Raw genomic sequence first — 144,179 nt, forward strand, 5'->3', positions numbered from 1 at the left:
GACCAGGGTTCTTTTCTACCCTCAGGCGACTGTGTGGAGTTTGCACATTCTCCCCATGCCTGCATGGATTTCTGCTGGGTGATCTGGTTTTCTCCCACAATCCAACGATGTGCAGGTCAAAGTGTACTGGCCATGCAAATTGCCCATAATGTTCAGAGTTGTGTAGGTTAGGTGCATAAATCAGGGGTAAATGCTGGATATTAGGGTGTGGGAATGGGTCTGGGTGGATTACTCTTCGCAGGGTTGAAGGGCCTGTTTCCACACTGTTAGAATTCTAACAATTAGTTTCATCTGGTGACGTGTATTTGCTGTCATAGGTGCAGTGAGCTAACTTAATACCATTCTATGAGGCACCATCATGGACCGCTGCCCCCTGCTTCTGGAGAATCGATGTTTTGGATTGGATGCTGCCTGACCTGGCGTGCTTTTCCAGCACTGCACTCAGGACTCCGAAGTTAAGTGGTCTAATGCAGTGCTCGCCATTCTCCAAATCCAACATCACTGCACATTTCTTTTGGGAATATCCAATCCCAAGTTTCCAAGAAACATGCAATGCTGTCTCCATCAGGGAACTACATTCAAGTCATTGAAACAGATTACGAATAGCTGGGCCCCAAAGACTGAACCTGAGTCACCCCCTAGTTATGTCCTGCATTGTGGGATAGGGCTTGATGGGCTGAATGAAATACTCCTACTCTCAGTTTCTATGTTTTCCACGAGCCCAAGAAATTCAGTTTTGACAGGGAAGGAAGAACAATTTTGTGAGTTTGGCTGTTTAGGGATTTTGCATTTTCTGATGTGCCTCTGGTACGGTTTCCTCATCCCCCTTCCTGTTCTCACTCTCTCTCCCCGCACCCCTACTCCACCCCCTCACCCCCCCCCCCCCAAATGCTTTGGATCCCTTTCGCCCGGACAGCTGGATCTACTACTCCGTGAAAATGTTTGATCTCAACGGCTTTCTGTGGCAGAGGATTCCACAGGCTCCCCATTCTCTGGGTAAAACATTTCTCCCCATCTCACTCTGAAATGGCCTGGACTTAGACTGGGACTCCTGGTTCTGAATTCCCCAGTCACCAGGAACATCCTCCCTGTGTTGACCCAGTTAGAATGTTAGAGCTTTCTGTCAGATCCTCCTCATTCTAGCGATCACACAGTGAATTTAACTGATCCAGTCTCTCTTCATACATCTCTCCTTTACTCATTCAGTCTCTCTCTCTCTCTCTTTCTCTTTCTCTATCACTTGCTCTCACTCTCGAACTCACATTTTGTTTCTCTTGCCACTTTGACTCACACTCTCACTCGGACTCTCTCCCTTGGTCACAATAACTCTCTGCCGACCTCTCCCTTGCACACTTTCACCTTCACGCTCCCCGTCAACCTCGTTCCCTGTCTCTCTCTCTCACAGTCCCTCAAGTTGATTTCTCAAGCTACAAAAGGTCACATGTCTGATCAGCCAGTGAAATGCTGCCTTGTTCAGAATCTATCGCAGATTTTGAACCTGGAGTCAGGCTTGTTTTATCCTGACAGCAGGAAGTTACGAACTACCACATTGTCCAGCTGTGACTTGAAATTTGGAGAGGTCTAAAAAGAGGTAACAAAATCTCTAATTGAACAAGCGTCCTGGATGGAATGATTCACCTATGTTTGTGAGAGAGTGAAAGAATAAAGGTCAGTGTGTCAGGTTGTCCAATTCAATGAGTTTGCGTGAAAGTATGTGAATGCATGACAGTGTAGAATGCATGACTGAATGTCTTTATATATGTGTGTCTGTTTTTTTGTGAGAGAGAGAGTGTGTGTGTATGTAAGTTAGAAGAGTGTTCGATTTTGTATGAGACACTGAAAATGTGAGTGTCTTTGTCGATATGTGATTGTGTGATTGTGTGAAGGACAAACTCTTAACGGATATCAATATCTTCAGTGAAAGGGAGAATCTGATCAGAAGGGATTCATAGAAGGATTTCCTCACATTCCCAACATAGTCTCCTGGCAATAATTGTCAATGTATCATTGTCCACCAGATTGTTAGCACCACTACCATGTTAAATTTCTGATATTTGTGTACAAGATCACCCTTATCCTCCAGACAATAATGGTTCATTTTACCTCATCACGTACTAAACTAAATGTTCTGTTACTTTTCTACTCTTCTGACAAATTTAAATCACCTCCTTATATTCCATCTGTCAATGTTTTAAAAGTAGTTCGTACAATACAGACAGCCCAGTAAATGCTGTAACGGGATGTAGCAAGCTGTCTTACATTCAGTATCTTCATGTTGCAATGTAATAATATCCCGTCAGAAACCTGCCCTCCCTCAGGGACAAACCCTCCTTGGGTCTGGAAGTGAGGACTGGGCAGAGATATTAATCTGTCCCTGAGTATGTTTGGAAATCTGTGCTGCACACGAACATTTCTCCACATTATATTCCGTCTGCCAATGATTTCCCCACTCAGAGAAGCTGGCCATATCAGGTCTCAGTCTCTTTGGTTGTCCCCACAGCTTTCTCTCTAACCCGACGCGGAAGGCGGACAATGGGCCCATCAAGTCCACATTGATCCGGCAAAGGGTATCCCACCCAGACACACCCGCTCGCTCTGTGAGGCAGCACGACTAACCGCTGAACCACTGTGCCACTCTCTATACCAGCATTGACACCATCTACCGAACTTTAAACTCTCATTTTATTTCAGTGCTGTCCTTCCCTTGACTTGATTGTTTGGAAATTAAACTCTGTTTATTGAATGTCACTCTGAGAAACGTTCTCCTCAACACTGGGATGTGGCTTCCCTGGTTATCGCTGGCTGTTCTGTGAAGGGATGAGCGTTGGTTAATGGTGATGACACTGTGTTAATAAATCCAACATTGCAATAGAATTCCTCACCTTCAGCTGATGCACTTACTGAATCGAACTTAATTTCGCAAATTAAGGCAATAATTGAGACAAGTAAAATAACCCACTGAAAAATACCCTCAACGGTTACATAGCACCAATCAATACAGAACCTCCTACCAGGATAAGAGTGTACTGGAAATGTTTCAGAGCCATCTCTACAGTAAAACGTGGACTAGGTTCATCAGTTCCCTGCAATGTACTGCACGTGTACACAGAAGAAACCGAACGCAAATGACAGATGATGGGATGGAAAAGTTTCAATCGAGATGGAGCAGTGAGGCCATTGAGGGATCTGCACACACAGCACTGCAGAAATGTCAAAATTTGGACATGTTTTGCTGGAGTCATTGTTGTCAATGAGGCCTGTAGTGATGGTGAGATGAGCCTGGATGTGAGGACAGATAAAGGACAGAAAACAAACAGCAGGAATAAATATTTCATTTTATGTCAGGCTGATATTAGTGAGTGCTGCAAGGACTATTACTCGAGACACAGTCATTTATAAACTCTTTCGATAACTGAGACGATGTGATCATGTGTTACTTTTGCTGCTAATACAATGTTAGGAGGGAGAGAAAAACTCAAGAAGGACATAAGAATGTGGCGAAGGGGAAGGATATGTTCAGTGACTGAGTGAGCACGAAATAGTCTGTGCAATACCATGTAGAGAAATGTGAGGTATTCTTCATTCATTTCAGTCTTGGAAAGATTCAGGCCATCTGTAAATTTTTAGATGCTTCTCGTAGTCCGAAATCAAGAGGCAACAAGAAATGTTTGGGTCAGTTAAGTCCCAATAGTTTCCATTATTCTCTTGAAATATTTACTGGACTCAGACACTTCTAAATTTGAGAAATTCAGCTCTGGGTTTGAGTCATTTCACTCCCTCATCATTGAAGCCTTGCTGCCCAGCTAACATTCTGGGCAATCGATATTGCACTCAAATGGACATAGACTCCCAACTCCTCAGTATTTTTATTTTGTTTTATCTTTTTTGTGGAGTCAGTTCAGTGCTGTGTACACATCAAATAGCAGCAGCGCGCAAAGCAAGAGTTATTGGCTGACTCTTTCAGAATCATCAGCCCTGATTTGACTGAGTCCAGATTGGGATGTTGCATCAAAAGCGCTTCGGGTCAAGGACGTCACAGAGCAACAGAAGCAAATCTTGGGGTGTGGGGTTGGCTGGGGTGGAACAGGGATAAGAGCGTCAAAGTGTGGAAAGTGAACAGTCTGGAGGCTTGATGCACATATAGTTCCAAAATGTCTGAAAGTGAAATCATTCTTCAGAGACCGGCATACTGTCTTTCATCACCCTTTATTTGCAAACACTTTGATCGTACACTCTCGGTGAGTCAGACATTTGGCATCTCAATATCCCTGCCATTCATCCTTTTATTTCAAACAGAGCTTCCTGATTGGATCAGATTAACAGCTGCAATCAGGGAACTCATATCCTCTAAGGGCCACCTGACTTGATTATTAGTGAGGTTTCTGGGTCTGGTGTAACCACAATACATTGGAAACATGTGTTATGCGTTACTTGGATGGTGGATTGCTCCTTTTCAGGAAAAACACACGACCGCCATTGTGGAATATGTACTCAAACCAGTCGGAGTATTATAAACCTGGGATCAATCTCAGTTAGAAGGCAAATAAAGCTGGCCGCTTGAAGTCGAAAATCTGTGAGCGAAAGAGGATAACAACAAAAATGGGTTCTGGATCCATGCTTCAGAATCCTAATCTTCCAGACAAATACTTCCATCACTTGCCTCACAGATTCAGCGACAGAATTCTCTCTGGGGCGCCTTTTCTTTTTCATTTTATGGATAACTCAAAAACAAATCTATATCAATTCAGTGGTACAGTTACTGCCAAAATATCACGCTCACATGTATTATTTGTGATGATTGAGGTGTTTGGACAGACACAACAGAGTAAAATGACTGATTTTGACATCTCACAGATATGAATTGATACAAGGGAACAGATGTAAGCATGCAGCAAGTTAATTTACTTTCACCAAATATTGCATCCAAAATGCAATAGCATGAATGTACAATACAATTGCGTTGGGGCAGAGGGATCTTCAAACGCATGAAGTTTGTTAAGTTTGAGAAGGAAGTATTTCAGTATGAAATTCGGGTCCTGAATCTAAATAAAGAATTGATGTATGAATGAGCAATGATAAATTGAGGAACCTTAATAAAAATGTTCTAGGTGAATAGAGTCATAGTGATGTACAGCACGGAAACAGACCCTTCGGTCCATCCTGTCCATGCCGACCAGATATCCCATCCCAAACTAGTTCCACCTGACAGCACCCGGCCCATATCCCTCCAAATCCTTCCTATTCATATACCCATCCAAATACCTCTTAAATGCTGTAATTGTACCAGCCTCCACCACATCCTCTGGCAGCTCATTCCATACAAATACCACCCTCTGCGTAGAAATGTTGTCCCTTAGGTCTCTTTTATACCTTTCCCCTCTCACCCTAAACATATGCCCTCTAGTTCTGGACTCATCGACTCCATGGAAAAGACTTGTCTATTTATCCTTTCTATGCCCCTCATAATTTTGTAAACCTCCATAAGGACACCCCTCAGCCTCCAACGCTCCAGTGAAAACAGGCCCAGCCTGTTAAGCTCTCCCGGTAGCTCAGATCCTCTAACCCTGGCAACATCCTTGTAAATCTTTTCTGAACACTTTCAAGTTTCACAACATCTTTCCGATAGGAAGGAGACCAGAACTGCATGCAATATTCCAACAGAGGCCTTACCAATGTCAGGTACACCCGCAACATGACCTCCCAACTCCTGTACTCAATACTCTAACCAATAAAGGGAAGCATACCAAACGCATTCTTCACTATCCTATTCACCTGCGAATACACTTTCAATGAGCTATGAATCTGCTCTCCAAGGTCTCTTTGTTCAGCAACACTCCCTACGACTTTACCTTTAAGTGTATAAGTCCTGCTAAGATTTGCTTTTCCAAAATGCAGCACCTTGCATTTATCCGAATTAAACTCCATCTGCCACTTCGCAACCCATTGGCCCATCTGGGCCAGATCCTGTTGTAATCTGAGGTAACCATCTTCGCTGTCCAGTGCACCTCCAATTTTGGTGTCATCTGCAAACTGACTAACTGTACCTCTTATGCTCGCATCCAAATCATTTATACAAATGACAAAAGGTAGAGTGCCCAGAAACGAACCTTGTGGCACTCCACTGGTCACAGGCCTCCAGTCTGAAAAACAACCCTCCACCACCACCCTCTGTCTTCTACCTTTGAGACAGTTCTGTATCCAAATGGCTAATTCTCCATGTATTCCATGAGATCTAACCTTGCTAATCGGTCTCCCATGGGGAACCTTGTCGAATGCCTTACTGAAATCCATATCGATCACATCTACCGCACGGCCCTCATCAATCTTCTTTGTTACTTTTTCAAAAAACTCAATCAAGTTTGTGAGACATGATTTCCCACTCACAAAGCCATATTGACTCTCTCGAATCAGTCCTAGCCTTTCCAAATACATGTACATCCTGTCCCTCAGGATTCCCTGCAACAACTTGCCCACCACCGAGGTCAGGCTCACCGGCCTATAGTCCCCTGGCTTGTCTTTATCGCCCTTCTTAAACAGTGGCACCACGTTTGCCAACCTCCAGTCTTTCGGCACCTCACCTGTGACTATCGATGGATACAAATATCTCAGCAAGAGGCCCAGCAATCACTTCTCTAGCTTCCCACAGATTTCTTGGGTACACCTGATCAGGTCCTGGGGGTTTATCCATCTTTAACTGTTTCAAGGCATCCATCACTTCCTCCTCTGTAATCAGGACATTTTGCAAGATGTCATCATCTATTTTCCTACAGTTTATATCTTCCATATTCTTTTCCACAGAAAATACTGATGCAAAACATTCATTAAGTATCACCCCATTTTCTGTGGCTCCACAGAAAGGCTACCTTGCTGATCTTTGAGGGGCCCTATTCTCTCCCTAGTTACCCTTTTGTCCTTAATATATTTGTAAAAACACTTTGGATTCTCCTTAATTGTATTTACCAACGCTATCTCATGTGATAATTACTAAAGAGGAAGAAATGCTTGAATGATTTTCGACATTGCTGTCTTCAGGTCAACATTAAGACAGTACAGTTGAGAATGTGCAGAACTGCCTGTCTGTGGATTTGATCAGGAAGCTTTCTGATTCACAACTATTGACTAAGTCTGTATTGGTAATCCTTGTATAGAGCAGTCGGTTTCATTAACGCAATGTCTTCCCAAAGACCGCTTTGGTAAGCACATTCCACATGTATGTGTGTGAGACCCTGTCAAAGACCTTCTACTCCAGGCTGTTGGTGGAGGTTTCCAACTCCCCTGTCCTGTTCTGCACACAGTTGATTCTATCCCTGGGAAGTGTGATGCTGACAGTACAGTCAGGTTTGCTCGGGGTGAATCACTGATCCAAAAGCAGTTCTAAACCGATTGGTGATGAACTTAGTCAGATTATTTCAACTAACAACCATCAGTGAAGTTGGTCGTTAGTCGTCCCTCTTCCCCTTCTGATTGCAAGTGGAACATGAGATCTAACCTTGCAAACCAGTTTCCCAGGGTTTACGTTGTCGAACGCATTACTGAAGTCCATATAAATCATGTCTACCCCTCTGTCCTCATCAACTCTCTTTGATGTTTCAAAAAAACTCAATCAAGTTTGTGAGACATGATTTCCCACACACAAAGCCATGTTGACTATCCCTAATCAGAAATACGTGTAAATCTGTCCCTTCGGATTCCGTCCAAGAACCTGCCCACCACCAACATCAGGCTCACTCGTCTATCATTCCCTGGCTTGTCCTAACCAACTTTCTTAAATAGTGGCACCACATCATACACTGTCCAGTTTTCCAGCACCTCACTTGTGACTATCGGCGATACACATATCTCAGTAAGAGGCCCAGCAATCACTTCTCTGGCTTCCCACAGATTTCTAGGATCCACCTGATCAGGTCCTGAGGATTTATCCACTTCTATGCATTTCAACACACCCAGCACTTCCTCCTCTGGAAATTGGACATTTTCCAAGCCGTCACCATCTCTTTCCTTACATCCTATATCTTCCATGTTCTTCTCCACAGAAACAATAATGCAAATCCTCATTTAGTATCTCCCCCATCTCCTGCGGCTCCACACAAAGACAGCTTTGCTGATCTTTAACGGGCCCTATTCTCTCCATGGTTACACTATTGTCCCTCATGTAGTTGTAAAAAAAACCCTTCAGATTCTCCTTAACATTATTTGCCAAAGCTATCTCATATCTCCTTTTTGCCCTCCTGATTTTTCTCTGAAGTATACTCCTGCTGCATTTATGCTCTTCTAAGTATTTACTCGATCTCTCCTGTCTTTGTCTGACACATACCTCCTTCTTTTTTTCTGAACCAAACCATCAATTGCTCCAGTCGTTCAGCATTCCCCGCACCTACCAGCCTTTCCTTTCATTCTAACAGGAATATACTGGCTCGGAATTTTCGTTATCACATTGCGGAAGGAATCAAAATGTTCAGCTGTACCTTTACCTGGAAACATCTGTCCCCAATCACTTTTTGAAAGTTCTTACCCCATACATTAGACTTCCTCCAATTTAGAATTGAACTTTTAGTTCTGGTCTGTCCTTTTCCATCACTATTTTAAAACTGATAGAATGATGTTTGCTGACCCCGAAGCGCTGCCCCACTGACACCTGCCTTGCCTTATTTCTCCTGAGTCGGCCCAGTTTTGCACCTTCCCTAGTTGGTACATCCATATTTTGAATCAGAAAAAATTCTTGTACACACTTAACAAATTAGTCTCCATCTAAACCCTTAACATGCCCAGTCGTCGTTTGGCACGTTAAAGTCCACCACCATAACCATCCTATTATACTTCGCATTAACTCGAATCTCCTTAAAAGTTTGTTTCTCAATTTCCCACTGACTATTAGGAGGTCTATAAGACAATTCACAAAAGGTGATCATCACTTTCTTATTTCCCAGTGCAACCCAAATAACTTCCTTCCGTTAGAACATGGTGCTAAGATGTTTTCTTGTGCCAGTCTTGATTGTATCAGAACAGTTGGTGGTTGATATGTTTATGCATTGGTGAAGGGAGAGGGAATTTTTCAGGATTTTTACAGAGGGACAATGAAGAAATCACCCTAGTTCCAGTGGACTGTATTCTCATACAGAGAGAGAGCGAGAGAGAGAAAGCTGATGGTGATTTCAATCTCAGCATCATCTCATGTCTTTGCATCTCACAGCAGCCCTCCTGTCAACTGTGCGGACTGAGCACAAGCAGAATGTTTGCTTTGTGATGTTGAATCACACCAAAGGTGCATTTTCAATTCCAACGCTGCATTAGATCACCATGAAGGTTCCATCTTCTCAACCTCGCCCCTTCACTGTGGCAAGACGACCTTCAGGTTAAATCGCTTATAGTTGTGTCTCGTTAAGGAGAGAGCAGCACAATGCTCAAATGGGGCTATGGTAACTTTACTAAAGGAATATATATCCTGCAAAACGTGACAAATTGCAACTAGGATCATCCACCACCACTCCCCCTGCAGGTAGCCAGCGCCACACTTGGAGAAAATGAGACCAATTGATGAAGGAAACAAAAGTAGCGAATGAACACATTCTGAGGAAAGAGGTTGGCAAACTGTTCAGGTCCTTTTTTTTTGAGTAAGAACCAGAAAACCTACAGACCATCCTGATCGGAGACAAAAGTGCAGAGGGATTGCACAGCTATGGTGAATACCTAGGACCAAAGAGAACAGTGACCAAGTGTGCAACTAACAAAGCCTCAGAAGCATCGTGAATGCACGTGTTGCTTTTGATTGCTTTCCATTTCCAGAATCCAGAATCTTTCCATGCGTCACGAGCCTGCACTTCCTGCCATGACCTTTGTTCTCACTGATGTGAAAACGAAGCTCAGCTCAGTACGTCCCCATTATTAATAATATTTGTTGTATCCTTTAAGACATTCAACAGAATCACAAAACAGCATTGATGCTGCCAGGTTGACTTGGACTATATCGGATTGAACAATACCTTCCTTCAGTATCCCTGCGATATGTTAAGCCAACTGACCAATGGTGACTGCTTCCTGTCTCCCTTTTGTAATGCAGGGATTCCACCTCCCACTCTGGGAGTGAACCATTAATCACCAGGGAGAGTGATGGTGTCAAGAGTTGGATAGTAAAGTTCTTTCATTGGCTGAATAGCGGTTTCCACATTCTCCATCGGAGTGCATGATCGCTTTAGGAGCTGAAAGATTGTGACTGGTGTGTGGCCAAGGCAATGGAAGTGAAACTATATTTATCCAGATATCCAAGATGGCGCTGGAGAACGAAAACATTGCACACTTTTCACTGCCCCTATGTATTCCGATACCTCAGATAATGTGACAATAAAATTTCTTTCTTCTCCTACTTTAAACAACACGTCCCATGTCAGTCAGATTAACAAAACAGTCACATTAATTACAGTCCTTTAGCCAATACACTCATGCATGCCTTGTATTGTGCACATCACATTGAAAGCAATAGTTGACAATGCCATTAAGTAATTACATAAGACAATATATGAAACTGAAAACTCAAGTTTTGAAGTGCTGTCGGCGAGTTTATCTCCACATGACAGGTAATGGGAACACTTCTGAAACAGATCATACTGAGACTGCCCTTCACCCATTCGCCATCTCCTTCACATCAGTATATTTTGAAATCATACTCTTACATTAACAACAACCAAATATTGTCAGTTTGAATGTGAAACTAATCACTCCGGAAAGCGCTGTGCTGACCTGACACTTGTGTTATCCTTGATGTCCGGGGCATTCCGGAATTTGCTGAATTTCTTTGTGCTAGGGTCATGACCCTTCCCATCCAAGAGCACACGCGTGCTAAACATCCGAAAATATCTGTCAAATGTTTGCACACCCAACCATTTTATTTGCACGCTTTTTTTCCTGACAGCCGTAATTTTGGCTGTCAAAATGTTGTGTTCACTTGTGTTGAATCAATGAACTCAGTGGTCTTGGAGTTTGATGGCGGGACCTGAATTTATTGTCATAGACTCTCAGAGTCAAAGAGATGTAGAGCGCAGAAAGAGACCCTTCAGTCCTTCTCGTCCATGCCGAAGTAAATATCACAACCTAATCTCGTCTCACTTGCTAGCACCCAGCCCATATCCTTCTAAATCCTACCGATTCATAGAACCAACCATACGTCTTTTAAATTGTACGAGCTCCACCAATTCATCTCGTATCTCATTCTATACACATACCACTCTCAACGTGAAAACGTTTCCTTAGATCTCTTTTTTATCTTTTACTTCTCACCCTAAACCTATGCCCTCTAGTTCTGGATTCCCCCATCCCAGGGAAAAGATGTTGTGTATTTATCCTTTTCATGCCCGCCATGATTTTATAAACCTCTCTGAGGTCATCCCTCTGCCTCTGACGCTCAAGGGAAAAAAGAGACAGCCCATTGAACCTTTCCCAAGAGATAGAATCCTCCAACCCTGGCAACATTCCTGTAGGTTTTTCTGAACCCTTTCAAGTTTCATGACATCCTTCCGAGAGAAAGGAGAACAGAATTGCATACAATATTCCAAAAGTGGTCCAAATGAATGTCCTGTTCAGCTTTAACATCTCCTCCCAACTCCTTTCACTCTGATCATTAAAGGACAGCATACCAAATGCCTTCTTGACTGTGCTTTCTTCCTGTGACTCCACTTTCAAGGACACATGAACGTGCACTACAAGGTCTCTTTGTCCAGCAACACTCCCTAGGACCTTACCAAGAAGAGTATAAGTCCTGCTAAGATTTGCTTTCCCAAAATGTAGCACTTCGCATTCATCTGAAATAAACTCCATCTGCCCCTCCACAGCCCATTGGCCACCTAATCAAGATCTCGTTGTAATCTGAGGTAACCTTCTTCACTGTCCACTATTCCTCCAATTTTGGTTTCATCTGCAAACTTACTAACTGTACCTCTTATGTTCACATCCAAATCGTTTATGCAAATGACAAAAAGTAGAGGACCCAGAACCGATCCTTGTGACACTCCACTGGTCACAGGACTCCAGTTTGAAAAACAAGCCTCCACCAACACCCTCTGTCTTCTACCTGCGAGCCTTTTCTGTATCCAAATGATTACTTCTCCGAGTATTCCGTCAGATCCAACCTTGCTATTCAGTCTTCCAAGGTTTACCTTGTTGAATGCCTTGCTGAAGTCCATATAGATCACATCTACCACTCTGTCCTCATCAATTATCTTTGTTACTTCAAAAACTCAAACTAGTTTATGAGACATGATTTCCCACGCACAAAGGCATGTTGATTATCTCTAATTAGTCCTTGCCTTTCGAACTCCGTGTAAATCTTCTCCCTGAGAATTCCCTCCAATAACCTGCCCACCACCAACGTCCAGTTCCCGGTTTGTAATTCCATGGCTTGTCCTTACCAGCATTCTTCTACAGTGGCACCACGTTTGCCAACCTCCAGTCTCCCATACCCTCACCTGTGACTATCAATGATACAAATATATCATCAAGGGTCCCAGCAAACACTTCTCTACCTTCCCACAGAGTCCTAGTGTACAACTGATCAGGACCTGAGGATTTATCCATCTTTATGAGTTTCAAGCTATCCAGCACTTTCTCCTTTGTAATATGGATATTTTACAAGATGTCAGCATCTATTTTTCTTCATCCTATATCATCCATGTCCTTCTCCACAGCTAGCGCTAACGCAAATATTCGTTTAGTATCTCGTCCATCTCCTGCAGCTCCACACAAAAGTCGCATTGCTGATCTTTGAGGGGCCCTATTCTATTCCTAGTTACGCTTTTGTCTGCAATACATTTGGAAAATCCCTTTGGATTCTTCTTAATTCTATTTGCCAATTTTATCTCTTGACCCTTTTTTGCCGTCCTGATTTCCTTCTTAAGTATACTCCTGTTGCCTTAATATTCTTCTAAATATTCACCTCGATTTATTCTGTCTATTCCTGACGCATACTTCCTTCCTTTTTTGAACCAAACCCTCAATTTCTTTGGTCATCCAGTATTCCCTATACCTGCCAACCATTTCTTTTACCCCAACAGGAATACACTTTCTCTGGATTCTCGTTATCTCATTTCTGAAGGCATTCCATTGTCCAGCAGTACCTTTACTTCTGAACATCTGCGCTGAAAATGTGTTGCTAGAAAACCGCAGAATGTCAGGCAGCATCCAAAGAGCAGGAGAATCGATGTTTCGGGCATGAGCCCTTCTTCAGGAATGAGCCGTTCTTCAGCCACATTCCTGAAAAAGGGCTCATGCCCGAAACGTCGATTCTCCTGCTCCTTGGATGCTGCCTGACCTGCTGCGCTTTTCCAGCAACATATTTTCAGCTCTGATCTCCAGCATCTGCAGACCTCACTTTCTCCTTTTCTGAACATCTGCCCCAATCAGCTTTTGAAAGTTCTTTCCTAATAGTATCAAAACTAGCTTTCCTCCAATTCAGAACTTCAACTTTTAGATCTCGTCTACCCTTTTCCATCACTATGGTAAAACTAATACAATTATGGTTGCTGATCCAGAACTGCTACCCCACCAACATCTCAGTCACGTGCCCTGCCTTATTTCCCCAAGAGTAGTTCAAGTTTTGTACCTTCTCTAGTACGTATATCCACGAATTGGATCAGAAAATTTTCTTGTGCTCACTCAACGAATTTCTCTACATCTAAACCCTTAACGCTATGACAGTCCCAGTCTTTGTTTGAAATGTTAAAATCCCCTATCATAACCACCCTATTTTTCTCAGAGTTAACTCAAATCCCCTGATAAATTTGTTTCTCAATTTCTCCCAAATAACGTCTTCCTTAAGAATATGGTGATAAGGTGTTTGCTTGTGCCAGTCTTGATGCATAGGAACAGTTGGTCGTTAGTATGTTTGTATATTAGGGAAGAGAGAGGGATTTTTCAGGAATTTGACAGAGGGACACTGAGGAAAGACACACACACACACACGCGCACGCACACACGCACACACACACACACGTGGTGAGTTTAACCTAATGATCATCTCATGTCTTCACATCTCACAGCAGCCCTCCTGTCAACTGTGCTAACTGAGCCCCAGCGGGATATTTGGTTTGTGATGTACAATCACAAGATTAAAGGTTCAATTCCAATACCACATGAGAGCACTTTGAACGTCCCATTTTCTCAAACTCGCCCCCTCCCCTGAGGGAAGACTACACTCAGGTTAAAATCGCTTCTAGTTGTGTCTTGTTAATGAGAGGACAGCCCAAACGCGCAAATGGAAGGATGGTAACTTGACTGAAGAATGCACATCCAAGTTAGGATGGTGACTGGCTTGCAAAAGTACCTGAAGTGATTTTTCTCTGGCATATATTACCTACACTTTAGGGTGGTAGTGCTCGTGGATTCGGACAGTGCTGTGTTGGCAGATTTGGTGGATTCTACAGCACATCTACAGTTCATGATACACAGCACTGCAACCGAACAGCGACAGTGGATGGACTGCATATTTTGTCGATATAGTGAGAATCAAACTGGCGACTTTGTCGTAAAAGAGAAAGTGCTGGAGAAACTCAGAAGCCCTGGTGCAGTTTCGTCAAGAGAAAGAGAATGAACGTCCTCCATGACTCCTCTGCCGCACTGTTCTGAAGAAGTGTTACACTGGGCTCAGGAAGTTAACTCTTGTGTATCTATCCACACATGCTGCCAGGTTTGCTGAATTGCTCCAGAACTTTCCACTTTCCTTTCAGATTTCAAATATCCGCAGTGATGTGCTTTTATATGGCTGTTATATCATGCTGGTATCCCATTTTCCGACGGTTACTGGACATCCACTTATCCAGGCATGTGGGCAGTATTCTATCACACTTCTGAACTGTGCGAGGGTTTCGGAGCCATGAGCTGCAGTTTTCATGTCTTCTGACCTGCTTTTCGGGCCACAGATCTTATAAAATGAATCCAGTTCATTGTTAACTCAATGGTATTTCCCAGGCTGTTGATCGCTGGGGATTCAGCATCAGTGAAGCCATTGAATGGCAAGAGGCGCTTTTTAGATGATTTCTTATTGAAGGCGGCAATTGTATGGCCATTGTGTGGTGAGAATGTGGATTACCCCTTGTCAATCCAGGCCTGGAGTTGCCGGGATCTTGCTGTATTGTGTCATAGAGTGCTTCAGTATCTGAAAAGTTAAGAGTGCTGCTGAGCATTGTGCAATTATTAACAAAGACTCAAACTTACAGTCATAGAAATGTACAGTATGGCAACAGACTCTTCAGTCCAACTCATCCATGCCAACCAGATGTCCAAAATTAATCTACTTTCATTTGCCAGCCTTTAGCCCATGTCACTCTAATCCCTTCATACACCCATGCATATGCCTTTAGAAGTGTTGTAATTGTACCAGCCTCTACCCATTTCGTCTGGCAGTTCATTCCATCCACTCAACACCTTCTGCGTGAAACGTTTGCCCAGTTGGTAGTTTTTAAGTTATTTCTCTCTCATCTTAAATCGATGCTCTCTACCTTTTGACTACTCAACACTATCCATAAGACCACCTAGACCATGCCCCTCATCATTTTTTAAACTTTACTAAACTTCCGCCTCTGACAATCCAGCGAAAATAACCCCTGCCCATTCAGCGTCTCACTGAAACACAAACACTCCAAACCTGGCAATATCTTTGTAAATTCTTACTGAACCCCTTCAAGTTTAACGACATCTTTCCTGTAGCAGGAAGAGCACAACTGAACACTGTATTGCAATAGTGGCGTAACCAATGTCCGATGCAAGACCTCTCAAATACTAGATTCAACGCACTGACCAGTAAAAGCATGTGTGCCAAATTCCTTCTTCACTAAAATGTCCACCTGCAACTCCACCTTAAAGGAACAATGAACCTGTACCCCAAGGACTCTTTGTGCACAAGATTCCGCTTCGAATTTTGTTGGAAACTGGGAAAGTAATTGTTGGGCCCCTTGCTGAGATATTTGTTCATTAATATTCACAACTGACGTGCCTGAAAACAGGAGGGTGGCTAAGGTGATGCCACTATTTCAGAAAGTAGTCACGAAAAACCAGATGGCAATAGTCCGGTGAGCCTGACAGCAGTCGTGGGCAAGTTGTTGGAGGGGGTTCTCAGGGATAGGATTTACATGTATTTGGAAAAGCCAGGACTGATTAGGGATAATCAACATAGCTTTGTGCATGGAAAATCATTTCTTGCTCACTTAAAATGCTTTCATGTTTCAAATTCTCAGGATGTACAATCATGTACAGAAGGGGAGTGCTAAATGTTTGATCATTTGTTGATCTAGACTGTGGAGTAATTCAATGCTTATCGTTCATAACATGAGGATTTACAATTGTGGAGGCAATCTGAGTTGTCGAGGCTCCAACACCCAATACCTATGTGTTGCAATCCGTGCCTTTGTTAGGTATCTCCCATTCTTTTGTGGGTGTTGTTGTCTTATGAGAAAATTCAGCCAGTCTGAGTAACCTGTAAAGCAAGTAAAATGAACTACTGTGGACACCTCCAAAACAAAATTGAGTTACATGACCTTGTTTCTGTGAGCAATCTGTTGCTCATGTTTTCCCTATCTCTCTTAAAAGCTGTGAATGGTTCATTTAGAGAACGCTTGCAATCTTTAGTTGAGATTCTTTAAACTTCACATGACATGGGACAGCAATTATCGTTGTATCATTACTTATAATCTGGGCTCAGGCACAGAGAATGTTTGATCAGTATCTTGAAGTCTTTTTTTATCTTTTTCTCCCTTACACTTTGTCTTATGATTATTGTAATCTTATCTCGGGCCAGGTGTGGTCTTTGTGCATGCACTACTCTCTATCTGGTGGCCATGGCAGTGTGTGATCTACTGTTCATTGTTTTGCATTTTGTCCTCCACAAATTTCCACGTTATTATTATGCACAGTGTTTCCTGGACATCACTCCTGTTTGTAGTGTAGTCTGTGTCCTGAGTAGATTGACCATTGATTGTTCTGTCTGGTTCACCATTGCTTTTTCTTTTGATCGATTTGTCACCATTTGTGTTCATGAGATGAAATCTCAGTATTGCACAGAGAAAACTGCAACGAGGGTTCTAACATCAACATGCATCTTCTTTTCTTTAAAGATCATTCCCAATTAGTTTCGATTTAAGCCTGGGGTGGTTATCAACAACGTTCCATGATATTGTTCAACAAGACGCAGTTATTTTAAAGACATTGGGGGAGTTTTATATTTTTTGAAAATTTGTTAACACCTCTTTTACCATTAAGTTTTATTTTGTTTATCAATGCTCTGACAGCCAAACATATCTTCCAGGCCATTAAGGTGCCTAAGGGACTGAGGGATCAGAGAAAAATGCAGAACGACCCAGAGGTAGAGAGCAGACAGAGTTCTATGATTTTGCTTTTTGCCATATCCACCAGCTTCATTTTTCTCTGGTTGGGGTATATTTTATTTCGCCTTCGATTCGCTGCTCACTTGGATCTTGCTGCTTTTCCTCGCTTCCTCCAAATTATATTAATATGCTGCGGAATCTAAGTTGCTGCTCAAATCCAGTTATTTATGTGGTGATGCAAAAGAAATTCAGAGACCAGTTAAAGTATGCCACGAAATACCCAGTTTTAAAAATAATTCAATTGAAGAATAAAACAAGCAACTGAGAGCCGACATGAGTTGCACCAAATAATTTAACGAGGAATCCACGTGAGGTATGGACCAAAAGGAGAGGGATGAGCAGTAGGATTCAGTCCAGATAATCATAGAGATTTACAGGATGGAAACGCACCCTTCAGTCAAACTCAAGCATGCTGACCAAATATCCGAACATAATCTAGTCCAATTTGCAAGCACTTGGCCCATATCCCTCTAAGCTGAAAATGTGTTGCTGAAAAAGCGCAGCAGGTCAGGCAACATCCAAGGAACAGGAAATTCGACATTTTGGGCATAAGCCCTTCATCAGGAATGGGAGGAAGAGAGCTTCTTCAAGGAAGGTATCCTTGCAAGAAGATTCGCAGGAGGTTAAAATCTTCGAGGAGAAAGTGAGGTCTGTAGATGCTGGAGTATCAGAGCTGAAAATGTGTTGCTAGAAAAGCGCAGCAGGTCAGGCAGCATCCAAGGAACAGGAAATTCGAAATTTTGGGCATAAGCCCTTCATCAGGAATGGGAGGAAGAGAGCTTCTTCAAGGAAGGCATCCTTGCAAGAAGATTCGCAGGAGGTTAAAATCTTCGAGGAGAAAGTGAGGTCTGTAGATGCTGGAGTATCAGAGCTGAAAATGTGTTGCTAGAAAAGCGCAGCAGATCAGGCAGCATCCAAGAACAGGAAATTCGACGTTTCGGGCATAAGCCCTTCATCAGGAAGGGATCATGCCCAAAACATCGATTCTCCTGCTCCCTGGATGCTGCCATTTTCCGCTCTGATACTGCAGCATCTGCAGCCCTCACTTTCTCCATATCCCTCTAAACTATTCTTATTCATTTACTCATCCAGATGCCTCTTAACTGTTGTTATTTTACCAGACTCTATCACTTCCTCTGGCAACTCATTACATACATGCACCACCCTCTGCAGAGAAATGATGTCCCTTAGGTTCCTTTTACATCATTCCCCTCCTAAACCTATGCCCTCTACTTGTCGATATTCCCACCTCAGAGAAGAAAACTTTGTCTATTTACCCTAAACATTCCTCTCATGATTTTATAAACCTTGAGACTGTCACGCATCATTCTCTGATTCCCCAGGGAAAATAGTCACAGTCGATTCGACCTCTCCTTATAGCTCAAATTCTCCAAACCTAGCAACGCATTGCAAAGATTTTCTGAAGCTTTCCAAGTTGCATGGCATCCTTTCTATAGGAGCGAGAGTAGATCTTTATGCAGAATTCCAAAAGTGGCTAAACCATTGCCCTGTACAGTCACAACATGACTCACAACTCCTGTTCTCAGTGCACGGACCAATAAAGGAAAGCATAACAAAAGTCTTCGTCACTATCCTATCTACCTGCGACTCCAATTACAAGGAACGATGAACCTGCACTCCAACGGTCTCTTTTGAGACTGGACCATTTGGACCTGGTGTTGGGGACAGAGTCTGGGTGGCAGAAGTTGCGGTGGGGCATTTCATTGGGAACAGTGACCACAATTCGATACATTTTAGAATACTCGTAGGCAAAGAGGGGAGTGGTCCTAAGGGAAGAGTACTACATTGGGCCAAGTCCCATTGTATCAAAATTAGGCAGGAGATGGGAAATGTGGATTGGGCACAGCTAGTTAAAGGGAAGTCCACATTTGATATGTGGGATGCTTTCAAAGATAAGTTAAGGAGAGTGCAGAATAGGCATGTTGTGTTGAAGGCAAACGATAGGGACGGCAAAATCCGTGAACCGTTGATGACCTGAGAAATTGTACGACTAGCTAAAAGTAAAATGGAAGAGTGCATAAGATGCAGACAGCTAAAACAGAATAGGCCTTGGAGGAAAGTTGGAAGAGTAGGACTACTGTTAAATGAGGAATCAAGCAGGCTAAAAGGGGTCATAAAATAGCTTTAGCAATCAGCATTCAAGAGAATCCCAAAGCCTTTTATTCTTATATAAGAAGTCAGTGGGTAACTGGAGAAAACATTGGTCCACTAATGCAAAGTGAAGGAAGGCTGTGTGTCGAACCTGAGAGAACGCCTGGGATTCTGAATGATTACTTTGCATCAGTGTTCACTGAGGAGAGGGTCATGATGAATGTTGAGATTAGAGATAACAATTTGATTATTCTGGATCACGTTGAAATAAGTAGGGAAGATGTGTTGGTTAGGCTAGAGGTTATTAAGGGGAGCATATCCCCAGGACTGGATGGGACCTATCCCAGATTGCTGAGGGAGGCAAGAGAGGAAAGAGCTGGGGCCCTGACAGATATCTTTGTGGCATCCTTAAACACAGGTGAGGTGCCGGAGGGCTGGAGGGTTGCTCATGTTGTCCCCCTGTACAAGGAGGGTAGTAGGGATTTTCCGGGTAACCGCTGACCAGTGGGCCTGACATGATTAGATTTTTGATTAGATTAGACTTACAGTGTGGAAACAGGCCCTTCGGCCCAACAAGTCCACACCGACCCGCCGAAGCGCAACCCACCCATACCCCTACATTTACCCCATTACCTAACACTACGGGCAATTTAGCATGGCCAATTCACCTGACCCGCACATCTTTGGACTGTGGGAGGAAACCGGAGCACCTGGAGGAAACCCACGCAGACACGGGGAGAACGTGCAAACTCCACACAGTCTGTCGCCTGAGTCGGGAATTGAACCCGGGTCTCAGGCGCTGTGAGGCAGCAGTGCTAACCACTGTGCCACCGTGCCGCCCACCAGTGGTGTTCCACAGCATCAGTACTGTGGCGACTGGTGTTTGTAATATACATAAACGATCTGGGAGTGGGCACTGTTGATAAAATCAGCAAGTTTGCAGATGACACAAAGATTGGTGGAGTAGCAAAAAGCATAAGCGACTGTCAAAGATAAGTTAAGGAGAGTGCAGAAAATATGTATAGACTGGAGAGTTAGGCAGAGAAGTGGCAGGTGGAGTTCAATCCAGGCAAATGTGAGGTGATGCATTTTGCCAAGTCTAATTTGAGACATCAGTGGTGGGAAATTTGCTAGACAAGGTACTGAGGGATAGGAACTATTTATATTAAGAAACGAATGGGCTTATCAGTGATAGGCAACATTGTTTTGTGCGGGGGGAATCATGCCTTACCAACTTAATCGAGTTCTTTGAGGAAGTGACCAAGTTGATAGATGAAGGAAGGGCTGTTGATGTCATACACATGGACTTTAGTAAGGCGTTTGATAAGGTGACCCATGGTAGACTAATGGAGAAAATGAAGCCACATGGTGTGCAGGTGCTCTAGCTAGGTGGATAAAGAGCTGGCTGAGCAACAGGGGACAGAGAGGAGTAGTTGAAGAGGGTTTCTTGAAATGAAGAAAGGTGACCAGTGGTGTTCCACAGCATCAGTACTGTGGCCACTGGTGTTTGTAATATACATAAACGATCTGGGAGTGGGCACTGTTGATAAAATCAACAAGTTTGCAGATGACACAAAGATTGGTGGAGTAGCAAAAAGCATAAGCGACTGTCAAAGATAAGTTAAGGAGAGTGCAGAAAATATGTATAGACTGGAGAGTTAGGCAGAGAAGTGGCAGGTGGAGTTCAGTCCAGGCAAATGTGAGGTGATGCATTTTGCCAAGTCTAATTTGAGAGCGAATTTATACAGAGAACGGAAGAGCCTTGGGAATAGTTGATATGCAGAGAGATCTGGGAGTGCAGATCCATTTTACCCTGAAGGTGACTGCACAGGTGGATAGAATGGTCAAGAAGGCATATGGTAATAGATTAGATTAGATTTCTTACAGTGTGGAAACAGGTCCTTCAACTCAACCGGTCCCCTCCAACCCTCCAAAGAGTAACCCACCCAGACCCATTTCCCTCTGACTAACGCACCTAACCTATGGGCAATTTAGCATGGCAAATTCACCTGACCTGCACATCTTTGGATTGTGGGAGGAAACAGGAGCACCTGGAAGAAACCCACGCAGACACGGGGAGAACGTGCAAACTCCACACACACAGTCGCTCAAGGCTGGAATTGAACCTGGCACCCTGGCGCTGTGAGGCAGCAATGCTAACCACTGAGTCACCGTGCTGCCCCCAAAATGGCTTCTGTATTGCTAAATTAGCAAAATAGCAGTTAATTCTAACATGCAACGAGAGACTAAATGGCTCCCTGCGCCTACGGGCTAACCATATACTTGTCTTCATTGGACGGGGTGATGATCAGTGGACTTCTCGATTCTACAATCGGTCAATAAGCACACCTGTAAATGGCTCTGTGTTTAACATGCAAACAATCATTTATTGTATGTTACAGCGCTTGGTTGGCAGTCTCTGATTCACCCAGCACTATGAAAATTTCTTCACAATCAAAAGAATCCAGCAACCTTACAGAGTTTGCATGAGGTTTATATACATGATTCATCATCAGACATGGAACATAATGGCATAGTAACAACCAATAAATGCATAATATCACTTCATGGCTAGTTGCTTGAACTAATGATATTGATTAAGTCATAATGGTTTATGTCACCTTTACAAAGATTCGCAGCTGGCAAAATGTGGTTTAGTATTTCCTCTATGCAGACTCGCAGCTAGCAAGTGTGGTCAGTATTTCCTCATCATATCCACCTACTGCTTCATGCTGATGGTATTCGTGGTTAGTTATTTATATAGCTTTAGGAACTAACTGTACGTGGTCACGTAGACGCATGGAGCCATTTTGTCTCCAGTTGCAATTTAGAGCTAACTGTTACTTTGCAATCTAATTTTGCAATACAGAAGCCATTTTGTGCCACTCCTTTAACCATTTTGTCCTACCTTCAAGAGGCCCATATCCTCAGGGGCATTGTGTAAAGGATCTGGCAGGTGGTGTTAAATTTGTACACGATGTTGGTTTGGCCACATTTTGGATACAGTTCTGCTCGCCACATCACCAGAAGAAAGTGGACGCTTTGGAGAGTGTGCAGAGAAGGTTCACGAGGATGTTGCCAGGTATGGAAGGTGCTTTCCATGAAGAGAGATTGAATAGGTTTGGCATGTTTTCCTTAGAAAAAAAAGGATATTGAGGGGGGGCCTGATTGAGGTTTACAAAATCATGAAGGGTATGGACAGGGTCGATAGAAAAAAGCTTTTTCCCGGAATTAGGATCCAATAACAAGAGGTCAAGCTTTCAAGGTGTGAGGTGAAAAATTGAAGGGGGATACATGCGGCAAATACTTTACACAGAGGGTGGTGGGTGTCCGGAACGCGTTGCCAGCAGAAGTAGTAGAGGCAGGCACAGTAGATTCATTTCAGGTGGGTCTGGTCAGGTGCATGAGTAGGTGGGGAGCAGTGGGATACAGAGGCTGAAGAATTGTCTAAACAGGTTTAAACAGTAGATTTGGATCAGCTCAGGCTTGGAGGGCCGAAGGGCCTGTTCCTGGATTTCAATTTTTCTTTGTTCTTTGTTCTCAATCCCAGTTTGTTCCATTAAAATCACTCGCCCTGCTGAAGCAACCCCCTGAAGCAGGGACTGTCCCTAATGGGAATCAATGAGAATGAGAGACCATTAGAGACCTGGGACGAATCAAAATGGTGACCATCACATCTGTAATCTCACTAGGTCCTTTCTTAACTTCTGTTCGTGTCTAATTTTTCTTCTTTTCTCTCTGTCTCTCACTCTCTCCATCTCACTCTATCAATGCTTTTCTTTGTTAAACTCTCTTTCTTTCTCTCTATCTCTCTTTCTTTCTCTCACTGACAGCCTCCACGTTTGTCTTTTTTTCATCTCCTACCTCTTTTTTTCTCGCTTTGTGCATGTTCTTTCCCACTTTCTTTCTTTCTTGTGCTCTCACTTTCTCTCCATCTCTTTCATTTCTTCTGTATTTTTGTGTTTCAAACCTGACATTTCCAGCACTGCCCCTTTCAATGTTGTACTACTCCCACTCCAGCAAATTTTGCACTCTCCCACATTTAGCACCTCCCCACGATGGTCCATGTCGACTTGCCACGCACCGTGTAGCTTCATCTCCACTGAACTTCTCCCACTATAGTTTCTCTTTACACAATTATGTAGATTAAAACCGCTCTGTATCTCCATTGTTCACAATATCTTTCCCTCACGCCAATTCCCAGTACCTGGGATGGACAACAAATTCAATACACGCAGAGACTAATCTGCCCTTTCACAACTGTAATGTCATAGAGTCACAATGTCATAGAGTCACAGTGTCACAGCGGACAAATATAGATTCTTCTGTCCTAACAATCCACACCAACCAGGTTACAAAACTAACCTCGTCCCACCTCCTTGTCCTTGGCCTATATTGTCCAAACCTATCCTATTCACTGTGACAATACTGCTCCATCAACACGGTTATCTTGTCCTTGGAATTTTTTTCAAGAGGGATCGTAAAGCCAGGGGTTCTGATCTGTCTGGAAATATCGACTTGAAAAAGCTTTAAGACTTTTATTGAAAAAAACTCTTGCACAATGAAAATGGGGTGCTCAGTTCTCTCAGTTCAGGGTTCTTTGAGGTTTGGTTTAATTTGGTTTGCTTTTCCCAAGCAGTCTGTTGAAAGCTGCTGGTCAAGTTTCAGCTGCAGGCCCAGAGAAACAGCTGCTGGTAAAAAAGAGGCTCCATGCTGGACCTTTATCTCTCTCCTGGAAGAAACTGTCTTTGAATTTAACCGTTTGCCAAGGGGATGTTATGGGATATTGCAGGAAATTGGAACAGCTCTTTGTTAAGTTGCGTTTTTGTGTCGGTTGGGTTTTCAAATTATTAGGTTATTCTAAAGTGAAGTTTCTTTTACTTGTGTGTGAATAAATTCTGCTTTGCTTAAAACCGAGTAGTTTGTCCAGCTGCGTCGTTTCTGAAATATTCACCTTACACCTGCTTAAAACAACGAGAAAAGTTAGGACCTGAGCTACCTTCTTGAATTGATTTACGGGGGTCTGGCCTGGTCCATCATATTCACGAACATATTCAAATGTCTTTAATCATCGTTACTCGACTTGCATCCACAACTTTCAGGCTGTCTGCCTGGCTTTACACTCATTCTTGAAATATTTGGATAACAAGACTATCTCTGTCGGGCTCATAATCATTGATTAAAACTTGATACACAATAATTCCAACCAAACTAATATTCAAACTCCAAGATCCGGGTCTCTGCTCCGCTCTCTGTAACTGGATTCTCGACTTCCTGACACACAGAACAAAATCGGTGAGAACAGGTAACAGCACCTCCTCCATACTAATCCTCAAGGTGGCACCCCGCAAATCTGTTTACTCAGCAGCTTTCTATACTCCATGCACACTCATGACTGGGTGGTCAAATTCCATTCTAACGCCATTGGTAACTTCACTGATGACACCACCGTTGTAAGTTGGATCTTAAACAATGACAAGACAGAATGCCGGAAAGAGATGAGGTGATTGGTGGTGTGGTGTCAAGACAGCAATCTCTACCTCAACGTCAGCAAAATGAAAGAGCTGGTAATTGACTTTAGAACATTGGAAGGAGGGTGTGCCTCTGTCTGCATCAATAGAGCTGAGGTGCAGGTAGTCTAGTGCATCGAGTTCCAAGGAGTACCGATCACAAACAATCTGTCCTCGTCCACCATGTTGACGTGGCAGTTGAGAAAGCACAACAATGCCTCTAATTCCGCAGATGGCTGAGGCAATTTAGCATGTCCATGAAGACTCTTTCCACTTTTTGTAGATGCGCCACAGGTAGACTTGTATCCTGATCCATCACAGTTTGTTATGACAACTGCTCCATTTGCCAGCATTGGACCCATATCCCTCTAAACCCTTCTTATTACTATACCCATCCAGATGTCTGTTAAGTTTTGTTATAGAGCCAATCTCCACCAAATCCTCTGGCAGTCCATTCAAAACATGCACCATTCTCTGGGTGAAAAGTTGATCATAACGCCCATTTCGAATCTTTCCCCTCTCAACTTAAAACTATGACACCTGGTTTTGGATATCCCTTGCCCCAAGAAAAAGACCTTGGCTATTCACCCTCGCCATGCCCCTCGCGATTTTATAAACTTCGATAAGGTCATCCCTCAGTCTCTGATGCTCCACAGGAAATAGCTCTGGCCATTCAGCCTGTTCCCTTAAACTCAAATGCTTGAGTTTCCTCGCTGCCTTGGGAGAAAGCCCATGGAATGGAAGACCCCTCTACTTCAGTCATAATCTCTTCCAGCTTTGCCATCAGGGAGACGATGCATGAAGCAACAGATTCAAGATCAGCTTCTTCCCTGCTGTTGCTAGAATACTGAATGGAAATTTCACATTTAATGTTGATCTAACTGTCTGTGCACTTTCTCAGCAACTGTAACATAATATTCCTTGCTCTGTTGTATTACCCTTATGAACTTTAGATAGTATCATCTGCCTATATTGCATGCAACACAAAGCTTTTCACTGCACTGAGGGTAATGAAACAATAATAGGTCAAATCACTTTCTCTGGCATTTCATTCCAAATGCGAATGACTCTATGTGTAAAAAACGTTGCCCCTTGTCCATTTTTATATCTTTTCCTCTCAACGTAATGATAAACCCCCAGTTTTGAACTCCACCATCCCGGGGGGTGGGGACTCGTCGTTCTCATTATGAATTACCGTCATGGTTTTATAAACCACAATAACATCACCCCTCAACCTCCATTGATTTGGTGAAAGCAGTCAAAATCTTATCGAGTCTGTTTTTGTCTTTGAAGTCCTCCTTTCCTGGCAACATCTTGGGTAATCTTTTCTGAACTCTCTCCATTTTAATAATATCCTTCCTATAACAGGTTGATTGGAATGCACACATTAATTCTGAAGCTGCCTCACCAACATCCTGCAGAACCTGAACAAATGTCCCAACTCCGAAACAGAGACATGATGCTGGCATGAGGAAAGGCATTACCATCTCATCCACAAATGGAAGGGGGTACGACAGCAGACTGACACCACTGTGGATCTGTCACTGTCCCAGGGCACAGCATACTGACCCCACTGTGACTCTGTCACTGCCTATTCAGCCTCTCCCTGTTGCTCAATTCCTCCAACCCTGGCAACATCTTGAAAACCTTTTCTGAGCCCTTTCAAGTTCACAACATTCCTTCTGATAGGAAGGAGACCAGAATTGCACGCAATATTCCAAACATGGCCAAACCAACGCCCTGTACAACTATAATATGACCTCCCAACTCCTATTCTCAGTGCTCCGGCCAATAAAGTTAAAAATTACACAACATCAGAGTTAAAAATCACACAACACCAGGTTAGAGTCCAACAGATTTAACTGGAAGCACACTAGCTTTCGGAGCGACGCTCCTTCATCAGGTGATTGTGGAGGGCTCGATTGTAACACAGAATTTATAGCAAAAATTTGCAGTGTGATGTAACTGAAATTATACATTGAAAAATTGATTGCCTGTTAAACCTTTCATCTGTTAGAATACAGTGATAGTTTCACTTATTTCATGTGTAAATCAGAAAACCCTTCTTTTTGAAGCCGCCTTCTCTGGTTAGCTTCTAACAATAGTGATAGCTAGACAATATGTTGAAGGTGTTAGCCCCCTGTATTCTCTGTCTATGACCTGATGTTTAGATTGATTCTAATCTAATAATTGAAATAACAGTGTTTTACATAAATTCCTGCAGTCATTTGAGCTCAGATTTCTACACGAATTTATGCAGTTTTTGAACAAAGTGATATGTAACGCTGCAATACAAATTCACCACACAAAGTATATGTGTGCATGTGGGTCTTTGTCTGTCTGTGTGTGCCTGTCTGTCTGGGGAGGGGGTTGTGAGTGTGACAATGTGTGTGTGTGTGTCTGTGTGTGTGTGTGTTTGTGCGTGTGTGTGTGGTGGGTGCAGAGTGTCTTAAGTCTGTGAGGGGGTGCATGTGTGAGCGTGGGAGTGTGTGTCGAGAAGGGTGTGTGTGTGTGTGTATCTGTGTGCACATCTGTGTGTACCTGTGTCCATGTGTATGTGAGAGCGTATGTGTATAGGAATATCTGTGTGTGTGTGTGTAGTGCAATGGTGATCACCTGTAATGTGACATGAACCCAAGGTCCCAGTTGAGGTTCTCCCTATCGGTACTGAACCTAGCTATCAGCCTCTGCTCGGCCACGTTCCTCTGCTCGGCCACGTTCCTCTGCTGCCTGTCCCGAAGTCCACCTTGGTGGATGGTCACCCCAAGGTCCGAGGCTGAATGTCCTGGACCACTGAAGTGTTCCCCAACTGGGAGGGAACCCTCTTGTCTGTTGTTTGTTGTGCAGTGCCCATTCATCCATTGTCGTAGACTTTGCTCGGTTTCCCCAATGTACCATGCCTCAGGGCATCCTTGCCTGCAACGTATAAGATAGACAACGTTGGATGAGTCACATGAGTACCTGCCATGTACAAGGTGGGAAGCGTTCTCACGCGTAATAGTGGCATCTATGTCCACAATCTGACACGTCTTGCAGCATCCACCGTGACAGGGTTGTATGGAGTTGTCCTGAGAGCCGTGCATTTTGCTACAAACAATGATCTGTTTGAGGTTTGGCGGTTGTTTAAAGGCAAGTAATGGACATGTGGTGAGGTGCTCATCCTCATTGATAATGTGTTGCAGGTCACGAAGGACATGGCATAATTTTTCAGCACCTGGGAAGTACTGAACAACGAAGGGTACCCTGTCAGTTGCAGCACGTGTCTGTCTCCTGAGGAGATCATTACAGTTCCTTGCTGTGGCACGTCGGAACTGGCGGTCGATGCGTTGAGCATCGTACCCCGTTCTTGTGATGGTATCCTTGAGTACTTTCAGGTGTCTATCACGTTCCTCCTCATCTGAGCAAATCCGGTGTATGCGTAGGGGCTTGTCCATAGGGAATGGCTGTTTTAAAATGTTTTGGTTGGAAGCTGGAGAAGAGTAGCATTGTGAGGTTGTCTGTGGGTTTGGGGTAGAGTGTGGTGCTGAGGTGTCTGTCCTTGATGGAGACGCACGTGTCCAAGAATGAGACATACAGTCGAGAGTAGTCTATAGTGGGTTTGATGGTGGGATGAAAGTTGTTGATGTCACTGTCATAGTTTTATCAGTGACTCCTCGCCATGGGTCCACAGGCAGAAAATGTCATCAATGTACCTGGTGTATAATGTTGGTTAGAGATCCTGCATAGTGAGGAAATCTTGTTCGAATCTGTGCATAAAAATGTTAGCATATTGGGGTGCAAATTTGGTCCCCCATGCTTTTCCCTGTGTCTGGATGAAGAATTGGTTGTCAAAGGTGAAGACGTTGTGATCGAAGATAAAGTGGATGAGTTGTAGGATGATGTTTGGTGATTGGCAGTTTTGGTGTTGAGTACTGAGGCTGTTGCCGCGATGCCATCCCTGTGGGGGAAGCTGGTGTAGAGTGCGGAAACGTCCATTGTGACGAGGAATGTTCCCGGTTCGACTGGTCCGTGGGTGCTGATTTTCTGTAAGAAATCTGTAGTGTCGCGACAGAAGGTGGAGATCACCTCTACAATAGGTTTCTACATGCCTTCCACATACCCGGAGAGATTCTCACATAGGGTCCCATTGCCCGACACGATGGGACGTCCCAGTGTGTTGGCTTTGTGTACCTTTGGAAGGCAATAGAAGCCGCCTCCACGAGAAGTACGTGGGATGAGGGCGAGTAGGGAACTCTGAAGGACTGGATCCAAAGTTCTGATCAATGTGTTTAATTCTCGAGTGTATTCTTTGGTCGGATCAGCTGGTAGTTGCCTGTAGTGTTCCCCTAGTTGTTCAGTTGTCGGTACACTTCCTTGCAGTAATCTGTTCTATTCTGAATCACAATAGCTCCTCCTTTATTTGCTGGTTTGATGACAATGTTGTGCTTGGGTTTGAGAGCCTGGATGGCATTGCGTTGTGCACGGGTGATGTTTTGCTCTACCTTGTGGGTACGGCTGATGAATCTGGCATTTATATATTTCCTGACAGTTTGAGCATACGTGTCAAGCCCAGGGCAGTGACCCTCCGGGTGGGGTCCATGTTGACACCTTCTTTGGTCGAACCTCTACAGATCCCTTTGATGACTGTTCTAGTACATCAGTGGGCTCAGACAGGAGGGTTCCCTCCTAGTTGGGGAACACTTCAGTGGTCCAGGACATTCAGCCTCGGACCTTCAGGTGACCATCCACCAAGGTGGACTTCGGGACAGGCAGCAGAGAAAAGTGGCCAAGCAGAGGCTGATAGCTAAGTTCAGTATCCATAGGGAGGGCCTCAACCGGGACCTTGGATTCATGTCACAGTACAGGTGATCACCATTGCACTACACACACACACACACACACACACACACATACACACACATATTCCTACACACACACACTCTTACATACACACGGACACAGGTACACACAGACGCGCACACAGACACCCACACACACCCTTATAGACACACACACTCCCACGCTCATTCATGCACCCCCTCACAGACTTAAGACACTCTTCACCCACTACACACAAACATACACACACACACACATTCTCACACTCACAACCCCCACCCCAGACAGACAGACACACACACACACACACTGACAGACAAAGACCCACATGCACACATATATTTTGTGGGGTGAATTTGTATTGCAGAGTTACACTGTACTTTGCTCAAAAACTGCAGACATTCATGTAGAACTCTGAGCTCAAAAACTGCAGGAATTTATGTAAAACTCTGTCATCTCACTTTTTAGATTAGAATCAATCTAAAAATCAGGTCATAGACAGAGAGCACAGGGGGCTAACACCTTCCACATATTGTCTAGCTATCTTTGTACTCCCCAGTCCGAAACCAGCACCTCCAAATCCTGACCAATAAAGGAAAGCATACCAAACGCCTTCTTCACTATCCTATCTACCCACGACTCTACTTTCAATAATGTATGAACCTGCACTCCAAGGTCTCTTTGTTCAGCAACACTCCCTAGGACCTTACCATTAATTGTAAAAGCCCTGCTAAGATGTTTATCTCTACATATTAGTGAACTGACAGCAAGTAGCTTCTTAGTTTAGTCCCCAAATTGATTTGTCAGAGCCATTTTAATATTCAAAACTAATGCTGACAATTAGAATTCAGAGACACCAAGTGAAAAGTGCCTTGTCAGTTGGCACCACTCTGCCTGAAAATGGAGTCACCTTTCTGATCAAAAGTTATGACACAAAGATAACCTTGTAATTGTGCCATGAAATAGAAAGCGACCTCTGTTCACATTTGACAGCGGAGCCTCATACCAGATAACTGTTCTCGGCATTCACCTTCTCACCATTTCCTGAATACCTGGTGTTTTTTTTGTCTAAAACATCTTGCTTCACTTGTTTGTCTGGGTTCGAAAGAACATTTATTTTAACCATTCTAAGAATGTAGCTTTTAACCTTTCTCTACTATATATGTATGAACAGAAGGATTATACATAGTTGGCACTGTAAAAGTCCTGTGCTGATTAATCTCCTGTATTTCTTCAATAAACAATAATCACCATTTCTCTCTCGATGGATTATATTTCTCACCCTGTTCACTTCAGACACAGACTATGACTTGAGAGAAAAACGTGACAAAGTAGTGCAAGTTAGAATTTCAATTTTGTCAAATCATTAGATTCCCTACAGTGTGGAAACAGGCCCTTCGGGCCCAACAAGTCCACACCGACCCTCCAAAGAGTAACCCACCCAGATGCATTTCCCTCGGACTAATGCACCTAACGCTGTGGGCAATTTGGAATGGCCAATCCACCCTAACCAGCACATCTTTGGACTGTGGGAGGAAACCCAAGCAGACACGGGGAGAATACGCAAATTCCACACAGACAGTCGCCCCCGAGGCTAGAATCGAACCTGGGACCCTGCTGCCGTGAGGTAGCAGTGCGAACCACTGAGCCATCGTCTCACCCCATGGATTATGTTTCTCATCCTATACAATTCAGACACGGATTATGACTTGAGAGAAAAAAGTGGCCAAATCGTGCAAGTCAAAATTTCAATTCTGACATATCATTAAGCTTCTTGCCTGGAACTCCTGCAAATACACTTTAAACAAAACTCCTGCACCCACTCCCGGTCTCTCACTGACTAATCTCATTGGAGGCAGGAGATGGGGAAAGCTCCATCTGCCCTGGGTCTGTCACTATCTGATCAAAATACACAGAATGTTTATTGTGCAGAAGAAGGCTGTTCAGTCCATGGTGCACATGCCATTACTTAGTTCAGTTCTATTATCTAGTGTCAATCTCTTCCCTTTTACCCAAATCTTGGGATATCAGAAAAAAAATGGGTTCCAATGTAGATCTCACCATAACGTCACTTCAAATCTTCCTCCAGCCAGAAAATCTCTTTGGACCATTACTGCCTTTTTCTACCACTCAGTCAGTTTTGTATCCATGTTGCCACTGCCTCTCGCACCATGACCTATAACCTTCCTCAAGTTTGTTGTGTGGCACCTTCTGGAAATCCATACATCCCACATCAGCAGCATTGCTCTCATCAAGCCGCATGCGCAGTGCCGAGCCCCGAGAGAGCACTCCCCGGGGTTTCCGCGGGTTTGAATGCCAAGCTCGGAGCCACCCCTCCCCGGGACTCCCGGGTGTTGCGGGATTGAATGCCCTGCATTGCACAGTATTGCTGAAGTGTAATTTAGCAACAGGAACCAAAGGGCTGCTACAGGACAGTTATCCACGATGGTGCCCCACAGAATGGTAATAGGTGAACTCATTGCATCAATGAGAGCAAATACAGGTCACCAGATGAGGCTTCTTTTAAGAATCCCTGCAGTGTGGAAACAGGACCTGCAACCCTCCGAATGGTAACCAATCCGACCCATACCTTATTGTCCCCCATTTACCCCCGACTCATTGTGTCACAAGACCTGCCCCATCACCTCCCCCCCACCCCCACCCCATCCACCGCCTACCCATAGCATGGCCACAAAGAACACACAAAATCCAGACCCTACTCGGAACACCCAGAACGCCTCAGCATTGATCAAACAGACTGACAAGGAAAACCAGACATGACCACAGTCACTCGCAGACCAGGGACCCGATAAACACAGCTGTCCCAAAGCCCTAAGGGCAGTCTGGTACCCCAGTCATACCAAAGCCACACAAAGGAAAGGTCAGGCAGACAGGCGCCAGAATACCTCACTCATTGGACAGAAAAGATGGAAACACCTTACTTCAGGAAAAGGGACATTCTCACCTACCCTTGGAGAGAGCTGGAATTTCCTGATCCCATGAAGAACTGAATGATGCTGCCGGACGCTTCACAGTATCTACATTCAGTACATGCTTCTGATAACTGCTTTGCGATTATCACCATTGTAACTTGATCACTTGACTATCAAGACCGTTGTATTTTCACTATTTTTAATTAGCATTATTATGCTGTATTCCTATAAAAACTGGCTTGATTTGCAACTCGGGGAAGAGAATTCCAGTTACATGGACAGACTGCCTGTTCTGTTTTAGCTCAGTCAATTTCTCTTCCACGACACCGTTGTGTTAACACACAGTTCGTTAATTTCACTTTGATCTGTGTTTTGTGATCTCTGCTTTACTGAACTAATTTCTCCAAAACGCATGCAACTAACCTACACAGCCCAGAACACTTGAGACAATATAGCCTGGCCAATTCACCTAATCGGCACGTTCTTAGGAGGAAACCCATGCAGAAATGGCCAGAACGTGCAAACTCCACACAGGCAGTGGTCCCGACGCTGGAATCAAACCTGGGTCCCTGGCACTGTGAGCTAGCAGTGCTGGGGACATACCAAAATTCCCCAGAATGGCCAAGTCCGCTGATGCAAACATAGACACAATTTAATATGGCATCAACTTTCCAGCAGCTACAGGAAAACTCAGTCTGGTCTCTGCACATACTCACTTTGTCCTCCAGCCTAGGGGTTGGGACATACCCCGGGGTGTATGGCGAATGGATGTGTGTAGAGAAAGATTTCTAATGTGAGCTGGCTGTGTAATGGAGAAACTACAAAGGGGCTGGCTCAGGGAGATAAAGCGACCAAGGAAAGAGCAATTAAGCAGGGGCCTTGAAGGCGCTACATTTAACAGGCTCTAAATTTGTGCGGGACAGAGCAATATTGCAGAGGGTGCAGTTACAAGACAAAGAAATAGGGAAGGAATGAAAAAGTGGGCGAGAGTGACAGAAAAAGAGAGAATGGTAAAGAATGTAGACAAAGACAGAAAGAAGAGATAAACAAAGACAAAATAAAATGCTGTCAGTATGAGAGGGGGAGAGAGAGGAAGAGTGTGTGAGGCCCAGACAGAAAGAAAAGAGGGGAAAACAAATCAGAGAGACAAACAGGAGTCAGGGAAAGGTGCAGTGAGTTTAGAGAGGTGATACTCTCCATTCTGGTTGGCCCCAGGTCTCTCGATTGTCTCTCTCACACTCCCTCGGCTAAGATGAGGTCTGCAGATGATGAAACTCAGAGTCTATATGAGAGTGGTGCTGGAAAAGCACAGCAGGTCAGTCAGCATCCGAGGAGCAGGAAAATCAAAGTTTCGGGCAAAAGCCCTTAATCAGGAATGAAGGCAGGGAGCCTCCAGAGTGGGGAGATAAATGGGACAGGGGTGGGGCTGGGAAGGAGGTTGCAAAGAGTACAATAGGTGAATGGTGGCGTAAACCACATCATCCGCCAATATTTGCGCCACCTCCAAATGGTCCCCACCACCAGGAATATATTTCCCTCCCCACCCCTTTCCACTTTCAGCAAAGACCGTTCCCTCCGTGACTACCTGGTCAGGTCCACGCCCCCCAACAACCTGCCCTTCTATCCTGGCACCTTCCCCAAACACTGCAGGAGTTGCAAAACCTGCGACTACACCTTCTCCCTCACCTCCAACCGGGGCCCCAAAGAAGCCTTCCACATCCATCAAAGTTTCACCTGCAAATTCACCAAGTCGCTTATTGTATCCATTGCTCCAAATGCGGTTTCCTCTACATTGGGGAGACCGGGTGCCTCCTCGCAGAGCTCATGAGGGAACATCTCTGGGACACCCGCATCAATCAAACCCACCGCCACGTGGCCTAACATTTCAACTCCACCTCCCAGTCTGCCGAGGTCATGCAGGTCCTGGGCATCCTCCATCACCACTCCCTCACCACAAAACGACTTGAGGAAGAACGCCTCACCTTTTGCGTCAGAACACTTCAACCCCAGGGCATCAATGGAGAATTCACCAGTTTCCTCATTTCCCCTCCCCCCACCTTAGCCCAGTTTCCAACTTCCAGTTCAGAATGAAACTCATGACCTGTCCTACCTGCCTATCTTTCGCCCCACCTATCTGCTCCACCCTCCCGTCTGACCTATCACCTCCATCCCCACCCCATTCACCTATTGTACACTTTGCTACCTTCGCCCCAGCCCCACCCCATTTATCTCTCCCACTCCCTGTTTCCTATTCGGGACAGACACTGCCTCCAGGGGTTTGTTTCAGGGGAAGAAAGTGGGGACTGAAGATGCTGAGATGGGAGTCAAAAAGAGTGGGGCTGGAAAATCACAGCCGTTCAGGCAGCATCCGAGGAGCAGGAAAGTCCACGTTTCATGCATAAGCCCTTTAACCAACCTGTTGAATGGTGTTTGCCCAAACAGTTGACTCTCCTGCTCTTCGGACGCTGCGTGACGGACTGTGCTTTTCCAGCACCATACTGTTTCTGGAGGCCTGATTCAGGGATCTGGTGAGATTGGGGTTTGAACTTGCTCTCACACAGATACAAAGAAACACAGCGATAGGCAACACCTGCTTAATGCACCTGAGCTAAGGGATATTGGCTGCCAGAACCTGCTTAAAACCAGTCTGTCGCTCAATGATATTCTCTCGAATTAAGTCCCAGTTCATCCAGTCAGCTGCCACCTCCCTCTACCTTGGATTGCACTTCTCCAGGAATGAATTGCCAGCCACAATCATCTCTGTGGGATGAATTGGGTGGGAAGGTGTGCTGGGAGAGTGAGGGAGGAGGTGTGAGAGAAAGCTGCAGCTGAATAGTGTCGTCCAGAACTTGTCTGTCTGTAGGGCAAGGCTGAATAGGCTGGGGCTGTTTTCCCTGGAGCATTGGAGGCTGAGGGGTGACCTTGTAGAGGTTTATAAAATCATGAGCAGCATGGTTACGGTAAACAGAAAAGCTCGTTTGCCTGTGGCAGAGGGCATAGGTATAGTGTGAGAAGAGAAAGATATAAAAGAGACCAATGGGGCAACCTTTTCGCACAGAGGGTCAGTCAGCATCCGAGGAGCAGGAAAATCAAAGTTTCGGGCAAAAGTCCTTAATCAGGGATGAAGGCAGGGAGCCTCCAGAGTGGGGAGATAAATGGGACAGTGGTGGGGCTGGGAAGGAGGTAGCAAAGAGTACAACAGGTGAATGGTGGCATAAACCGCATCATCCGCCAACATTTCCACCACTTCCAAAAGGACCCCACCAGCAGGAATATATTTCCCTCCCCACCCCTTTCCACTTTCCGCAAAGACCGTCCCCTCCATGAATACCTGGTCAGGTCCACGTCTCCCAACAACCTGCCCACCCATCCTGGACCCTCCCTTAACAAAGCAGGAGTTGCAAATCCTGCGCCCACACCTTCTCCCTCACCTCCAACCAAGGCCCCAAAGGAGCCTTCCGCATCCATTAAAGTTTCACCTGCAAATTCACCAAGTCACTTATTGCATCCATTGCTCCAAATGCTGTTTCCTCTACACTGGGGAGACCGGGCGCCTCCTCGCAGAGCCCATTAGGGAATATCTCTGGGACACCCGCATCAATAAACCCCACCGCCACGTGGCCCAATACTTCAACTCCACCTCCCACTCTGCCGAGGACATGCAGGTCCTGGGCATCTTCAATCACCACTCCCTCACCACAAGACGACTTGAGGAAGAACAGCTCACCTTTCGCGTCAGAACACTTCAACCCCAGGGCATCAATGGAAAATTCACCAGTTTCCTCATTTCCCCTCCCGCCACCTTAGCCCAGTTTCTAACTTCCAGATCAGAACAAAACACATGACCTGTCCTACCTGCCTATCTTCCTTCCCACCTATCTGCTCCACCCTCCCCTCTGACCTATCACATTCATCAGCACCTCCTTCTATCCTTTGTACACTTTGCCCCACCCCCCCACCCTCCTCTCTGACCTATCACTTTCATCCCCGCCCCCATTTATCTATTGCACTCTTTGCTAGCTTCGCCCCAGCCCCACCCACACACATTTATCTCTCCCACTCCCTGTCTCCTATTAGGGACAGACACTGCCTCCAGGGGTTTGTTTCAGGGGAAGAAAGTGGAGACTGAAGATGCTGAGATCGGAGTCAAAAAGTGTGGTGCTGGAAAAGCACAGCAGTTCAGGCACCATCCGAGGATAAGGAAAGTCCATTTTTCAGGCATAAGCCCTTTAACCAACCTGTTGAATGGTGTTTGCCCAAAACGTTGACTCTCCTGCTCTTCGGACGCTGCCTGACCTACTGTGCTTTTCCAGCACCACACGTTCTGACTTTGTTTCTGGCGGCCTGATTCAGGCAGGAAGATTAAAGGGTCTGGTAGGATTGGGATTTGAACGTGCTCTCTCACAGATACAAAGAAACACAGCGATTCGCAACACCTGCTTAATGCACCTGAGCTAAGGGATATTGGTTGCCAGCGCGTGCTTAAAACCGGTCTGTCGCTCAATGATATTCTCTCGACTTAAGTCCCAGGTCATCCAGTCAGCTGCCACCTCCCTCTACCTTGGAGTGCACTTCTCCAGGAATGAATTGCCAGCCACAGTCATCTCTGTGGGATGAATTGGGTGGGAAGGTGTACTGGGAGAGTGAGGGAGGAGGTGTGAGAGAAAGCTGCAGCTAAATAGTGTCGTCCAGAACTTGTCTGTCTATAGGAAAAGGCTGAATAGGCTGGGGCTGTTTCCCTGGAGCATTGGAGGCTGAGGGGTGACCTTGTAGAGGCTGGTACAATTGCAACATTTAAAAGCATTTGAACTGGTATATCAAGAGGAAGGGCTTAGAGGGATATCGACCGAGTGCTGGCAGGTGGGACTAGATTGGGTTGGGATATCTGTTCAGCATAGATGGGTTGGACTAAGAGGTCTGTTTCCATGCTGTATATCTCTATGATATTAAGTCAATTTAAAGATGCTTCTGAAATAAGATTGGGAACTGGGACATTGGGAGGGTGCAGAGAGGGAGTCCAGAAGTGGTTAGGTTTAGATTCACCTGCCATCACATCTGTTGGGTCGTGAAAAGGAACAAAGAAATGAGCCATTGGTATCAACAAATTGAAAGGAAACAAAGCCATTTATTGTTGAAGATAAAATAGCACTCAGAAGGCACAGACTTTTCCTGGATATTTTTTACTATTTAGAAAATATACTTCTGTTTTTAATTTTGTTCAAATTAATATTTGTTCAAATATAATCATCTAGAAAGAATAATTTGATTAGGGATAGTGAGCCCGGTTTTGTGAAGGGGCGGCCGTGACTCACAAACCTTATTGGTGTCCTTGAGAAGGTGACCAAACAGGTGCGTGAGGGTAAACCCGTGGGTGTGGTGTATATGGATTTCAGCAAGGCGTTCGATAAGATTCCCCACTGTACAAAATGCAGTGGAATGGGATTGTGGGAGATGTAGCAGTTTGGATCAGTAATTGGCTTCCTGAAAGAAGAAAGAGGGTGGTGGTTGATGGGAAATGTTCACCCTGGAGCCGAGTTTGCAGTGGTGTACCACAAGGGTCGATGTTGGGTCCTCTGCTGTTCGTCATTTTTATAAACGACCTGGATGAGAGCGTAGAAGGATGGGTTAGGAAATTTTCAGACAACACTAATGTCGGTGGAGTTGTGGATAGTGAGGAAGGATGTTGTAGGCTACAAAGACACATAGATAAGCTGCAGAGCTGGGCTGAGAGATGATAAATGGAGTTTAATGCGGACAAGTGTGAGGTGATTCACTTTGGTCAGAGTAACCGGAATGCAGAGTACTGGGCGAATGATAAGATTCTTGGTAGTGTAGATGAGCAGAGAGGCTCGGTGTCCATGTACACAGATCCTTGAAAGTTGCCACCCAGGTTGACGGGGTTGTTCAGAAGGCAGACAGTGTTTTAAGCTATTATTAACAGAGGGATTGAGTTCGGGAACCATGAGGTTATGCTACAGCTGTACAAAGCTCAGGTGCAGCCACACTTGGAGTGTTGTGTGCAGTTCTGGTCACTGCATTACAAGAAGGATGTGGAAGCTTTGGAAAGCGTGCAGAGGAGATTTACTCAGATGTTGCCTCGTGTGAAGGGAAGGTCTGACAAGGAAAGGCTGAGGGACTTGAGGCTGTTTTCGTTAGAGACAAGAAGGTTGAGAGGTGACTTCATAGAGACATTTAAGATCATCAGAGGGTTAGATAGGGTGGATAGGGAGAGCCTTTTTCCATGAATGGTGACGGCGAGCACGAGGGCACATAGTTTTAAATTGAGGTGTGATAGATGCAGGACAGATGTCAGAGGTAGTTTCTTTACTCAGACAGTAGTAAGGGTATGCAATGCTTTGCCTGAAACGGTAGTGGATTCGCCAACATTAAGTACATTTAAGACATCATTGGACAAGCATATGGATTGTACATGGAATTGCGTAGTTAGATGGGTTTCAGATAGGTATGACAGGTCGGGGCAACATCGAGGGCTGAAGGGCCTGTACTGCGCTGTCATGTTCTATGTTTTATGTAAATATATGGGTCAGAGAGTTCATTTAGGAAAACAGGATCATGTGATTGTATTTCCCACTCGGCCCTGCCGAGTAAACAATGGTGCTTTCCTCCGGGTAACCGATTTGCTCACTGAGAACTGCTGCCTTGGGATGAAAGCAGCTTTTGTGCCTGTATAATTCCTCTTTTGGTTTTGCTTTCATTGTTCAGCTTCCTACTAACTGTTGCTCATTGCGAACAGCACTTAAAGCAGCTCTGCTCCTGCTGTCTCTTTCATTTTGCTTCTCTGATGGAGTCGGTTCTCACCCATTAGATAAGTGGCGTTATCATGCAGCTAGTCCACCTCCTTTCGGTCCATTCCACAGGTGAAATCCTCATTGCATTATCGGCTGTAGCTAACATTGACTCCTCAGTTACTTGGATTTATTCATCAATTCAATCACTTTTATAACTGGATATTTCACTGCATACTTTAACTGGTCTCTGAACTTTTTCTGGATCACCACATAAATAAAAGCATTTGTGGAGCAACTTAACTTCTGCAGCATATATGCCACTGTTTGAAAGACAGCTTGAGCAGCAGAATCCAAGGAATAGCCAGCAGTAAAGAAATACAAAATATACACCAACCAGAGAAGTATGAAACTGGCAGACATGGCAAAGAGTAAAATCACAGATTTCTTTCTGCTCTCTACCTCTGGGTCATTTTCTATTCTTGTCTGTCCTCTCAGCCCCTCCCTTATCTTCGTGGCCTCAAAGATATATCTGACAGTCAGAACATTGATAAAGAGAATAAAAGTGAATGGGAGAAGTGGTGTTAAAAATTTTTCAAAATATCTAAAACTTGCCCACCGAGGATCGTTATAATACCTGGATGTGGTAGAACAATACCATGGAACATTGTTACTGATCATTCTAGGTTTAAATCGAAAGTAGTTGGGAATGTTCTTTAAACAGAAGAAAATGCAAATTGTTATGAGAACACTTGTTGTAGTTTTCTCTGTGCAATACTGAGATTTCATCTGATGAAAACAAATGGCGACAAATCGGTCAAAAGATAAAGCATCAGTGAACCAGACCGAACAATCAATGGTCAAGCAGCTCAGGGCATAGGTAACACTACAAACAGGAGTGATGTCCAGGAAACACTGTGGATAATAATAAGATGTAAATCGACGAAGTACGATATTAAAAACGATGAACAGTAGATCAGATGCTGCTATGGCAACCAGATGGCGAGTGGTGCATGTAGAAAGACCACACTTGCCCCGAACTAGGATTGCAATCGCCACGACACTAACTGTAACAGAGAGAGAGAAAGGAAATAAAATACGCAGACTTGAAATTACTGACCAAATACTCTTCGTGTCTGGGCTCAGACTGTGAGTCATGGCAAAAAGATAACTGTTGTTATATGTCATATATAGTTTAAAGAATTTTTACGACAGCAGCAAAATCTCTCAAAATGTATCATTTGCAGTTTTTATAAGGCATAGTGAAGACCATGAACAGAAACACAGTCATCTACTAATATATTTTTTGAGACTGGCAGCAATCTGTATACTTTATACAGACTGGCTGGAGTTTCCCATAAGACAACTCTACTCACACCAAGACACCTGGGATCGTTATGACAAACAATGGGAGACACCTAACACAGGCATTGATTGGAAATTTTCTGTATTTGGTTTCAGAGGCTCCACAATTAATTTTGTCTCCAGAATTGTACATCCACACGATATAAAGAACAGTACATAACGCTGAATCACTCCACCATGTCCAGGAATGGATTCTCTTCACAATTGAATGATTAAATGGTCGAGCGTTGAGTTACTCCCTCATGTAAGGATTGACCATCCTGATAATTTGAACCATGAAAGCATTCAGCGGTGAATCTAACCCACCATCTCGCAGGTTGGATACCACCACAATCGAAGATCTTCAACATTTGGCTCAGAATCTTTCCACATGTCCAACCCTGTACCACACAGCTATCACCTAAAAGAAATCTCGTTTAGAAGTCCAACACTTTATCTGAGGAGAAATAAAGCTTCCTTCCTGATGTCCAAGCCCACGCTCCCAAATTCCTCTCCTTGTGAACAGAGTTTCCCAAAGCAGACTCAGAGGTATTTGGGGCTACAAGGTTCCATAGATTGGCTGACATTCTCCATAGAGATCACCAGATTTATTCCACAGCTTGGGATCAGAGACTATTAGCCACACATGTAATTTGATCGCTAAAGACAAAATAACACTCCCAACAGAATGCCAATGTGGAGGAACTGCACATGGGCCATTATCATTTGGGGAACATGAAAAAACAGCAGCAACGAAGGACAAGGTGAGAAACAGCCTGTTGGACACATTTGCTTGACCCTCTGTGGGGGAGCTGCTTCTACAACACTCCAGATCTCAGTGTTGGTTCGAATATATTCTGCACCACAGTAGTGTGCTCCTTCTTACAAATGGCACAACTCAAATCTCTCTTTTAAAATCAAATAATTCAACAATGCACAAGAATGTGATGCTGTGGTCAACACCCCTACTGAAAATCTGTCATCACAAAGCTGACCCCACCTCCCACCACCCCCACCCACCCCCCCCCCACACACACACACACATTGAATAACTGACGAAAACATGGAAGATGGCGAAACTATTCTGTGCTGCTGCTCACTTATCACCACATGACGAGCTGCTAATCTCACCCACGACCCACGTTGTATCTGGGCTCCCATTTGGAGCAAGCTGCCTGAACAAAATTCACCAACAAAATCCCTTTACGTCAAGGAGTGGGAAACCCCAAATGTCTCTGAGAGATGGGCTTGAAAAAAATCCATCTGATGGTTGGTTTGAACAAGCACCTGATGGAGGGGCAGCGCTCTGAAAGCTAGTGCTTCCAAATACGTCTGTTGGACCATGACCTGGTATTGATTTTTCACTTTTTGCAGCTGTTGGATAGCAACTTTGAGCTAACAAACACACACAGAGTGAGAAAGAGAGTACCCTTCCTCAAACAAGTCAGCGCCCATGCTCAGTTAAACTTCATCATAGGAGCTTCAGTATAAACCCATTCTGCACAGGATAGAGAAACAGACAATGTTGCACACAACTGATGAGTCTCGTATTTGGTAAACTATTTGCTTTAAACTCAGTGAGTGAGGACACTATTCTCTGACACGGGGACATATCTTGTTCAGTGGAAATAAAATGATTAATAATCTCAGATAGAAGTAAGTATGATTAAACATGAAGATCAGTCATAGACAGAGATAAATATGATTAAACGCAGAGATTTATACAAGGGACGTTATTACAAGACTTACCAGGAACACCAACAACAGCAAGCATGGTCTCAAACACCATTTCGACTTTTTCCCTGAGAAGATGCATTTCGTTGTTTGTCAGACAACCTCTCCCTTCCCGCTGCTAGCAATCTGTCCGAATTGGAGAATTCTCTTCGAATTGGTGATGAGGCAGTCTCAGAAATGTTATTTTATGTTGTGTGGCATCTCCACTGGGAAACTATGATTAAACCTTCAGATTTTTAACAGACCCATTTTGAATAAACATTAGGTTTACAAAAGCAGGTTAATTTTAATGATGTGATGTCATTGAGATTTGAGACCGTGTTTGAATACCCCAAGGGCTGGTTTAATCTGATCCTACGATGTCTCAAATGTGAATTGCAATTTTGCATTAATTAACAATACTTGTGTTATTTCACTCACTATCAGTCCTACCAATATCAAAATACATTTTGATATATCTTTCATTGATGCCCCTCATTGTGCTGAGTCTATTCAGTCATTCAGTACCTTGTGAACTTCTTGAGAGCTGTTCTATTGCATACATACCACTGTTTTCCTTGTTAACTCAGTTTTGCAACCCATTTGGGAAATTCTGTGTGTGAATGCGCACTCCAATACAGAACATGACGCTCATAATGATCAGAAAAACAACTAGAACTTACACTTGATTATATTTTCTCAAAAGCAAGACAAAAATAATCAGAATTTTATCTTCAGAATTGTAGAATTACAGAATGAGAGAACAGAAGAGACTCTCAGAACCATCATGTTTCTCTCACCAAAATTACACGACATCTCCATTCGTCCCACACAGACAGACACTGAACAGGCATGGTCTCTCAAACACATACACACACACACACACACACGCGCACACACACACACACACACACACACACACACACACACACACACACACACACACACACACATATCTATATCTATATCAATGATGAATAACACAAACAATAGGGACCATGCCCCCACCCAACCAAGTGAAGGAAAGCATTCTTAATGAAACATTCAATGCAGAAGAATGTCCTCTGTATGTTACAAACACACACACACACACTTAAATTATTCTACTTCCTTTCTACTTAATACCTTCCTTTGCATGAGAAAACAATGCCCACTGCTCATCCTTAGTTTCTTCAAATTTCCCACTCAAGTACACTCACCCAACTTGATTATTTAAAAAAGTGCCTTGCTGACTCAAGTTAATTCAAATTAATGGGGTTGACTGCTCTCACTTACTCTTTCTGCATTCCTATTTTCTGTGGATCAAATAGAAACAAAGTCATATTTCACTGAATTATAGTTTAAAAAAACTTAAATCTTCATTGGGTAATTGGATCAGAAATATCACATTGGATTCTAAATCTGCCAGGAATCCAAGTACCGAATTGGCTAGTATTCTGATACTTCCGAAGTATAAGTGTGGACCCTTGCCAAATTCTCTCATGACTGAACTTTAATTCCTTAAATATGTGGGATTATGACTCAAATGTTGACCATGAAGCCATTGTGAACTATAATAACAACTCATGTTGTTTACTAATGCTCTTGAGGAAAAGAAAATTACTGTCCTTGCCTGGTCTGGACGTCAAGTCAGTCCACAACGTCAGAAATTGGAGGGGTTTCTGGAGATCAGCCAGCTCAGCTCCAGGACCTCACTGCCAGAGTTCCTCAAAATTGTGTCCTAGATCTAACTTACTTTTGTGATTGTATTATTGACCTCCCCTCAATCATTAATGCCATGAGTTAAAATGTTCGCTAATACGTGCACAATGTACAAGGGCAGTGGGGAGAGGTCACGTAATTATAAGTCAGTTCAGCTGAAGTCATTGGTTGGAAAAATATTGAATAAAGTTCTAAAGAACAGGATTAATTGGAAAGGAAAGCATTGATCAGGGAGAGGCAACATGCATTTGTTGGAGGATGATCCTGCCTGACTGATTTTAGGTTTTTAAAAGGAGACTAAATACAGTCTGTTCTGTAAGAATGTGACAGTTTGTTCATCTGCAATGTTTTCAGAAAATCGTGTAATGGAAACACCATTTAGATGAGGTTTACACTGTGGAAACAAGCCCATCGGCCCAAACAGTCCACACCGACCCTCCAACAGTAACCAAACCAGACCCATTTCCCTCTGACTAATGCACCTGACTATGGGCAGTTCAGCATAGCCAATTCACCTGGCCTGCACATCTTTGTGACTGTGGGAGGAATCCAGGGATCCTGGAGGAAACCGACGCAGACACAGCCAGAACGTGCAAACCCCACACATACAGTCACCCGAGGCTGGAACCAAACCTGGAACCCTGGCACTATAAAGCAGCAGTGCTAACCACTGAGCCACCCTGCTGCCCCATTAAACAAATGAAACTGGCATCGTGTTATAGCCAATGCGGGTAAGGAAAGTTCACGTTCTACAAATAATGGTCCAAGATCTTCAATTGTGTTATAGCCAATTCACATTGAAGAAACACACATTATAGCAGAACCAACTCTATATCGATGCGGGAAGTGCAGTCGATCTGTATTACATGGACTTCAGTAAGGCCTTTCGCAATGTCCCACATGGATGGCTGGTCCAAAAGGTGGTTACTCCTGGCGTTCAAAACAAGTTGGCAAACTGAATCCAAACATTGCTTACAAATAGGACGCAAAGTGTGATGGTGGGGAAGTAGATGCTTTTTACTGTAATTGGAAGCCTGTGACCAACGGTGTCCCCCAGGGACTGATGATTGGAGCCTTGATACAATTGAAAATGTGTTGCTGGTTAAAGCACAGCAGGTCAGGCAGCAGCCAAGGAATAGGAAATTCGACGTTTCGGGCATAAGCCCTTCATCAGGAATCCTGATGAAGGGCTTATGCCCGAAACGTCGAATTTCCTTTTCCTTGGATGCTGCCTGACCTGCTGTGCTTTAACCAGAAGCACATTTTCAACTGTGATCTCCAACATCTGCAGACCTCATTTTTTATGCCTTGATACAATTGTCTGTCAATGGTGAAGGTGTTATCAGTAAGTTTAAAGACGACACGAAAATACTAATGTTGTTTATACTGAATATAATGGTCTCAGGTTATAGTCCATATTAATCAGTGATTAAACAGTGCAGAGCAATGGCAGGTACAATATAATCCCGATAAGTGAAATGTGATGCATTTTGGGAAGTCAGATAAGGGAACAACATGCCCATAAATGGTAGATTCTTCGGGAAAACTGGGAGATACAAAGTGAAGGGAATCAGATGGTGACATCTTGAAAATGTCCATATTACACAGGAAGTTGGAAATCTTAAAAATCATGAGGTTGGATAAATCCCCATGACCTGATGAGGTGTCAACAAATCTCTTTGGGAAGCTAGGGAAGTGAATTTTGGAGGATTTGCTGAGATACTTATATCACTGGCAATCACAGGTGAAGTGCCAGAAAACTTGATGTTGTCGTACTTAGTGCCACTATTTAAGTAAAGTGAGAAGGAAAAGCAAGGGCAGTGTGGAATAATGAGCCTGACATTGGTGGAGGGCAAGTTGTGAGAGTGAACCTGCAGGGAGAGGATTTACATGTATTTGGATTGGCAAAGACTGATTAGTAGCAGTTGAAAAACCTTTGTACGTGCAATATCATGTCTCACCAACTCGACTGAGGTTTTTGAAGAAGTATCAAAGAGGATTGATGAGGCAGAACAGTGGATATGATCGATATGAACTTCAGGAAGGTGTTCAAACTGGTTTGCCATGGTAGACAAATTGGTAAGATTAGATGGCATTGAACTCAGGGAGACCCAGCAATTTGGATACAGAACTGCCTTGTAGGTGGAATACAAGTTATTTCAGATTCTGTTTCATGTTTTCAGCAATCAAAGCAATCATTTATTTCATTAAAATGCGTCACTTCCCAACCTGCCTCGCAGAAGTAATTCTTAGAATCAAAGAACCAGACTATACAGGAGAGGGCCTTCATTCCATCCAGTTTGTGCCATCAAAGTTACACGAAATCTACACTCGTCCCAGCTTCCAGCACTACACTCATAGTCTAGAATATTGTGGTGCGTCGCGCGTTCACCCAGGCAGTTTTTAAAGTTTGCGACATTTCCTGCTTCCACCACTCTCCCAGGCACTGAATTAGCAGACACTCACCACTCTCTGGGTGAAAGCCTCTTCCTCAGATTCCCTGAACCTCTTCCCTTTCACCTTAAAGATATGCCCCCTGCCATCTGACAATTTCCTGCCCACATTTAATTAAACGCATGAGCAAACAGTTTCAAAATGGGTCAGGCCATTGGAGTTTTCATGGTCAAACTCGACATCTGAACCCTCCCAACTGCCCCAGTTATGTGCGAAGATCTTATATTGCTATCTGTGTCGACGTGGAGAAGTTTGATCATTAATTTCCAATTTACATGTTACTTCCTGTCTCTTTCAGTTAATTTCTTGGTGATTTTGGTTCTCACACGAGGAAAGTGTGGTGTCTCTGACTGCACAACGCGCTGCCTGTTGGCTATGGCAACGTCGGATCTCCTGTTCATTCTCACTGACATCATGTTGTGGAAACTCAAATACTTTGACATTCCAATGTGTTTCCTGGATCTCACCTCTGTGTGCCGTCCTGTCTCTGCTATGGCTCGTGCAGCCACAGACTGTTCTGTCTGATTCACTGTCCTTTTCACCTTTGATCGTTTTGTGGCCATTTGCTGCCCGAAAATGAGGGAAAATATTGGACAGAGAAAGCCTTGGCTGTGGCTATGGCTGCAACTGGCATTCTGCTCTGTTCAAAAAACATTCCCTTCTATTTTCATTTGGAACTTTCGGGTGGGATTAACAATGTTCTGTGGTCCTGCCGAATAAAATCAAGTTTTTTTACTGATCCCAGGTGGCTGGGATTTAGGTGGTTTGATATAATTTTAACCCCTTTCATCCCATTCGTGTTAATTCTGTTGATGAACACTCTCACTGTCAGGCACATTTCAGTGACCATTCGAGTCCACAAGAGCCTGAGGGGTCTGAGGAAGGGAGAGAGTCACAAAGACACAAAGCGAAGTTCAGGAATGCGTTGCAACAACTTTTTACATCAATTCTTCACTTAATAACTCAGCAGAAGAACTGGGAGAGGTCCCCAGGTAGCTGCAGTGTTCCCAGCGCGGTAATTGTAATGTACGGCCAAACTTCCATCGACACAAGCACATGAATTGAGTTTAACGTCTCTACGGTGGATGAGGAGTGGGGAAGCTGGGTGGGTCACCAGATGGATATACACATTTGGAGACACACAGACAATGAGGAGCAGTATGCCATTCAGCCCTTCAAATCTGGTCCACCTGCCATTCCAGCACATCACGGCTTATCCAATTCTAAAGTATCCAATTCTATATTCCTGTCTGTCCCTGATAATGATACCAATCTCCCAGGCTTAACAAGAATCTATCCACCTCACCATTAAGAAATAGAAAAAAGACGTGACAAAGGGACAGCAGTTAAGGGAGCAAGGGGCAACTGTCAGGGGCTGGGTAGGATGGAAAGAGGCTGGGGGAGTGATTCCAAATGAGGGACTGGCTGTGAGTGATGGACTCAGCTGGAACATTGAGTCTTCATGGACAGCCCTGTGGGTGAGTGATTAAGACTGGCAGGAACGATCTCTGCATTTCACATGGAGGGGACAAGGGGGAGGGACAGAAGCAGTTCCATGCTGCACTATGGTGATTATCAGTCTCTCTCTATTAGCTCGCTATAAACGCTTTATGACAGTAAGAGAAAGTCTCCGTGTGCTGGTGATCGCCTCATCTGTATTGGTTATTGTTCCATGCACATATGTTCAGTTTTGACCGTGTTTGTTGAGTCCACCTCCCGTCTGCATCCATCACAAGGTTATTGCCTTCTGTCTCTCTCCGCCTCTTTCTGCATGTCATTGCCTCTGTCCCTCTCTTCGTCTCTTTCTCACTCTCCTACACTCTGGTTTCATCTCTCCCATTTCTTAATTTCTTGCTGTCAGTTTCCCTCTGTCTCAGTCTCCCCCTACCTTTGTATCTCTATTTGTCTCATGCTTTCTCTCAGTCTCTACCTCATGGTTTGTTTGCTAACATTGACCTCATCAGACACGTGTTGTCGCAGATTAACACTTGCTCAAATGAATTGGCTCAAACCACTTCTCCATCTCTTCATTCACTGATTTTAGCCATGGAGGTGATTTTGGAAAATAGGAAATGCACATACGCAGCCAACAATACTTGACATAGTATTAATTACAGTTTTGTAAATGCGCTGTCCCTTTACTCCCTGCACTTTGACTGTCTGCCTCTTTCTCCCGGTCGCTGTGGGGGAGTTTGTATTTGTGTGTTTCACTTTCGGTCTGTGAGGGTCTCTGTGTGTATGTATCACTGCCTGTTTGGGGATGTCACTCTATGTGTCTGTTCTCCAGTTTTGTTTTTGGACATATCCGTTTGACACATTGTGAGTGTGTTTCTGCCGCCGTCTGTTAGGTTCCCTCTGGGAATCTGAATTGGGTACTATTTCAGTGACTACATATTGCAGTGTTTATGTGTTTGGGTATGTTATTGAGTCTGTGAGGGAGTGTTTCTGTGACGGTTAGGTATATTAGTGTCACTATTTGTGACTGTGCCAGTGTGAAACTGTACATGTGTGTTATATTCAAATGTGCATCTTTTCTTTTGCGTCTGTGTGTGTAGTTACATTCCTATTACCATGTTTTTTGTGCTTCTGGTTTCTGAGTGTCTGTGTGTGTTTGTGTGCATGTATGTGTGTGTGTGTGTTTGTGTGTGTGTGTGTGTGTGTGTGTGTGTGTGTGTGTGTGTGTGTGTGTGTGTGTGCGCCTCACTGTCAACATGTAACAATAGCTCAGTGGCTCGAAATGCACGTGTCCCTGACGTTCGGTGCATTATTGCAAGAGTGCGGGTGTGTCTCTAACCGGCTGTGCTCCAAATTAAGCAGATGGGTGTGTTGTTCAGACTGTGTTTAGCTGTCTGTCAATGTGTCAAGATCTTGCTGAGCCCCCAACAGGATTTCGCTGCACTTCTCTGTGGGTGGGTGTCTACCTTTTTCTGAGTGTCACTCGATCTTCATATTTAATTGTATGTTTGGTTTTGTAACTGTGTTTAAGTGTGCGCATTTGTGTGTTGATGAATGTTTCTGTAAGTACTTGCATGTTGATGTGCAATAGCTCTCAGTATGACTTCATTTCTCTATCTGTGTGGGGATGTGGGTGTGATTATGTGTCTGTGTGTAATTGTATTTCTTTATTTAGAAATAATTTTTAACGGGTGTATGCAAGTGTTCTGTATCTCTGTGTTAGTCTGTTCCTATATCTCAGTATGACTGCCGTTTTGTGCGTGGATGTGTGTGTGAAGTCTGGGTGTGTTAATGTATCAGTGTGTCGGTGTGGTCAAATACAGTAGTCTGATTGTATTCATCTGTGTTTGTGTGTGTGTGTGTGTGTGTGTGTGTGTGTGTGTGTTTCTATGCCCCTCGGGAGCTGGTCATAGTTCTGTGTGTAGTTGGTTTCCGACATCTCCATTTGACTCTGTTTCTGTATGTGTTTGTGTGTTTGTGGTGGAGCATGGAATGTGTTACTGATTCTGCTTATCGGTATGTTGCTAAGTCTCATCTTGACTGTATTTGTGCATGTCGGTGCATTTTAGTATCTGTCTGACTAACTAAACAAGACAAGGTAATATTGAGGGACAACTAAGGCTTTAGGAAGCTCAGAGGAAGAGTGGGATCTTGTGATACTTGTCTCCAGATCCGGGAAGGTGGGAGGACTGATTAATAGAATAGTTAAGATGGCACATGTGACAGCCAACACTTTGATCAATCATGGTGTAGAATATCGGGGCACAGAGATCTTGGAGTTTTGTGGGACTTGGGTGAGGACCCAGGTGAAGTACTGTGCGCAGTTCTGGACAATACATGAAAGTAAATTATGTACTCAGATAAACACAGCAATCTTGAAAACGCTGGTGAGAGGTGGGAAGCGTGACAGAGTTTAATATGGGAACAGGTCAAACCAGGTGAAAGTGGAGATAATCCTTGGATGATCAAAGGATGGAACCAAAAATGGTTCCCTCCAAAAATGACTTCACCATTCAGCCCACTCAGGAACAGGCTGCTATTCCTGATTGACTGACCGGTTGACATGGATAATGAGCAGTAGCAGGTCATTCAGCCCTTCGAGTCTGGACCTCCTGCCACTCCAGAAGACATCGGCTTATCCAATTGTAGCATCAAATCCGCAATCCCATACGTACCTAAGCACCACGCACACTCCACCCCCCAAAAAAATCTTTAACAAGAATCTATCAACCTGCTCCTTCAACAATATTGAAGGACACGACAAGCGGAAATCAGGGAAGGGAGCAAGAGGTGACTGTTAGGGGCAGGGTGGGAGGGAAAGAGGTTGCAGGGGTGATTACAATGACAGACAGGCTGTGAGTGATGGGTTCAGCTGGAACATTCAGTCAGCACCGGCTGCCCTGTGGATGAGTGTTAAAGACTGGCCGGAAGGGTCTCTGCATTTCCCCAACAGGGGAGGAGGAGGGGGCACCAAAACAGGCCCACATGCACCATGATGGTTGTCAGACTCTCTTTGTTCAGCGCACAATAACACTTTATTACGAAAAGAGAAAGGCTCCGTTTGTTGGTGATCCTCTCGGCTGAGTTGGTTAATATTTCGTGAATTTTTACTTATTTTTGAGAGAGTTTCTTGAGCCCACCTCCTGGCTAATCCCATCCAAGGATATTGCCATCTCTCTATTTATCTGCGTCCTTCTGTGTGTCTTTGTCTCTATCCATCACTCCCTCTCTTTCTCCTTCTCTGTATCTTCCTCTCTGCTTCTCTCTGAATGTCTTGCTGTCAGTCTTTCTCTCTCTCTCTCTCTCTCTCTCTCTCCCTCTCTCTCTGTTCCTCTCTCACTCATTTGGTCTGTGTATGCCTTTCTCTCGTTCTCCTCTATCTCTGTCTCTTTACCTCGCTCTCTGTCGATCTCATTCCTTTTCTCTGTCTCTCTCTCTCTGTCCGTCTCTTTTTTCTCGCATTGACTATGTCAGACATTTGTTTTCTCAGTTTCGTATACTTCACGTTCATTGGCTCAAGTCCATTCCCGATCCCTTCATTCACTGCTTTGAACCCAGGACGTAATTTTGCAAAACACAAAAGATACAGACACTGCCAGCAATACCTTGATACAAAATTCATAACAGTTCTGTAAATGAGGTGTCTGTCCCTCCCTCTCCTGCTCTTTGATTGTTTTCGTGTGTGTGTGCTCGCATTTCTCTTTCAGTATATGAGTGTCTGTGTGTGTCTGTGTGTGGGTATGCTTCATTGCCTTTGTAGGGATGTCACTCTGTGTATGTTCCTCAGTTTTTTTTTTAAATTTAGATGTGTTCCTGTGTATCTCTGTGAGTTTTGCATGTGGTGCTTGTTGCATTTCTATTTGTCTACCATATATGCTGTTTTTGCTTGCGTGTGTCAGCGTGTCAAACTCGCCCTGTGATTCTATGTGTGTCTGTCTTTGAGTGCAGGTGTATTATTGTGCGAATGCAGGGTGTGTCTCTCTGCCTGGCCGTGCTCCTGTGTAAGTAGGTGAGTGTGTTGCCCAGACGGTATTCGTCTGTTGGTTTGTACGTCAAGATTTTCTGTGCGTCCAGCAGGATCTCCCTGTGTCTCTGTGTGGGTGTGTTTCTGTATTTGGGAAAGAGTGTTGCTCTATGCCTGTATCTAATGTGTGCGTAGTTCTATAACTGTGCACGAGTGTGCTCATGTGTGTGTACAGGCATGTTTATACAAGTTCTTCAGGTTCGTGTCTACAGTCTCAATATGATTTCATTTCTTTTTGGGAGTGAAGATCTTGGTGTGATTCAGTGTCTGTTTGGAAATGTATTCCTATATTGCAGGAAGACGATTTGTAAAATTTGTATATGTCTATGTGACCCCTGTCTGTGTATCCATCCGTTGCTGTATCTCAGTGAAACTGTGTTTCTGTGTGTGAGACAGTATGAAGGTGTGGGTGTGTTCATGTGTCTATGTGTAGGTGTGTTCATATTCTGTAGGACTATTGTATTCCTCGGTGTGTGTGCGAGTGGGTGGGTGTGGGTGAGTTTCTGTGTTGGTATATTGCCACATCTGTGTGTTTGTGTATGTGAATTTGGAAGGAGGGGAGGCAGTTTGGGGACGTGTTGTGTCGGAGGTAGCTTGGGTGTGTGGATGGATTTGATGCGTTCCTGTTTCTTGGTATATTCCTATGTCTCAGTCTGACCATAATTTTGCGTGGGGGGTGTGTTTCTGGGCCTGTGCTCCCATATCCTTAGCCAGTTTGTGTGTGCATGTGTGCTTGCATGCAATTGTGGGTATGGGGAGTGGTGGGTTTGTTTGTGTGTGTGTGCGTGTGTCTGTGTGTGTCTGTGTGTGTTGTTATGAACTACGCCAGACCACTAAAAACATTCTTAAACAGGCAACCCAGAGAATAACTTGGGAATTTCGCTAAGTGCATCGTGAAAATTATCTGTAATCTAGCGAGTTTGACTACCAGGTTTCAAAACAGATAAAGATGTATTCAGAAAATTAGGGTGGCTCAGTGGTTAACACCAGGGTTCCAGGTTCGATTCCAGCCTCGGGTCACTGACTGTGTGGAGTTTGTACATTCTCCCCATGTCTGTGTGGGTTTCGTCCGGGTTCTCCGGTTTCCTCCCACAGTCAAAAAGATGTGCATGCCAGGTGAATTAGCCATGCTGAATTGCCCATAGTCAGGTGCATTAGTCAGAGGGAAATGGGTCTGAGTGGGTTACTCGTCGGAGGGTCAGTGTGGACTGGTTGGGCCGAAGGGCCTGTTTCCACACGGTAAATCTAGTCTAATCTAAATGGTGTTTCCATGACGCGATTTTCTGAAAACATTGCAGAGGAACAGAACTGTCACAATCTTACAGAACAGACTGTATTTAGTCTCCTTTTCAAAAACCTCAAGTCACTCAGGCAGGATTTCCCTCCAACAAATGCATGTGTCGCTCCCTGATCAATCCTTTCCTTTACAAGTAATCCTGCCCTTCAGAATTTTTCCAATAACTTTCCTACCACAGGCGTCAGCCTAACTGGCCTGTAATTACCTGACCTCTTCCCACTGCCCTTGAACATCGTGCAAGTATTAGCGAACATTATGGCATTAATGATTATGGGGAGGTCAATTATGCAATTACAAAAGATAGTTATGTCGAGGACACAATTTTGAGGAACTCTGGCAGTGACGTCCTGGAGTTTAGCTGGCTGATATTCAAAAACCACACCAGTTTCTGTCATTGTGGACAGACTTGACGTCCAGACTAGGCAAGGACAGCAATTTTATTTCCCTAAAGAGCATTAGTAAACAACATGAGTTGTTATTACAGTTGACAATGGTTTCATGGTCAACATTTGAGTCGTAATTCCATATATTTACGGAATTGAATTTCTGTCATGATAGGATGTGACAAGGGTCCACACTAATACTTCGGAATCATCAGAATACGAGCCAATTCGGTACCTGGATAACTGGCACATTTAGAATCGAGTGTGATATTTCTGATCCAATTACCCAATAAAGATTTAAGTTTGTTAATATAATTTCAAGAAATATTATTTTGTTTCTATTTGATCCCTAGAAAATGGAAATGCAGACAGACTAAGTGAGAGAGGTGAACCCTATTAATTGAAATTAACTTGAATCAACATTGAGTCAACAAGACAATTTTCTTCTAATCACGATGGATGAGTGTATTTGGGTGCGAAGTTTGAAGAAACTAAGGATGAGCAAAGGGCATTGTTTTTCCCATGCAAAGGAAGCTATTAAGTAGGAAGTAAGTAGGGGAAATGTAAGTGTGCATGTGTTTGTAACATACAGAGGACATTCTTCTGCATTGCGTATTTCATTAAGAATGCTTTCCTTCACTTGGTGGGGGGTGTGTGGGGGAACATGGTCACTATTGTTTGTGACATTCATCAATGACATAGATGTGTGTGAGTGTGTGTGTGTGTGTGTGTTTGTGTGTGTGTGTGTGTTTGTGTGTGTGTGTGTGTGTGTGTGTTTGTGTGTGTCTGTGTCTGTGTCTGTGTGTGTGTGTGTGTGTGTGTGTGTGTTGGAGAGACCATGCCTGTTCTTTGTCTCTGTCTGTGTGGGACGAATGGAGATGTCGTGTAATTTTGGTGAGAGAAACGTGACGGTTCTGAGAGTCTCTTCTGTTCTCTCATTCTGGAATTCTACAATTCTGAAGATAAAATTTTGATTTAGTTTTTTTTTGTGTTCTTTTTGAGCAAGTATAATCAAGTGTGTAAGTTCTTGCTGCTGTTCTGGTCATTACGAGCGTCAGGTTCAGTATTAGAGTGCACATTCACACACAGAGTTTCCCAAGTGAGTTGTAAAACCGTGCTACCAAGGAAAGGAGTGGTATGCATGCAATAGAACAGCTCTCAAGAAGTTCACAAGGTACTGAATGACTGAATAGACTCAGAAAAATGAGTGGCATCAATGAAAGAAATATCAAAATGCATTTTGATAGTGAATGAAATAACACAAGTATTGTTAATTAATGCAAAATTGCAATTGAACCATTTGAGACATCGTAGGATCAGATTAAACCAGCCTTTGGGGTATTCAAATCTCAATGACATCACATCATTAAAATTAACCTGCTGTTGTAATATATTTATTCAAAATGCTGGAAAAAATGAAGGTGTAATCGTAGTTTCCCTGTGGAGATGCCACACAACATAAAATAAAATCTCTGGGACTGCCACAACATCATTTCGAAGAGAATTCTCCAATTCTGACAGATTGCTAGCAGCGGGAAGGGAGAGGTTGTCTGACAAACAACGAAATGCATCTTCTCAGGGAAAGGGTCATAAAGGTGTTCGAGACTATCCTTGCTGTTGTTGGTGTTCCTAGTAAGTCTTGTAATAACTTATCTTGCATAAATCTCTGCATTTAATCATATTTACCTCTGTCTATGACTGATCTCCGTGTTTAATCATATTTACTTCTATCTGAGACTGCTAATCGTTTTATTTCAACTGAACAAGATAAATCGCCATATCAGAGAATAGTGTCCGTACTCAGTGAATTTAAAACAAGTAGTTTGTCAATTACGAGGATCCTCAGTTGTGTGTAGCATTGTCTGTTTCTCGATACTGTGCAGAAAGGGTTTATACTGAGGCCACTTTGACGAAGTTTATATGAGCACAGGCACTGGCTTGTTTGAGGAAAGGTTCAGCAAGACTACTCTCTCTCTCTTTTTGTTAGCTCAAAGTTTGCTATCCATCAGATGCACAAAGTTAAAAATCACACAACACCAGGTTATGCTACAACAGGTTTATTCGGAAGCACTAGCTTTCATAGCGCTGCTCCTCCATCAGGTGGCTGCCAAATCATCCATCAGGTAGCTTTTCTTCCAGGCCCATCTCTCAGTGATATCTGGGGCTTCCCACTCCTTCTTATAGCGGTATTTTGTTGGTGATTTTGCTCAGTCAGCTTGCTCCAAATGGGAGCCCAGATACAACGGGGGCAGTGGGTGAGATTAGCAGCTCGTCATGTGGTGATCAGTGAGCAGCAGCACAGAATGGTTTCACGACCTCGTGGGTTTTCATCAGTCACTGGATGTGTGGGCTGGGGTGACATTTGTGACGACAGCTCGTGGAGAAGGGTGTTCAGCACAGCATCACGTTTATATGCAGTGCTGAATTATTTGATTGTCAAAGAGAGATGTGAGTTGTGCCATTTGTAAAAGGGTGCACACTACTGTGGTACAGAATGTAGTCGAACCAACACTGAGATCTGGAATGATGTAGCAGGAGCTCCCCAACAGAGGGTCAAGCAACCGTGTCCTACAGGCTGCTTCTCACCTTGTCCTTCGCTGCTGCTGTTTTGCCATGTTCCCCAAATGATAATGGCCCATGTGCAGTTCCTCCCCATTGGCATTCTGTTTGGATTGTTATTTTGTCTTAGGCGATCAATTGACATATATAGCTATTAGTCTCTTGTCCCAAGCTGTAGAACAATTCTGGTGATATCTAGTTAGAATTTCAGTCAACCTCTGGAGATTTCTAGCCCCAAATAGCTCTGCGTCTGCGTTGGGAATCTCCGTTCACAAGGAGAGGAGCTTGGGAGCATGACCTGTGCTTCAGGAAGGAAGCTTTGTTTGTCCTCAGATAAAGTGTTGAACTTCTAAACCAGAAAGTTTTGATGGCCAATGCTGTGTCGATTCATATTTTGTTGAGGTGGTGTCTGTGGTGTACAGTGTTGGACATGTGGGAGGAGTCTGTGCCAAAAGTTGAAGATCTTCCGAGTGTGGTGAGTATCCAACCTGGGACATGGTGGTTAGATTCACTGCTGAATGCTTTCATGGCTCTAATTATCAGGATAGTCAATCCTGGACATGAGGAAGGGACTCAATGCTCGATTGTTTATTCATCCATATTGTGGAGAGTATCCAATCCTGAACACTGTGGAGTCATTCAGTGTTCTGTCCTGTTCTTTATATCATGTAGATATACAATTCCAGAAGCAAACTGAATTGTGGAGGCTCTGAAATCAAATCCAGAAATTTTCCCACCAAAGCTGTGTTAGTACCTCCCGTTGTTTGTCGTACTGATCCCAGGTGTCTTGGAGTTAGTGCAGTGGTGTTATGGGAAACTTCAGCCAGTCTGGGTAACCGACACAGCGGGTGAAATTCACTGCTATCAATACGCAATAAAAAGGTAGATGACTGTGTTTTTGTCAGCAAGTCGCTGCTCATGTTCTTCCCTCTGTCTTTTTTTTAAAAAAAACTGCAAATGATATACTCTAAGAGAGTTTGCTGCTGTGATTCAAATTCTTTAAACTTTATATGACATGGAACAACGATCATCTTTTTTTTAACCATTGCTTATAGCCTGAGCCCAGACACGGACAGTGTTTGATCAGTAACTTCAAGCCTGTTTTTTTTTCCTTTTCTTTCTCTCTTACAGTTAGTCTAGTGGTGTTTGTAATCCTAGCTCGGGGCAAATGTGGCCTTTCTTCATGCATCACTCGCTATCTGGTCGCCATGGCAGCTTCTGATCTACTGTTCATTGTTTTCAATATCATACTCCATCGATTTGCATATTATTATTATGCACAGTGTTTCCTGGACATCACTCCTGTTTGTAGTGTTACCCATGTCCTGAGCTGCTTGACCATTGATTGTTCTGTCTGGTTCACTGTTGCCTTATCTTTTGACCGATTTGTCGCCATTTGTTTTCATCCGATGAAATCTCAGTATTGCACACAGAAAACTGCAACAAGGGTTCTCACAACAATTTGCATTTTCTTCTGTTTAAAGAACATTCCCAACTACTTTCGATTTAAACCTGCAATGATCAGTAACGATGTTCCATGGTATTGTTCTACCAAATTCAGTTATTATAAAGATCTTCGGTGGTCAAATTTTAAATATTTTGAAATATTTTTAACACCGTTTCTCCCATTCATTTTTATTCTCTTTATTAATGTTCTGACTGTCAGATATATCTTTGAGGCTGCGAAAATGCGCGAGGGGCTGAGGGGACAGAGAAAAATGGAAAACGACCCAGAGGTAGAGAGCAGAAAGAAATCTGTGATTTTACTCTTTGCCATATCTGCCAGTTTCATATTTCTCTGGTTGGTGTATATTTTGTATTTCTTTACTACTGGTTATTTCTCAAATTCTGCTGCACGTGACCTCTTTCGAAAATTGGCATTTATGCTTCAGAAGTTAAGTTGTTGCACAAACACTTTTATTTATATGGTGACCCAGAAAAGGTTCAGAGACCAGTTAACGTGTGCAGTGAAATATCCAGTTATAAAAGTGATGGACTGGATCAAACAATCCAAGTAACTGAGGAATCAACATTAGATCCAACGGATAATGGAATGAAGAGTTCACGTGAGGAATGGACCGAAAGGAGAAGGATTAGCAGCATGGTAACACTCCGTAGCTAATGGGCAAGGAATGACTCCATCTGAGTAGCCAAATGAAAGAGACAGCAGGAGTAGAGTGATTTAAAGTGCTGTTCGCAAGGAGCAACAGTTAGTAGGAAGCTGATCAACAAAAGCATAACCAAAAGAGGAATTATATTGGCACAAAAGCTACCTTCTTCCCAGGCCATCTGTTCACAGTGAGCAAAGCGGGTACAAGGAGAAATGACCCGGAGGAAATCATCACTGTTCACTGCAGGTCAGAGTGGGAAATACAATCAAACAATCCTGTTCACTCTTCCTCAAGCAACGCCCTGATCCACACAACTGGACAAATTAAAAACAAACGTTTCAATCCGAAAGAGTAAATAATATCCAGGAATAATTCTGTGCCTTCTGAGAGCAAATTTATTTTCAACAATAAATGACTTTGATTCCATTCCATTTGCTGATATCAATGGTTGGTTTCTTTGTTCCTTTCCAATACCTAGCTGATGTACGGGCATCCAAACCTAATCAGAGACACCTCTGGACTCCTTCTCTGCACCCTCCCAATGATCCAGTACCCTCTTTTATTTAAGATATTCCTTAAAATTGACTTAGAATCATAGAGTCGTAGAGATGTACAGTATGGAAATAGGCTCTTCAGTCCAACTCATCTACGCTGACCAGCTATCTCACCCAATCTAGTCCCACCTGCCAGCACCTGGCCTATATCCCTCCAAACCCTTCCGATTCGTATACCCATCGAAATGCCTCTTCAATGTTGCAATTGTACCAGCTTCCACCACTTCCTCTGATAGCTCATTCCATTCATGTACCACACTCTGTGTGGAAAACATGCCCTGCTCACCCTAAACCTATGCCCCTTATTGTTCTGGATTCCCCCACCCCAGGGAAAAGACATTGTCCATTGACTCCATCAATGCCCCTCGTGAATTTATAAACCTCTGTAAGGTCACCCCTCAGCCTCCGATGCTCCAGCGGAAACAGCCCCAGCCCATTCAACCTCTCCCTGAAGCTCAAATGCTCCAACCCTGTCAATCTCCTTGTAAATATTTTCTGAACCATTTCAAGTTTCACAAAATCCTCCCAACAGGACGGAGACCAGAATTGCACGCAATATTCCAAATTGGCATAGCCAATGTCCTGTACAGCCACAACATGACCCCACAACTCCTCCACTCAATTACATAAGTTATTGTCATTTGACCTAATATGACCTTTAGTGTATCAGCACCAAGTTTGCTGAATTGGTCGTGATATATGTCTGTTTAAATGCATTTGCGGATTGGGTTGTGCTAAGGAGCTCGTGATTGCAGTATTGGAATGAATACAGCTGCCGTCCAATCAGCTGATTCCTTGCAATCACATGTCGAGATTTTTGGATTGATCAATAGGAGAATCCAAAGACAAAAGGAATTGATCTGTTTGAAAACAATTACAGCTATTATTCCAAGACAGTAAAATGGGAGCAGACAGACAGAGTCTGGACTATACTGTTCAGCTGCTGCTTTCTCTCACACCTCCTCCTTTTCCCGGGACACTAACACACCTAATTCATCCTACAGAGATGACTACGGCTGTGTTTTTTAGATTAGATTAGACTTACAGTGTGGAAACAGGCCCTTCGGCCCAACAAGTCCACACCGACCCGCCGAAGCGCAACCCACCCATACCCCTACATTTACCCCTTACCTAACACTACGGGCAATTTAGCTTGGCCAATTCACCTGACCCGCACATCTTTGTGACTGTGGGAGGAAACCGGAGCACCCGGAGGAAACCCACGCAGACACGGGGAGAACGTGCAAACTCCACACAGTCAGTCGCCTGAGTCGGGAATTGAACCCGGGTCTACAGGCGCTGTGAGGCAGCAGTGCTAACCACTGTGCCACCGTGCCGCCCAGTTCTTCCCTGGAGAAAGTCTGCTCCAAGGTAGAGGGAGCTGACTGGATGCACTGTGGACTTAGGCCGAGAGAGTATCATTCAGCCACAGAGTTCTGGGTATTTAAGCAGACTCTGGCACCCTTTATCCCTTTGCTCATGTGCACTAAGCAGGCGTTGTGTCCCGGGGTGTTTGTTTGTCTCGATGTGGAAGAAAGTTCGAATCTCAATCCTATCCTTTTATCTCACCCCCGGCCTGAATCTGGCCTCCCAAAGCAAAGTCAAAAAGTGTTGCAAAGGAACAACAGAACAGGTCAGGCAATGCCCGAGGAGCAGGAGAGTCGACATATCTGGCGAAAGCCCCTCACAGGAAGGTTAAACTACTTATGCCTGAAAAGTGGACTCTTCAGCTTCTCGGATGCTGCCTGACCTGCTGTAACCTTTCCAGAACCACACTTTTTGACTCCAATCTCAAGCATCTGCAGTCCCCACTTCCTCTGCTGAAACAAACCTCTTGAGGCAGCTTCTGTCCCTAGTAGGGTACAGAGATTGGGAGAGACAATAGAGAGATCGGGTGTCTCCCAGAGCATCGCCTCTCTAAACTCACCACGCTTTTCCCTGACTCCCATTTGTAACTCTGATCCTTTATTTTCTCTTTTTTTTTCTCTGTCTCTGTCTCTCACTCTCCACTTCTCTCTCCCTCTATCACACTGACAGCATTTTCTTCTGTCTTTTTAAAAAAATTCTTCTTTCTCTCTTGGTCTACGTTCTTTACCACTCACTCTTTTTTCTGTCACTCCCTCCCACCTTTCCGTTCCTTCCCTAGTTTTTTCAGTTATGAAACTGCAATTTTGCACCACCCCCAACACATCTCGCTACTCCTCAATGTATCGCCTCCACAGCCCCTGACTATTTGCTTTCCCCTTTGTAGCTTTATCTCCCCTGAACCAGCCCCTTCGTTGTTTCTCCAGTGCCCAACCAGCTCACTTTGAAACCTTCCTCTATCCCCATCCATTCACCATACACCCCGGGGTATTTTCCAGCCCCTGGGCTGGAGGACCAAGTGAGCATGTGCAGAGACCAGATTGAGTTTGCCTGTAGCTCCTGGGAAGTTGATGCCCTATTGAATTGGGCTGCTTTATACTTCAGCTGGCTTTGCTTTCCTGGAGTTTTTCGCGAGGTCCTCCTGGAGCAGAGTGTCACACAAACATGCGGGTGATTGGAAAGTTTTTCTTTCATTGCTCCGGGTTTATTCATGAGCCCTGGATCGTGTATTTCTGCACAACATCGTTAATACCCAACAGGCTATTCGATCAAAACCTTTATCCCAGTTGATTTTGACTTTCAACTTCATTACAGGATTCACAAAGATCACGAGCAGCCATCCAATTCGAATACTTTCGACACAACAGAAGTAATTCAAAATGAAATGATTGCGGGTGGCCAGGTTGGCTCAGAGGTGAGTACTGCTGCCACAGTGTGCCAGCAACCCGGGTTCTTTTCTACCCTCGGGCGACTGTGTGAAGTTTGCACATTCTCCCTGTGCCTGCATGGATTTCTGCTGGGTGATCTGGTTTTCTCCCACAATCCAACGATGTGCAGGTTAAAGTGGACCGGCCATGCTAAATTGCCCATCATGTTCAGAGTTATGTAGGTTAGGTGCATAAGTCAGGGGTAAATGCTGGATATTAGGGTGTGGGAATGGGTCTGGGTGGATTACTCTTCGCAGGGTTGAAGGGCCTGTTTCCACACTGTTAGAATTCTAACAATTAGTTTCATCTGGTGAAATGTATTTGCTATCATAGGTGCAGTGAGCTAACTTAATACCATTCTATGGGGCACCATCGGGGACCGCTGCCCTTTGTTTCAGGAGAATCGATGTTTTGGATTGGATGCTGCCTGACCTGCCGTGCTTTTCCAGTACTGCACTCTCGGCTCTAAAGTTAAGTGCTCGAATGCAGTGCTCGCTAGTCTCCAATTCCAACATCACTGCACATTTCTTTTGGGAATATCCAATCCCAAGTTTCCAAGAAACATGCAATGATGTCTCCATCAGGCAACAATCGTGCAGCAGAGTTTCCATCCTAGCATTCAAGTCATTGAAACAGATTACTAATAGCTGGGCCCCAAAGACTGAACTTGCGTCACCCCCTAGTTATGTACTGCATTGTGGGATAGGGATTGATGGGCTGAATGGTATACTCCTACTCTCAGTTTAGGGATTTTGAATTTTCTGATATGCCTCTGATATGGTTTCCTCATCCCCCCTTCCTGTTCTCACTCTCTCTCCCCCCAACCCCCTGCCCCTCCCCCCCCCCATCCTTTGTATTCCTTTCGCTCTGACAGCTGGATCTACTACTCCGTGAAAATGTTTGATCTCAACGGCTTTCTGTGGCAGAGAATTCCACAGGCTCCCCACTGTCTGCGTAAAACATTTCTCCCCATCTCACTCTGAAATGGCCTGGTCTTAGACTAGGACTCCTGGTTCTGAATTCCCCAATCACCAGAAACATCCTCCCTGTGTTGACCCAGTTAGAATGTTAGAGTTTTCTGTAAGATTCTCCTCATTCTAGTGATCCCACAGTGAATTTAACCGATCCAGTCTCTCTTCATACATCTCTCTTTTACTCATTCAGTCTCTCTCTCTCTCTCTTTCTCTTTCTCTATCACTTGCTCTCACTCTCGAACTCACATTTTGTTTCTCTTGCCACTTTGACTCACACTCTCACTCGGACTCTCTCCCTTGGTCACACTCACTCTCTGCCGACCTCTCCCTTGCACACTCTCACCTTCACGCTCCCTCTCAACCTCGTTCCCTGTCTCTCTCTCACAGTCTCTCAACTTGATTTCTCAAGCTACAAAAGGTCACATGTCAGGTCAGCCAGTGAAATGCGGCCTTGTTCAGAATCTGTCGCATATTTTGAACCTGGAGTCGGGCTTGTTTTATCCTGACAGCAGGAATTTATGAACTACCACATTGTCCAGCTGTGACTTGAAATTTGGTGCGGTCTAAAAAGAGGGAACAAAAGTCTCTAATTGAACAAGCGTCCTGGATGGAATGATTCACCTATGCTTGTGAGAGAGTGAAAGAATAAAGGTCAGTGTGTCAGGTTGCCCAATTCAATGTGTTTGCGTGAAAGTACGTGAATGCATGACAGCGTAGAAGTGCATGACTGAATGTCTTTATATATGTGTGTCTGCGACAGTTTTTTTTGTGAGAAAGAGTGTGTGTAGGTGTGTGTAAGTTAGAAGAGTGTTCAATTTTGTGTGAGACACTGAGAATGTGTGAGTGTCTTTGTCTCCGTGTGGTTGTGTGATTGTGTGAAGAACAAACTCTTCAAGGATATCAATATCTTCAGTGAAAGGGAAAATCTGATCAGAAGGGATTCATAGAAGGATTTCCTCACATTCCCAACATAGTCTCCCGGCAATAATTGTCAATGTATCATTGTCCTCCTGACTGTTAGCTCCACTACCATGTTACATTTCTGATATTTGTGTACAAGATTACCCTTATCCTCCAGACAATAATGGTTCATTGTTCCTCATCACGTTCTAACCTAAATGTTCTGTTTCTTTTCTACTCTTCAGACAAATGTAAATCACCTCCTTATATTACATCTATCAATGTTTTAAATGTCGCTTGTACAATACAGACAGCCCAGTAAATGCTGTGACGGGATGTAGCAAGCTCTGTTACATTCAGTATCTTCATGTTGCAATGTAAGAATATCCCGTCAGAAACCTGCCCTCCTTCAGGGACAAAACCTCCCTGGGTCTGGAAGTGAGGACTGGGCAGAGATATTAATCTGTCACTGAGTATGTTTGGAAATCTGTGCTGCACACGAACATTTCTCCACATTACATTCCATCTGCCAATGATTTCCCCACTCAGAGAAACTGGCCATATCGGGTCTCAGTCTCTTTGGTCGTCCCCACAGCTTTCTCTCTAACACAACGCGGAAGCCGGACAATGGGCCCATCAAGTCCACATTGACCAGGCAAATGGCATCCCACCCAAACCCACCCGCTTGCTCTGTGAGGCAGCACAACTAACCACTGAGTCACTGTGCCACTCTCAATATCAGCATTGACACCATCTACCGAAATTTCAATTCTCATTTTATTTCAGTGCTTGACATGATTGTTTGGAAATTAAACTCTGCTTATTGAATGTCACTCTGAGAAACACTCTCCTCAACACTGGGATATTGCTTCCCTGGCTATCACTGGCTGTTCTGTGAAAGGATGATCGTTGGTTAATGGTGATGACACTGTGTTAATAAATCCAACATTGCAATAGAATTTCTCACCTTCAGCTGATGAAGTTACTGAATCGAACATAATTTCGCAAATTAAGGCAATAAAATAGACAAGTAAAATAACTCACTGAAAAATACCCTCAATAGTAACGCAAGCAGCTACAATACAGAACCTCGTACCAAGATAAGAGTGTCCTGGAAATGTTTCAGAGCTGTCTCTAGAGTAAAGCAACACACGGGGACTAGGTTCATCAGTTCCCTGCAATGTACTGCACGTGTACACAGAAGAAACCGAACGCAAATGACAGATGATGGGATGGAAAAGTTTCAATCGAGATGGAGCAGTGAGGCCATTGAGGGATCTGCACACACAACGATGCAGAAATGTCAACATTTGGAAATGTTTTGCTGGAGTCATTGTTGTCAATGAGGCCTGTAGTGATGGTGAGATGAGACTTGATGTGAGGACTGATAAAGGACAGAAAACAAAGAGCAGGAATAAATATTTCATTTTATGTCAGGCTGGTGTTAGTGAGTGCTGCAAGGACTATTACTCGAGACACAGTCATTTATAAACTCTATCAATAACTGAAACGACGTGATCATGTGTTACTTTTGCTGATAATACAATGTTAGGAGGGAGAGTGACTGAGTGAGCACGAAATAGTCTGTGCAATGCAATGTAGAGAAATGTGAGGTATTCTTCATTCATTTCAGTCTTGGAAAGATTCAGGCCATCTGTAAATTTTTAGATGCTTCTCGTAGTCCGAAATCAAGAGGCAATAAGAAACGTTTGGGTCAGTTTAGTCCCAATAGTTTCCATTATTCTCTTGAAATATTTACTGGTCTCAGACACTTCTAAATTTGAGGAATTCAGCTCTGGGTTTGAGTCATATCACTCCCTCATCATTGAAGCCACGCTGTCCAGCTAACATTCTGGGCAATCGATATTGCACTCAAATAGACATGGACTCCCAACTCCTCAGTTTTTTTATATTGTTTGTCGATTTTTGTGGAGTTAGTTCAGTGCTGTGTACACATCAAATAGCAGCAGCGCACAAAGCAAGAGTTATTGGCTGACTCTTTCAGAATCATCAGTCCTGATTTGACTGAGTCCAGATTGGGATGTTACATCAAAAGTGCTTCGGGTCAAGGATGTGACAGAGCAACTGAAGCACATCTTGGGGTGTGGGGTTGGCTGGGGTGGAACAGGGACAGGAGCGTCAAAGCGTGGAAAGTGAAGAGTCCGGAGTCTTGATGCACATATTGTTCCAAAATGTCTGAAAGTGAAATCATTCTTCAGAGACCGGCACACTGCCTTTCATCACCCTTTATTTGCAAACACTTTGATCGTACACTCTCGGTGAGTCAGACATTTGGCATCTCAATATCCCTGTCATTCATCCTTTTATTTCAAACAGAGCTTCCTGATTGGATCAGATTAACAGCTCCAATCAGGGAACTCATATCCTCTGAGGACCACCTGACTGACGTCACGGCAATAACAGATTATAACAGCAATGACTTCCGAAATGTACAATTTGGCAAATCAGGGAGGGAATTGAAAAGCTGATCCCCTCGTTACTCTGAGTACTCATTACGCCAGTGACTGTGTGGTTGGAAGCACTGGTTCAAAGAGGAAGGGCTTTTGACGTCTCTATTACTAGTGAGGTTTCTGGGTCTGGTGTAACCACAATACATTGGAAACATGTGTTATGTTTTAGTTGGATGTGGATTGCTACTCTTCAGGAGATACATACTACCACCATTGGGGAATATGTACGCAAACCAGTCGGAGTATTATAAACCTGGGATAAATCTCAGTTAGAAGGCAAATTCAGCTGGCCACTTGAAGTCGAAAATCTGTGAGCGAAAGAGGAAAACAACAAAAATGGGTTCTGGATCCATGCTTCTGAATCCTAATCTTCCAGACAAACACTTCCGTCACTTGCCTCACAGATTCAGCGGCAGAATTCTTTCTGGGGCGCATGTCTTTTTTAATTTTAGGGATAACTCAAAAACAAATCTATATCAATTCAGTGATACAGTTACTGCCGAAATATCATGCTCACATGTATTATTTGTGATGATGCTTGAGGTGTTTGGACAGAAACAACATAGTAAAATGACTGATTTTGACATCTCACAGATATGAATTGATACAAGGGAACAGATGTAAGCATGCAGCAAGTTAATGTACTTTCACCAAATATTACATACAAAATGCAATAGCGTGAATTTACAATACTATTGAATTGGGGGAGAGTGATCTTCAAATGCATGAAGTTTATTAAGCTTGAGAAGGACGTATTTGAGTATGAAATTCGGGTCCTGAAACTAAATAAAGAACTGATGCATGAATGAGCAATGATAGATTGGGGAACCTTAATGTTCTAGGTGAATAGAGACACAGTACAGCATGAAAAAAGACCTTTCGGTCCACACTGTCCATGCCAACCAGATATCCCAACTCAATCAATTTCCACCTGACAGCACCCGACCCATATCCCTCCAAACCCTTCCTATTCATATACCCATCCAAATACCTCTTAAATGTTGTCATTGTACCAGCCTCCACCACATCCTCTGGCAGCTCATTCCATACACATACCACCCTCTGCGTAAAAAAGTTGCCCCTTAGGTCTCTTTCATATCTTTCCCCTCTCACCCTAAACATCTGCCCTCTAGTTCTGGACTCCTCGACTCCATGTAAAAGACTTTGTCTATTTATCCTTTCTATGCCCCTCTTAATTTTGTAAACATCCATAAGGACACCACTCAGCCTCTGACGCTCCAGTGAAAACAGTCCCAGCCTGTTAAACTCTCCCTGTAGCTCAAATCCTCTAATTCTGGCAATATCCTTGTAAATCTTTTCTGAACACTTTCAAGTTTCACAACATCTTTCCGATAGGCAGGGGACCAGAACTGCATGCAATATTCCAACAGAGGCTTACCAATGTCAGTTACACCCGCAACATGACCTCCCAACTCCTGTACTCAATACTCTAACCAATAAAGGAAAGCATACCAAACGCTGCCTTCACTATCCTATCCACCTGCGAATACACTTTGAGGGAGCTATGAACCTGCACTCCAAGGTCTCTTTGTTCAGCAACACTCCCTACGACTTTACTGTTAAGTGTATAAGCCCTGTTAAGATTTGCTTTCCCAAAATGCAGTACCTTGCATTTATCTGAATTAAACTCCATTTGCCACTTCTCAGCCCATTGGCCCATCTCGGCCAGATCCTGTTGTAATCTGAGGTAACCCTCTTCGCTGTCCACTGCACCTCCAATTTTGGTGTCATCTGCAAACTTACTAACGGTACCTCTTATGCTCGCATCCAAATCATTTATGTAAATGACAAAAAGTAGAGGGCCCAGAACCAAAACTTGTGGCACTCCACTGGTCACAGGCCTCCAGTCTGAAAAACAACCCTCCACCAGCACCCTCTGTCTTCTACCTTTGAGACAGTTCTGTATCCAAATGGCTAGTTCTCCCTGTATTCCATGAAATCTAACCTTGCTAATCGGTCTCCCATAGGGAACCTTGTCGAACGCCTTACTGAAGTCCATGTAGATCACATCTACTACTCTGCCCTCATCAATCTTCTTTGTTACTTTTTCAAAAAACTCAATCAAGTTTGTGAGACATGATTTCCCACTCACAAAGCCATATTGACTATCTCGAATCAGTCCTAGCCTTTCCAAATACATGTACATCCTCTCCCTCAGGATTCCCTGCAACAACTTGCCCACCACCGAGGTCAGGCTCACCGGCCTATAGTTCCCTGGCTTGTTTTTACCGCCCTTCTTAAACAGTGGCACCACGTTTGCCAATCTCCAGTTTTTCAGCATCTCACCTGTGACTACCGATGGATACAAATATCTCAGCAAGCGGCCCAGCAATCACTTCTCTAGCTTCCCATATATTTCTTGGGTATACCTGATCAGGTCCTGGGGATTTATCCACCTTTAACTGTTTCAAGGCATGCATCACTTCCTCCTCTGTAATATGGACATTTTGCAAGATGTCACCATCTATTTCCCTACAGTTTATATCTTCCATATCCATTTCCACAGTAAATACTGATGTAAAATATTCATTAAGTATCTACCCCATTTTCTGTGGCTCCACACAATGGTCGCCTTGCTGATCTTTGAGGAGCCCTATTCTCTCCCTGGTTATCCTTTTGTCCTTAATATATTTGCAAAACCATTTAGATTCTCCTTAATTGTATTTACTAACGCTATCTCATGTGATAATTACTAAAGAGGAAGAAATTCTTAAATGATTTTCAACATTGCTGTCTTCAGGTCAACAATAAGACAGGACAGTTGAGAATGTGCAGAACTGCCTGACTGTGGATTTGATCAGGAAGCTTTCTGATTCACAATATTGACTAAGTCTGTATTGGTAATGCTTGTATAGAGCAGTCAGTTTCATTTAACTCAGCACTGACCCTCCGACAGTGCGGTGCTCCCTCAGCAATGACCCTCCGACAGTGCAGCACTCCCTCAGCAGCCTCTCTCTTGTGCTGTCATCGAAGACCTACGTGACAGCAAGGAATGACCAGAAGGCCGTGCTGTCTGTGGGCTTCGTGACAATCCGTCTGGCACAAAAGGAGTTGCTCATCCTTAGGACGTCAGTCTGAGAAAATGTTGCAGAGCCATCTTCTTTCTTCAGGCTCTGAGCACACAGCACTCACGGTTCAACTTCTGGAAGACCAAAGGTGAGCATATCTCATGCTTCTCCATGGTGTGGACCTTGGACGGGGTGAGTATCTTGGAGGCTTCTGACCTACAGAGTGAGGCTCGCTGACGTTTCACGTCTGGGAGATCCACCATGACATCAACCCCCATCGCCTGCAGCAGGTGAGGATTCTGCACGCTTTTCTGGAGTTTGGGATTCCCCTTCACGGTTCTCCCTTTTAAGCACCTCTATGTTTTCTGGGATCACCTGTTACATGGTCAGATTGCACTTTCCCTTGCTGACCAGCAGGAGGCAGTGGTCAGAGAACAAAGCCAACTGGACATCGGTAGACTTGACCAAAACACATCCTAATCTCTCTAGTCTCATTTCACAGGAAAACCACTGGAGGCAGGTGAACGTCCCTCATCCGGTGAGCACGGCTGCATCACAGCACCAAGGTCCCAGGTTAGATTCCAGCCTCCGGCGACTGTGAGTGTGGAGTTTGCACATTCTCCCTGTGTCTGTGTAGATTTGCTCCAGTTTCCTCCCACAGTCCAAAGATGTGCAGGTCAGGTGAATTGGCCACGCTAAATTGTTTATAGTGCTAGGTGCAACAGTCAGAGGGAAATAGGACTGGGTAAGGTACTTTTCGGAGGGCTGATGTGGACTTGTTGGGCCTAAAGGCCTGTTTCCACACTGTAGGGAATCTAATCTAATCCACTTCCTCATGAATTTCTGTTTAAAGCTTGCACGTGTGTGATATTGTCGGCAGCATTCAGTATTCTGAGCCCATTTGATTCTGATCACCAGGCCAGACGCATCCTTCTTTCTTCTTTGCTCTCACGTCTTCATCTTTATCTTCTCTTCTTTGAGGCAGCGATGGTAGAGGAAGATGGCATCAGTGGTCTCTACAACAGCAGTGTTGTGAACCTTGAGCAGGAATCCTTGTGTTAGTCGTGGCGTTGGTGTGGTCGGCCCAGTTCGGCAAACCCATTATCTAGTTTGATTACATTGAAACGGTGTTAATTAGACTATGGAACTAAGATATTAAACCAAGAAACTTGCAGCATTCACTGTCAAATTCAATCAATCCAGAGAGATATGCAAGGTTTCAACGTGACCGAACGTTGAATTTATTGTTGCTTAGGTATTGTAACAAGTTTTCAGGTGGAACAATAGCCCTGAGTTTCAGTACACTTGTTTTGAGACGGGTCAATTAAAACTGTGAAAATTAAATATCCAATAAAGGTTTTATAAAACACCCATCCTGAGATAGAAACTGAGTTTAAAACATGACAATTACGTTGTTAAATTATAATACTGTTAAGCCACTGCAGTCGGAAACGACCAAGATAACGAGATAAAAGCAGGCCTGAAATCCCACGAAAGCTTGTGATTTCAAATTAACCGATTGGACGATAACTCGGTGTCGTGTGATGGCTGACATTGTCCACCCCAGTCCAACACCAGCACCTCCACATTAAAGCTGAAAGTCACTCCAATCAGAGAGATGCCACAGAGACCAACGAAGCAGGGAACTTGTGAGAAGGAAGTACAGCCCCAAATCCAGCCAGACGAGCTTTATCGCACATTTTAAGCTCGTTTGCGGGCATAGATATTTCAGAATTGTTAGGTTACTCGGGATATTAGAGGGAAAAAAAACTGGTTTTGTAAAGTTGTATATTTATCTATCTTCAATTTCAAAACTAATTAATCAAATGTGATTATTGGTGTAAAACGAGGCCTGCTCATTTTGCAATAGGTCAGAATATATGAAAAAGAAGCCTACATGGGATATGGTCAACGTCTATAGGGAAATGGTCACCTCCTTGTTTAATCATTTTGTCTTAGTATTTTTCAGCAGAAAAGAAATCAATAAGTAAAGTTTCACTCATGTTCTTTAGGGAAGGAAACGGCCTTCCTTACCTGGTCTGGATTTATGTGACTCAGGACCCACAACAACGTGTTTGGCTCTTAACTGCCCTCTGGGAAGGCCATAATTGCTATCCTTAATGGTGAGGCTCCCATCCCATGTAAGGCCACAGATGTTATGCTGCAGGTAAGAAAAACCCTGGTTAGATCTCATTGGGAGTACTGGAAGCACCACACATTTGGAAGAATATATTGGCCTTAGAAGGAATACAGAGCAGATTTGCAAGAATGGTGCCTCTACCTTTGGAGTTTACGTATGAGGACATACTGCACAAATTAGGCCTGATCTCCCTCGATATTAGAATGCAGGGTAGATAAAGATGAACTGTATTCCCTGGTTGGCGATTCTCGAACAAAAGGAAATAGTCTATGAATTAGGGCCAGTGTGTCCAGGAGAAATGTTAAGAAGAACTTCTGCTTGGGGAAAGCTTGTGGAAAGTTGGAAGTCTCTTCTACAAATGGCATTTAATGCTGGTTCAGATGTTAATTTTAAATCTGAGATAGATTTTGTCTTTGTTATGCATACATATGCAGGAATAAGCCACAAATGCGGGGGTGTATGAAGTTACCTTTCAGATCCGCCATTGAATGGCAGAATACGCCTGAGAGGGATGAATGGCCTGTTGCTATGTCCCTTTGACTATTAATCTCTTCCCAGAACCGATCCAAGGTATTGACATTTTTCCAAAAGTGAGTAATGGGCAGCAATCAACTTTGACTCATTACAAGACTTTCACTTTTCAATGGTTCAAAGCGAGTCTGCTTCCCTCAACCGTGGCTGAAACTGTGAATTATACTGTTTTAGAATTATTTTCCTCACGTTGGTGATCTAACTGGATATTATGTGGATTTTTACAAGTCTGCCCAACCTGCCTAGTCACTTTCCAAAAAAATGCCGACCTCCCAGACTTGACGTTCTGACATCCCCTCCAGAATTAGGTCAGTTAATTTATAATCTTGCTCTTTAACAAATAGATTAAAAAATTCTCACTTAATATATGATCTACCGTTTGCCTGTTCCTTTCCCTGGTAAATGGTTTAAATATACATAGAAATATCACATTAACTGACTGTGAAGAGCTGAAGTACTTAGAGTAACGCACGGAGCCTTTATATAAAATATTCCTGAACAGGCGAACAGATGGCCAGAGTCTTGCAAATTTCACTGAAAGGTTTTGTTTTTTATTCAATGGACAAAGCATTGCTTCTTTTTCAATGACTGGATGAGTATCTGGTTGCCATAGACACACCCTGCGACCCTAGAATAGGAGAAGGCCATTCAGCCCCTTCTCCGGCCTGTTACACTGGAACGGGATGCCATTCAGCTCCGATTTCTCTTGACAGATGCAGGAAGACCTACTGAGCTTTTCCAGCAATTTCTGATTTTGTTTTTAACTTACAGCACCCGCAGTTCTAATAGTTTTCATTCAGCACCTTCGCCAGCCTGCTCCAAAAATGATGCCGTTTAGTAGTTGGAGGAGATGGCCTCGTGGGATTATTTCTGGACTGTTAATCAAGAGAGACAGGTACTGTTCTGGGTACCCAAGTTCAATCGCAATACAGCCGATAGTGCTATTTGTATTCAGTAAATGTCTGGAATTGAAGAGGCTAATAAAAGAGACCATGAATACAATATTAATTATCGATCCACTCATGTCCTTTCAAGAGGGAAAACTCCATCCTTAAATGGTCGGCAGTATCTGTGATTTCAGACCCACAACAATGTGGTTGACACTTAACTGCCCTCTCGGCAATTAGAGATGGGCAAAAATGTTGGCGCTCGTCAGCAATACCCTCACTCCATGACTGAATGGGAAAGCCCATTTCTGAGACTGATACAGAGGAAGAGGAGGAGGCAGTTTAGTTCAGTTTGAGGTGGTGAAAAGGAGAGGTTGAAGGCCCCTCTCATGTGACATTCCTGAAAATCCTCTTTACATTCTCTTCTCCAAGAGAATCACTTTCTCCATCCTACCCTGTCCTTTGCTCTACTCCTTTGGGAGTCAAGGGATTGATGTTCCTATTCATTAACAGGTGAATGTGGTTCTCAGTTACACTCACAGTGATTTTCTTCATTACTGATCTGAATGATTAATATGAATGGATATTTCATCGCACTCATGAACTGCTATCTGAACTTCGACAAAAGCAAACAATAAATAAATACGTTTGTGCAGCAAATTAAACAAAGCGGCAGCCATCCGACTTGATGAATTACATACTTCGGCTCTATGTCATCTGCTCTTCTTCTATTGTAATATATGAATTTTATGGCATGCATCAGCCACAGAAGTAAGAAGTTTCCAGATATGGCGAAGAGTAAATTCAGAGACCGCCTCCTGTTCTCCATCTCGGGTCAGTGGGACTCTCTCCCTTGCTCTGACCCTTCAGTCCGTTATGGACTCCATTGGCCACTAAAATATGTCTGCATCTCAGAGTGTGGAGCTGCAGGATTAAAGCAAATGGAACCAAAATCTGAAAATCTTGCCAACACATACAGAATCAGTGTCATAGTTTGGTTTTATATATCATTTCAATGGAATATTATTAATGTTCAAGTTTGGTTCAAATACAGATCGTTAAAACAAATCCGAGTGCAGGATGCTGCTGGTACTGAAGTTGCAGTTCTATCAGTGTAATTTTTTCAGTGATGCTGAACTGGAATGAACAGTCTCATACTCCATACAGCAGTGGTTACACTGTGCGCAGGCAGGATATTCAAGAGACATTCCAGAAGATAATAATATCCCATAGAGTTTGACATCAATGATAGTTGCCATTAGGTCAGATATTGTTATGACCACTAGTTCACCAATAGATTGCGAGTTGTGCAAGGAGTGAGGGAACCTTTTCTCTTGGTCCGAATGACAAACGTCTCTAAATTAACAGCAAGACAGAGAAAGGATAAGACCCTGTAAATTTATTGATCAAATTATCATCCGTCTCAAGAAGGAGGAGGTGGACTCAGTAGGTCAGTTGGAGTTGATAAGAGATTGGAAAATTTCAAACTGATCCAACAGTGTTCCAAGCGAACCAATTTTTAATGGAATCAGAGCAACAATTCGGATAACGACTCGAGGAGGAGCTGCGAATTTGAATAGCTTAATAATTTGCATGTCTATTTAGTGAACCATTTCACAGGATTAATTCTCCAGAATATTTTCCCCACAGGAAACTCAAAATTTGATGTACTGTCAGCGAGTTTATCCCCACAGGACTGGTGATGGGAATTCTCCTCAGGCAGACTGTACCGAGACTGCTCTTAATCCAGGTCTCATTCCCCATCTCATTCAGATCAGTAGTTTTGATATGACACCCGTACACTTACAGCAATCAATTGCCGGTTAGAATGCGAAACTGCTCACGTTAGAAATGACTGTGTTCAACTGACAATCGTGTTACACAACAGTCACACCAGAAGGAACGATACTCTTCTAATACAATTACAGCTTCAAAGCTAGTGACAGAATACATTCTCGTTGCAATGATGGGAACCAATTTGCTACACTTTTGGCCTGACAACGAAGTTTTATTCCTCATAACCACAAACGCTGGCCAATGTTGGATCACCAGGACTAAATGCAAGTCTGCATCACAAGAACTGACCAAATATCAAATGATGATTCAGGATTTTCAGGCAGGATTCAAGCTTTTAGCAGAAGGGCTTTCATAACCTGCTACATGCGCCAACCACTTACTGATAGTGCTGTCTGAAAATGCTTCAGAGTTGAGAAAAATCTCGAAGACAGTTCAGCCAGTGCATCTGTCTGGTCAATGTATTTCAACATTGTTAAAATCTGATTTAATTGGCATTCAGCAATTCCTGTGCTCAAACGTCATCCCCCTTCCCATCCAAGAACGCACACGTGCTAAACATCCGGAAATATCTATCAAATGTTTATACACCCAACAATTTCATTTGTACATTTTTTTTCTGAATCTTAGCTGTCCAAATGTTTTGTTCACTCCTGCTTTATCAATTAATTCAGCGGTGTTCGAGTTCGATGGCTGGATGAGACTCTATACTCTCTAAGTCTGGACTCCCCCATCCCAGGGAAATGATATTGGCTATTTATCCTTTCCATGGATTTCATGACTTTGTAGACCCCTATATTGTCACCCTTCAGCCTCTGACGCTACAGAGAAAACAGGTAGAGCTGAAATCCTCCAACCCTGGCAACTCTGGTAATTTTTTTTCTGAATCCTTTCAAGTTTCACAACATGCTTCCAAGTGTAATGAGACCAGACTTGCACGCAATATTCCAAAAGTGGCCCAATCATTGCTGCAACATGACCTCCCAACTCCTGTACTCAATACTCTGACAAATAAAGGAAAGCATAAAACGCCTATCCTAGCTCCCTGCGACTCCACTTTCAAGAAGGTCTCTTGGTTCTGCAACACTCCCTCAGATCTTACCAAGAACAGTATGAGTCCTTCTGATATTTGCTTTCCCAAATTGCAGTACCTCTCATTTATCTAAATTAAATTTCATCTGCCCCTTTTCAGCCAACTGGCCCATGTGACCAAGGTCCCGTTGTAATCTGAGGTAACCTTCTTCGCCGTCTACATCTCCAAGTTTTGTTTCATTTGCAAACTTACTAACAATAACTCCTATGTTCACATCCAAGTAATTTATATAAATGATGAAACGTAATGGACACAGCATCATCCTTGTGGCAGTCCACTGGTTACAGGCCTCCAGTCTCAAAAACAACCCTCCGCCACCATCTTCTACCTTTGAGCCAGCTCTGTAACCAAATGGCTAGTTCTCCCTGCATTCCATGAGATCTAACCTTGCTAACCAGTTCCCAGGGTTGACGTTGTCGAACGCTTTACTGAAGTCCATATAAATCATGTCTACCCTCGGTCCTCATCAACCCTCTTTGATGCTTCAAAAAAACTCAATCAAGTTTGTTGGACGTCATTTCCCAATAACATAGCCATGTTGACTATCCCTAATCAGAAATATGTGTAAAACTGGCCCTTAGGACTCCGTCCAACAACCTGCCCACCACCGACATCAGGCTCACTGGTCTATCATTCCCTGACTTGTCCTTACCAACTTTCTTAAATAGTGGCAGCACATCATACACTGTCCAGTTTTCCAGCACCTCACCTGTGACTATCCGTGATACACATATCTCAGCAAGAAGCCCAGCAATCACTTCTCTGGCTTCCCACAGATTTCTAGGGTCCAACTGATCAGGTCCTGGGGGTTTGTCCACTTCTATGCGTTTCAACACATCCCGCAGTTCCTCCTCTGGAAAATTGACATTTTTCAAGCTGTCACCATCTCGTTCCTTACATCCTATATCTTCCATGTGCTTCTCCACTGAAACACTGATGCAAATCCTCATTTAGTATCTCTCCCATCTCCTGCGGCTCCACATAAAGGCAGATTTGCTCATCTTTAACGGGGCCTATTCTGTCCATGGTTACACTATTGTCCCTCATGTAGTTGTAAAACAAACCCTTCAGATTCTCCTTAACATTATTTGCCAAAGCTACATCATATCCCCTTTTTTCCCTCCTGATTTTTCTCTGCTGCCTTTATGCTCTTCTAAGTATTTACTCGATCTCTCCTGTCTTTGTCTGACACATACTTCCTTCTTTTTCTGAACCAAACCATCAATTTCTCAAGTCGTTCAGCATTCCCCGCACCTAGCAGCCTTTCCTTTCTCCCTGACAGGAATATACTGGCTGGATACTCTCGTTATCACATTGCCGAAGGAATCAAAATGTCCAGCTGTGCCTTTACCTGTCAACATCTGCCCCCAATCACTTTTTGAAAGTTCTTATCCCATACAGTTAAAAACTAGACTTCCTCCAATTTAGAATTGAACTTTTAGTTCTGGTCTGTCCTTTTCCATCACTATTTTAAAACTGATAGAATGATGGTTGCTGACACCGAAGCATTCCGGCACTGACACCTGCCCTGCCTTATTTCTTAAGAGTAGGCCCAGTTTTGCACCTTCCCTCGTAAGTACATCCATATTTTGAATCAGAAAAATTTCTTGTACACACTTAACAAATTACTCTCCATCTAAACCCTTAACATGCCCAGTCTATGTTTTGCATGTTAAAGTTCACCACCACAACCTTCCTATTATACTTCGAGATAACCCGAATCTCATTACAAGTTTGTTTCTCAATTTCCCGCTGACTATTAAGAGGTCTATAAGACAATCCACAAAAGGTAATCATCACTTTCTTATTTCTCAGTTCCTCCCAAATAAATTCCTTCCGTTAGAACATAGTGATAAGCTCTTTTCTTGTGCCAGTCTTGATTGTGCCAGAACAGTTGGTGGTTGATATGTTAATGCATTGGTGAAGGGAGAGGGGATTTTTCAGGATTTTTACAGAGGGACAATGAAGAAATCACCCTAGTTCCAGCGGGCTGTACTCTCATACAGAGAGAGAGCGAGAGAGAGAGAGAGCTGATGGTGATTTCAATCTCAGCATCATCTCATGTCTTTGCATCTCACTCTTAGTGGGCGGCATGGTGGCACAGTGGTTAGCACTGCTGCCTCACAGCGCCTGAAGACCCGGGTTCAATTCCCGACTCAGGCGACTGACTGTGTGGAGTTTGCACGTTCTCCCCGTGTCTGCGTGGGTTTCCTCCGGGTGCTCCGGTTTCCTCCCACAGTCCAAAGATGTGCGGGTCAGGTGAATTGGCCATGCTAAATTGCCCGTAGTGTTAGGTAAGGGGTAATGTAGGGGTATGGGTGGGTTTCGCTTCGGCGGGTCGGTGTGGACTTGTTGGGCCGAAGGGCCTGTTTCCACACTGTAAGTCTAATCTAATCTAATTAATCTAATCAGCCCTCCTGTCAACTTTGCGGACTGAGCACATGCAGAATGTTTGGTTTGTGATGTTGAATGACGCCAAAAGTGCAGGTTCAATTCCAACGCTGCATAAGATCACCATGAAGGCCCTATCTTCTCAACCTCGCCCGCCCCCTGAGGCAAGATGACCTTCAGGTTAAATCGCTTCTAGTTGTGTCTCATTAATGAGAGAGCAGCCCAATGCTCAAATGGGCCTATGGTAACTTTACTAAAGGAATATACATCCTGCAAAAGGTGACAAATTGCAACTAGGACCATCCACTACCACTCCCCCTGCAGATAGCCAGAGCCACACTTTTGACTTGGAGATAATGAGACAAATTGATGAAAGAAACAAAAGTAACGAATGAACACATTCTGAAGAAAGAGGTTGGCAAACTGTTCAGGTGTTTGTTTTTTTCAGTAAGAAGCAGGAAACCTTCAGACCATCCTGATGGGAGACGAAAGTGCAGAGGGATTGGACAGCTATGGTGAAGAACTAGGGCCAAACAGAACAGTGACCAAGTGTGCAACCATCAAAGCCTCAGAAGCATCGTGAATGCACGTGTTGCTTTTGATTGCTTTCAATTTCCAGAATCCATAATGTTTCCATGCAATCAGTTCCCCCTACGTCTCGGGCCTTCACTTCCTGCCGTGACATTTGTTCTCACTGATTTGAAAACGAAGCTCAGCTCAGTACGTCCCCTTTATCAATAACATTTGTTGTATCCTTAAGGACATTCAACAGAATCACAAAACAGCATTTATGCTGCCAGATTAACTTGAACTATATCGGATTATACAATGCCTTCCTTCAGTATCCCTGCGACATGTTAAGCCAACTGACCAATGGTTACTGATTCCTGTCTCCCTTTTGTAATGCAGGGATTTCACCTCCCACTCTGGGAGTGAACCATTAATCACCAGGGAGAGTGATGGTGTCAAGAGTTGGATAGTAAAGTTTTTTCACTGGCTGAATAGCGGTTTCCACATTCTCCATCCGAGTGCATGACCTCTTTAGAAGCTGAAAGATTGTGACTGGTGGGTGGCCAAGGCAATGGAAGTGAAACTATATCTATCCAGACATCCAAGATGGCGCTGGAGAACGAAAACATTGCACACTTTTCACTGCCCCTATGTATTCCGATACCTCAGAGCATGTGACAATAAAATTTCTTTTTACTTTAAACAACAAGTCCCATGTCAGTCAGATTAACAAAACAGTCACATTAATTACAGTCCTTTAGCCAATACACTCATGCATGGCTTGTATTGTGCACATCGCATTGAAAGCAATAGTTGATAATGTCATTCAGTAATTATATAAGACAATATATAAAACTGGAAACTCAAGTTTTGAAGTGCTGTCGGCGAGTTTATCTCCACATGACAGGTGATGGGAACCCTTCTCAAACAGATCATACTGAGACTGCTCTTCACCCATTCGCCATCTCTTTCACATCAGTATATTTTGAAATCATACTCTTACATTAACAGCAATCAAATATTGTCAGCTTGAATGTGAAACTACTCACTCCAGAAATCGCTGTGCTCACCTGACACTTGTGTTATCCTTGATGTCCGGGGCATTCGGGAATTTGCTCAATTTCTTTGTGCTAGGGTCATGACCTTCCCATCCAAGAACACACGCGTGCTAAACATCCGAAAATATCTGTCAAATGTTTACACACCCAACCATTTTATTAGCACACTAGAATATTCTGGCAGCCGTAATTTTGGCTGTCAAAATGTTGTGTTCACTCGTGTTGAATCAATTAATTCAGTGGTCTTGGAGTTTGTGGCTGGACCTGAATTTATTGTCATAGAGTCTCAGAGTCAAAGAGATGTACGGCGCAGAAACAGACCCTTCAGTCCTTCTCGTCCATGCCGAAGTAAATATCACAACCTAATCTAGTCTCACTTGCTAGCACCCGGCCCATATCCTTCTAAATCCTTCCTATTCATATAACCAACCATGTGCCTTTTAAATTGTACCAGCTCCACCAATTCCTCTCGTATCTCATTCCATACACATACCACTCTCTCTGTGAAAGTGTTTCCTTAGACCTCTTTTTTATCTTTTGCTTGTCTCCCTAAACCTATGTCCTCTAGTTCTGGATTCCACCATCCTAGGGAAAAGACGTTGTGTATTTATCCTTTTCATGCCCGTCATGATTTTATTAACCTCTCTAAAGTCATCCCTCAGCCTCTGGGGCACAAGGGAAAACAGAGGCAGCCCATTGAACCTTTCCCAAGAGATAGAATCCTCCAACCCTGGCAACATTCCTGTAAGTTTTTCTGAACCCTTTCAAGTTTCATCACATCCTTCCGTGAGAAAAGAGAACAGAATTGCATTCAATATTCCACAAGTGCTCCAAATGAATGTCCTGTACAGCTTTAACATCACCTCCCAACTCCGATCATTAAAGGACAGCATGCCAAATGCCTTCTTCACTGTGCTTTCTATCTGTAACTCCACTTTCAAGGAGACATGAACGTGCACTACAAGGTCTCTTTGTCCAGCAACACTCCCAAGGACCTTACCATTTCGTGTACAAGTCCTGCTAAGATTTGTTTTCCTAAAATGTAGCTACTCGCATTTATCTGAATTAAACTTCATCTGCCCCTCCACAGCCCATTGGCCACCTAATCAACATCTCATTGTAATCTGAGGTAACCTTCTTCGCTGTCCACTACACCTCCAATTTTGGTGTCTTCTGCAAACTTTCTAACTGAACCTCTTATGCTCACATCCAAATCATTTATGTAAATGACAAAACGTAGAGGACCCAGCACCGATCCTTGTGACACTCCACTGGTCACAGGACTCCAGTTTGAAAAACAAGCCTTCACCACCACCCTCTAACTTCTACCTGGGAGCCTGTTCTGTATCCAAATAGTTACTTCTCCCTGTATTCCTTGAAATCTAACCTTGCTAATCAGTCTCCCAGGGTTTGCCTTGTTGAATGCCTTGCTGAAGTCCATCCAGATCACATCCACCACTCTGTCCTCATCAATTATTTTGTTACTTCAAAAACTCAATCTAGTTTGTGAGACATAATTTCCCACGCACAAAGGCATGTTGATTATCTCTAATTAGTCCTTGCCTTTCGAAATACGTGTAAATCTTGTCCCTGAGAATTCCCTCCAATAACCTGCCCACCACCGACGTCAGCTTCCCGGTCTGTAATTCCATGGCTTGTCCTTACCAGCATTCTTCAACAGTGGCACCACGTTTGCCAACCTCCAGTCTTCCATCCCCTCACTTCCGACTATCGATGATACAAATATATCATCAAGGGTCCCAGCAAACACTTCTCTACCTTCCCACAGAGTCCTAGTGTACAACTGATCAGGTCCTGGGGCTTTATCCATCTTTATGAGTTTCAAGCTATCCAGCACATTCTCCTCTGTAATATGGACATTTTACACGATGTCAGCATCTATTTTTCTTCATCCTACATCATCCATGTCCTTCTCCACAGCGAGCACTGACGCAAATATCCGTTTAGTATCTCTTCCATCTCCCGCAGCTCCACATAAAAGACGCATTGCTGATCTTTGAGGGGCCCTATTCAATTCCTCGTTACGCTTTTGTCTGTAATACATTTGTAAAATCCCTTTGGATTTTTCTGAACTCTATTTGCCAATTCTATCTCTTGACCCTATTTTGCCCTCCTGATTTCCCTCTTAAGTATACTCCTGTTGCCTTAATATTCTTCTAAATATTCACCTCGATTTATTCTGTCTATTCCTGACACACACTTCCTTCTTTTTTTGAACCAAACCCTCAATTTCTTTAGTCATCCAGTATTCCTTATACCTGCCAAACATTTCTTTCACCCCAACAGGAATACACTTTCTCTGGATTCTCGTTATCTCATTTCTGAAGGCATTCCATTGTCCGGCAGTACCTTTACTTATGAACATCTGCGCTGAAAATGTGTTGCTGGAAAACCGCAGCAGCTCAGGCAGCATCCAAAGAGCGGGAGAATCGACGTTTCGGGCATGAGCCCTTCTTCAGCCTCATTCCTGAACGTCTCATGCCCGAAACGTCGATTCTCCTGCTCTTTGGATGCTGCCTGACCTGCTGCGCTTTTCCAGCAACACATTTTCAGCTCTGATCTCCAGCATCTGCAGTCCTCACTTTCTCCTCTTCTGAACATCTGCCCCAATCAGCTTTTGTAAATTCTTTCCTAATAGTATCAAAACTAGCTTTCCTCCAATTCAGAACTTCAACTTTTAGATCTCGTCTACCCTTTTCCATCACTATGGTAAAACTAATAGAATTATGGTTGCTGATCCCGAAGTGCTACCCCACTGACATCTCAGTCACGTGTCCTGCCTTATTTCCCCAAGAGTAGTTCAAGTTTTGTACCTTCCCTGGAAGGTATATCCAAGAATTGGATCAGAAAATTTTCTTGTGCATACTCAACGAATTTCTCTCCATCTAAACCGTTAATGCTATGGCAGTCCCAGTCTTTGTTTGGAAAGTTAAAATCCCCTATCATAACCACGCTATTTTTCTAAGAGGTAACTCAAATCCCCTGATAAATTTGTTTCTCAATTTCACACAAATAACGTCTTCCTTAAAAATATGTTGATTAGGTGTTTGCTTGTGCCAATCTTGATGCGTAGGAACAGTTGGTCGTTTGTATGGTTGTATGTTCGGGAAGAGAGAGGGATTTTTCAGGAATTTGACAGAGGGACACTGAAGACATAGCCCTGGTTCCAGAAGGCTATTCTTTCATACGAGTACACACACACACAGAGAGTTGGTGGTGAGTTTAACCTAAGGATCATCTCATGTCTTCAGATCTCACAACAGCCCTCCCGTCAACTGCGCTAACTGAGCCCCAGCAGGATATTTGGTTTGTGATGTAGAATCACAAGATTCAAGGTTCAATTCCAATACCACATGAGAGCACTTTGAACGTCCCATTTTCTCAACCTCGCCTCCTCCCTTGAGGGAAGACTAGACTCAGGTTAAAATCGCTTCTAGTACTTCTAGTAGTGTCTTGTTAATGAGAGAAAAGCCCAACGCACAAAATGGAAGGATGGTAACTTGACTGAAGGAATGCACATCCAAGTTAGGATGGTGAGTGACTTGCAAAAGTACCCGAGGTGATTTTTCTCTGGCATATACTACCTACACTTTCGGATGGTAGTGCTCGTGGATTCGGACAGTGCTATGTTGGCAGAATTGGTGGATTCTACAGCACATCCAGTTGATGATACACAGCACTGCAACCGAACAGTGATAGACTGCATATTTTGTCGTTATAGTGACAATCAAACTGGCGACTTTGGCGTAAAAGAGAAAGTGCTGGAGAAACTCAGAAGGCCTGGTGCAGTTTCGTCAGGAGAAAGAGAATGATTGTCCTCCATAACTCCTCTGCAGCACTGTTCTGAAGAAGTGTTACACTGGACTCAAGAAATTAACACTTGTGTATCTGTCCACACGTGCTACCAGGTTTGCTGAATTGCTCCAGAACTTCCCACTTTCCTTTCAGATTTCAAATATCCGCAGCGTTGTGCTTTTATATGTCTGTTACAACATGCTGGTATCCCATTTTCCGACGGTTACTGGACATCCACTTATCCAGGCATGTGGGCAGTATTCAATCACACTTCTGACCTGTGCCTTGGAGAGGATGGCGAGGGTTTCAGAGCCATGAGCTGCAGTATTCATGTCTTCTGACCTGCTTTTCGGGCCACAGATCTTATATAATGAATCCAGTTCATTGTTAACTCAATGGTATTTTCCAGGCTGTTGGTCGCAGGGGACTCAGCATCAGTAAAGCCATTGAATGGCAAGAGGCGCTTTTTAGATGATTTCTTATGAAGGTGGCAATAGTATGGCCATTGTGTGGTGAGAATGTGGATTACCCCTTGTCAATCCAGGCCTGGATTTGCCGGGATCTTGCTGTATTGTGTCATAGAGTGCTTCAGTATCTGAGAAGTTAAGAGTGCTGCTGCACATTGTGCAATTATTAACAAAGACTCAAACTTGCAGTCATAGAAGTGTACAGTATGGAAACAGACTCTTAGTTCCAACTCATCCATGCTAACCAGATGTCCAAAATTAATCAAATCATAATGGTTTATGTCACCTTTACAAAGATTCGCAGCTGGCAAAATGTGGTTTAGTATTTCCTCTATGAGGACTCGCACCTAGCAAGTGTCGTCAGTATTTCCTCATCATATCCACCGACTGCGTCATGCTGATGGTATGAGTGGTTAGTTATTTATATAGCTTTAGGAACTGGCTGTACGTGGTCACGTAGATGAATGGAACCATTTTGTCTCTAGTTCCAGTTTAGAGCTGTTACTTTGCAATCTAATTTCGCAATACAGAAGCAGTTTTGTGCCACTCCTTTAACCATCTTGTCCTCCTTCCCAAAGGCCCATATCCTCAGGGGCATTGAGTAAAGGAACTGGCAGGTCATGTTAAATTTGTGCAAGATGTTGGTTTGGCCACATTTAGAATACAGTTCTGCTCGCCACATTACCAAAAGAAAGTGGACGCTTTAGAGAGGGTGCAGAGAAGGTTCACAAAGATGTTGCCCGGTATGGAAGATGCTTTCCATGAAGAGAGATTGAATAGGTTTGGCTTGTTTTCATTAGTCAAAAAGGAGATTGAGGGGGGACCTGATTGAGGTTTACAAAATCATGAAGGGTATAGACAGGGTAGATAGAAAAAGCTTTTTCCCGGAATTAAGATACAATAACAAGAGGTCATGCTTTCAAGGTATGCGGTGAAAAGTTGAAGGGGGATACATGCGGCAAATACTTTACACAGAGGGTAGTGGTTGTCTGGAACGCATTGCCAGCAGAAGTAGTACAGGCAGGCACAGTAGACTCATTTAAGGTGGGTCTGGACAGGTGCATGAGTAGGTGGGGAGCAGAGGGATACAGATGCTGTAGAATTGGGCTACAGGTTTAGACAGTAGATTTGGATCAGCTCAGGCTTGGAGGGCCGAAAGGCCTGTTCCTGAGCTGCAAATTTTCTTTGTTCTTTGTTTTCAATCCCAGGTTGTTCCATTAAAATCACTAGCCCTGCTGAAGCAACCCCTTGGAGCAGGCACTGCTCCTAATGAGGCAGTCAATGTGTATGACAGGCCATTAGAGAGCTAGGACGAATCAAAATGATGACCATCACATCAGCAATCTCACTCGGTCCTTTCTTAACTTCTGTTTGTATCTAACTTTTCTTCTTTTCTCTCTGTCTCTCACTCTATCAATACTTTTCTCTGTTAAACTCTCTTTCTTTCTCTCTATCTCTCTTTCTTACTCTCACTGACAGCTACCCCTTTTGTCTTTTTTTTATCTCCTACCTCTTTTTTCTCGCTTTGTGCATGTTCTTTCCGACTCTCTTTCTTGTGCTCTCACTTTCTCTCCATCTCTTTCATTTCTTTTGTATTTTTGTCTTTCAATCTTGAAATTGCCAGCACTGTCCCTTTCAATGTTGTGCAACTCCCACTCCAGCAAATTTTGCACTCTCCCACATTTAGCAGCTCCCCACGATGGCCCATGTCGACTTGCTACGCACTGTGTAGCCGCACCTCCACTGAACTTCTCCCACTATAGTTTCTCTTTACACAAATATGTAGATAAAAACCGCTCTGTATCTCCATTGTTCACAATATCTTTCCCTCATGCCAATTCCCAGTACCTGGGGTGGAGAACAAATTAAGCACACGTAGAGACTAATCTGTCCTTTCACTACCTACTGTAATGTCATAGTCACACTGTCATAGAGTCACATTGTCACAGCGGACAAATATGGATTCTTCTGTCCAACCAATCCACACCAACCAGGTTACAAAACTAAATTCGTCCCACCTCCTTGTCCTTGGACCATATATGTCCAAACTTTTCCTATTCACTGTGACGATGCTGATCCATCAACACAGTTATCTTGTCCTTGGAATTTTTTTCAAGAGGGATCGTCAAGGCAGAGGTTCTGATCTGTCTGGAAATATCGACTTGAAAATCCTTTAAGACTTTTATTGAAAAAAAATCTTGCACAATGAAAATGGGGTGCTCAGTTCTCTCAGTTCAGGGTTTTTTGAGGTTTGATTTGACTTGATTTGGTTTTCCCAAGCAGTCTGTGGAAAGCCACTCGTCAAGTTTCAGCTGCAGGCCCGGAGAAACAGCTGCTGGGAAAAAGAGGCTCCATGCTGGACCTTTATCTCTCTCCTGTAAGAAACTGTCTTTAAATTTAACCGTTTGCCAAGGGGATGTTATGGGATATTGCAGGAAATCGGAACAGCTCTTTGTCAAGTTGCGTTTTTGTATCGGTTGGGTTTTCAAATTATTAGGTCATTCTAAAGTGAAGTTTCTTTTCTTTATGTGTGAATAAATTCTGCTTTGCTTAAAACCGAGTGGTTTGTCCAGCTGCGTCGTTTCTGAAATATTCATCTTACACCTGCTTAAAACATCGAGAAAAGTTAGGACCTGGGCTTCCTTCTTGACTTGATGTACGGGGGTCTGGCCTGGTGTATCATATTCACGAACATATTCAAATGTCTTTAATCATCGTAACTCGATTTGCATCCACAACTTTCAGGCTGTCTGCCTGGCCTTACACTCATTCTTGAAACGTTTGGTAACAAGACCATCTCTGTCAGGCTCATAATCATTGACTAAAACTTGATACGCTATAATTCCAACCTAATATTCCAACTCCAAGAACCGGGTCTCTGCCCTGCTCTCTGTTACTGGATTCTCGCCTTCCTAACCCACAGAACAAAATCGGTGAGAACACGTAACAGCACCTCCTCCATAATAATCCTCAAGATGGCACCCTGCAAATCTGTTTATTCAGCAGCTTTCTATCCTCCCTGCACACTCATGAATGTGAGGTCAAATTCCAATCTAACTCCACTAACAACTTCACGGATGACACCGCCGTTGTAGGCTGGATCTTAAACAACGACGAGACAGAATGCCAGAAAGAGATGAGGTGATTAGTGGTGTGGTGTCAAGACAGCAACCTCGACATCAACGTCAGCGAAATGAAAGAGTTGACCATTGACTTCAGAACATTGAGACGAGGTGTGCTTCTGTCTGCATCAATAGAGCTGAAGAGCAGGTAGTCTCATGCATCGATTTCCAAAGAGTAACGATCACGAACAATCTGTCCTCGTCCACCATGTTGACGTGGCAGTTGAGAAAGCACACTAATGCCTCTAATTCCGCAGGAGGCTGAGGCAATTTAGCATGCCCATGAACACTCTTTACAATTTTTAGAGATGCCTTGTATCCTGATCCATCACAGCTTGTTATGGCAGCTGCTCTGCCCAGGGTTGTAAGAAATTAGAGGGTTGCAGACAGTTCATCATGCAAGCCAACCTTCCAACCATTGACGTATAAAGTCATAGACATTTACAGCATGGAAACAGATCCTTCAGTTCAACTCGTCCATGCTGACCAGATGTTCTAATTTAATGTAGCCCCGTTTTCCAGCATTGGACTCATATCCCTCTGAACCCTTCTTATTATTATACCCATCCAGATGTTTTTTAAGTTTTGTTATTGAGCCAATCTTCAGCAAATCCTCTGGTAGTCCATTCATTACGCACGCAACTCTCTGAGTGAAAAGTTGATCCTTACGTCCATTTTGAATCTTTCCCCTCTCAACTTAAAACTATGACACCCAGTTTTGGGTATCCCCTGCCCCAGGGGAAAGACCTTGGCTATTCACCCTCGCCATGCCCCTCATGATTTTATAAAGTTCGATAAGGTCACCCCTCAGTCTCTGATGCTCCACAGGAAATAGCCTCAGGCCATTCAGCCTGCTCCCTTAAGCTCAAATGATTGAGTTTCTTCGCTGCCTTGGGAGAAAGTCCACGGAATGGAAGACCCCTCTACTTCAGTCATAATGTCTTCCAGCTTTGACGTCAGGGAGACGATGCATGAAGCAACAGATTCAAGAACAGCTTCTTCCCTGCTGTTGCTAGAATACTGAATGGAAATTTCAAATTTAATGTTGTTCTAACAGTCTGTGCACTTTCTCAGCAACTGTAACATTATGTTGCTTTCTCTGTTGTATTACCCTTATGAACTTTAGATAGTATCATCTGCCTGTATTGCATGCAACACAAAGCTTTTCACTGTACTGAGGGTAATGAAACAATAATAGGGCAAATCACTTTCTCTGGCAGTTCATTCCAAATATGAACGACTCTCTGTGTAAAAAACGTTCACGAAGAACATGGCATAATTTTCCAGCCCTCTGGGAAGTACTGAACAGTTGCAGCACGTGTCTGTCTCCTGAGGAGGTTATAGTTCCTTGCTGTGGCACACCGGAAATAGTGGTCGACGAGTTGAATATCGTACCCCGTTTTGTGAGGGCATCCTTGAGTACTTCCAGGTGTCTGTCACGTTTCTCCTCATATGAGCAAATCCGGTGTATGCATAGGGGTTGTCCATAGGGAATGACTGTTATAAAATGTTTTGGTTGGAAGCTGGAGAAGTGCACCAATGTGAGGTTGTCTGTGGGTTTGCGGTAGAGTGTGGTGCTGAGGTGTCCGTCCTTGATGGAGACGCACGTGTCCAAGAATGAGACAGACAGTCCAGAGTCGTCCATGGTGAGGTTGAGGGTGGGATGAAAATTGTTGATGTCACTGTGTAGTTTTACCAGTGATTTTTCGCCATGGGTCCAGAGGCAGAAAATGTCATCAATGTACCTGGTGTATAATGTTGGTTAGAGGTCCTGCAGAGTGAGGAAATCTTGTTCGAACCTATGAGTAAAAATGTTCACATATTGGGGTGCAAATTTGGTCCCCGTGGCTGTTCCGTGTGTCTAGATAAAGAATTGGTTGTCAAAAGTGAAGACGTTATGATCAAGAATAAAGCAGATAGGTTGTAGGATGGTGTTTGGAGACTGGCAGTTGTTGGTGTTGAGTCCTGAGGCTGTTGCCGCGAAGCCATCCTTGTGGGGGATGCTGGTGTAGAGTGCAGAAACGTCCATTGTGACGAGGAATGTTCCCGGTTCGACTGGTCCGTGGGTGACGATTTTCTGTAAGAAATCCGTAGTATCGTGACAGAAGCTGGAGATCACCTCTACAATAGGTTTCAACATGCCTTCCACATAGCCGGAAAGAATCTCACATAGAGCCCCATTGCCCGACACAATGGGACGTCCCGGTGTGTTGGCTTTGTGTACCTTTGGAAGGCAGTAGAAGTCGCCTCCACGAGAAGTACGTGAGATGAGGGCGAGTAGGGAACTCTGAAGGACTGGATCCAAAGTTCTGATCAGTGTGTTTAATTCTCGGGTGTTTTCTTTGGTTGGATCAGCTGGTAGTTGCCTGTAGTGTTCCCCTGGTTGTTCAGTTGTCGGGACACTTCCTTGCAGTAATCTGTTCTATTCTGAACGATAATGGCTCCTCCTTTATCTGCTGGTTTGATGACAATGTTGTGATTGGGTTTGAGAGTCTGGATGGCATTGCGTTGTGAACGGGTGATGTTTTGCTCTACCTTGTGGGTACAGCTCTTGAATCTGGCATTTATATATTTCCTGATGGTTCGAGCACACATGTCAAGCCCAGGGCAGCGGCCCTCCGGTGGGGTCCATGTTGACACCTTCTTTGGTCGCTCCTCTACAGATCCCTTTGATGACTGTTCTAGTTCATCAGTGAGCTCAGACAGGAGGGTCCCCTCCCAGTTGGGGAACACTTCATTGGTCCAGGACATTCAGCCTCGGACCGTCGGGTGACCATCCTCCAAGGTGGACTTCGGGACAGGCAGCAGAGAAAAGTGGCCGAGCAGAGGCTGTTGCTAAGTTTGGTACCCATAGGGAGGACCTCAACCGGGACCTTGGGTTCATGTCACATTACAAGTGATCACCATTGCACTTTGCACACACACAGATACTCCGACACACACACACACTCACATACACACGGACACAGGTACACACAGGCACCCATACACACCCTGATAGACACACACACTCCCACACTCACACATGCACCCCAGACAGACACACGCACACAGACAGACAAAGACCCACATGCACACATATATTTTGTGGAGTGAAATTGTACTTGCAGAGTTACATTGTACTTTGCTCAAAAACTGTATACATTCATGTAGAACTCTGAGCTCAAAAACTGCAGGAATTTATGTAAAACACTGTCATCTCACCTTTTTGATTAGAATCAATCTAAACATCAGGTCATAGACAGAGAACACAGGGGGCTAACACCTTCAACATATTGTCTAGCTATCACCATTGTTAACAGCTATCCCGAGAAGGCAACTTTAAAAAGAAGGTTTTGTGATTTACACATGAAAGAAGTGAAACTATCACTGTATTCTAACAGATGAAAGACTTAACAGACAATCAATTTTTCAATGTATAATTTCAGTTACATCACACTGCAAATTTTTGCGATCAATTCTGTGTTACTATAACCTGACGAAGGAGCGTCGCTCCGAAAGCTAGTGTGCTTCCAATTAAACCTGTTGGACTATAACCTGGTGTTGTGTGATTTTTAACTGTGCACACCCCAGTCCAACACCGGCATCTCCAAATCAACACAACATCAGGTTATATTCCAACAGGTTTATTTGGAAGCTTTAGCTTTCAGAGCGCTTCTCCTTCATCAGGTGGTTGCCTTCTTCCTCAGGCATGGAAAGATTTGGCATGACGGTGAATACTCTTGCCAATTTTTATAGGTGCGCCATTGAGAGCATTCTGTCTGGATGTATCACTACCTGGTAGGTTAACCTTACCATTCAAGATCGGAGACAGTTACAGAGAGTGGTGAGCTCCGCCCGGACAATCACAAAGGCCAACCTCCCATCTATAGAATCCATCTACCAGGTCTGTTGTCAGGGAAAGGCCGCCAGCATTCTCAAAGATCCATCTCACCCTGGCAATGTTTTTCTACAACCTCCACCATCAGGGAGAAGGTACACAATCCTGAAGACACGCACCATCCGGTTTCAAAACAGTTTCTACCCTGCTGTTGTTAGAATACTGAACGGACTCAGATTCTTAGCATTCGCCTGCACCTGTTTTTTTTTTTGCTGCTGTTTACCTTCTATTTACTTAAGTATGCTATTTAACTCTGTAATCTGCCTGTACTGCTTGCAAGACAAAACTTTTCACTGTGCCTCAGCACACGTTGACAATAAATTCAATTCAATTCAATTCAAATAAACCTATTGTGACTATAACCTGGTGTTGTGTGATTTTTAAATTTGTACTCCCCAGTCCAATACCAGCACCTCCAAATCCTGACCAATAAAGGAAAGCATACCAAACGCCTTCTTAACTATCCTATCTACCCGCGACTCTACTTTCAATGATGTATGAACCTGCACACCAAGGTCTCTTTGTTCAGCAACACTCACTTGGACCTTATCACTAAGTGTACAAGTCCTGCTAAGATGTTTATCTCTACATATTAGTGAACTGGCAGCAAGTAGCTTCTTAGTTTAGTCCCCAAATTGATTTGCCAGAGCCATTTTAATATTCAAAACTAATGGTGACAGTTAGAACTCAGAGACACCAAGTAACGATTGCCTTGTCAGTTGGCACCACTCTGCCTGAAAATGGAGTCACCTTTCTGATCAAAAGTTATGACACAAAGAAAACCTTGTAATTGTGCCATGAAATAGAAGGCGACCTCTGTTCACATTTGACAGCGGAGCCTCATACCAGATAACTGTTCTCGGCATTCACCTTCTCACCATTTCCTTCATACCTGGTAAATGTTTTGTCTGAAACCTCTTGCTTCACTTGTTTGTCTGGGTTCGAAAGAACGTTTATTTTAACCACACTAAGAATGTAGCTTTTAATCTTTCTCTATTATATATGTATGAACAGAAGGATTATATATAGTTGGCACTGTAAAAGTCCTGTGCTGATTAATCTGCTGTTTTTCTTCAATAAAAAACAATAATCACCATTTCTCTCTCGATGGATTATATTTCTCACCCTGTTCACTTCAGACACCGATTATGACTTGAGAGAAAAATGTGACAAAGTAGTGCAAGTTAGAATTTCAATTTTGTCAAATCATCAGATTCCCTACAGTGTGGAAACAGGCCCTTGAGGTCCAACAAGTCCACACCGACCCTCCAAAGAGTAACCCACCCAGATGCATTTCCCTCTGACTAATGCACCTAACGCTATGGGCAATTTGGAATGGCCAATCCACCCTAACCAGCACATCTTTGGACTGTGGGAGGAAACCAGAGGAAACCTACGCAGACATGCAGGGAATGTGCAAACTCCACACAGACAGTCACCTAAGGCTAGAATCAAACCTGGGACCCTGGTGCGATGAGGTAGCAGTGCGAACTACTGAGCCATCGTGTCACCCCATCGATTATGCTTCTCGTCCTACTCAATTCAGTCACGGATTATGACTTGAGAGAAAAAAATGACCAAATCGTGCAAGTTAAAATTTCAATTCTGACATATCATTAACCTTCTTGCCTGGAACTCCTGCAAATACACTTTAAACAAAACTACTGCACCCACTTCCGGTCTCTCACTGTCTAATCTCACTGGAGGCAGGAGATGGGGAAAGCTCCATCTGCCCTGGGTCTGTCACTATCTGATCAAAATACACAGAATGTTTATGGTGCAGAAGAAGGCTGTTCAGTCCATGGTGCACATGCCATTACTTAGTTCAGTTCTATTATCTAGTGTCAATCTCTTCCCTTTTACCCAAACCTTGGGATATCAGGAAAAAAATGGGTTCCAATGTTGATCCCACCAGTACCTTCACTTCCAATCTTCCTCCTGCCAGAAAATCTCTTTTGACCATTGCTGTCTTTTTCTACCAGTCAGTCAGTTTTGTATCCATGTTGCCACTGCCTCTCACACCATGACCTATAACCTTCCTCAAGTTTGTTGTGTAGCACCTTCTGGAAATCCATGCAGACCACATCTGCAGCATCACTCTCATCAAACCGCATTCGCATTGCCAAGCCCCGAGAGAGCACTCACCGTGGTATCCGCGGGTTCGAATGCCCCGCATGCGCAGTGCCAAGCCCCCGAGAGAGCACTCCCCGGGGTATCCACAGGTTTGAATGCCCCGCATGCGCAGTGCCAAGCCCCCGAGCCACCACTCCCCGGGGCTCCCACGTGTTGCGGGATTGAATGCCCCGCATGCGCAGTATTGCTGAAGTGTAATTTAGCAACAGGAAGCAAAGGGCAACGACAGGACAGTTATCCACGATGGTGCCCCACAGAATCGTATTAGGTGAACTCATTGCATCAATGAGAGCAAATACAGGTCACCAGATGAGGCTTCTTTTAAGAATCCCTGCAGTGTGGAAACAGGACCTTCAACCCTCCGAATGGTAACCAATCCGATCCATACCTTATTGTCCCCCATTTACCCCCGACTCATTGTGTCACAAGACCTGCCCCACCTCCCGCCCCCCAACCCCCACCCCATCCGCCGCCTACCCATAGCGTGGCCACAAAGAACACAGAAAATACAGATCCTACTCGGAACACCCAGAACGCCTCAGCATTGATCAAACAGACTGACAAGGAAAACCAGACATGCTCACAGTCACTCGCACACCAGGGACCCGATAAACACAGCTGTCCCAAAGCCCTAAGGGCAGTCTAGTACCCCAGTCATACCAAAGCCACTCAAAGGAAAGGTCAAGCAGAGAGGCACCAGAATATCTCACTCACTGGACAGAAACGATGGAAACACCTGACTCCCAGGAAAAGGGACATTCTCACCTACCTTTGGAGAGAGCTGGAATCTCCTGATCCCATTAAGAACTGAATGATGCTGCCGGACGCTTCACGGTATCGACATTCAGGACATGCTTCTGATACCTGCTTTGCGATTATCACCATTGTAACTTGATTACTTGACTATCAAGACCGTTGTATTTTCACTATTTTTAATTAGCATTATTATACTGTATTCCTATAAAAACTGGCTTGATTTGCAACTCGGGGAAGAGAATTCCAGTTACATGGACAGACTGCCTGTGCTCTTTGAGCTCTTCCAAGATATTGCTGTGTTAATAAGCACTTTGTTAATTTCACTTTGATCTGTGTTTTGTGATCTCTGCTTTATTGAGCTAATTTCTCCAAAACCCATGCACCTAACCTACACAGCCCAGAACACTTGAGACAATATAGCCTGGCCAATTCACCTAAACTGCACGTCCTGAGGAGGAAACCCATGCAGAAATGGCGAGAACGTGCAAAGTCCACGCAGACATTGGTCCAGAGGCTGGAATCGAACTGGGTCCCTGGCACTGTGAGGTAGCAGTGCAGGGGGCATACCAAAATTCCCCAGAATGGCCAAGTCAGCTGACGCAAACATAGGCCCAATTTAATATGGCATCAACTTTCCAGCAGCTACAGGAAAACTCAGTCTGGCCTCTGCACATACTCACTTTGTCCTCCAGCCCAGGGGCTGGGACAAACCCCGGGGTGTATGGCGAATGGATGTGTGCAGAGAAAGATTTCTAATGTGAGCTGGCTGTGTAGTGGAGAAACTACAAAGGGGCTGGTTCAGGGAGATAAAGCGACCAAGGAAAGAGCAATTAAGCAGGGGCCGTGGAGGTTCTGCATTGAAGGGACTCTAAATTTGTTGGGGACAGAGCAATATTGCAGGGGGTGGGCGAGAGTGACAGAAAAAGAGAGAATGGTAAAGAATGTAGAAAAAGACAGAAAGAGGAGAGAAAAAAAGACAAAAGAAAATGCTGTCAGCATGAGAGAAGGAGAGAGAGGGAGAGTGTGGGAGGCCCAGACAGAAAGAAAAGAGGGAAAATTAATCAGAGAGACAAACAGGAATCAGGGAAAGGTGCAGTGAGTTTAGAGAGGTGATACTCTCCATTCTGGTTGGCCCCAAGTCTCTCGATTGTCTCTCACACTCCCTAGGCTAAGGTGAGGTCTGCAAATGATGGAACCCAGAGTCTACATTAGAGTGGTGCTGGAAAAGCACAGCAGGTCAGTCAGCATCCGAGGAGCAGGAAAATCAAAGTTTCGGGCAAAAGTCCTTAATCAGGAATGAAGGCAGGGAGCCTCCAGAGTGGAGAGATAAATGGGGCAGGGGTGGGGCTGGGAAGGAGGTAGCAAAGAGTACAACAGGTGAATGGTGGCATAAACCGCATCATCCGCCAACATTTCCACCACTTCCAAAAGGACCCCACCAGCAGGGATATATTTCCCTCCCCACCCCTTTCCACTTTCCGCAAGACCGTTCCCTCCATGACTACCTGGTCAGGTCCACGTCTCCCAACAATCTGCCCAGCCATCCTGGACCCTCCCTTAACAAAGCAGGAGTTGCAAAACCTGCGCCCACACCTTCTCCCTCACCTCCAACCAAGGCCCCAAGGGAGCCTTCCACATCCATTAAAGTTTCACCTGCAAATCCACCAAGTCACTTATTGCATCCATTGCTCCAAATGCGGTTTCCTCTACACTGGGGAGACCAGGTGCCTCCTCGCAGAGCCCATTAGGGAATATCTCTGGGACACCCGCATCAATAAACCCCACCGCCACGTGGCCTAATATTTAAACTCCACCTCCCACTCTGCCGAGGACATGCAGGACCTGGGCATCCTCCATCACCACTCTCTCACCACAAGACGACTTGAGGAAGAACGGCCCATCTTTTGTGTCAGAACACTTCAACCCCAGGGCATCAATGTAGACTTCACCAGTTTCCTCATTTCCCCTCCCGCCACCTTATCCCAGTTTCTAACTTCCAGATCAGAACAAAACACATGACCTGTCCTACCTGCCTATCTTCCTTCCCACCTATCTGCTTCACCCTTCCCTCTGACCTATCACATTCATGCCCACCTCCTTCTATCCTTTGTACACTTTGCTACTTTCCCCCACCCTCCTCTCTGACCTATCACTTCCATCCCCGCCCCCATTTACCTGTTGTACTCTTTGCTAGCTTCGCCCCAGCCCCACCCACACCCATTTATCTCTCCCACTCCCTGTCTCCTATTCGGGACAGACACTGCCTCCAGGGGTTTGTTTCAGGGGAAGAAAGTGGGGACTGAAGATGCTGAGATCGGAGTCAAAAAGTGTGGTGCTGGAAACGCACAGCAGTTCAGGCACCATCCGAGGATAAGGAAAGTCCATTTTTCAGGCATAAGCCCTTTAACCAACCTGTTGAATGGTGTTTGCCCAAAACGTTGACTCTGCTGCTCTTCGGACCTACTGTGCTTTTCCAGCACCACACTTTCTGACTTTGTTTCTGGAGGCCTGATTCAAGCAGGAAGATTAAAGGGTCTGGTAGGATTGGGATTCGAACTCACCCTCACACGGATACAACAAAACACAGCGATTCGCAACACCTGCTTAATGCACGTGAGCTAAGGGACATTGGCTGCCAGAACCTGTTTAAAACCGGTCTGCCGCTCAATGATATTCTCTCAACTTAAGTCCCAGTTCATCCAGTCAGCTGCCACCTCCCTCTACCTTGGAGTGCACTTCTCCAGGAATGAATTGCCAGCCACAGTCATCTCTATGGGATGAATTGGGTGGGAAGGTGTGCTGGGCGAGTGAGGGAGGAGGTGTGAGAGAAAGCTGCAGCTAAATAGTGTCGTCCAGAACTTGTCTGTCTATAGTAAAGCTCTTTTGCCTGTGGCAGGGGGCATAGGTTTAGTGTGAGAAGAGAAAGATATAAAAGAGACCAATGGGGCAACTTTTTCGCACAGAGGGTGGTAGGTGTATGGAATGAGGTGCCAGTGGAAGTGGTAGAGGCTGGTACAATTGCAACATTTAAAAGCATTTGAACTGGTATATCAAGAGGAAGGGCTTAGAGGGATATGGACCGAGTGCTGGCAGGTGGGACTAGATTGGGTTGGGATATCTGTTCAGCAAAGATGGGTTGGACTAAGACGTCTATTTCCATGCTGTATATCTCTATGATATGAAGTCAATTTAAAGGAGCTTCTGAAATAAGATTGAGAACTGGGTCATTGGGAGGGTGCAGAGAGGGAGTCCAGAAGTGGTTAGGTTTAGATTCACCTACCATCACATCTGTTGGGTCGTGAAAAGGAACAAAGAAATAAGCCATTGGTATCAACGAATTGAAAGGAAACAAAGCCATTTATTGTTGAAGATAAAATAGCACTCAGAAGGCACAGATTCTTTCCTGGATATTTTTTACTATTTAGAAAATAATCTTCTGTTTTTAATTTTGTTCAAATTAAAATTTGTTCAAATATAATCATCTAGAAAGAATAATTTGATAAGGGATAGTGAGCCCGGTTTTGTGAAGAGACGGCCGTGCCTCACAAACCTCATTGAGTTCCTTGAGAAGGTCACCAAACAGGTGAGTGAGGGTAAACCCGTTGATGTGGTGTCTCTGGATTTCAGCAAGGCATTCGATAAGATTCCCCACAGGAGGCTATTGTACAAAATGCAGAGGAATGGGATTGTGGGAGATGTAGCAGTTTGGATCAGTAATTGGTTTGCTGAAAGAAGACAGAAGGTGGTGGTTGATGGGAAATGTTCACCCTGGAGCCCAGTTACCAGTGATGTACCGCAGTGATCAGTGTTGGGCCGTCTGATGTGCGTCGTTTTTATAAACGACTTGAATGAGGGCGTAGAAGCGTGGGTTAGGAAATTTTCAGACAGCACTAATGTCGATGGAATTGTGGACAGTGACGAAGGATGTTGTAGGTTACAGAGAGGCATAGATAAGCTTTGCAGAGCTGGGCTGAGAAGTGATAAATGGAGTTTAAAGCGGACAAGTGTGAGGTGGTTCACTTTGGGCGGAGTAACCAGAATGCAGAGTACTGGGCGAATGGTAAGATGTTTGGTAGTGTAAATGAGCAGAGAGATCTCTATGTCCAGGTACACAGATCCTTGAAAGTTGCTACCCAGGTTGACAGGGTTGTTCAGAAGGCATACAGTGTTTTAGCCTGCATCTACTGCAGGGCCGAGTGCAGTAAATAGAGGGATTGAGTTCCAGAACCATGAGGTTATGCTACCGCTGTATAAAGCTCTGATGCAGCCGCACTTGGAGTATTGTGTACAGTTCTGGTCACTGCATTGTAAGAAGGATATGGAAGCTTTGGAAAGCTTGCAGAGGAGATTTACTCAGATGTTGCCGAGTGTGGAGGGAAGGTCTTACGAGGAAACGCTGAGGGAGTTGAGGCTGTTTTCGTTAGAGACAAGAAGGTTGAGAGGTGACTTAATAGAGACATAGAAGATAATCAGATCGTTAGGTATGGGGGATAGGGAGAGCCTTTTCAAAGAATGGTGACCGCGAGCACGAGGGGGCATAGCTTTAAATTGAGGGGTGACAGATGCAGGACAATTGTCAGAGGTCGTTTCTTTACTCAGAGAGTAGTAAGGGTATGGAATGCTTTGCCTGAAAAGTACATTTAAGTCGTCATTGGATAAGCATATGGACGTACATGCAATAGTGTAGGTTAGATGGGCTTCAGATTGGTATGACAGGTCGGTGCAACATCGAGGACCGAAGGGCCTGTACTGCGTTCTATGTTCTATCTAAATGTATGGATCAGAGAGTTCATTTAGGAAAACAGGATCATGTGATTGTATTTCCCACTCGGCCCTGCAGTCAACAATGGTGCTTTCCTCCGGGTACCCGATTTGCTCACTGAGAACTGTTGCCTTGGGATGAATGTAGCTTTTGTGCCTGTATAATTCCTCTTTTGGTTTTGCTTTTATTGTTCAGCTTCCTACTAACTGTTGCTCATTGCTCGGCTCCTGCTGTCTCTTCCATTTTGCTACTCTGATGGAGGTGTTTCTCACCCATTAGACAATTGGCGTTATCATGCAGCTCATCCACCTCCTTTCGGTCCATTCCACAGGTGAAATCCTCATTGCATTATCGGCTGCAGTTAATGTTGACTCATCAGTTACTTGGATTTATTCATCAATTCAATCACTTTTATTACTGGATATTTCACTGCACACTTCAACTGGTCTCTGAACTTTTTCTGGGTCACCACATAAATAAAAGCATTCGTGCAGCAACTTAACTTCTGAAGCATATATGCCACTTTTCGAAAGAGATCATATGCAGCAGAATCCAAGGAATAGCCAGCATTAAAGAAATACAAAACATACACCAACCAGAGAAGTATAAAACTGGCAGATATGGCAAAGAGTAAAATCACAGATTTCTTTCTGCTCTCTACCTCTGGGTCATTTTCTATTCTTGTCTGTCCTCTCAGCCCCTCCCGTATCTTCGTGGCCTCAAAGATATATCTGACAGTCAGAACATTGATAAAGAGAATAAAAGTGAATGGGAGAAGTGGTGTTAAAAATTTTTCAAAATATCTAAAACTTTCCCACCGAGGATCTTCATGATAACTGGATGTGGTAGAACAATACCATGGAACATTGTTACTGATCATTCTAGGTTTAAATCGAAAGTAGTTGGGAATGTTCTTTAAACAAAAGAAAATGCAGATGGTTGTGAGAACCCTTGTTGCAGTTTTCTGTGTGCAATACTGAGATTTCATCTGATGAAATGAAATGGCGACAAATCGGTCAAAAGACAAGGCAACGGTGAACCAGACCGAACAATCAATGGTCAAGCAGCTCAGGGCATAGGTAACACTACAAACAGGAGTGATGTCCAGGAAACACTGTGCATAATAATAATATGCAAATCGACGGAGTATGATATTAAAAATGATGAACAGTAGATCAGATGCTGCCATGGCCACCAGATGGCGAGTGGTGCATTTAGAAAGACCACACTTGCCCCGAACTAGGATTGCAATCGCCACGACACTAACTGTAACAGAGAGAGAAAGGAAATAAAATATGCAGACTTGAAATTACTGACCAAATACTCTTCGTATCTGGGCTCAGACTGTGAGTCATGGCAAAAAGATAACTGTTGTTATATGTCATATAAAGTTTAAAGAATTTTTACGACAGCAGCAAAATCTCTCAAAATGTATCATTTGCAGTTTTTGTAAGGCATAGTGAAGACCATGAACAGAAACACAGTCATCTACTAATATATTTTTTGAGACTGTATACTTTATACAGACTGGCTGGAGTTTCCCATAAGACGACTCTACTCACACCAAGACACCTGGGATCGTTATGACAAACAATGGGAGACACCTAACACAGGCATTGATTGGAAATTTTCTGTATTTGGTTTCAGAGGCTCCACAATTAATTTTGTCTCCAGAATTGTACATCCACACGATATAAAGAACAGTACATAACGCTGAATCACTCCACCATGTCCAGGAATGGATTCCCTACACAATTGAATGATTAAATGGTCGAGCGTTGAGTTACTCCCTCATGTAAGGATTGACCATCCTGATAATTTGAACCATGAAAGCATTCAGCAGTGAATCTAACCCACCACATCCCAGGTTGGATACCACCACAATCGAAGATCTTCAACATTTGGCTTAGACTCCTTCCACATGTCCAACCCTGTACCACACAGCTATCACCTAAAAGAAATCTCGTTTAGAAGTCCAACACTTTATCTGAGGAGAAATAAAGCTTCCTTCCTGATGTCCAAGCCCATGCTCCCAAATTCCTCTCCTTGTGAACAGAGTTTCCCAAAGCAGACTCAGAGCTGTTTGGGGCTACAAGTCTCCATAGATTGGCTGACATTCTCCATGGAGATCACCAGATTTATTCCACAGCTTGAGATCAGTGACTATTCGCCACACATGTAGTTTGATCGCCAAAGACAAAATAACAATTCCAACAGAATGCCAATGGGGAGGAACTGCACATGGGCCATTATCATTTGGGGAACATGAAAAAAACAGCAGCAAAGAAGGACAAGGTGAGAAACAGCCTGTTGGACGCAGTTGCTTGATCCTCTGTGGGGGAGCTGCTTCTACAACACTCCAGATCTCAGTGTTGGTTCGAATATATTCTGCACCACAGTAGTGTGCGCCTTCTTACAAATGGCACAACTCAAATCTCTCTTTTAAAATCAAATAATTCAACAATGCACAGAAATGTGATGCTGTGGTCAACACCCCTACTGAAAATCTGTCATAACAAATATTACCCCACCCCCCACCCCCACAACCCCCCCCCCACCCCGCGCGCGCACACACACACACACACACACACACACACTGAATAACTGATGAAAACATGGAAGATGGCGAAACTATTCTGTGCTGCTGCTCACTTATCAGCACATGACGAGCTGCTAATCTCACCCACTGCCCAGGTTGTATCTGGGCTCCCATTTAGAGCAAGCTGCCTGAACAAAATTCACCAACAAAATCCCTTTACATCAAGGAGTGGGAAACCCCAGATGTCTCTGAGAGATGGGCTTGAAAAAAAATCCAACTGATGGATGGTTTGAAGAAGCACCTGATGGAGGGGCAGCGCTCTGAAAGCTAATGCTTCCAAATACGTCTGTTGGACCATGACCTGGTTTTGATTTTTCACTTTTTGCAGCTGTTGGATAGCAACTTTGAGCTAACAAATACACACACAGAGAGAAAGAGAGGGCAGTCTTACAGTACCCTTCCTCAAACAAGTCAGCGCCCATGCTCAGTTAAACTTCATCATAGTAGCTTCAGTATAAACCCATTCTGCACAGGATAGAGAAACAGACAATGCTGCACACAACTGATGAGTCTCGTATTTAGTAAACTATTTGCTTTAAACTCAGTGAGTGAGGACACTATTCTCTGACACGGGGACATATCTTGTTCAGTGGAAATAAAATGATTAATAATCTCAGATAGAAGTAAGTATGATTAAACATGAAGATCAGTCATAGACAGAGATAAATATGATTAAACGCAGAGATTTATACAAGGGACTTTATTACAAGACTTACCAGGAACACCAACAACAGCAAGCATGGTCTCAAACACCATTTCGACTTTTTCCCTGAGAAGATGCATTTCGTTGTTTGTCAGACAACCTCTCCCTTCCCGCTGCTAGCAATCTGTCCGAATTGGAGAATTCTCTTCGAATTGGTGATGAGGCAGTCTCAGAAATGTTATTTTATGTACTGTGGCATCTCCACTGGGAAACTATGATTAAACCTTCAGATTTTTAACAGCCCCATTTTGAATAAACATTAGGTTTACAAAAGCAGGTTAATTTTAATGATGTGATGTCATTGAGATTTGAGACCGTGTTTGAATACCCCAAAGGCTGGTTTAATCTGATCCTACGATGTCTCAAATGTGAATTGCAATTTTGCATTAATTAACAATACTTGTGTTATTTCACTCACTATCAGTCCTACCAATATCAAAATACATTTTGATATATCTTTCATTGATGCTCCTCATTGTGCTGAGTCTAATCAGTCATTCAGTACCTTGTGAACTTCTTGAGAGCTGTTCTATTGCATACATACCACTGTTTTCCTTGTTAACTCAGTTTTGCAACCCATTTGGGAAATTCTGTGTGTGAATGCGCACTCCAATACAGAACATGACGCTCATAATGATCAGAAAAACAACTAGAACTTACACTTGATTATATTTTCTCAAAAGCAAGACAAAAATAATCAGAATTTTATCTTCAGAATTGTAGAATTACAGAATGAGAGAACAGAAGAGACTCTCAGAACCATCATGTTTCTCTCACCAAAATTACACGACATCTCCATTCGTCCCACACAGACAGACACTGAACAGGCATGGTCTCTCAAACACATACACACACACACACACACACACACACACACACACACACACACACACACACACACACACACACACACACACACACACACACACACACACACATCTATATCTATATCAATGATGAATAACACAAACAATAGGGACCATGCCCCCACCCAACCAAGTGAAGGAAAGCATTCTTAATGAAACATTCAATGCAGAAGAATGTCCTCTGTATGTTACAAACACACACACACACACTTAAATTATTCTACTTCCTTTCTACTTAATACCTTCCTTTGCATGAGAAAACAATGCCCACTGCTCATCCTTAGTTTCTTCAAATTTCCCACTCAAGTACACTCACCCAACTTGATTAGTTAAAAAAGTGCCTTGCTGACTCAAGTTAATTCAAATTAATGGGGTTGACTGCTCTCACTTACTCTTTCTGCATTCCTATTTTCTGTGGATCAAATAGAAACAAAGTCATATTTCACTGAATTATAGTTTAAAAAAACTTAAATCTTCATTGGGTAATTGGATCAGAAATATCACATTGGATTCTAAATCTGCCAGGAATCCAAGTACCGAATTGGCTAATATTCTGATACTTCCGAAGTATAAGTGTGGACCCTTGCCAAATTCTCTCATGACTGAACTTTAATTCCTTAAATATGTGGGATTATGACTCAAATGTTGACCATGAAGCCATTGTGAACTATAATAACAACTCATGTTGTTTACTAATGCTCTTGAGGAAAAGAAAATTACTGTCCTTGCCTGGTCTGGACGTCAAGTCAGTCCACAACGTCAGAAATTGGAATGGTTTCTGGAGATCAGCCAGCTCAGCTCCAGGACCTCACTGCCAGAGTTCCTCAAAATTGTGTCCTAGATCTAACTTACTTTTGTGATTGTATAATTGACCTCCCCTCAATCATTAATGCCATGAGTTAAAATGTTCGCTAATACGTGCACAATGTACAAGGGCAGTGGGGAGAGGTCACGTAATTATAAGTCAGTTCAGCTGAAGTCATTGGTTGGAAAAATATTGAATAAAGTTCTAAAGAACAGGATTAATTGGAAAGGAAAGCATTGATCAGGGAGAGGCAACATGCATTTGTTGGAGGATGATCCTGCCTGACTGATTTTAGGTTTTTAAAAGGAGACTAAATACAGTCTGTTCTGTAAGAATGTGACAGTTTGTTCATCTGCAATGTTTTCAGAAAATCGTGTAATGGAAACACCATTTAGATGAGGTTTACACTGTGGAAACAAGCCCATCGGCCCAAACAGTCCACACCGACCCTCCAACAGTAACCAAACCAGACCCATTTCCCTCTGACTAATGCACCTGACTATGGGCAGTTCAGCATAGCCAATTCACCTGGCCTGCACATCTTTGTGACTGTGGGAGGAATCCAGGGATCCTGGAGGAAACCGACGCAGACACAGCCAGAACGTGCAAACCCCACACATACAGTCACCCGAGGCTGGAACCAAACCTGGAACCCTGGCACTATAAAGCAGCAGTGCTAACCACTGAGCCACCCTGCTGCCCCATTAAACAAATGAAACTGGCATCGTGTTATAGCCAATGCAGGTAAGGAAAGTTCACGTTCTACAAATAATGGTCCAAGATCTTCAATTGTGTTATAGCCAATTCACATTGAAGAAACACACATTATAGCAGAACCAACTCTATATCGATGCGGGTAGTGCAGTCGATCTGTATTACATGGACTTCAGTAAGGCCTTTCGCAATGTCCCACATGGATGGCTGGTCCAAAAGGTGGTTACTCCTGGCGTTCAAAACAAGTTGGCAAACTGAATCCAAACATTGCTTACAAATAGGACGCAAAGTGTGATGGTGGGGAAGTAGATGCTTTTTACTGTAATTGGAAGCCTGTGACCAACGGTGTCCCCCAGGGACTGATGATTGGAGCCTTGATACAATTGAAAATGTGTTGCTGGTTAAAGCACAGCAGGTCAGGCAGCATCCAAGGAATAGGAAATTCGACGTTTCGGGCATAAGCCCTTCATCAGGAATCCTGATGAAGGGCTTATGCCCGAAACGTCGAATTTCCTTTTCCTTGGATGCTGCCTGACCTGCTGTGCTTTAACCAGAAGCACATTTTCAACTGTGATCTCCAACATCTGCAGACCTCATTTTTTATGCCTTGATACACTTGTCTGTCAATGGTGAAGGTGTTATCAGTAAGTTTAAAGACGACACGAAAATACTAATGTTGTTTATACTGAATATAATGGTCTCAGGTTATAGTCCATATTAATCAGTGATTAAACAGTGCAGAGCAATGGCAGGTACAATATAATCCCGATAAGTGAAATGTGATGCATTTTGGGAAGTCAGATAAGGGAACAACATGCCCATAAATGGTAGATTCTTCGGGAAAACTGGGAGATACAAAGTGAAGGGAATCAGATGGTGACATCTTGAAAATGTCCATATTACACAGGAAGTTGGAAATCTTAAAAATCATGAGGTTGGATAAATCCCCATGACCTGATGAGGTGTCACCAAATCTCTTTGGGAAGCTAGGGAAGTGAATTCTGGAGGATTTGCTGAGATACTTATATCACTGGCAATCACAGGTGAAGTGCAAGAAAACTTGATGTTGTCGTACTTAGTGCCACTATTTAAGTAAAGTGAGAAGGAAAAGCAAGGGCAGTGTGGAATAATGAGCCTGACATTGGTGGAGGGCAAGTTGTGAGAGTGAACCTGCAGGGAGAGGATTTACATGTATTTGGATTGGCAAAGACTGATTAGTAGCAGTTGAAAAACCTTTGTACGTGCAATATCATGTCTCACCAACTCGACTGAGGTTTTTGAAGAAGTATCAAAGAGGATTGATGAGGCAGAACAGTGGATATGATCGATATGAACTTCAGGAAGGTGTTCAAACTGGTTTTCCATGGTAGACAAATTGGTAAGATTAGATGGCATTGAACTCAGGGAGACCCAGCAATTTGGATACAGAACTGCCTTGTAGGTGGAATACAAGTTATTTCAGATTCTGTTTCATGTTTTCAGCAATCAAAGCAATCATTTATTTCATTAAAATGCGTCACTTCCCAACCTGCCTCGCAGAAGTAATTCTTAGAATCAAAGAACCAGACTATACAGGAGAGGGCCTTCATTCCATCCAGTTTGTGCCATCAAAGTTACACGAAATCTACACTCGTCCCAGCTTCCAGCACTACACTCATAGTCTAGAATATTGTGGTGCGTCGCGCGTTCACCCAGGCAGTTTTTAAAGTTTGTGACATTTCCTGCTTCCACCACTCTCCCAGGCACTGAATTAGCAGACACTCACCACTCTCTGGGTGAAAGCCTCTTCCTCAGATTCCCTGAACCTCTTCCCTTTCACCTTAAAGATATGCCCCCTGCCATCTGACAATTTCCTGCCCACATTTAATTAAACGCATGAGCAAACAGTTTCAAAATGGGTCAGGCCATTGGAGTTTTCATGGTCAAACTCGACATCTGAACCCTCCCAACTGCCCCAGTTATGTGCGAAGATCTTATATTGCTATCTGTGTCGACGTGGAGAAGTTTGATCATTAATTTCCAATTTGCATGTTACTTCCTGTCTCTTTCAGTTAATTTCTTGGTGATTTTGGTTCTCACACGAGGAAAGTGTGGTGTCTCTGACTGCACAACGCGCTGCCTGTTGGCTATGGCAACGTCGGATCTCCTGTTCATTCTCACTGACATCATGTTGTGGAAACTCAAATACTTTGACATTCCAATGTGTTTCCTGGATCTCACCTCTGTGTGCCGTCCTGTCTCTGCTATGGCTCGTGCAGCCACAGACTGTTCTGTCTGATTCACTGTCCTTTTCACCTTTGATCGTTTTGTGGCCATTTGCTGCCCGAAAATGAGGGAAAATATTGGACAGAGAAAGCCTTGGCTGTGGCTATGGCTGCAACTGGCATTCTGCTCTGTTCAAAAAACATTCCCTTCTATTTTCATTTGGAACTTTCGGGTGGGATTAACAATGTTCTGTGGTCCTGCCGAATAAAATCAAGTTTTTTTACTGATCCCAGGTGGCTGGGATTTAGGTGGTTTGATATAATTTTAACCCCTTTCATCCCATTCGTGTTAATTCTGTTGATGAACACTCTCACTGTCAGGCACATTTCAGTGACCATTCGAGTCCACAAGAGCCTGAGGGGTCTGAGGAAGGGAGAGAGTCACAAAGACACAGAGATGGAGAATCGGAGGAAGTTGGTGATTTCCCTCTTCACTCTATCCATCAGCTTCATCCTTCTGTGGGCAGTCACGGTCCAAACATCTGATACTTTCGCATTGAAGTAACATACCATTGGAACTACAGCTCTCTGAAGGATTTTATGTTCGCTGCAGAAATGCTGAGGGTTTTAAGCTGCAGCACGAACACACTATTTTATGCAGTGACTCTGTCCAAGTTCACAGCGAAGTTCAGGAATGCGTTGCAACAACTTTTTACATCAATTCTTCACTTAATAACTCAGCAGAAGAACTGGGAGAGGTCCCCAGGTAGCTGCAGTGTTCCCAGCGCGATAATTGTAATGTACGGCCAAACTTCCATCGACACAAGCACATGAATTGAGTTTAACGTCTCTACGGTGGATGAGGAGTGGGGAAGCTGGGTGGGTCACCAGATGGATATACACATTTGGAGACACACAGACAATGAGGAACAGTATGCCATTCAGCCCTTCAAATCTGGTCCACCTGCCATTCCAGCACATCACGGCTTATCCAATTCTAAAGTATCCAATTCTATATTCCTGTCTGTCCCTGATAATGATACCAATCTCCCAGGCTTAACAAGAATCTATCCACCTCACCATTAAGAAATAGAAAAAAGACGTGACAAAGGGACAGCAGTTAAGGGAGCAAGGGGCAACTGTCAGGGGCCGGGGAGGATGGAAAGAGGCTGGGGGAGTGATTCCAAATGACGGACTGGCTGTGAGTGATGGACTCAGCTGGAACATTGAGTCTTCATGGACAGCCCTGTGGGTGAGTGATTAAGACTGGCAGGAACGATCTCTGCATTTCACATGGAGGGGACAAGGGGGAGGGACAGAAGCAGTTCCATGCTGCACTATGGTGATTATCAGTCTCTCTCTATTAGCTCGCTATAAACGCTTTATGACAGTAAGAGAAAGTCTCCGTGTGCTGGTGATCGCCTCATCTGTATTGGTTATTGTTCCATGCACATATGTTCAGTTTTGACCGTGTTTGTTGAGTCCACCTCCCGTCTGCATCCATCACAAGGTTATTGCCTTCTGTCTCTCTCCGCCTCTTTCTGCATGTCATTGCCTCTGTCCCTCTCTTCGTCTCTTTCTCACTCTCCTACACTCTGGTTTCATCTCTCCCATTTCTTAATTTCTTGCTGTCAGTTTCCCTCTGTCTCAGTCTCCCCCTACCTTTGTATCTCTATTTGTCTCATGCTTTCTCTCAGTCTCTACCTCATGGTTTGTTTGCTAACATTGACCTCATCAGACACGTGTTGTCGCAGATTAACACTTGCTCAAATGAATTGGCTCAAACCACTTCTCCATCTCTTCATTCACTGATTTTAGCCATGGAGGTGATTTTGGAAAATAGGAAATGCACATACGCAGCCAACAATACTTGACATAGTATTAATTACAGTTTTGTAAATGCGCTGTCCCTTTACTCCCTGCACTTTGACTGTCTGCCTCTTTCTCCCGGTCGCTGTGGGGGAGTTTGTATTTGTGTGTTTCACTTTCGGTCTGTGAGGGTCTCTGTGTGTATGTATCACTGCCTGTTTGGGGATGTCACTCTATGTGTCTGTTCTCCAGTTTTGTTTTTGGACATATCCGTTTGACACATTGTGAGTGTGTTTCTGCCGCCGTCTGTTAGGTTCCCTCTGGGAATCTGAATTGGGTACTATTTCAGTGACTACATATTGCAGTGTTTATGTGTTTGGGTACGTTATTGAGTCTGTGAGGGAGTGTTTCTGTGACGGTTAGGTATATTAGTGTCACTATTTGTGACTGTGCCAGTGTGAAACTGTACATGTGTGTTATATTCAAATGTGCATCTTTTCTTTTGCGTCTGTGTGTGTAGTTACATTCCTATTACCATGTTTTTTGTGCTTCTGGTTTCTGAGTGTCTGTGTGTGTTTGTGTGCATGTATGTGTGTGTGTGTGTGTGTGTGTGTGTGTGTGTGTGTGTGTGTGTGTGTGCGCCTCACTGTCAACATGTAACAATAGCTCAGTGGCTCGAAATGCACGTGTCCCTGACGTTCGGTGCATTATTGCAAGAGTGCGGGTGTGTCTCTAACCGGCTGTGCTCCAAATTAAGCAGATGGGTGTGTTGTTCAGACTGTGTTTAGCTGTCTGTCAATGTGTCAAGATCTTGCTGAGCCCCCAACAGGATTTCGCTGCACTTCTCTGTGGGTGGGTGTCTACCTTTTTCTGAGTGTCACTCGATCTTCATATTTAATTGTATGTTTGGTTTTGTAACTGTGTTTAAGTGTGCGCATTTGTGTGTTGATGAATGTTTCTGTAAGTACTTGCATGTTGATGTGCAATAGCTCTCAGTATGACTTCATTTCTCTATCTGTGTGGGGATGTGGGTGTGATTATGTGTCTGTGTGTAATTGTATTTCTTTATTTAGAAATAATTTTTAACGGGTGTATGCAAGTGTTCTGTATCTCTGTGTTAGTCTGTTCCTATATCTCAGTATGACTGCCGTTTTGTGCGTGGATGTGTGTGTGAAGTCTGGGTGTGTTAATGTATCAGTGTGTCGGTGTGGTCAAATACAGTAGTCTGATTGTATTCATCTGTGTTTGTGGGTGTGTGTGTGTGTGTGTGTGTGTGTGTGTGTGTGTGTGTGTGTGTGTGTGTGTGTGTGTGTGTGTGTGTGTGTGTGTTTCTATGCCCCTCGGGAGCTGGTCATAGTTCTGTGTGTAGTTGGTTTCCGACATCTCCATTTGACTCTGTTTCTGTATGTGTTTGTGTGTTTGTGGTGGAGCATGGAATGTGTTACTGATTCTGCTTATCGGTATGTTGCTAAGTCTCATCTTGACTGTATTTGTGCATGTCGGTGCATTTTAGTATCTGTCTGACTAACTAAACAAGACAAGGTAATATTGAGGGACAACTAAGGCTTTAGGAAGCTCAGAGGAAGAGTGGGATCTTGTGATACTTGTCTCCAGATCCGGGAAGGTGGGAGGACTGATTAATAGAATAGTTAAGATGGCACATGTGACAGCCAACACTTTGATCAATCATGGTGTAGAATATCGGGGCACAGAGATCTTGGAGTTTTGTGGGACTTGGGTGAGGACCCAGGTGAAGTACTGTGCGCAGTTCTGGACAATACATGAAAGTAAATTATGTACTCAGATAAACACAGCAATCTTGAAAACGCTGGTGAGAGGTGGGAAGCGTGACAGAGTTTAATATGGGAACAGGTCAAACCAGGTGGAAGTGGAGATAATCCTTGGATGATCAAAGGATGGAACCAAAAATGGTTCCCTCCAAAAATGACTTCACCATTCAGCCCACTCAGGAACAGGCTGCTATTCCTGATTGACTGACCGGTTGACATGGATAATGAGCAGTAGCAGGTCATTCAGCCTTTCGAGTCTGGACCTCCTGCCACTCCAGAAGACATCGGCTTATCCAATTGTAGCATCAAATCCGCAATCCCATACGTACCTAAGCACCACGCACACTCCACCCCCCAAAAAAATCTTTAACAAGAATCTATCAACCTGCTCCTTCAACAATATTGAAGGACACGACAAGCGGAAATCAGGTAAGGGAGCAAGAGGTGACTGTTAGGGGCAGGGTGGGAGGGAAAGAGGTTGCAGGGGTGATTACAATGACAGACAGGCTGTGAGTGATGGGTTCAGCTGGAACATTCAGTCAGCACCGGCTGCCCTGTGGATGAGTGTTAAAGACTGGCCGGAAGGGTCTCTGCATTTCCCCAACAGGGGAGGAGGAGGGGGCACCAAAACAGGCCCACATGCACCATGATGGTTGTCAGACTCTCTTTGTTCAGCGCACAATAACACTTTATTACGACAAGAGAAAGGCTCCGTTTGTTGGTGATCCTCTCGGCTGAGTTGGTTAATATTTCGTGAATTTTTACTTATTTTTGAGAGAGTTTCTTGAGCCCACCTCCTGGCTAATCCCATCCAAGGATATTGCCATCTCTCTATTTATCTGCGTCCTTCTGTGTGTCTTTGTCTCTATCCATCACTCCCTCTCTTTCTCCTTCTCTGTATCTTCCTCTCTGCTTCTCTCTGAATGTCTTGCTGTCAGTCTTTCTCTCTCTCTCTCTCTCTCTCTCTCTCTCTCTCTCTCTCTCTGTTCCTCTCTCACTCACTTGGTCTGTGTATGCCTTTCTCTCGTTCTCCTCTATCTCTGTCTCTTTACCTCGCTCTCTGTCGATCTCATTCCTTTTCTCTGTCTCTCTCTCTCTGTCCGTCTCTTTTTTCTCGCATTGACTATGTCAGACATTTGTTTTCTCAGTTTCGTATACTTCACGTTCATTGGCTCAAGTCCATTCCCGATCCCTTCATTCACTGCTTTGAACCCAGGACGTAATTTTGCAAAACACAAAAGATACGGACACTGCCAGCAATACCTTGATACAAAATTCATAACAGTTCTGTAAATGAGGTGTCTGTCCCTCCCTCTCCTGCTCTTTGATTGTTTTCGTGTGTGTGTGCTCGCATTTCTCTTTCAGTATATGAGTGTCTGTGTGTGTCTGTGTGTGGGTATGCTTCATTGCCTTTGTAGGGATGTCACTCTGTGTATGTTCCTCAGTTTTTTTTTTAAATTTAGATGTGTTCCTGTGTATCTCTGTGAGTTTTGCATGTGGTGCTTGTTGCATTTCTATTTGTCTACCATATATGCTGTTTTTGCTTGCGTGTGTCAGCGTGTCAAACTCGCCCTGTGATTCTATGTGTGTCTGTCTTTGAGTGCAGGTGTATTATTGTGCGAATGCAGGGTGTGTCTCTCTGCCTGGCCGTGCTCCTGTGTAAGTAGGTGAGTGTGTTGCCCAGACGGTATTCGTCTGTTGGTTTGTACGTCAAGATTTTCTGTGCGTCCAGCAGGATCTCCCTGTGTCTCTGTGTGGGTGTGTTTCTGTATTTGGGAAAGAGTGTTGCTCTATGCCTGTATCTAATGTGTGCGTAGTTCTATAACTGTGCACGAGTGTGCTCATGTGTGTGTACAGGCATGTTTATACAAGTTCTTCAGGTTCGTGTCTACAGTCTCAATATGATTTCATTTCTTTTTGGGAGTGAAGATCTTGGTGTGATTCAGTGTCTGTTTGGAAATGTATTCCTATATTGCAGGAAGACGATTTGTAAAATTTGTATATGTCTATGTGACCCCTGTCTGTGTATCCATCCGTTGCTGTATCTCAGTGAAACTGTGTTTCTGTGTGTGAGAGAGTATGAAGGTGTGGGTGTGTTCATGTGTCTATGTGTAGGTGTGTTCATATTCTGTAGGACTATTGTATTCCTCGGTGTGTGTGCGAGTGGGTGGGTGTGGGTGAGTTTCTGTGTTGGTATATTGCCACATCTGTGTGTTTGTGTATGTGAATTTGGAAGGAGGGGAGGCAGTTTGGGGACGTGTTGTGTCGGAGGTAGCTTGGGTGTGTGGATGGATTTGATGCGTTCCTGTTTCTTGGTATATTCCTATGTCTCAGTCTGACCATAATTTTGCGTGGGGGGTGTGTTTCTGGGTCTGTGCTCCCATATCCTTAGCCAGTTTGTGTGTGCATGTGTGCTTGCATGCAATTGTGGGTATGGGGAGTGGTGGGTTTGTTTGTGTGTGTGTGCGTGTGTCTGTGTGTGTCTGTGTGTGTGTTGTTATGAACTACGCCAGACCACTAAAAACATTCTTAAACAGGCAACCCAGAGAATAACTTGGGAATTTCGCTAAGTGCATCGTGAAAATTATCTGCAATCTAGCGAGTTTGACTACCAGGTTTCAAAACAGATAAAGATGTATTCAGAAAATTAGGGTGGCTCAGTGGTTAACACCAGGGTTCCAGGTTCGATTCCAGCCTCGGGTCACTGACTGTGTGGAGTTTGTACATTCTCCCCATGTCTGTGTGGGTTTCGTCCGGGTTCTCCGGTTTCCTCCCACAGTCAAAAAGATGTGCATGCCAGGTGAATTAGCCATGCTGAATTGCCCATAGTCAGGTGCATTAGTCAGAGGGAAATGGGTCTGAGTGGGTTACTCGTCGGAGGGTCAGTGTGGACTGGTTGGGCCGAAGGGCCTGTTTCCACACGGTAAATCTAGTCTAATCTAAATGGTGTTTCCATGACGCGATTTTCTGAAAACATTGCAGAGGAACAGAACTGTCACAATCTTACAGAACAGACTGTATTTAGTCTCCTTTTCAAAAACCTCAAGTCACTCAGGCAGGATTTCCCTCCAACAAATGCATGTGTCGCTCCCTGATCAATCCTTTCCTTTACAAGTAATCCTGCCCTTCAGAATTTTTCCAATAACTTTCCTACCACAGGCGTCAGCCTAACTGGCCTGTAATTACCTGGCCTCTTCCCACTGCCCTTGAACATCGTTCAGGTATTAGCGAACATTATGGCATTAATGATTGAGGGGAGGTCAATTATGCAATTACAAAAGATAGTTATGTCGAGGACACAATTTTGAGGAACTCTGGCAGTGACGTCCTGGAGTTTAGCTGGCTGATATTCAAAAACCACACCAGTTTCTGTCATTGTGGACAGACTTGACGTCCAGACTAGGCAAGGACAGCAATTTTATTTCCCTAAAGAGCATTAGTAAACAACATGAGTTGTTATTACAGTTGACAATGGTTTCATGGTCAACATTTGAGTCGTAATTCCATATATTTACGGAATTGAATTTCTGTCATGATAGGATGTGACAAGGGTCCACACTAATACTTCAGAATCATCAGAATACGAGCCAATTCGGTACCTGGATACCTGGCTGATTTAGAATCGAGTGTGATATTTCTGATCCAATTACCCAATAAAGATTTAAGTTTGTTAATATAATTTCATGAAATATTATTTTGTTTCTATTTGATCCCGAGAATATGGAAATGCAGACATACTAAGTGAGAGTGGTGAACCCTATTAATTGAAATTAACTTGAATCAACATTGAGTCAACAAGACAATTTGCTTCTAATCACGATGGATGAGTGTATTTGAGTGTGAAGTTTGAAGAAACTAAGGATGAGCAAAGGGCATTGTTTTCCCATGCAAAGGAAGCTATTAAGTAGGAAGTAAGTAGGGGAAATTTAAGTGTGCGTGTTTGTAACGTATAAAGGACATTCTTCTGCATTGCATATTTCATGAAGAATGCTTTCTTTCAATTGGTGCGGGGTGTGGGGATGGGGGGGTCAAGGTCACTATTGTTTGTGACATTCATCAATGACATAGATGTGTGTGTGTGTGTGTGTGTGTGTGCCTGTTCTTTGTCTCTGTCTGTGTGGGACGTATGGAGATGTCGTGTAATTTTGGTGAGAGAAACATGACGGTTCTGATAGTCTCTTCTGTTCTCTCATTCTGTAATTCTACAATTCTGAAGATAAAATTCTGATTTAGTTTTTTCTGTATTGTTTTTGAGAAAGTATAATCAAGTGTAAGTTCTCGCTGTTGTTCTGGTCACTATGAGCGTCAGGTTCAGTATTAGAGTGCACATTCACACACACAGTTTCCCAAGTGAGTTGTAAAACCGTGCTAACAAGGAAAGCAGTGGTATGTATGCAATAGAACAGCTCTCAAGATGTTCACAAGATACTGAATGACTGAATAGACTCAGAAAAATGAGTGGCATCAATGAAAGAAATATCAAAATGTATTTTAATAGTGAATGAAATAACACAAGTATTTTGAATTAATGCAAAATTGCAATTGACCACTTGAGACATCGTAGGATCAGATTAAACCAGCCTTTGGGGTATTCAAACACGGTCTCAAATCTCAATGATATCACATCATTAAAATTAACCTGCTGTTGTAATATATTTATTCAAAATGCTGGGAAAAAAATGAAGGTGTAATCATCGTTTCCCAGTGGAGATGCCACACAACATAAAATAAAATCTCTGGGACTGCCTCAACATCAATTCGAAGAGAATTCTCCAATTCGGACAGATTGCTAGCAGCGGGAAGGGAGAGGTTGTCTGACAAACAACAAAATGCATCTTCTCAGGGAAAGGGCCGAAAAGGTGTTCGAGACTATCCTTGCTGTTGTTGGTGTTCCTGGTAAGACTTGTAATAACTTATCTTGCATAAATCTCTGCATTTAATCATATTTACCTCTGTCTATGATTGGTCTCCGTGTTTAATCATATTTACTTCTATCTGAGACTGCGAATCGTTTTATTTCCACTGAACAAGATAAATCCCCGCGTCAGAGAATAGTGTCCGTACTCAGTGAATTTAAAACAAGTATTTTGTCAGTTACGAGACTCCTCAGTTGTGGGTAGCATTGTCTGTTTCTCTATACTGTGCAGAAAGGGTTTATACTGAGGCCACTTTGACGAAGTTTATATGAGCACAGGCACTGACTTGTTTGAGGAAATGTTCAGCAAGACTACTCTCTCTCTCTCTCTCTCTGTGTTTGTTAGCTCAAAGTTTGCTATCCATCAGATGTACAAAGTTAAAAATCACACAACACTATGTTGTGGCCCAACAGGTTTATTCGGAAGCACTAGCTTTCAGAGCGCTGCTCCTCCATCAGGTGGCTGTCCAAATCATCCATCAGATGCATTTTCTTCCAGGCCCATCTCGCAGTGACATCTGGGGCTTCCCACTCCTTGATATAGCGGTATTTTGTTGGTGAATTTTGCTCAGGCAGCTTGCTTCAAATGGGAGCCCAGATACAACGTGGGCAGTGGGTGTGATTAGCAGCTCGTCATGTGGTGATCAGTGAGCAGCAGCACAGAATGGTTTCACCATCTTGTGTGTTTACATCAGTCACTGGATGTGTGGGCTGGGGTGATATTTGTGACGACAGATCGTGGAGAGGGGAGTTCAGCACATCATCACATTTATACGCAGTGTTGAATTATTTGATTGTCAAAGAGAGATGTGAGTTGTGCCATTTGTGAGAAGGCGCACACTACTGAGGTACAGAATGTGGTAGAACCAACACTGAGATTTGGAATGATGTAGCAGCAGCTCCCCCACAGAGGATCAAGCAACTGTGTCCAACAGGCTGTTTCTCTCCTTGTATTTCATTGCTGCTGTTTTGTCATGTTCCCCAAATAATAATGGCCCATGTGCAGTTCCTCCCCATTGGCATTCTGTTGGGATTGTTATTTTGTCTTTGGCGATCAATTGACATATATAGCTATTAGTCTCTTGTCCCAAGCTGTGGAACAATTCTGGTGATATCCAAGTAGAATTTCAGTCAATCCATGGAAATGTCTCGCCCCAAATAGCTCTGAGTCTGCGTTCACAAGGAGAGGAGATTGGGAGCGTCAGCCTGGGCATCAGGAAGGAAGCTCTGTTTGTCCTCAGATAAAGTGTTGAACTTCTAAACCAGAAAGTTGTGATGGTCAATGCTGTGTCCATTCATAGTTTGTTGAGGCGATGGCTGTGGTGTACAGTGTTGGACATGTGGGAGGAGTCTGTGCCAAAAGTTGAAGATCTTCCGAGTGTGGTGAGTATCGAACCTGGGACATGGTGGTTGGATTCAGTGCTTTCATAGTTCAAAGTTTCATGATAGTCAATCCTGTACATGAGGAAGGGACTCAATGCTCGATTGTTTATTCATCCATATTGTGGAGAGTATCCAATCCTGAACGCTGTGGAGTCATTCAGTGTTCTGTCCTGTTCTTTATATCATGTAGATATACAATTCCAGAAGCAAGCTGAATTGTGGAGGCTCTGAAATAAAACACAGAAATTTTCCCATCAATGCTGTGTTAGTGCCTCCCGTTGTTTGTCGTATTGATCCCAGGTGTCTTGGAGTGAGTGCAGTGGTGTTATGGGAAACTTCAGCCAGTCTGGGTAACCTATACAGCGGGTGAAATTCACTGCTATCAATACGCAATAAAAAGGTAGATGACTGTGTTTTTGTCAGCAAGCCGCTGCTCATGTTCTTCCCTATGTCTTTCTTTTAATAACTGCAAATGATGCACTCTGAGAGAGTTTGCTGCAGTGATTCAAATTCTTTAAACTTTATATGACATGGAACAACGATTATCTTTCTTTAACCATTGCTTATAGCTTGAGCCCAGACATGGAGAGTGTTTGATCAGTAAGTTCAAGCCTGTTTGTTTTTGCCTTTTCTTTCTCTCTTACAGTTAGTCTAGTGGTGTTTGTAATCCTAGCTCGGGGCAAATGTAGCCTTTCTTCATGTATCACTCGCTATCTGGTCGCCATGGCAGCTTCTGATCTACTGTTCATTGTTTTTAATATCATACTCCGTCGATTTGCATATTATTATTATGCACAGTGTTTCCTGGACATCACTCCTGTTTGTAGTGTTACCCATGTCCTGAGCTGCTTGACCATTGATTGTTCGGTCTGGTTCACGGTTGCTTTATCTTTTGACCGATTTGTCGCCATTTGTTTTCATCAGATGAAATCTCAGTATTGCACACAGAAAACTGCAACAAGGGTTCTCACAACAATTTGCATTTTCTGCTGTTTAAAGAACATTCCCAACTACTTTCGATTTAAACCTGCAATGATCAGCAACAATGTTCCATGGTATTGTTCTACCACATCCAGTTATTATAAAGATCTTCGGTGGGCAAGTTTCAAATATTTTGAAAAATTTTTAACACCGTTTCTCCCGTTCAGTTTTATTCTCTTTATTAATGTTCTGACTGTCAGATATATCTTTGAGGCTGCGAAAATGCGCGAGGGGCTGAGGGGACAGAGAAAAATGGAAAACGACCCAGAGGTAGAGAGCAGAAAGAAATCTGTGATTTTACTATTTGCCATATCTGCCAGTTTCATATTTCTCTGGTTGGTGTATATTTTGCATTTCTTTACTGCTGGTTATTCCTTAGATTCTGCTGCACGTGATCTCTTTCGAAAATTGGCATTTATGCTTCAGAAGTTAAGTTGTTGCACAAATGCTTTTATTTATGTGGTGACCCAGAAAAGGTTCAGAGACCAGTTAACGTATGCAGTGACATATCCAGTTATAAAAGTGATGGACTGGATCAAACAATCCAAGTAACTGAGGAATCAACATTAGATCCAGCGGATAATGGAATGAAGAGTTCACGTGAGGAATGGACCGAAAGGAGGAGGATGAGCAGCATGGTAACACTCCGTAGCTAATGGGCAAGGAATGACTCCATCTGAGTAGCCAAATGAAAGAGACAGCAAGAGTAGAGTGATTTAAAGTGCTGTTCGCAAGGAGCAACAGTTAGTAGGAAGCTGATCAACAAAAGCATAACCAAAAGAGTAATTATATTGGCACAAAAGCTATCTTCATCCCAAGCCATCTGTTCGCAGTGAGCAAAGTGGGTACAAGGAGAAATGACCCGGAGGAAATCATCACAGTTCACTGCAGGCCAGAGTAGGAATTACAATGAAACAATCCTGTTCACTCTTCCTCAAGCAACGCTCTGATCCATACAACTGGACAAATTAAAAACAAACGTTTCCATCCTAAAGATTAAATAATATCCAGGAATAATTCTGTGCCTTCTGGGTGCAAATTTATTTTCAACAATAAATGACTTTGATTCCATTCAATTCGCTGATATCAATGGTTTGTTTCCTTGTTCCTTTCCAAGACCCAGCTGATGCGATGGCACGGGAATCCAAACCTAATCAGAGACACCTCTGGACTCCCTCTGTGCACCCTCTCAATGATCCAACTCCCTCTTTTATTTAAGATATTCCTTAAAATTGACTTAGAGTCATAGAGTCGTAGAGATTTACAGTATCGAAATAGACCCTTCAGTCCAACTCATCTACGCTGACCAGTTACCTAACCCAATCTAGGCCCACCTGTCAGCACCTGGCCCATATCCCTCCAAACCCTTCCTATTCATATACACATCCAAATGCCTCTAAAATGTTGCAATTGTACCAGCTTCCACCACTTCCTCTGATAGCTCATTCCATTCACGTACCACCCTCTGTGTGGAAAACATGCCCTGCTCACCCTTAACCTATGCCCCTTATTGTTCTGGATTCCCCCACCCCAGGGAAAAGACATTGTCCATTGACTCCATCAATGCCCCTCATGATTTTATAAACCTCTGTAAGGTCACCCCTCAACCTCCGATGCTCCAGGGGAAACAGCCCCAGCCCATTCAACCTCTCCCTGTAGCTCAAATGCTCTAAACCTGTCAATCTCATTGTAAATATTTTCTGAAACCTTTCAGGCTTCACAAAATGATCCCAATAGGAAGGAGACCAGGATTGCACGCAATATTCCAAAGTGGCCTAGCCAATGCCCTGTACAGCCACAACATGACTGCACAACTCCTCCACTCAATTACATAAGTTATTGTCACTTGACCTAATATGACCTTTCGTGTATCAGCACCAGGTCTGCTGAATTGGTCGTGATATAGGTCTGGTTAAATGCATCTGCGGATTGGGTTGTGTTAAGGAGCCAGTGATTGCAGTATCGGAATGAATACAGCTGCCTTCCAATCAGCTGATTCCTGGCAATCACATGTCGAGATTTTTGGATTGATCAGTAGGAGAATCCAAAGACAAAAGGAATTTGTCCGTTTGAAAACAATTACAGCTATTATTCCAAGACAGTCTAATGGGAGCAGACAGACAGAGTCTGGACTATACTGTTCAGCTGCTGCTTTCTCTCACACCTCCTCCTTTTCTCTGGACACTTACACACCTAATTTATCCTACACAGATGACTGTGGCTGTGTTTCTTCTCTGGAGAAAGTCTGCTCCAAGGTAGAGGGAGCTGGGAGCTGACTGGATGCACTGTGGACTTAGGCCGAGAGAGTATCATTCAGCGACAGAGTTCTGGGTGTTTAAGCAGACTCTGGCACCCTTTATCCCATTGCTCATGTGCACTAAGCAGGCGTTGTGTATCGGTGTGTTTCTTTGTCTCTATGTGAGAGAAAGTTCGAATTTCAATCCTACTTGGATCCTTTAATCTCACCCCCGGCCTGAATCTGGCCTCCCGAATCAAAGTCAAAAAGTGCTGCAAAGGAACAACAGAACAGGTCAGGCAACGTCCGAGGAGCAGGAGAGTCGACATTTCGGGCGAAAGCCCTTTATAGGAAGGTTAAAGGGCTTATGCCTGAAACGTGGACTCTCCTGCTTCTCGGATGCTGCCTGACCTGCTGTTCCTTTCCAGCACCACACTTTTTTGACTCCAATCTCAAGCATCTGCAGTCCCCACTTCCTCTGCTGAAACAAACCCATGGAGGCAGCTCCTGTCCCTAATAGGGGACAGAGATTGGGAGAGACAATCGAGAGGCCGGGTACCTCCCAGAGCATCGCCTCTCCAAAATCACCACGTGTTTCCCTGACTCCCGTTTGGATCTCTGATCCTTTCTTTTCTCTTTTCTTTCTCTGTCTCTGTCTCTCACTCTCCACCTCTTTCCCTCTATCACACTGACAGCATTTTCTTCTGTCTTTTTTTTAAAAATTCTTCTTTCTCTCTTGGTCTACGTTCTGTACCACTCTCACTCTTTTCCTGTCACTCCCTCCCACCTTTCCGTTCCTTCCTTGGTTCTTTCAGTTGTGTAACTGCAATTTTGCACCAGCCCCAACACATCTCGCTTCTCCTCAATGTAGCGCCTCCACAGCCCCTGACTATTTGCTTTTCCCTTTGTAGCTTTATCTCCCCTGAACCAGCCCCTTCGTTGTTTCTCCAGTGCCCAACCAGCTCACTTTGAAACCTTCCTCTATCCCCATCCATTCACCATACACCCCGGGGTATGTTCCAGCCCCTGGCCTGGAGGACCAAGTGAGCATGTGCAGAGACCAGATTGAGTTTTTCTGTAGCTACTGGGAAGTTGATGCACTATTGAATTGGGCTGCTTTATACTTCAGCTGGATTTGGTATCCTGGGGATTTTCGCGAAGTCCTCCTAGAGCAGAGAGTCACACAAACATGCTGGTGATTGGAAAGTCCTTCGTTCATTGCTCTGGGTTTATTCAAGAGCCCTGGCTCATGTATTTCTGCACAACATCGTGAATATCCAACAGGCTATTCGATCAAAACCTTTAATCCAGGTGATTTTGACTTCAAACTTCATTACAGTATTCACCAAGATCACGAGCAGCCATCCAATTCCAATACTTTTCGACACAACAGCAGTAATTCAAAATGGAATGATTGCGGGTGGCCAACTTGGTTCAGGGGTGAGTACTGCTGCCACAGTGTGCCAGGGACCCGGGTTCTTTTCTACCCTCGGACGATTGTGTGGAGTTTGCACATTCTCCCCATGCCTGCATGGATTTCTGCTGGGTGTTCTGGTTTTCTCCCACAATCCAACGATGTGCAGGTCAAAGTGGACTGGCCATGCAAATTGCCCATAATGTTCAGAGTTGTGTAGGTTAAGTGCATAAGTCAGGGGTAAATGCTGGATATTAGGGTGTGGGAATGGTTCTGGGTGGACTACTCTTCGCAGGGTTGAAGGGCCTGTTTTCACACTATTAGAATTCTAACAATTAGTTTCATCTGGTGACGTGTATTTGCTGTCATAGGTGCAGTGAGCTAACTTAATACCATTCTATGGGGCACCATCGGGGACCGCTGCCCTTTGTTTCAGGAGAATCGATGTTTTGGTTTGGATGCTGCCTGACCTGCCGTGCTTTTCCAGCACTGCACTCAAGACTCCAAAGTTAAGCGGTCTAATGCAGTGCTCGCCATTCTCCAAATCCAACATCACTTTACATTACTTTTGAGAATATCCAATCCCAAGTTTCCAAGAAACATGCAATGCTGTCTCCATCAGGCAACAATCGTGCAGCAGAGTTTCCATCCTAGCTTTCAAGTCATTGAAACAGATTACTAATAGCTGGGCCCCAAAGACTGAACCTGCATCACCCCCTAGTTATGCACTGCATTCTGGGATAGGGATTAATGGGCTTAATGGCATACTCCTACTCTCAGTTTCTACGTTTTCCGCGAGCCCGAGATATTCAATTTTGACAAGGAAGGAAGAACAATTTTGTAAGTTTGGCTGTTTAGGGATTTTGCATTTTCTGATATGCCTCTGATACGGTTTCCTCATTCCCCTTCCTGTTCTCACTCTCTCCCCCTCCACCCCCACCCCCCCCACCACCACCACCCCCTCCCCCCGCCATCCCCATCATTTGGATTCCTTTCGCCCGGACAGCTGGATCTACCTGCTCGGTAAAAATGTTTGATCTCAACGGCTTTCTGTGGCAGAGTATTCCACAGGCTCCCCATTCTCTGGGTAAAACATTTCTTCCCATCTCACTCTGAAATGGCCTGGACTTAGACTGGGACTCCTGGTTCTGAATTCCCCAGTCACCAGGAACATCCTCCCTGTGTTGACCCAGTTAGAATGTTAGAGCTTTCTGTCAGATCCTCCTTATTCTAGCGATCCCACAGTGAATTTAACTGATTCAGTCTCTCTTCATACATCTCTCTTTTACTCATTCAGTCTCTCTCTCTTTCTCTTTCTCTATCACTTGCTCTCACTCTCGAACTCACATTTTGTTTCTCTTGCCACTTTGACTCACACTCTCACATGGACTCTCTCCCTTGGTCACACTCACTCTCTGCCTACCTCTCCCTTGCACACTCTCACCTTCACGCTCCCTCTCAACCTCGTTCCCTGTCTCTCTCTCTCACAGTCCCTCAACTTGATTTCTCAAACTACAAAGGGTCACATGTCAGATCAGCCAGTGAAATGAGGCTGTGTTCAGAATCTGTCGCAGATTTTGAACCTGGAGTCAGGCTTGTTTAATCCTGGCAGCAGGAATTTATGAACTACCACATTGTCCAGCTGTGACTTGAAATTTGGTGAGATCTAAAAACAGGGGGAAAAATCTCTAATTGAACAAACGTCCTGGATGGAATGATTCACCAATGTTTGTGAGAGAGTGAAAGAGTAAAGGTCAGTGTGCCAGGTTGCCCAATTCAATGTGTTTGCGTGAAAGTATGTGAATGCATAACAGCGTAGAAGTGCATGACTGAATGTCTTTATATATGTGTGTCAGCAACAGGTTTTTTTGTGTGAGAGAGAGTGTGTGTATGTAAGTTAGAAGAGTGAGACACTGAGAATGTGTGAGTGTCTTTGTCTACATGTGGTTGTGTGATTGTGTGAAGGACAAACTCTTCAAGGATATCAATATCTTCAGTGAAAGGGAAAATCTGATCAGAAGGGATTCATAGAAGGATTTCCTCACATTCCCAACATAGTCTCCCGGCAATAATTGTCAATGTACCATTGTCCTGCAGATTGTTAGCTCCACTACTATGTTAAATTTCTGATATTTGTGTACAAGATTACCCTTATCCTCCAGACAATAATGGTTCATTATTCCTCATCACGGTCTAAACTCAATGTTCTGTTTCTTTTCTATTCTTCTGACAAATATAAATCGCCTCCTTATATTCCATCTGTCAATGTTTTAAATGTAGTTCGTACAATACAGACAGCCCAGTAAATGCTGTAACGGGATGTAGCAAGCTCTGTTACATTCAGTATCATCATGTTGAAATGTAATAATATCCCATCAGAAACCTGTCCTCCCTCAGGGACAAAGCCTCCCTGGGTCTGGAAGTGTGGACTAGGCAGAGATATTAATCTGTCACTGAGTATGTTTGGAAATCTGTGCTGCACATGAACATTTCTCCACATTATATTCCATCTGCCAATGACTTTTCCACTCAGTGAAGCTGGCCATATCGGCTCTCAGTCTCTTTGGTCGTCCCGACAGCTTTCTCTCTAACACAACGCGGAAGCCGGACAATGGGCCCATCAAGTCCACATTGACCAGGCAAATGGTATCCCACCCAGACCCACCCGCTTACTCTGTGAGGCAGCACAACTAACCACTGAGTCACTGTGCCACTCTCAATACCAGCATTGACACCATCTACCGAACTTTAAACTCTCATTTTATTTCAGTGCTTGACATGATTGTTTGGAAATTAAACTCTGCTTATTGAATGTCACTCTGAGAAACATTCTCCTCAACACTGGGATGTTGCTTCCCTGGCTATCACTGGCTGTTCTGTGAAGGGATGAGCGTTGGTTAATGGTGATGACACTGTGTTAATAAATCCAACATTGCAATAGAATTTCTCACCTTCAGCTGATGAAGTTACTGAATCGAACTTAATTTCGCAAATTAAGGCAATAATAGACAAGTAAAATAACCCACTGAAAAATAGCCTCAACGGTTACATAAGCACCAATCAATACAGAACCTCGTACCAAGATAAGAGTGTCCTGGAAATGTTTCAGAGCCGTCTCTAGAGTAAAGCAACACACGGGGACTAGGTTTATCAGTTCCCTGCAATGTACTGCACGTGTACACAGAAGAAACCGAGCGCAAATGACAGATGATGGGATGGAAAAGTTTCAATCGAGATGGAGCAGTGAGGCCATTGAGGGATCTGCACACACAGCACTGCAGAAATGTCAACATTTGGAAATGTTTTGCTGCAGCCATTGTTGTCAATGAGGCCTGTAGTGATGGTGAGATGAGACTTGATGTGAGGACTGATAAAGGACAGAAAACAAAGAGCAGGAATAAATATTTCATTTTATGTCAGGCTGGTGTTAGTGAGTGCTGCAAGGACTATTACTCGAGACACAGTCATTTATAAACTCTATCAATAACTGAAACGATGTGATCATGTGTTACTTTTGCTGATAATACAATGTTAGGAGGGAGAGTGACTGAGTGAGCACGAAATAGTCTGTGCAATGCAATGTAGAGAAATGTGAGGTATTCTTCATTGATTTCAGTCTTGGAAAGATTCAGGCCATCTGTAAATTTTTAGATGCTTCTCGTAGTCCGAAATCAAGAGGCAATAAGAAACGTTTGGGTCAGTTTAGTCCCAATAGTTTCCATTATTCTCTTGAAATATTTACTGGTCTCAGACACTTCTAAATTTGAGGAATTCAGCTCTGGGTTTGAGTCATATCACTCCCTCATCATTGAAGCCACGCTGTCCAGCTAACATTCTGGGCAATCGATATTGCACACAAATGGACATGGACTCCCAACTCCTCAGTTTTTTTATTTTGTTTGTCGATTTTTGTGGAGTCAGTTCAGTGCTGTGTACACATCAAATAGCAGCAGCGCACAAAGCAAGAGTTATTGGCTGACTCTTTCAGAATCATCAGTCCTGATTTGACTGAGTCCAGATTGGGATGTTGCATCAAAAGTGCTTCGGGTCAAGGATGTGACAGAGCAACTGAAGCACATCTTGGGGTGTGGGGTTGGCTGGGGTGGAACAGGGACAGGAGCGTCAAAGTGTGGAAAGTGAAGAGTCCGGAGTCTTGATGCACATATTGTTCCAAAATGTCTGAAAGTGAAATAATTCTTCAGAGACCGGCATACTGTCTTTCATCACCCTTTATTTGCAAACACTTTGATCGTACACTCTCGGTGAGTCAGACATTTGGCATCTCAATATCCCTGTCATTCATCCTTTTATTTCAAACAGAGCTTCCTGATTGGATCAGATTAACAGCTGCAATCAGGGAACTCATATCCTCTGAGGGCCACCTGACTGACGTCACGGCAATAACAGATTATAACAGCAATGATTTCCGAAATGTACAATTTGGCAAATCAGGGAGGGATTTGAAAAGCTGATCCCCTCGTTACTCTGAGTACTCATTACGCCAGTGACTGTGTGGTTGGAAGCACTGGTTCCAAGAGGAAGGGCTTTTGATGTCTTGATTATTTGTGAGGTTTCTGGGTCTTGTGTAACCACAATACATTGGAAACATGTGTTATGCGTTACTTGGATGGTGGATTGCTCCTTTTCAGGAAAAACACACGACCGCCATTGTGGAATATGTACTCAAACCAGTCGGAGTATTATAAACCTGGGATCAATCTCAGTTAGAAGGCAAATTCAGCTGGCCACTTGAAGTCGAAAATCTGTGAGCGAAAGAGGAAAACAACAAAAATGGGTTCTGGATCCATGCTTCAGAATCCTAATCTTCCAGACAAACACTTCCGTCACTTGCCTCACAGATTCAGCGACAGTATTCTTTCTGGGGCGCCTTTTCTTTTTAATTTTAGGGATAACTCAAAAACAAATCTATACCAATTCAGTGATACAGTTACTGCCGAAATATCACGCTCACATGTATTATTTGTGATGATGCTTGAGGTGATTGGACAGAAACAACACAGTAAAAGAACTGACTTCTGACATCTCAGATATGAATTGATACAAGGGAACAGATGTAAGCATGCAGCAAGTTAATATACTTTCACCAAATATTACATACACAATGCAATAGCATGAATTTACAATACTATTGCATTGGGGGAGGGTGGTCTTCAAACGCATGAAGTTTATTAAGTTTGAGAAGGAAGTATTTGAGTCTGAAACTCGGGTCCTGAATCTAAATAAAGAATTGACGCATGAATGAGCAATGATAGATTGAGGAACCTTAATAAAGATGTTCTAGGTGAATAGAGTCATAGTGATGTACAGCATGGAAATAGACCCTTCGGTCCACCCTGTCCATGCCGACCCAACCCAATCTAGTCCCACCTGACAGCACCCAGCCATATCCTTCCAAACCCTTCCTATTCATATACCCATCTAAATGCCTCTTAAATGCTGTAATTGTACCAGCCTCCACCACATTCTCTGGCAGCTCATTCCATACACGTACCACCCTCTGGGGGAAAAAGCTGCCCCTTAGGTCGCTTTTATATCTTTCCCCTCTCACCCTAAACCTATGCCCCTCTAGTTCTGGACTCCTCGACCCCATGGAAAAGACATTGTCTACTCATCCTATCTATGCCCCTCATCATTTTGTAAACCTCTATGAGGACACCCCTCAGCCTCTGACGCTCCAGTGAAAACAGGCCCAGCCTGATCAGCCTCTCCCTGTAGCTCAGATCCTCCAACCCTGGCAACGTGCTTGTAAATCTTTTCTGAACCCTTTCAAGTTTCACAACATCTTTCTGATAGGAAGGAGACCAGAACTGCACGCAATATTCCAACAGAGGCCTAACTAATGTCATGTACAGCCATAACATGACCTCCCCACTCCTGTACTCAATACTCTGATGAATAAAAGGAAAGCATGCCAAACGCTGCCTTCACTATCCTATCTACCTGCGACTCCACTTTCAATGAGCTGTGAACCTGCACTCCAAGGTCTCTTTGTTCAGCAACACTCCCTAGGACCTTCCCATGAAGTGTATAAGTCCTGCTAAGATTTACTTTCCCAAAATGCAACACCTTGCATTTATCTGAATTAAACTCCATCTGCCACTTCTCATCCTATTGGTCCATCTGGTCAAGATCCTGTTGCAATCTGAGGTAACCTTCTTCGCTGTTCACTACATCTCCAATTTTGGTGTCATCTGCAAACTTACTAACTGTCCCTCTTATGCTCGCATCCAAATCATTTATGTAAATGACAAAAAGTAGAGGGCCCAGCACCGATCCTTGTGACACTCCACTGGTCACAGGTCTCCAGTCTGAAAAACAACCCTCCACCATCACCCTCTGTCTTCTACCTTTGAGCCAATTCTGTATCCAAATGGCTAGTTCTCCCTGTATTCCGTGAGATCTAACCTTGCTAACCAGTCTCCCATGGGGAACCTTGTCGAACGCCTTACTGAAGTCCATATAGATCACATCTGCTGCTCTGCCCTCATCAATCCTCTTTTTTACTTCCTCAAAAAGCTCAATCAAGTTTGTGAGACATGATTTCCCACGCACAAAGCCATGTTGACTTTCCCTAATCAGTCCTTGGCTTTCCAAACACATGTATATCCTGTCCCTCAGGATTCCCTCCAACAACTTGCCCACCACCGAGGTCAGGCTCACCGGTCTATAGTTCCCTGAGTCGCGTGTTTGAATGCCCCGCATGTGCAGTGCCAAGCCCCTGAGCCACCACTCCCCGGTATTCCCGTGGGTCACGTGTTTGAATGCACGCACATTCACAGTGCCAAGCCCCCGATCCACCTCTCCCTGGGTTTCCTGCGGGTCTCGTGTTTGAATGCCCCGCATGTGCAGTGCGAAGCCTCTGAGCCTCCCCTCCCCGGGGGTCCCGCACTTTGCGGGATTGAATGCCCCGCATGGGCAGTGCCGAGCCCCCAACCCACCCCTCCCTGGGTTTCAAGTGGGTCGCATGTTTGAATGCCCCGCATGCGCTGTGCCAAGACCCCGAGCCACCACTCCCTGGGTTTCCCATGGGTCACGTGTTTCAATGCCCCTCATAAGCAGTGCCAAGCAGCCATGCCCCCCTCCCGGGGTTTTCCGCGGGTCACGTGTTTGAATGCCCCGCATGCGCTGTGCCAAGCCCATGAGCCACCCTTCCCTGGGTCTCGCAGGTCGCGTGTTTGAATGCCCTGGATGTGCTGTGCCAAGTCCCTGAGCCATCCCTCCCCGGGGCTCCTGCGTGTTGCGTGTTTGAATGCCCCGCATGCCAGTGATAAGCCCCGAGCCACTCCTCTCTGGATTTCCCGCGGGTCGCGTGTTTGAATGCCCAGCATGCGTCGTGCCAATTCCCCGAGCAACCACTCCCCGGTATTCCCGTGGGTCACGTGTTTGAACGCCCCGCACATGCACACTGCCAAGCCCCCGAGCCACCCCACCCGGGGGCTCCCGCGGGTCGCGTGTTTGAATGCCCCCGCATGCGCAGTGCCAACCCTCCGAGCCACCATTCCCTGGGTTTTCCACGGGTCATGTGTTTGAATGCCCCGCATGCGCAGTGCCAAGCCCCCGAGCCACCCCTCCCTGGGTTACCCGGGGGTCGCGTGTTTGAACTCACCTTATGCGCAGTGCCAAGCCCCCGAGGCACCCCTCCCTGGGTTCCTCGCAGGTCACGTGTTTGATCGCCCCGCATGCGCAGTGCCAAGCCCCGGAGCCACCCCTCCCCGGGTTTCCCGTGGGTCACGTGTTTGAATGCTCCGCATGTGCAGTGACAAGCTGCGAGCCACATTTCCCCGAATTTCCGTGTGTTGCGCGATTGAATGCCCCGCATGCGCAGTACCAATCCCCCGGGCCACCCCTCCCTGGGTTTCCCGCGCGTCGCGTGTTTGAATGCCCCGCATGCGCAGCGCCAAGCCTCCATGCCACCCCTCCCTGGGGCTCCTGCGGGTCGCGTGCTTGAATGTCACGCATGTGCATTGCCGAGCCACCCCTCCCTGGGTTTCCCGCGGGTCACGTGCTTGAACGCCCCGCATGCGCAGTGCCAAGCCCTCAAGGCACCCCCTCCCCGGAGCTCCCGCATGTTGCGGGATTGAATGCCCCGCATGCGCAGTGCCAAGCCCCCGATCCACCCCACCCTGGGGCTCCCGCGTGTTGCGGGATTGAATGCCCCGCATGCGCAGTGCCAAGCCCTCAAGGCACCCCTTCCCGGGGCTCCCGCGTGTTGCGGGATTGAATGCCCCGCATGCGCAGTGCCAAGCCCTCAAGGCACCCCTTCCCGGGGCTCCCGCATGTTGCGGGATTGAATGCCCCGCATGCGCAGTGCCAAGCCCTCAAGGCACCCCTTCCCGGGGCTCCCGCATGCGCAGTGCCAAGCCCCCGATCCACCCCACCCTGGGGCTCCCGCGTGTTGCGGGATTGAGTGCCCCGCATGCGCAGTGCCAAGCCCCCGATCCACCCCACCCTGAGGCTCCTGCATGTTGCGGGATTGGATGCCCCGCATGCGCAGTGCCAAGCCCCCATCCACCCCTCCCTGGGTTTCTCGCTGGTCAGGTGTTTAAACGCCCCGCGTGCGTAGTGCTACGCCCCCGAGCCGCCCCTCCCTGGGTTCCCCGCGGGTCGCGTGTTTGAAAGTCCCGCATGCGCAGTGCCACGCCCCCGAGCCGCCCTCCCTGGGTTTCCCGCGTGTCACGTGCTTGAATGGTCCGCATGCGCAGTGACAAGCTGTGAGCCAAATCTCCCCGGGACTCCCGTGGGTCGCGTCTTTGAATGCCCCGCATGCGCAGTCCCTAGGCCCCGAGCCACCCCTCCCCGACCATTTGCGAGCCACATCTCCCCGAATTTCCGCGCTTGCGGATGTGACCGTCCCGCATGCGCAGTGCCAAGCCCCCGATCCACCCCTCCGAGGGTTACCCGCGGGTCACGTGTTTGAACGCCCCGCATGCGCAGTGCCAAGCACCCGAGCCGCCCCTCCCTGTGTTTCCCGCGTGTTGCGGGTTTAAATGCCCCGCATGCGCAGTGCCATGCAGACTCGAAGCAAATCATAGGATTGAAGTTGCACATGTACAGAGTCCCTTCTAAATGGAAGTCAGTTACAAATTGGAATTTTATCCAGGGAATTCGGGACGATTCTATGTAGAATAACAGATACCCAGGAGTGAGCTGCGGACTCAATCAAATTGTGGGGCTTTAGTGATTTTTATACAGAGCAACTGGATAGGAGAGGGAAGAACCCAGAGGAGAAAATACCCATCATGGACCAACTCAAAAATGAGCTGAGCCAGACAGGATTCACCTGCTGTATGTGGAGGTTTCCATGTGTTCTGAAAGATGGGAGAGATACTAACATTGGAAGTTAACCATTACCCAACAACATTTAGGAGGACTCATAATATGTTCCCAGATTTTACCAGGGATTGAAAAGGTTATTCTCAGATTATTATAAGATTATTGCAAGTCTGCACTGAACAATTAAAATTGACCTGCTGAAATTCCTTTTGCTGAAATATTTCCAAATCTTTTCTCATCCTCTTATGTGTTGAAGTCATAAACTATACCACTTTCCTACTTTTAAGACTATCCTCTGTTTTCCCCTTTCACTGAAGAGATTAATATCCTTTTGTAACGCACTGCCATACTGGTTACAATGATGTCTATCTCACACTGTCTCATTTATCTTCAATCCCGTTTAAAGACACTGAAACCAACAGACACACAAAGTTCCAGAAAGAGCTTTGTTTAATTGCAGGTGCATTAGTTTTCTTTTATTTGGAGACAACACACAATTTGAACTCACAGCAGGTCAGTGTGGGATTTGAGAAACCCTTAAATTTGGGATGAGGCCTAGCCAGACAGGATTCTGATCCAAGGCTGCAAATCTACAATTCAGTGGCTGAGCTATTTCAGGTTTTGTATATTTGATTCTATCATATGCGGTATTTGCATATTGGAAAGTAAGGCAGACCTTGCTGGAATGTGACATTTGTCTCTCCACATTCACTGTAAACAGGTTCTGGAAGTTGCATTTTAATCTCCTTCAAAAAGCTGTCTCCTTTTTCTATCTCTGCTCGGATCAATGAATGGAAATGGCTTTTGACACATTGCCCCCTCTCCCTTGCTGAAAGTATTCCCAATCCAAATGAGTCAGGCAGACACCTTAGATTTGTCTGCAGCCACTATTATGTATTGGCACAGGACTGACATTGACTTTATAAATAGAGAAATGCAAGAGAGACTGGCAAAACTTTGAAAATATTAAACATTGAATACACCCACACAGAATCACACACCCCAGGCAAACAGACGTACAGAGACACACACAGAGACACAGACACCTTCAAAGAGCTGTCTCCATTTCCTGCCAATTCATGTTTTGATGATGCATTAATGTGGGACAGTAAACAGCTTTTGAGGCATTTCCCCATTGTGATTCAGTCCCAATCTGAAACTTGGAGATATGTAGCAGAACAGAAATGAACCAGCAGCTTTCTGCGTTCCTGCTCCCAATGTAACGTCTGACCGTTTAGCTTATCGTGTCTTCAGTCTAACATCCAACAAGGATCCCTTCACATCTCACTTTATTTCAGTTGTCCTGCCATTTCACCAGCCTCCCATACCTAAGCCCATGCTGTCCCTGTCCTGGGAGTGTTAGAGTAGAGAGTGGGGTTAGATACAGAGTAAAGCTGTCTCGACAATGCAGGGTTTCAAATTTCCTGGCCATGTCCAGCGTGGGGTTAGGTATTGATTAAATCACCCACTTCCCCTATCGTGTCCCCATCAAACACACTCAGGGCAGCACCATCACTGGGTTAGATAGAGAGCATGTGTCCTTCTACACTTCCTCCATCTGAATCTCCCAGGGACTGGAGAGAATGGATTCAGATACAGAGTAAAGATACCTCTACACTGTCCCATCAAACACTTCCAGGTCAGTGACAGTGTGGTATTAGATACAAAGTAACTCTCCCACTACACTGTCCTATCGGCTACTCCCAGGAGAGGACATATAGTTGGATACAGAGTAACGATTTCTCTCCACTGTCCCCCAACAAACACTCCCAGGTCAGGGACAGCACAGGGTTAGATAGAGAGTAAAGCTCCCTCTACACTGTCCCCCAACAAACACTCCCAGGTCAGGGACAGCACAGGGTTAGATACAGAGTAAAGCTCCCTCTACACTGTCCCCCATCAAACACTCCCAGGACAGGGACAGCATGGGGTTAGATACAGAGTAAAGCTCCCTCTACACTGTCCCCATCAAACACTTCCAGGACAGGGACAGCACAGGGTTAGATACAGATTAAAGCTCTCTCTCCACTGTCCCCCATCAAACATTCCCAGGACAGGGACAGCGCGGGGTTAGATACAGATTAAAGCTCTCTCTCCACTGTCCCCCATCAAACACTCCCAGGACAGGGACAGCACAGGGTTAGATACAGATTAAAGCTCTCTCTCCACTGTCCCCCATCAAACACTCCCAGGACAGGGACAGCACAGGGTTAGATACAGAGTAAAGCTCCCTCTACACTGTCCCCCATCAAACACTCCCAGGACAGGGACAGCACAGGGTTAGATACAGAGTAAAGCTCCCTCTGCATTATATTTAAACTGCCCATATTCGAGTCACACACACACAGTCAGACCATCACACTCTCACACGGACACACATACGCATAGAGACACACGGACTCTCACACAGACTCATGCACACGTACACTCAGACACACACTCTCTCACACAGACACACTATACAGACTCACACACACACACACACACACACACACACACAAACATGGAAGGACTCTACAAATTCAACACCAAGTTCTCTGTTTGATTCTCTCTGTTCTGTTCTGATTCCCCGTCAGATTGCTAATTTTGAACATCCACGTGGACAGTCGTCCTAATCCCACGTCCTGTTCCCAAACACAGCGTCTGATTCCAACCCGGAATGTGAGACAGGAGCCTCTCAGTGTCGGAGGGAGGTGACTCTAGTGCCTGACCCAGGTGTGTGAATGTGCTGTAGTCATCTGACATCCAGGGATTCTTTAATGGAGCCGTCATATTTGATAATCCAGATATATTTGGTCATTCCATATCCGTGTGTGTGTGTGTGTGTGTGTGCCACCAGGACCCTGCGTTATTGGGTCAAATATGACTTCAGGTAAAAAATTAGGTCTGTAGATGCTGGAGATCACAGTTGAAAATGTGTTGCTGGTTAAAGCACAGCAGGTTAGGCAGCATCCAAGGAATAGGAAATTCGACGTTTCGGGCATAAGCCCTTCATCAGGACTTATTACATATTCAAAAATGTACTGTATTCCAGATCCTTGTTCACAAATCACAGAAAACCAATGTGTCACCAAATTCGAAAAGTGCTTTTGAGACATTTTCCCCTCTCCTGTGCTGACAGAATACCTGATCTATAACTGAATCTTTCTCTGTTCCCGCCCCACCCCCCAGATTAACATTGGGCCATTGAATCTGCATTGTCCCTCCTCAGTCTAACATCCAAACAGCATCACTTCCCATCTCACTGTATTCCATCTGCAGGAGGCTGAGAGATGACCGTACACAAACTGTGAGGGGCTGTTTTAGTCTGCAAAGCCGGGCCAAAGGATTCTGAAGGTGGTCAGCCATCTTAGGTATGTTCACGGCAGCCATTTTATGTTAGCCCAGCACTGCCATTGACTTTTTAAATAGCGAGGGACAAGAAAGAGTGGGGACTTGGGGAGTGCGTGTGTATCTGAGTGCAGTATATAACCACCAGAATGATAGCTGGACAGCAAGGGGTCACTGGGGAGGGAGAGAAATGACCCAAACCCAGGGTGTGTGTCCCTGAGATTTAGAAGGATCGGAGGGAATGAACGCTTTTGAAAACGTTCAACACCAAGTTCCTTGTTTGACGCTCTGTGTTCTGTTGTCGTTCTCTGCTAGATTCCTGATTCTGATCAGCCACATGAACAGGCATCCTAATCCCATGGGCCATGCCGTGTTCCCAAACACAGTGTCTGATTTCATTCTGGTGTGTGATACAGGAGCCCCTCACTGTCAAGGAGAAGGTGAATCTCTCTCACGTACAAACTCTCTCTCTCTCTCTCTCTCCGTCTCATGCACAATCTCACTGTTTCGTTCTCTTCTGTAAAATCTCACAATTTCTTTCTACTCCCCATGTACAATCTCCCTATCTCCCTCTGTCTCAGCACCTGTCTCCGACATGATGTCAGTATCTCTTCCTCTCTCACACACAGTCTCACCAACTCTGCGACAATCACTTTCCCCTGTACTCTATGTCACTATCTCTCTCTCAAACAGTACCTATCTCTCACCTTCTCTTTCTCCCATACACAATCTATCTCTCTCTCTCATACATAATCTCTCTCTTTCCTTCTCTCTCTCTCTCCCCCTCTCTCATTCTCTCTTTCTCCCCTCTCCTTCTCTCTCTCCTCCCTCTCTCTCTTCTCTCTCTGTCCTTCTCTCTCCTTTTCTCCCTCTCTCTCTTGCTTCTCTCCTATCTCTTTCTCTTCTCCCTCTCTCTCTCTCCCCCCCCCCTCTCTCCTTCTCTCCTCTCTCTCCCTTCTCTCTTCTTTCTCCTTCTCTCCTCTCTTTCCTCTCTCTCTCTCATTCTCTCTCTCTCCTCTCCCCTCCAGCTCCTTCTCTCCTCCCTCTCTCTTTCTCTGCCCTCCCTCTCTCCTTCTCTCTCTGTCTTTCCTTCTCTCTCTCCTCTCTCTCTGTCTCTGTCTCTGTCTCTCTCTCTCTCTCTCTCTCTCTCACTCTCACACTCTCTCTGGTTCTTGTGCCTAAATGAACCAGGGCGACATGAGGGGGAGGGTGGGATTAGGGAATTGAGCTCAGTCATCAGAGTTGATCATCTTCAGTGACAGAGCATGCTCGAGGGGCCGAATGGCCTACGCCTCCTACCTTCTATGTTTCTGTGTGATGTTCCCAGGGTCACTGACCAGACCCTCATTGGGTGGGAGGGAAAGCTATGGGGACGACCAAAAAGGCTGGGACCCGGTATGGACAGCCTCACTGAGTGGGCAAGTCATTGGCAGATGGAATATAATGTGGAGAAATGTCCATGTGCAGCACAGATTTCCAAACTAACTCAATGACAGATTAAAATCCCCGTTCTCTGCCCAGTCCACACTTCCAGACCCAGGCAGGTTTTGTCCCTGAGTTTCTGACTGGATATTATTACATTGCAACATGAAGGTACTGAGTGCAACAGAGTTTGCTACATCCCGTCATATCATCCACTTTGCTGTCAGTGTTTTGTGAATTATATTTAAGATATTGGCAAGTGGAACAGCACATACTGGAACGTGGTTTGCAGGGGGGAATAGAAAAGGCACAATGTTAGTGTTTAAAATGGTGAGAAATTCTGAAACATCCCTGTGGTGGGGGAGTCCAGAACTAGAGGGGCATAGGTTTAGGGTGAGAGGGGAAAGATATAAAAGGGACCTAAGGGGCAACTTTTTCCCCCAGAGGGTGGTACGTGTATGGAATGAGCTGCCAGAGGATGTGGTGGAGGCTGGTACAATGACAACATTTAAGAGGCATTTGGATGGGTATATGAACAGGAAGGGTTTGGAGGGATATGGGCCGGGTGCTGGCAGGTGGGACTAGATTGGGTTGGGATATCTAGTTGGCATGGAGGGGTTGGGCCGAAGGGTCTGTTTCTATGATTCTATGACTCTACGACATATAATAGGGAGGGATGATAGGACAAATGGTTTCAAAACTTGTCTCACCTGAAAGGTATTGCAATCACAAGCTGCACGACTTTACTGACTCCCCACAGCCCTAGTTTGAAGACTATCCTCCCCTGTTTTCCCCTTTCACTGAAGAGATTAATATCCTTTTATAACGCACTGCCATACTGGTTACAATGATGTCTATCTCACACTATCTCATTTATCTTCAATCCCGTTTAAAGACACTGAAACGAACAGACACACAAAGTTCCAGAAAGAGCTTTGTTCAATTGCAGGTGCATTATTTTCTTTTATTTGGAGACAACACCCAATTTGAACTCACAGCAGGTCAGTGTGGGATTTGAGAAACCCTTAAATTTGGGATGAGGCCTAGCCAGACAGGATTCTGATCCAAGGCTGCAAATCTACAATTCAGTGGCTGAGCTATTTCAGGTTTTGTATATTGTGTCCCACAGATATTGGAAAGTAAGGCAGACCTTGCTGGAATGTACAAAGTTAAAAATCACACAACACCAGGTTATAGTCCAACAGTAATCTAATCTAATCTAGGTTTAATTGGAAGCACACTAGCTTTCGGAGCGACGCTCCTTCATCAGGTGATAGTGGAGGGCTCGATCGTAACATGGAATTTATAGCAAAAATTTACAGTGTGATGTAACTGAAATTATACATTGAAAAATTGATTGTCTGTTAAGCCTTTCATCTGTTAGATTACAGTGATAGTTTCACTTCTTTCATGTGTAAATCACAAAACCTTTTTCTTAAAGTTGCATTCTCAGGTTAGCTGTTAACAATGGCGATAGCTAGACAATATGTTGCAGGTGTGAGCCCCCTGTGTTCTCTGTCTATGACCTGCTTTTTAGATTGATTCTAATCTAAAAAGTGAGATAACAGAGTTTTACATAAATTCCTGCAGTTTTTGAGCTCAGAGTTCTACATGAATGTATGCAGTGTTTGAGCAAAGTGCAATGTAACTCTGCAAGTACAAATTCACCCCACAAAATATATGTGTGCATGTAGGTCTTTGTCTGTGTGTGTGTGTGTCTGTCTGTCTGTCTGTCTGTCTGGGGTGGGGGTTGTGAATGTGAGAATGTGTATGTGTGTCGTGAGTGCAGTGTCTTAAGTCTGTGAGGGGGGGCATGTGTGAGTGTGGGAGTGTGTGTGTCTATAAGGGTGTGTGTGTGCATCTGTGTGTATGTTTGTCCGTGTGTATGTGTGCATAGGAGTGCCTGTGGGTGTGTGTGTGTGTGTGTGTGTGTGTGTGCAGGAATGTAGGAATATCTGTGTGTGCGTGTAGTACAATGGTGATCACCTGTAATGTGACATGAACCCAAGGTCCCCGTTGAGGCCCTCCCTTTGGATACTGAACTTAGCAACAGCCTCTGCTTGGCCATTTTTCTCTGCTGCCTGTCCCGAAGTCCACCTTGGAGGATGGTCACCCCAAGGTCCGAGGCTGAATGTCCTGGACCAATGAAGTGTTCCCCAACTGGGAGGGGACGCTCCTGTCTGAGCCCACTGATGAACTAGAACAGTCATCACAGGGATCTGTAGAGGAGCGACCAAAGAAGGAGTCAACATGGACCCCACCCGGAGGGTCACTGCCCTGGGCTTGACATTTATGCTCAAACTGTCAGGAAATATATAAATGCCAGATTCATCAGCCGTACCCACAAGGTAGAGCAAAACATCAGCCGTTCACAACACAATGCCATCCAGACTCTCGAACCCAATCACAACATTGTCAACAAACCAGCAGAGAAAGGAGGAGCCATTGTCATTCAGAATAGAACAGATTACTGCAAGGAAGTGTACCGACAACTGAACAACTAGGGGAACATTACAGGCAATTAATAGCTGATCCGACCAAAGAGCACACTGGAGAATTAAACACACTGATCAGAACTTTGGATCCAGTCCTTCAGAGTTCCCTACTCGTCCTCATCTCACGAACTTCTCGTGGAGGCGACCTCTACTGCCTTCCAAAGGTACACAAAGCCAACACACCGGGACGTCCCATCGTGTCGGGCAATGGGACTCTATGTGAGAATCTCTCCGGCTATGTGGAAGGCATCTTGAAACCTATTGTACAGGGGATCTCCAGCTTCTGTCGCGACACTACGGATTTCTTACAGAAACCCAGCACCCACGGACCAGTCGAACTGGGAACATTCCTCGTCACAATGGACGTTTCCGCACTCTACACCAGCTTCCCCCACAAGGATGGCATCGCGGCAACAGCCTCAGTACCCAACACCAACAACTGCCAATCTCCAAACACCATCCTACAACCTATCTGCTTTGTCCTCCATCACAACGTCTTCACCTTTGACAACTAATTCTTCATCCAGACACACAGAACAACCATAGGGACCAAATTTGCACCCCAATATGCCAACATTTTTATGCACAGGTTCGAACAAGATTTCCTCACTATGCAAGATCTCTAACCAACATTATACACCAGGTACATTGATGACATTTTCTGCCTGTGGACCCATGGCGAGGAATCACTGATAAAACTACACAGTGACATCAACAAGTTCCACCCCACCATCAACCTCACCATAGACTACTCTCGACTGTCTGTCCCATTCTTGGATACATGCGTCTCCATCAAGGACGGACACCTCAGCACCACACTCTACCCCAGACTCACAGACAACCTCACAATGCTACACTTCTCCAGCTTCCACCCAAAACATATTAAAACAGCCATTCCCTATGGACAAGCCCCTACGCATACACCGGATCTGCTTAGATGAGGAGGAACGTGACGGACACCTGGAAGTACTCAAAGATGCCCTCACAAAAACGGGATACGATGCTCAACTCATCGGCTGCCAGTTCCGATGTGCCACAGCAAGGAACCGTAATGACCTCCTCAGGAGACAGACACGTGCTGCAACTGAAAAATTACGCCATGTTCTTCGTGACCTGCAACACATTATCAATGAGGATGAGCACCTCACCACATGTCCATTACTTGCCTTTAAACAATCGCCAAACCTCGAACAGATCATTGTTCGTAGCAAACTGCCCGGCTCTCAGGACAACTCCATACAACCCTGTCATGGTGGACGCTGCAAGACGTGTCAGATTGTGGACATAGATACCACTATTACATGTGGGAATACCTCCCACCTTGTACATGGCAGGTACTCATGTGACTCAGCCAACATTGTCTAAGGATGCCCGGAGGCATGGTACATTGGGGAAACCGAGCAAAGGCTACGACAATGGATGAATGGGCACCGCACAACAATCAACAGACAAGAGGGTCCCCTCCCAGTTGGGGAACACTTCAGTGGTCCAGGACATTCAGCCTCGGACCTTCGGGTGACCATCCTCCAAGTTGGACTTCGGGACAGGCAGCAGAGAAAAGTGGCCGAGCAGAGGCTGATAGCTAAGTTCAGTATCCATAGGGAGGGCCTCAGCCGGGACCTTGGGTTCATGTCACATTACAGGTGATCACCATTGTACTACACGCACACACAGATATTCCTACACACACATGCTCTCACATACACATGGACACAGGTACACACAGACGCGCACACAGACACCCACACACACCCTTATTGACACACACACTCCCACACTCACACATGCACCCTCTCACAGACCGAAGACACTCTGCACCCACTACACACACAAACACACATTCTCACACTCACAACCCCCACCCCAGACAGACACACACACACACACACACAGACAAAGACCCGCATGCACACATATATTTTGTGGGGTGAATTTGTACTTGCAGAGTTACTTTGCTCAAACACTGCATTCATTCATGTAGAACTCTGAGCTCAAAAACTGCATGAATTTATGTAAAACTGTGTTATCTCACTTTTTAGATTAGAATCAATCTAAACATCAGGTCATAGACAGAGAACACAGGGGCCCAAAACCTTCAACATATTGTCTAGCTATCACCATTGTTAACAGCTAACCCGAGAATGCAACTTTTGAAAAAAGAGTTTTGTGATTTACACATGAAAGAAGTGAAACTATCACCTTATTCTAACAGATGAAAGGCTTAACAGACAATCAATTTTTCAATGTATAATTTCAGTTACATCACACTGTAAATTTTTTGCTATAAATTCTGTGTTACGATCGAGCCCTCCACTATCACCTGATGAAGGAGCGTCGCTCCGAAAGCTAGTGTGCTTCCAATTAAACCTGTTGGACTATAACCTGGTGTTGTGGGATTTTTAACTTTGTTCACCCCAGTCCAACACCGGCATCTCCAAATCAATGCTGGAATATCACATTGTCTCTCTGCATTCACTGTAAACAGATTCCGGGATTTGCATTTTAATCACCTTCAAAGAGGTGTCCCCATTTCCTATCTCTGCTCACATCAATGAATGGAAATGGCTTTTGACACATTGCCCCCTCTGCCTTGCTGAACGTATTCCTGACCAAAATCAGTGAGGCGGACATCTTAAGATTTGTCCACAGCCACCATTTTATATCAGCACAGCACTGACGTTAACTTTATACATAGGGAAATGCAAGAGAGACTAGCAACATCTGTGCAGTTTGAAAATATGAAACATTTAGCTCCTGTCTGCTTTTCATTGTATTGTTTCTGAATTGTACGCAATCAACCCAAAACCTTGGAAATAGAGGTGTACACGTACATCATGTGTAAATATGTGGAATAAATTTGTGTTAATTTGGGCAAAAAAATTGTATCAATGTGTACAAAACTCTTGTCTTATTCTGTGAAATGTGCCTGTGCTCCCTGAGGGCAAAAATGTTGCATCAATTTGGACAAATTATGTGCTGTTGTGTTGTGTTAGCGTCTGGAATAAGTTGGTGCTATTTTGTGTGGGAGGCTCTGAGGTGCTGGATTAGTGGTGCTGGAAGAGCACAGCAGGTCAGGCAGCATCCAAGGAGCAGCGAAATCGACGTTTCGGGCAGAAGCCCTTCATCAGGAATAAAGGCAGTGAGCTGGAAGTGTGGAGAGATAAGCTAGAGGGAGGTGGGGTGGGGAGAGAGTAGCATAGAGTACAATGGGTGAGTGGGGGAGGGGATGAAGGTGATAGGTCAGGGAGTAAAGGGTGGAGTGGATAGGTGGAAAAGGAGCTAGGCAGGTCGGACAAGTCCGGACAAGTCATGGGGACAGTGCTGAGCTGGAAGTTTGGAACGAGGGTGAGGTGGGGGAAGGGGAAATGAGCTAACATTGACCTCATCAGACACGTGTTGTCGCAGATTAACACTTGCTCAAATGAATTGGCTCAAACCACTTCTCCATCTCTTCATTCACTGATTTTAGCCATGGAGGTGATTTTGGAAAATAGGAAATGCACATACGCAGCCAACAATACTTGACATAGTATTAATTACAGTTTTGTAAATGCGCTGTCCCTTTACTCCCTGCACTTTGACTGTCTGCCTCTTTCTCCCGGTCGCTGTGGGGGAGTTTGTATTTGTGTGTTTCACTTTCGGTCTGTGAGGGTCTCTGTGTGTATGTATCACTGCCTGTTTGGGGATGTCACTCTATGTGTCTGTTCTCCAGTTTTGTTTTTGGACATATCCGTTTGACACATTGTGAGTGTGTTTCTGCCGCCGTCTGTTAGGTTCCCTCTGGGAATCTGAATTGGGTACTATTTCAGTGACTACATATTGCAGTGTTTATGTGTTTGGGTACGTTATTGAGTCTGTGAGGGAGTGTTTCTGTGACGGTTAGGTATATTAGTGTCACTATTTGTGACTGTGCCAGTGTGAAACTGTACATGTGTGTTATATTCAAATGTGCATCTTTTCTTTTGCGTCTGTGTGTGTAGTTACATTCCTATTACCATGTTTTTTGTGCTTCTGGTTTCTGAGTGTCTGTGTGTGTTTGTGTGCATGTATGTGTGTGTGTGTGTTTGTGTGTGTGTGTGTGTGTGTGTGTGTGTGTGTGTGTGTGTGCCTCACTGTCAACATGTAACAATAGCTCAGTGGCTCGAAATGCACGTGTCCCTGACGTTCGGTGCATTATTGCAAGAGTGCGGGTGTGTCTCTAACCGGCTGTGCTCCAAATTAAGCAGATGGGTGTGTTGTTCAGACTGTGTTTAGCTGTCTGTCAATGTGTCAAGATCTTGCTGAGCCCCCAACAGGATTTCGCTGCACTTCTCTGTGGGTGGGTGTCTACCTTTTTCTGAGTGTCACTCGATCTTCATATTTAATTGTATGTTTGGTTTTGTAACTGTGTTTAAGTGTGCGCATTTGTGTGTTGATGAATGTTTCTGTAAGTACTTGCATGTTGATGTGCAATAGCTCTCAGTATGACTTCATTTCTCTATCTGTGTGGGGATGTGGGTGTGATTATGTGTCTGTGTGTAATTGTATTTCTTTATTTAGAAATAATTTTTAACGGGTGTATGCAAGTGTTCTGTATCTCTGTGTTAGTCTGTTCCTATATCTCAGTATGACTGCCGTTTTGTGCGTGGATGTGTGTGTGAAGTCTGGGTGTGTTAATGTATCAGTGTGTCGGTGTGGTCAAATACAGTAGTCTGATTGTATTCATCTGTGTTTGTGGGTGTGTGTGTGTGTGTGTGTGTGTGTGTGTGTGTGTGTGTGTGTGTGTGTGTGTGTGTTTCTATGCCCCTCGGGAGCTGGTCATAGTTCTGTGTGTAGTTGGTTTCCGACATCTCCATTTGACTCTGTTTCTGTATGTGTTTGTGTGTTTGTGGTGGAGCATGGAATGTGTTACTGATTCTGCTTATCGGTATGTTGCTAAGTCTCATCTTGACTGTATTTGTGCATGTCGGTGCATTTTAGTATCTGTCTGACTAACTAAACAAGACAAGGTAATATTGAGGGACAACTAAGGCTTTAGGAAGCTCAGAGGAAGAGTGGGATCTTGTGATACTTGTCTCCAGATCCGGGAAGGTGGGAGGACTGATTAATAGAATAGTTAAGATGGCACATGTGACAGCCAACACTTTGATCAATCATGGTGTAGAATATCGGGGCACAGAGATCTTGGAGTTTTGTGGGACTTGGGTGAGGACCCAGGTGAAGTACTGTGCGCAGTTCTGGACAATACATGAAAGTAAATTATGTACTCAGATAAACACAGCAATCTTGAAAACGCTGGTGAGAGGTGGGAAGCGTGACAGAGTTTAATATGGGAACAGGTCAAACCAGGTGGAAGTGGAGATAATCCTTGGATGATCAAAGGATGGAACCAAAAATGGTTCCCTCCAAAAATGACTTCACCATTCAGCCCACTCAGGAACAGGCTGCTATTCCTGATTGACTGACCGGTTGACATGGATAATGAGCAGTAGCAGGTCATTCAGCCTTTCGAGTCTGGACCTCCTGCCACTCCAGAAGACATCGGCTTATCCAATTGTAGCATCAAATCCGCAATCCCATACGTACCTAAGCACCACGCACACTCCACCCCCCAAAAAAATCTTTAACAAGAATCTATCAACCTGCTCCTTCAACAATATTGAAGGACACGACAAGCGGAAATCAGGTAAGGGAGCAAGAGGTGACTGTTAGGGGCAGGGTGGGAGGGAAAGAGGTTGCAGGGGTGATTACAATGACAGACAGGCTGTGAGTGATGGGTTCAGCTGGAACATTCAGTCAGCACCGGCTGCCCTGTGGATGAGTGTTAAAGACTGGCCGGAAGGGTCTCTGCATTTCCCCAACAGGGGAGGAGGAGGGGGCACCAAAACAGGCCCACATGCACCATGATGGTTGTCAGACTCTCTTTGTTCAGCGCACAATAACACTTTATTACGACAAGAGAAAGGCTCCGTTTGTTGGTGATCCTCTCGGCTGAGTTGGTTAATATTTCGTGAATTTTTACTTATTTTTGAGAGAGTTTCTTGAGCCCACCTCCTGGCTAATCCCATCCAAGGATATTGCCATCTCTCTATTTATCTGCGTCCTTCTGTGTGTCTTTGTCTCTATCCATCACTCCCTCTCTTTCTCCTTCTCTGTATCTTCCTCTCTGCTTCTCTCTGAATGTCTTGCTGTCAGTCTTTCTCTCTCTCTCTCTCTCTCTCTCTCTCTCTCTCTCTCTCTCTCTCTGTTCCTCTCTCACTCACTTGGTCTGTGTATGCCTTTCTCTCGTTCTCCTCTATCTCTGTCTCTTTACCTCGCTCTCTGTCGATCTCATTCCTTTTCTCTGTCTCTCTCTCTCTGTCCGTCTCTTTTTTCTCGCATTGACTATGTCAGACATTTGTTTTCTCAGTTTCGTATACTTCACGTTCATTGGCTCAAGTCCATTCCCGATCCCTTCATTCACTGCTTTGAACCCAGGACGTAATTTTGCAAAACACAAAAGATACGGACACTGCCAGCAATACCTTGATACAAAATTCATAACAGTTCTGTAAATGAGGTGTCTGTCCCTCCCTCTCCTGCTCTTTGATTGTTTTCGTGTGTGTGTGCTCGCATTTCTCTTTCAGTATATGAGTGTCTGTGTGTGTCTGTGTGTGG

This window comes from Hemiscyllium ocellatum, chromosome 40 (assembly GCF_020745735.1).
Source record: "Hemiscyllium ocellatum isolate sHemOce1 chromosome 40, sHemOce1.pat.X.cur, whole genome shotgun sequence".
In the NCBI taxonomy this organism is placed as follows: domain Eukaryota; kingdom Metazoa; phylum Chordata; class Chondrichthyes; order Orectolobiformes; family Hemiscylliidae; genus Hemiscyllium; species Hemiscyllium ocellatum.